At 42.6% G+C, this 144,179-nt stretch overlaps 5 protein-coding genes and 2 long non-coding RNA genes across 13 annotated transcripts in view; 4 read left to right on the plus strand and 3 right to left on the minus strand.

The window, feature by feature from the left end:
* The first annotated feature begins 4,051 nt into the window (after positions 1 to 4,051).
* sez6b (seizure related 6 homolog b) lies at positions 4,052 to 68,741 on the plus strand. Of its 6 annotated transcripts, none has more exons than XM_060074852.1 (18): positions 4,052 to 4,444; positions 30,375 to 31,034; positions 31,861 to 31,994; positions 49,039 to 49,228; positions 54,590 to 54,775; positions 57,204 to 57,372; positions 57,815 to 57,981; positions 58,826 to 59,020; positions 59,304 to 59,442; positions 62,119 to 62,315; positions 62,890 to 63,084; positions 64,450 to 64,641; positions 65,211 to 65,405; positions 65,774 to 65,800; positions 66,537 to 66,642; positions 66,924 to 67,017; positions 67,576 to 67,584; positions 67,879 to 68,741. In XM_060074852.1, exons 1-18 carry the CDS (start codon positions 4,372 to 4,374, stop codon positions 67,906 to 67,908), a joined length of 2,958 nt encoding a protein of 985 aa, XP_059930835.1. In that variant the 5' UTR covers positions 4,052 to 4,371; the 3' UTR covers positions 67,909 to 68,741. The 6 variants fall into 6 exon arrangements, with proteins under 6 accessions (XP_059930835.1, XP_059930836.1, XP_059930839.1 ...); XM_060074853.1 differs by having other exon boundaries at positions 66,927 to 67,017; XM_060074856.1 differs by lacking the exon at positions 67,576 to 67,584 and having other exon boundaries at positions 66,924 to 67,029; positions 67,882 to 68,741.
* Positions 68,742 to 70,303: 1,562 nt separating this feature from the next.
* Positions 70,304 to 84,123, plus strand: phf12b (PHD finger protein 12b). 2 transcript variants are annotated; one of them, XM_060074398.1, is made up of 16 exons: positions 70,304 to 70,715; positions 70,973 to 71,066; positions 71,298 to 71,479; positions 72,768 to 72,840; positions 73,009 to 73,462; positions 73,814 to 73,934; positions 76,501 to 76,633; positions 76,879 to 77,043; positions 77,152 to 77,295; positions 77,731 to 78,451; positions 80,152 to 80,256; positions 81,379 to 81,540; positions 81,640 to 81,735; positions 82,176 to 82,258; positions 82,364 to 82,502; positions 82,750 to 84,123. In XM_060074398.1, the coding sequence occupies exons 2-16, from the start codon at positions 71,001 to 71,003 to the stop codon at positions 83,226 to 83,228; spliced, it is 3,123 nt and encodes a 1,040-aa protein (XP_059930381.1). In that variant the 5' UTR covers positions 70,304 to 70,715; positions 70,973 to 71,000; the 3' UTR covers positions 83,229 to 84,123. The 2 variants fall into 2 exon arrangements, with proteins under 2 accessions (XP_059930381.1, XP_059930380.1); XM_060074397.1 differs by having other exon boundaries at positions 70,305 to 71,066; positions 73,012 to 73,462.
* A 666-nt stretch (positions 84,124 to 84,789) lies between these two features.
* On the plus strand, positions 84,790 to 86,594 carry LOC132473997 (dehydrogenase/reductase SDR family member 13-like). Its single transcript, XM_060074399.1, has 5 exons — positions 84,790 to 85,049; positions 85,287 to 85,405; positions 85,591 to 85,714; positions 85,862 to 86,188; positions 86,298 to 86,594. The coding sequence occupies exons 1-5, from the start codon at positions 84,911 to 84,913 to the stop codon at positions 86,555 to 86,557; spliced, it is 969 nt and encodes a 322-aa protein (XP_059930382.1). The 5' UTR covers positions 84,790 to 84,910; the 3' UTR covers positions 86,558 to 86,594.
* Positions 86,595 to 94,416: 7,822 nt separating this feature from the next.
* LOC132474559 (uncharacterized) lies at positions 94,417 to 96,450 on the minus strand. Its single transcript, XR_009529678.1, has 2 exons — positions 94,683 to 96,450; positions 94,417 to 94,646 (listed from the first exon to the last, which is right to left on the minus strand). It is a non-coding gene; the product is annotated as an uncharacterized LOC132474559 (long non-coding RNA).
* Positions 96,451 to 97,358: 908 nt separating this feature from the next.
* LOC132474573 (alpha-2-macroglobulin-like protein 1) lies at positions 97,359 to 125,923 on the minus strand. Its single transcript, XM_060075352.1, has 36 exons — positions 125,763 to 125,923; positions 122,141 to 122,321; positions 121,582 to 121,738; positions 116,851 to 116,903; positions 116,454 to 116,474; positions 116,031 to 116,199; positions 115,795 to 115,879; positions 115,557 to 115,674; positions 115,128 to 115,242; positions 114,915 to 115,030; positions 114,593 to 114,757; positions 114,060 to 114,296; positions 113,874 to 113,937; positions 113,407 to 113,552; positions 113,005 to 113,154; positions 111,885 to 112,022; positions 111,212 to 111,265; positions 110,998 to 111,143; positions 109,865 to 110,093; positions 109,128 to 109,254; positions 106,740 to 106,861; positions 106,273 to 106,324; positions 105,285 to 105,368; positions 104,863 to 105,039; positions 104,272 to 104,353; positions 103,658 to 103,814; positions 102,718 to 102,783; positions 101,679 to 101,847; positions 101,159 to 101,355; positions 100,744 to 100,959; positions 99,796 to 99,914; positions 99,026 to 99,116; positions 98,443 to 98,511; positions 98,255 to 98,360; positions 98,119 to 98,160; positions 97,359 to 97,909 (listed from the first exon to the last, which is right to left on the minus strand). Exons 1-36 carry the CDS (start codon positions 125,837 to 125,839, stop codon positions 97,830 to 97,832), a joined length of 4,377 nt encoding a protein of 1,458 aa, XP_059931335.1. The 5' UTR covers positions 125,840 to 125,923; the 3' UTR covers positions 97,359 to 97,829.
* On the plus strand, positions 111,199 to 111,540 carry LOC132474575 (uncharacterized). The gene is made up of 2 exons (XR_009529679.1): positions 111,199 to 111,430; positions 111,511 to 111,540. It is a non-coding gene; the product is annotated as an uncharacterized LOC132474575 (long non-coding RNA).
* Positions 125,924 to 133,506: 7,583 nt separating the features above from the next.
* Positions 133,507 to 144,179, minus strand: part of LOC132474574 (alpha-2-macroglobulin-like protein 1) — a 23,536-nt gene continuing 12,863 nt past the window's right edge. The window contains exons 21-36 of the mRNA XM_060075353.1: positions 142,585 to 142,706; positions 142,118 to 142,169; positions 141,130 to 141,213; positions 140,692 to 140,868; positions 140,101 to 140,182; positions 139,487 to 139,643; positions 138,547 to 138,612; positions 137,502 to 137,670; positions 136,982 to 137,178; positions 136,567 to 136,782; positions 135,619 to 135,737; positions 134,848 to 134,938; positions 134,572 to 134,640; positions 134,384 to 134,489; positions 134,247 to 134,288; positions 133,507 to 134,037 (exon numbers count right to left, since the gene is read on the minus strand). Of these exons, the coding sequence (XP_059931336.1) occupies positions 133,958 to 134,037; positions 134,247 to 134,288; positions 134,384 to 134,489; positions 134,572 to 134,640; positions 134,848 to 134,938; positions 135,619 to 135,737; positions 136,567 to 136,782; positions 136,982 to 137,178; positions 137,502 to 137,670; positions 138,547 to 138,612; positions 139,487 to 139,643; positions 140,101 to 140,182; positions 140,692 to 140,868; positions 141,130 to 141,213; positions 142,118 to 142,169; positions 142,585 to 142,706 (1,829 nt within the window). The 3' untranslated portion in view covers positions 133,507 to 133,957. The remainder of the gene's footprint in view (positions 134,038 to 134,246; positions 134,289 to 134,383; positions 134,490 to 134,571; positions 134,641 to 134,847; positions 134,939 to 135,618; positions 135,738 to 136,566; positions 136,783 to 136,981; positions 137,179 to 137,501; positions 137,671 to 138,546; positions 138,613 to 139,486; positions 139,644 to 140,100; positions 140,183 to 140,691; positions 140,869 to 141,129; positions 141,214 to 142,117; positions 142,170 to 142,584; positions 142,707 to 144,179) is intronic.

Genomic DNA, 144,179 nt, shown 5'->3' on the forward strand with positions numbered 1-144,179 from the left:
TTGCATGAAATGCAACCCAGAAACTTGTAACCGATGGCTGTGAGGTAAAATGAGACATCAGTGCGATGTTTATTGCTCTGGAGCCTTAACTAGGATGCGCAAATCACCATCTGCTGGTAGTGAAACTTTATGCCCTCGGAGTCGCTGTAAAGAACTGTTGTTGGAATCAGCAGCAATGTCTCTTTCTCTCCCCCAACTATAATATGATAAACGGCATCCTTTCTTACTCCCTAAAAGATCACTCGGTTCTGCAGCAGCGTGTAAAATGCAGTGTCAGGACATTTTCAGCAAGACAGACCACTATCTCCACATCAAAAAAAACATAAAAATGGCAATGAGAGATAGAATAAAAAAGAGAATATTAATGAACATCACATAGCATGGCTTTTGTTCTAAATGGCTATATGGATACTACTTCAATTAAAGATGCAAAGTACTCCAAGCTCTATAAATCAACCTGATCAATGGCTTCCCTTTGTCAAATTTTTGTCCTGAACAGATCAGCAAAGGTCATGCATACCAACCCCTTGCAGAGCCTCAAGTACTACTCCTGTTCACCTGGTATTTGCCAACATCAGTGTATTCTAAGTTATGCTCAATATAAAGCCCTTGTTAATATTCATGAGGATCGCTGGGACCAACAGCACAACAGCACAACAGAGTATGCTCCAAAGCAAGAATAACAGAAGAGTCATGAATAATCAAAGTCTTGTTCTGTTCTCCGCTAGCTTTGGTTCACTGAACCAATTCCAGGTTGGAACCCTGCCAGGCAGAAATAGTGGTACACGTGTAAAGAAAACAAAAGAAGAACTGAGCTGCCTCAGTTGTGTCATGAACCAGGAGATCCTCCACACCTTCTTCTGTAAATATCTGCTCTCTATTTGTTTCTCTGTCTCTTTCCATCCCTGACCCTCAGTCTCCATCATTCCCTCTATATGACTTTTGCTTCAAGATGGTGTTGATAAAGCTTCTCTTACTGTCTCTTTCTCCATATCTGGCTGTCTTTATCCCAATTGTTTAGGTATTGGGGTAGAGTATTATTGCCAATAGTTATCGCCATGAAGACATCTCATCTCAAGTTTTGACCTCAGTTTGTACACCACATTATAATAATTTGGATGCATCATCATTGTCTTCTCATTAGTGGTCACACATGTTGTTTTGCTTAAGCCTACCTAGTGCCTCAACACATCTAACATATTCATCATGCCCTTGTTCCAAGCCATCATGTTCTTTTCTTTTTTTTCACAGGACACACTCTGGGGTGGCTCTCAATGGGGGTATAGCGAGACAGCTGTCGATATCTCTCCCAATGGAGCCAGCAGACAGGCACAGACTATCTAATGAAAAAGACATGGCAGCCAACACATCAGACTGCAGCACCCTCTGTTATAATGCAGTCACTCCTGGAAAGGTATTTTAATTTCTCAGCCCATATCTAAGTAAATATTTGTATCTCGTTTTTATATTTAAGATACACAAATCAATCTTTTACACAGACATCCTTCCCTCAAAGATAAAAATGCATATAATTATGTATTAAAAATTACATAAAATAAAATACAATAATATAATCTGATCTTGGAAAACATTATAAGCTACTCACTTACACTAACTGAAGAAGTAGAGGTCATATAAATATAATTCCATCAAGTTAGACAAGTAATTAAATATACTGTTGCTTTATTATGGCACATGAGCATGGCAGAACTGCTTGATTTAGCTTTAGTAATCATTGTTCATTCTGCATCTTTTATATTTATAGATCACATCATCCCTTAATGATGTGCAAGCCAATTGCTTCAATCCAAATAGGGACTTGTCTTTCCAAGCCATGGCCTCTAGCTTATTGTCACAGTCAAATACTCTTGAAAGACTCTGGACAGATAAAACCCTTCTGAGACATTTTAGCATGATGAATGGTGATGAAAAACATTGGGCTTCTTATGTATCACTACATGTGTTCTGTTTCAGGCCTGTCTAATTCTGCCAGCCGTTGTTTCACATTGTATAGCGGCTCCTTTATTTTGACTGCTGACAGGAGAAAGATTTGTCAACAAATGTTTGTCCCTGGTGAATTTCGCATTGTCTGGCAGGAGTTCACAAAGAATGGTTTTGCTGTATTTTAAATGTGGTCTGGCAAGGTCCAGTAGGAATAGTAGACAACCTTAAGCAGAGTTCCCACCTGCTCTGTTGCTCGATTTTGGTCCTGACACCATCATTATTGCACTTTTGCCCTGGACCAATGATTACCTCGGCTATCAATGGTTGTGAATAAATAATTGTAGGTTTGATTCCTAAATAGGTGTTGGTGGTGGTATTTGAGGTGGCATTTGGATGGTTACAGTTAGTTATGGTTCGATAAATTACTAGAAATGATTATGGTGAAAGGGTAAACCAATGAAGGTCCAGACTGTCAGGGTGGGGTTCAACAGCAACAAGGAGGGAGTATCCAAATGCACACAATCACAAAGACGAACGGGAACGCTATAAGTGCTACGAGACAGGAAATGCAACTCGGAAGGCTGGTGTCCGATGCAACTGGAACACACCACAAGACACCCTGCTGAAGACCGATCTGGGATTGATGAAGCACATCTTATTTATCTTAAGAGTATATATGTTGTGGGGTTGGTAAAAGATTGGTCTGGTCTAGTGTGTCGAAGGCCATGGTCAACGAGCTTGGCTGCTTTTCTCTGCATTTCTTTGCATTTCTTTTTCTGCATTTCTTTCCACCAGAAATAGTCTGACCCTGTGGATCGCATAATGATGGAGTCAGATATCTACAATTATTGATCTTGGTTTGGTTTAAATGCTGTGAACAAGAATAAATATGTTCTCCGACCGACAATTCAACCATCTTATGCCATCAGCGGTCCCCTGCACACATCAACCTGTGTTTTCTATTTAACAAGACATCCATATCTACTCGAGTGGAAAAATAGCCCCCAGTATGTTTTTCCATCGATTGGATTTTTCCCCATCCTTACCATTTCCCTGTCCTGGCAGAACTGGCTGTCCTCCCAGACCTACCTCAAGAAAGAGGTCAATAGCAAAACTATTCATACCTCTCAATGCATTGTAGTGCATCCAAAATCATACCTATATATTTGATTATGTTATATTAATATAAATACAACTAAGCCATACATAACCTTTTCTTTATTTATATTATATTTATATTATTTGTATGGTTCTTTTTTTGTTCATAATGTTTTTTATAACCATTGTTATTAATTTATTTTGTATGTTATATTGGTTATATTTTGATATACATATATATTTCATTTTTTCTTATCCAGAAATGTATTAACAACTGCATCAAACAGGCACAGATGTGCTGCAATTTTCTGTGCCTGTGCTGACGCGTGTACAGATTCTCATTTGTCTTGAAAGAACTCATAATTATTGCTAACATTTTGGTTGTTGCAATCAATGCCCATGAGTCTGTAAACAAGACTCATGCCTATTTTTCCTTTGTACAATGTAATAGAAATTGAACAAGTGCTACCCCGTACTACTACTGCTACTACTACCAGTACTACTACAACTACTACTACTTCTACTACCACTATTTGTAGAAGTGAGGTCTGTTAAAACCGATGAACGGAAGGAAATTATTCCTCTACCTCAGAAAATCTCCAAATCATTCCCCAAAAGGCCCACACTCATGTATCATTCATACATTTCCTTTTCTTCCATGCAGATCAGCGCTTTCTATAGAGCACACACATTGATGGGAAGGTCATTGTATTGCTTATCCAAAATAGTCATGTAGGCACCTCTTCCCTGTTTACGTCTTTTGGACTGGAATTCAAAATGCATAACCGGAAAATATTTTATAAAGGAAATAAATAAGATAGGTTCATTTGATGTGTAAAATAATCTTGTCGGATCATTTGTTTCATTAACGTTGTATAATGAATAGAAATACGATTCTATTGTCGATGTAATTTGTTTTTGTGGCGTTGTAAATCGCAACGCTTCTGTAACCGATTCATCATCGGTGTGTGTTTGCCCCCACACAAACTTTCCATTGCGCCCAAGTTGTTCCATGCGCAGACGCTAGGAGCTGTCCATGGTACTGTACAGTGCTACACCGTCAGAGCGCTACAAACACAAGCCAGGCAGCGGTACAGCCAGGGGAACAAACGAAACCAAACTGAGACTGCTTTTAGTGTCTCATTAAATGGCTTCGTCCTGATGCCAACCCTGGACACGAGTGTCGAGCGCGTGCAGCAGCAGGGACAAGACACAGCAGCAGTCCGTCCTCTGCGCGAGCCTCAGTCTCAGTCCATTCCGCACACAGAAAAGTGTTGATTTCCAAGGACGTTTTTCTTCTTCTCAGCAAATCTTTTCCAAACGGATAACATGTACCCGATTAGAGAGCATATTTCCCTCGTGCTGTTCCTAACAGTGATGATAACGGACACCGAAGCCCATGGTAAGAATTAAACCATTCAAGTTATAGCAAATGTTCGCCGAATGATCTAATGCCCAATATACATATTTTTCAGAATTGAGGGCTGTTTTTGAACCTAATAGCTAATTTTATTTGGAAGGCTATTATTTGAAAGGTAAACTGCAAAGTAAGACTAATGCACAGTTTAAGGTGGTTTATCGTAAGAGTCTCTCCATAGACTATAGTTGTATGCTACTTATATACAGCTTATTTTCTGCTCTTCTGGAAATGTAGTGTCGAGCCGATATTAATCACATTATAGCACGAGGTGACACATGGACCCTCGTGTAATACGGTTTGAATACATTCTCAAGGAAACATAAAAAAATATAACAAATAAAAATGTTACACCTTTGTGAATCACTTCATGGGCTGTGAGTAAGTCTAAAGTTGGTTAAATATCGCTAACTTTTCTTTCAATTATATCACTATCTGCTTGCTACTCGGTCTTCCATTATTGGCGTTACTTCATCGGAAGAAACAAATTAACCCAAAGTATGCGTTCAGCCTTATAAAAACGTAATTGCCAAGCCTAGTAGAAAAAGGTTCTTCAAATGAATGCAGTTGTCACACAATTGTTGATAGCGTTTCTGCAGCCTCGCTGCATTATTCATATCCCCTGACAAAATACAGACGGCTTTTAGAAGCCACCGATGAGGCTGAAAGTCCTTGCACATTTCTGACAATGAGTCAATATTTCTTCTCTCATTATCGTGGCACAGACAGGCTACATTGATCGTAGGCTAATTGTTACCCAATAAGAAAACGGGCTCATTATTAAACATAAAAATATTTAGAGAAACTCATCACCATATGTACGATTGTCATGTTAGATGGTGTGTAACATAGCCATCACATTCTATATATCAATGAAAAATGGCTAATAAACATTTGTCAAATATGTGCTAGAAGTCTCGGGTTCCAAATGGTATACCAATTAGTAGTTACTTTATTTATTATATTTAGTTATAATATGTGATTCATTAAGTAAACTGACATTTTTGTTTTAGAAATACATATTTTCTAACAGCAGTTTAACAGAAACAAACACACACACACACACACACACACACACACACGCACACACACACACACACACACACACACACACACACACACACACACACACACACACACACACACACACACACACACACACAAACACACACACACACCCACACACACACACACACACACACACACACTGAAGGTTGCGGTGGGGCTGAAACCTGAGACCCTTTATCCCCCTTTGATCTTGTACGCTCTGCAAAATATATCCCATATGTCAACAGTGCATGAATGTAAATCTCATATCACATTATGTTATTATATTATTCACCGCACATGTTGATGTGGTCTTTAAAAGCTATAAATCAACTGTTTTGTAATATAACACCAACGTTTCGAAAATGATACTATTTATTAGTTGATAGACAAATTGCTGTTGAGCTATATTCCTCGGGTGTCAGCGATGACATATCAGCCCCTGTGACATTTTGGACAGTGCCCCCATTTGAACAGCCAATCTGTCCTCCTAAGCCTGCCTCCACTGACTCTGAGGCCCCAAGGTGTCGAGCGCAGCTCACTTGGAGGTTGTAGGGCAGAGCTGAGCAGAGGTGGATAGTGCGGTGGAAGCATTTGATGATATCCCAGAGGTTACAGAGGTGGGGGCAGTGAGGTCAGCAGCCCTGCCTGCTTCCCCTTAGATCACTGCAAGGATAAATACCCTGCATGCCCCAAGCGACCCAGAGTGAGTAGTGGTCCTCGGGGGGTTTCAAGCTCAGGCCCAGGCCCCTCCCTTTCATTGCTACCGGCAGAGTTCACATGAACTAATGGCTCTTGCGAGGCCAAGCAGATTACTGGCTTTTACGGTGGCAGCTGGTGATGGGAACCGTTCTGAAAGTGTCAATCTGCTAGATTGAAGCTTTTAGGAGATTTAGCCATATATAATATGAATAAGCATAGGCATATAGTTTGGATAAAACATTCATGAAAACAGGTATTTTGTATCACTGTATTTTCCCTGCAATGGATTTGTTGTTCAATCTTTCTCTCTCTCCCTCTCTCTCTCACACGCACACACACACACACACACACACACACACACACACACACACACACACACACACACACACACACACACACACACACACACACACACACACACACACACACACACATTTATATATATAAATAGTATACGTAAGAAACTATGTGACTGATTGGCATTCTTAGCTGGCTATCTTCAGTCTGTGCCGGTATTGATTAGGTGCGGGACCAGAAGATGTATCATCAATTAACTGCTTCTGCGGGGGCTTGTCAGGAAGACCTATTACAAAGCCCTAATTTTGCCTCCCTTCTTATGTTTTATTTAGTCTGGCTGCTCATGAATGACCTGAATACGCCATGCATGGTGCGCCTCCCTCATTATAGAACTTCTAAATATGTTTTATAAATGTGTGTCAGAGGCTTCATGTGTGTGTGCGTGTGTGTGTTTGTGTGTTTGTGTGTGTGTTTGTTCTCTTCAGCAGAAAAAAAAAGTGGAAGGGTATAAAGTAAGTACTTTAGGGCCATACTTACGTTTAAGGTTATGTTGTGGCGATTACATGGTCACTCAAAACGGGGCTAAATCAGTATCTCCCCCGATGTCTCTGTTGATAGAACTGTTTGGAAAGAACATGCTGTCTGCTACACTTAAAACATGACTTGCAACGCTCACCACCAATAGTGAGTTGCATGTGTAATTTAATCTTCAAGTTGAAATGGCGTATCCTCTAAAATGTCTTTCCCAGCCTCTAAAATGCATCACGTTTTCTTGTATTCTTTTTTACAGTGTTCGAGTCATCCCTCTTACAGCAATATTAGCATCATGCTTCAGATTAAAGTCACTATAGTGTCTCATCCGGTGAGGAGCAATAATCTCTTGCTATTGAAGAACCGCTCAACACCGGCAGCCCCCACCCAGCCCCCCCCCCCTCCCCTGCATGATTTCCCGCCACCGTAGAAAAAGCAATTTGTTCTTGGTGTCAGTGTTCTGATGCAATCAGCCCTGCTTCACGCCTTTGAATAAGGGAGAAGGGAAAGAAGGCTGGTGGTGGTGGTGGAGGTGGGTGTGTGGTGGATGCAGGGTGTGGGCTGGCGGCTGTGGGGAGGGGGGGGGGGGGGCACTGTGTTTAATTAAAAGACGCACTTTAGTTATGCTGCAGTCATACAATTTGGGGAGGAGCACGGCAGTAGAAGAGGACGGTGTTCGACACCTGCTTCCCGATTACGACTGATTAAGCTATCCAAACTCGTCCTTGGCTTTTATCAAGGACTATTCAGGGTGGCGAGGCGACGCTCTCACCCTAATTGTCTCCGAACCACTTCCCCTTTCTGAAGCGCTCAATTGGAAATGAGTGTTCCCATCGAAATGCATCTGCGTTGCTGCTCTCTCTCTCTTTGTCATTCTGCCACTCTTTCTCCTTCCCTCTCTATCTTTCTCGCTCTTTCTCTCTCTTTGTATCTCTCCCCCGCTCTCTCTTTCTCTCTCACTCCTTCAATATTTCTTTCTCCATATCTCACCCCTCTATATTTATCCCTCTCCTTCTCACACACCCTAACCCTAACCACACAACCAGCCACATTCACAAACACACATACACACAAACGCACAAACACACTCGCAGAGACACACATAAACACACACACACAAACAACCACACACACTTGCACACACACACACACACACACACACACACACACACACACACACACACACACACACACACACACATGCACACCCACATGCACACACACACACACACACACACACACACACACACACACACACACACACACACACACACACACACACACACACACACACACACACACACACACACACACACACACACACACACGCAGAGGAAACAGTAGTTTTCCACACAGCATCAATGACGCATTTTGAGCAGCACTTTCTTTTAACCCCCATCACCTTACCTTTATTTTTTACTTTATTCATTAGATTAAATGATCATCATAATGGATGGTGTGATGTGGATTGATAGCAGCGCTAAATGCTTGCAAAACAATACACTGTATCGGTCTCATATCCTGATGAGTACATGTGTTTCATGTGTTGTCATCACACCCCACACCCATTGTCATCTTTGAACATGCTTTGTGCATCAGCCTTTGAACAATGTGCATGGTACATATTGTCAAGGGAACACATTTCTCTTTCTGGAACACATGACAACATGTTTCATATTTGAATATTGATAATAACAATAATAATAATAGTATCAGTGTTGGAATGCCTGTTTGTTATTCAGATTGTGGATAATTCAGATGTTGCTGGCTTTTGCATTGCCGGTCTCCAGTCATCCTCTGTGCCCATGGGGTGTTCTCAGCAAATCAAAGTGTGCCTTATCTCCTCATGCTGCTCCAAATGTTCACCTTCTATTTCAATTTCATCTTGTATTATACCCAACTAAACCGAAGTACTCAACATATGGCAACACCAATATAAATTGGTGTTTCTTCTCTCCCTTTTGACAGTGCACCTCACAATTATTGTTCAAATAATCTTGAACAATAACCCAACATATGGTCAAGCTGTATGAAATATTGTGGGGATAGGAAAGATCTTTATTACTTCATTGATCTTTAACCAATGCCTCTACCATTCCTTTCTGTCAACAGAGTTTGCGCCACTCCGTTGATTTCAATAGCAGTGGTGTAATGGAGGAGTGGTTGTTTGGGAAGACTAGCGGCTGCAGGCCAGTGCTCTCCCTTACAGTGGGGCAGACTTGATAGACCTCACTAATAGACCTATCTTATAGCCCTAACTTATAGACCTATCTATAGACATAACTAATAGACCTCTTGTACAGCCCCTAGCTTATAGACCTATCAATAGACTTAACTCATAGACATATTATAGCCCTAGCTTATAGACCTACATATAGACCTAACTAATAGACCAATCTTATAGACCTATCTATGAACATATCTAATATGCATGTCTAATACACCTATCTTAAAGACCTATCTAATAAACATATTTTGTAGACCTATCTAATATATCTAGATTATAGACCTGTCTAAAAAACATATATAATCTAGATATATAGTAAACATAATAAACATGGCTTTGATGCATCTTATATATCTATCTAATAGAGCCAGTTTATAGACCTATCTTATATTACTTTATAATATACCTATCTTATAGACCTATCTTTATGACTATTTAATATACCTATCTTATAGACCTATCTAAAATACCTATCTTATAGAACTTTATAATATACCTATCTAATAGACCTGTCGTACAGACCTATCTTATATAACTATATCATATACCTATCTTAAAGACTTATTTAATATACCTATCTAAAATACTAAGAGAAATATTGCACAGAACTGTCTTATAGACCTCTCTTATAGAACTATATAATAGACCTATCTTATAGACATTTCCTATAGACTTATAGAACTATATAATATACATCTCATTTAGGTTTTACGTGTTGTGCATACAGTGCCAAGGGGTCTTATCCACAATGATTATGACAAGCATGGCTCTCTTTCTAGACTGCGAGATCCCATTTGCAGGCTCAGTGGGAGTGGGTGCATCTCCATAAGAATACATAGAGAGAGAAAGAGTGAGAGAGCACCTCTCCATAAGAATACATAGAGAGAGAAAGAGTGAGAGAGCACCTCTCCATATGAATACATGGAGAGAGAAAGAGTGAGAGAGCACCTCTCCATATGAATACATAGAGAGAGAAAGAGTGAGAGAGCACCTCTCCATAAGAATACATAGAGAGAGAAAGAGTGAGAGAGCACCTCTCCATATGAATACATAGAGAGAGAAAGAGTGAGAGAGCACCTCTCCATATGAATACATAGAGAGAGAAAGAGTGAGAGAGCACCTCTCCATATGAATACATAGAGAGAGAAAGAGTGAGAGAGCACCTCTCCATATGAATACATAGAGAGAGAAAGAGTGAGAGAGCACCTCTCCATAAGAATACATAGAGAGAGAAAGAGTGAGAGAGCACCTCTCCATATGAATACATGGAGAGAGAAAGAGTGAGAGAGCACCTCTCCATATGAATACATAGAGAGAGAAAGAGTGAGAGAGCACCTCTCCATAAGAATACATAGAGAGAGAAAGAGTGAGAGAGCACCTCTCCATATGAATACATAGAGAGAGAAAGAGTGAGAGAGCACCTCTCCATATGAATACATAGAGAGAGAAAGAGTGAGAGAGCACCTCTCCATATGAATACATAGAGAGAGAAAGAGTGAGAGAGCACCTCTCCATATGAATACATAGAGAGAGAAAGAGTGAGAGAGCACCTCTCCATATGAATACATGGAGAGAGAAAGAGTGAGAGAGCACCTCTCCATATTAATACATAGAAAGAGAAATAGTGAGAGAGCACCTCTCCATAAGAATACATAGAGAGAGAAAGAGTGAGAGAGCACCTCTCCATATGAATACATGGAGAGAGAAAGAGTGAGAGAGACCCTCCCCATATGAATACAAAGAGAGAGAAAGAGTGAGAGAAAGACCCTCTCCATATTAATGCATAGAGAGAGAAAGAGTGAGAGAGCACCTCTCCATATGAATACATGGAGAGAGAAAGAGTGAGAGAGAGCCCCTCTCCATATGAATAAAAAGAGAGAGAAAGAGTGAGAGAAAGACCCTCTCCATATTAATACATAGAGAGAGAAAGAGTGAGAGAGCACCTCTCCATATGAATACATGGAGAGAGAAAGAGTGAGAGAGAGCCCCTCTCCATATGAATACAAAGAGAGAGAAAGAGTGAGAGAAAGACCCTCTCCATATTAATACATAGAGAGAGAAAGAGTGAGAGAGCACATCTCCATATGAATACATGGAGAGAGAAAGAGTGAGAGAGAGCCCCTCTCCATATGAATACAAAGAGAGAGAAAGAGTGAGAGAAAGACCCTCTCCATATTAATACATAGAGAGAGAAAGAGTGAGAGAGACTCCCTCTCCATGTGAATACAAAGAGAGAGAAATAGTGAGGGAAAGACCCTCTCCATATTAATACATAGACAGAGAAAGAGTGAGAGAGCACTTCTCCATATGAATACATAGAGAGAGAGGGAGAGGGAGCAACTCTCCATAAGAATACAAAGAGAGAGAGGGAGAGAGGGAGAGCACTCTATATAATATATATTTTCTCTCTATAAGAATAGAGAGAAAAAGAGTAAGAGAGAGAGCACCTCTGTATATGAATATATATATATATATATATATATATATATATATATATATATATATATATATATAGAGAGAGAGAGAAGTAGAGAGAGCACCTCTCCATAAGAATACAAAGAGAGAGAGAGGGAGAGAGAGAGAGAGAGCACCTCTCTATAAGAATACATAGAGAGAAAGAGTGAGTTAAATACTCTCCATAAGGAAACACAGAGAGAGAAGAGGGAGAGAGAGAGAGCACCTCTCCATATGAATACAAAGAGAGAGAGTGAGCGTCATAAAGAGGAGGAATGTCAAGAGAGCTATAGGATACCAACCCTAAACACCTCATATATTTTCCGGGCATCGACTTCCAGTTTGGGGGATAATCTTGATGGTTTGTGGATGATAGTATTTTGGTAGACAGTGTCAGTGGTTGATCTATTTATTGAGCATGTGTTCCTGTATTTAAAATCTATCAGGGGGATTGCATTTTGGGAATGCATTAAAATCTTCAATGTAATTTTTTTGCACCTGTATACTTATTGGACAGCAAAAGCATGCAGCCTTACGAGTACATGTATACACACAAAGACACCCCTGTGATGAACTGACTAAGCGTAGCCCCATCGGCTGGCATTTCTGGAGTAATAAACATAAATCATGCAAATGCAAAGCAGGACTACAGGAATGCTGTCAGGAGAAATCAGCTGCGTCGTTATTTACCTTCACAGAGTTGTCAAGCTGGCCTGCAGATCAGCGCCACAAGGTAAACAAGTAGCCTGGCTGGAAACTCTGCAATGCAAATCTGCAGGAGTAAGACAAATGCAGCGGTACTGGGAGGCTGCCGAGTATACACTGCAGATTGGTTCTCGATCTACCATGATGCGTACCGTAGAAAAACTGTTTTAATCTCACTTTTCAATGAGGCATTCAGGAAACAGCCAACAAAGCGAACATTATGCGCCTGTGCTGCTTTTTGATGGATGGTCTTGTGTATACCTTTTAATTGACATTTCATTGAGCCAAATAAGCCTTGCCAAACAACCGATGCTCAGCAGCACTTTGCATAGTTCCCTAACTTGGTTGTCTGCGGAGGTGGGAGGAAACAATATTTTTTGGCATTGTGAATACAAAGTCAGTGGCTTTCATTTAGACACTGCAGGCAGAGTTTTCTTGTGGCTCACTGTGATACATTATATAAATACAATGTATATCCCAGTCCAAACCTAAATTGTTTTTTTCAGTGCGGGATCAGATTTTGCATTAATCAGGCCTAGGCTACAGCTGTGCACACAAAAACAACAACCCCGAAACAATGAACAATGGTGGGCAAGAGAAAGCTGTAGCGTACTGGTAATTACAGCAATGGCACAAGCACATGGATGACTTCTCTGATGCCTCGGGGCTTGGTTTCTCTGTAATGATCTGGTAAGTACAGTCTGAATTTCACATAATCACAGCCATGTAAAAATTGGCAGAACCCCATTAGTCATGCACCATTCTTGAGCAGGGGTTAATTATCAACCGAGGAAATGCTGTTGGCAGGGGGGGTTATTGTGCAACCTAAATGGCGGGTGGATGTGTGGAGGAGCCAGGGACATAGCACAGCTCCCCCTACAATAACTGGCACCTGCTCCCACAAAGGCCACTATTGAAAAACTCCCACACTGAAAATAACAGGCTTACAAATTCCTCCCCGCAAATTCTATGAATCAGTATGCTTTTCACATCAGCTTTCTCTGCTGTGTTTTGGGGAAAATGCACAAAAATGGAAAATTTGAAGGTGAACATTAAGGAGATGAACGAACATTTCAGGCTATATAGTCTACCATCATTGTCAACACATCACTGCCATATCACTCAACTTCTTGTTCAACACTGGGTGTTGAACTATTATTCATAGTAATGTTGGAACATAGTTAATGCTCTCCAGTCTGCCTCATTTGCCCAATTAGCTTAGACATCCATCCTATGTACACAGCTGCTTACAGAAGCTAGTAGATAATATTGATTATCTCGGGTTGTATTGACAGACATGTACGTGCATGCGTCAACCAAAGGATCTTGGACATAGCAGGATGTTACATAGAGATAAAGTCAGTGTGTTGCTATTTTCCGATGAACATCCAACGTGAAAGCCTTTCATGGCAAACTGACAACTCTTTTTCAAATGTTGAACCACTTCTCTCTGATGTATTTGTGTTTACTCTCCGAAATGAGTGATTTGATTGATGCTATACATAAGTCTGTCTCTGTTAGCCATGTTTGCTTTTCTTAAATGGATTTCAACAGCTGAGTGATGTGCAGAGTTCCCTGCACCGAGGGCTTCGTGTTTCAAGTAAAATGTGCCTTTCAGTACAGGTTAACCGGCTTGCAGTTTTTTTTTGCTGAGACCCCCCATCCCCCCACCTACCTCCGACCACCTCTCTCTGGTTCATCCATAGTTGACAATCCAGAGGGAAAGGCAATTTGGAACAGTATTAACCGCAGGCCAAACCTTTGACCCAAATAGCTTCATGTTGACAGAATGGAAATCTCACAACTTCTGACTGGAGTAGGAAATGCCTGCGACACATGCACAGACGTGCAGGCATGTTCATGCATGCACGCACGCACATGCATCTTAAAACACACACACAAACATAAACAGACATACACGTACATATACTCAAACACACACACACACACACACACACACACACACACACACACACACACACACAGACACACACACACACACACACACACACACACACACACACACACACACACACAGACACACACACACACACACACACACACACACACACACACACACACACACACACACACACACACACACACACACACACACACACACACACACACACACACAATCCTCCTGGGCACTCCTTCACCTGCTGACCTCTCACTGAGGGGGGATTATCACATTTGTGTGCTGGGAATGCAAGATCCTTGCTGACCTTGCAAAGAAACTTCACTGTATGCACTGAATGGACCATAATAGAAGTGATAGCCATATTTCTTTACTGGTGTTGGTGGATGGCTGATGAGTTCAGGACCTTTATAACTCTTGTTGGCATTGTAAATACCCAAAACATCCTTTTAGTCATTCAACGTTGCAGTGCTATTGATATACATACATGAGTTCAGACAGATTATCATATTCATACAACAAAATGTATCTTCCTAATATAAAATTGAATAAAAATTAAATTTTCCGCACATCTTTTGATTTATCTGTTTGTCAGGCAAAACGTTGATTCCATTCACACTAAACAGAATCATTACAGTTATATACAGAACTGTTCACACAATGTCATGTTAACACATGAGTAGAATTTAATTAATTTGTTACAGAATAGCCAAAAGTTTGCCACAATTACAAGAGAGTAAGTTAAAGGGGTAGTTCGGAATTTTGGACATAGGGCCTGATTCCCAAGTGAGCATTGGTATTCCATATCACTGGAGACAGTTTTCAACACATTTCATTCATTCCTTCTAGTTGCAGAGTTCGCTCGTGCTAGGCTAGCGCACGGCAACGGGCAATGCTAGCCTGCTATTAAAAACAGTCTTACCCACTCCACAGACACCCGAGGTAAATCGATTATAACGCCAGACTATAGATTTAAATGTCTGTGTTGATAGAATAATGTTAGAAATAAAACTAACCTTGCCTCGCATGAATCATCGAGGGACTACTTTCTCAGCAGAAGCGGGATTTTACTATGCGCTGGTTAGGTTTGTAACCGAATCACGACAGAAGAACGTAAACAGAGAAGCGTGGGACAGAAGCGCAATTGAACGACGGGCAACACGGTGGTTCAGTGTGCTTTTAGAAATTGTAGAAATAAACGCTACAGATGGGCACCACACAAAGTTTCCACCAATTTCCAGTGCGAGATCCAGAAAGGACTCAACTGTGGCTTGTTGCTGCTGGCTTGGACATCAAAACACCGGCTCGTACATGTACGGTTCGTTGGATACAACAAATTCCTCATAATCGTCTTCAAAAGCAGATGCATCGCTAACTCCTCCAAACGTGTCCATATCTTGTTAATTGAATACGCTGATAGAATTCCTTCGTTCACTGTACTCCGCGTTTGTAGCAATGACAGCGCCAGGTAAAAAAAACTAGAGCCGGTAACCTAGGTATCAGTCCGCCGCTGCCGTAGCCTACTACCAGGAATATAACACTGCTGCTGAGACCCAGCAATTCCCTCAAAATGCAATGCAATGCAAGGTTGGTTTTATTTCTAACATTATTCTATAAACAGACATTTAAATTTATAGTCTGTCGTTATAATTGATTTACCTCGGGTGTACTGTGGAGTGGGTAACACTGTTTTTAATAGCAGGCTAGCATTGCCCGTTGACGTGCGCTAGCCTAGCACGAGAGAACTCTGCAACTAGAAGGACTGAATGAAATGTGTTGAAAACTGTCTCCAGTGATATAGAATACCAATGCTCACTTGGGAATCAGGCCCTATGTCCAAAATTCCAAACTACCCCTTTAATGAATCGTCAGCCAAATTTGAGCCCGACTTGAGTATTTATTTTCTCAGAGGTCACAAAACAAGAATAAGCCTAAATCCCAGTAATGGTAATTATTGTTTGGTGGTCAAAAGGTTATTTTGTCCTACATCAACACCGGTGGTGTGTTTATATGTGCGAGAGCATGCCGGCTTAATCATCAGAGTCTTGATTGTGATTGTTGGACTACTGTAATGCCTGCACAGTTGCAACCAGACGCTTGCTTATTATTGCTGAAAAGGATCAAATTGACTCTCTGCTGGATATTTTCCAGAAAACACCATTAGCTTGATGGGGAAAAGAGAGCTTTGCAAAAACCCTGAGGCTAAATGGGTAGTAAATGCAGCATCCCTACATAAACAAAGATTTTCTGAATATGCGGCTGCCATCTGAACCACAATTTAATTGACCTCTTGTCAATAACAACCTTGTGGCTGAATGTATTAAACTAAACATATTCTTTGTTGAAATATCTTGCCCATGACCAAACAGGAGATGCCCTCATGCTCCAGGGGGTCGGCTCCCGTCCTCCTTGGCATGCATTAGGAATGCTTCTTTCCTGAGCTAACATGCTATACAACCTTATCGATTGGTTTAGCCAAGCATATAGGCACTGATAGAATCCTGATTTAGTGCTCCACATGTCACAGGAAATTAAGATGGTGTCAGACAGGGAGAGAGAGGGAGGGGGAGGGAGGAGGGAGGAGGGGGGCACTAAAGGAAAGCTGTGTCATCATCTTACTCGGGTCACCTCTTGCTGACATACGTCAAAGCAGTTCCTTTCTTTTAAGATAACCGTGTGAAACAATTTATCGAAGAGTATTAATAAAACGCTGCATGTTTGTCTGCGCTGAATTATCATTCCTATGTACTTCTCCCGATTGAAGTAAACATGTAATCAGGTATTTAATGCATATGCATGTGCATGAGATGTTTGTGAACCTCTCTGTCTACCAGCTTTCCTCATCAAAATAAATTATTTATGATTCCAAACAAATGGCAGTGCAGCACTCAATGCTCAGCCATCATTCAGCGAGCCCAAGGCTTCCATTAGGAGGTGTGGGGACGTGTGGGGAAGTGTAGGGGGAGGGAGGGGGGAGGGAGGGAGGGGGGAGGGAGGGGGGAGGTAAAGCCCTGCCTTGGCCCTCAGATGGCATATTAGTTCAATCTTCCCCATTCAGGTTCAGACCTTTTCAATTGGCCCCTGGAGGAATACCAGCTGTCAAGGCATCGCTTCAGAGTTCAGACGGACTGAGCGATACTGTCTTGTGGTGGGCTGGAGGCAACAGGCTCAATCAACTGAGGGAACAAACCAATGCTGAAAAGTCAACGTGTACTCCAACCTTAACAGAATAGGTTGTTTGTTTATGTCGACTGTTCAGAGAAACAGCAATACGTCACATATGTCAAAGCTCTGTCTTGCCAAAACAAAATAGACGATGTTTGTTTTATTCTCTTTGGAAAATAGGACATTTTAAGATAGTTTCAGCATTTAAATGCGTTTTTATGACTTTTGTATCAATAGTGAATGTATATAGGGTTAGTATGTTAGTTAATGTTACATTTCCCCCAACAGAATTACATTGGCCTAAGCTGTCCAAAAAGAGGAAGAATACATATTTCATCCATGTTCCTCGAAAATCGAAACTTTTATTGAAAGAAAAATATCTTATTAATAATTTTCCTAATTATCCTGTTAAACTAAAAGTATTTATATATTATATTTTATTATATTATGCTATGAAGTTCCATAAAAAACTCATCATCAGAACATCCTCAGTAGTGTAAACCAGCCCTGAACAGCTCAGATGACTCCACAATGCAAAGACATCGATTCAAACAACATGCAAGCTGATTGGTATCAGGGATAGCAGCGTCCATATGGATGACCATGTTGGATCATGTTGAAAATCATATACATTCACTAATTCAAGACTACGAAAGTAAAATACCATTTTCTTCGCTAGAAATAATATCAAAAGGCGTTTTAATGCTGAAACTATCCTAAAATGTCCCATTTTCCACTGAGAATAAATCAAGACATTCGGCAAGACATAACCTTGTCTAACCTTGTGATGTGTTGCTGTATCTTCAAAGAGTCGCTAAGGGGCTCAAGTGTTTATATGGGTCGTTTTAGATGACATAAACAAACAAGCTATTCTGTTCAGGTTGGAAGGCTGGAATAGTAGGCTGGAATAGTAGCTACTGAGATTGCTTGATGATTTTACGTACCAAAAGGAGTCACCAAGTGGCTCCCCTCTTTTCTCTGAGATTGTGGTTCAATATTCCTTTAGGGAATACCGGTCAGGCCCAATCCCCGTCTGAGACCCCTGGGAGCCACTAGCTAAAAGGTTGGGCTGCTGGATTAATGAGCTTTAAAGCGGATCTTTAACTTGTACCAGTGTTTGACTTTTTGAGCGTGGCATGACCAGTAAGGTCGTCCCCCGAGGTGCCCCGGTCCGCTCAGTGCACTCTTTAATTAAAGGGAATCATTGCCCAGTGAATGGATCCAGAGGGCTTTACTTAATACATTGAACACAGCTCAATAGCAAACGTGACTCCGTGGAAAGTATTTATATGTGTGATCCCAGGTGCAGGGGGCCATGATGATGACATGCTGATACTGATATGCATTTTCTTTCATAATTGTTTTAAAACCTTGCGACATAGTAACTGTTACACAGGCAATTACCTTCAAAGTGCAACTAGGGGGGGTTAATGAAATCGTTATCTTCGAAACAATTTACATCATGTCTTATTTCAAGGCTCAAGCTCATTGTAAAAGATAGAGATATAATGAAACCTTTGAAAGACAATATTTGGTAACACTTTATAATGAGGTGCCATAATAAATAGCAAACTAGTCGTTACCTAACCCTTTGTTAATATTTGTTAATTGTGACTAAAATATCTATTTGGCACAAGTTAATTGTTTTTTTTCACTGACCACAGAGTGTCGCTGGTTATGGTTAGGGTCGTGGGTTGGGTTAGGTTAGGGCTGTGTTATTGTTAGGGTTAGGGTTAGGGCCGCGTGTTAGGGTTAGGGCCGTGTGTTAGGGTTAGGGTTAGGGTTGTGTAGGGTTGGGTAAGGGCAAACAACTAATATTTAATTAATGATGGAAAAACTATTAACTTGTGCCAAATAGATATTTTAGTAACAATTAACAAATATTAACAAAGGGTTAGGTAATGACTAGTTTGCTATTTATTATGGCACCTTATTCTAAAGTGTTACCCAATATTTTGCAGTAGTAGGCAAAGATCTGTTTTAAGCAAAGATCTACTAAGAGGATTTTTCGACAAGCATTATTAATAGTTCTCTTTCACTGGACACAGATCTGCTGATTGTATCGTGTGTTTATGTGTGTGTGTGTGTGTGTGTGTGTGTGTGTGTGTGTGTGTGTGTGTGTGTGTGTGTGTGTGTGTGTGTGTGTGTGTGTGTGTGTGTGTGTGTGTGTGTGTGTGTGTGTGTGCGTGCGTGTTTCTTTGGTTTTTTACTTTTCAGAAATGATTGCCATTGTGATAAAAAAAAATCCCATGCAACTGCACCACTAAGTAGGGCAATTGTAATGACACAGCCTCCCAATCTGTGGTGTGCCATTTGTAAGAATTGTGTGAAACCCTTTTATCTTCTCCTTGTTCAGCGGGCACAATTCTGACCCTCCAGCAGTCTTTGTGATTGAGTCTTTGGCTTCGGAAAGCTCAGCAGCAAATGTCACAAGCCTCAGTTTTCATTAACATTCCGGTCTTACTCACCAGGCCGTGTGTGTGTGTGTTTGAGAGAGAGTGTGTGTGTGTGTGTGTGTGTGTGTGTGTGTGTGTGTGTGTGTGTGTGTGTGTGTGTGTGTGTGTGTGTGTGTGTGTGTGTGTGTGTGTGTGTGTGTGTGTTTGGAACAGGAGCTGGTGTGGGGGGCCGGGGGGGGGGCTGGATTTGCAGTATCTGGCCTCAGAGGATAATAATCAAATCCCTTTACGCTCCCTGTGTTTACTGAGACAGAACAGCAGCCTCACTTAATGGTTCTCCTTGTTTGGCTCTCTCCAGTTTACGCTGCTTGTGTCGGGGCGTGGAAATCTTGATTGCAGAGTGAAATAGCGAATAACATAGAAAAGCAAATGGAATTTAAGCAATGTGTGTTTGAAAATACAACTGAGATTTCAACAGAAAATAATGCCCTAAACGAAGACGATCAACTCACTATAGTTAATAGAAGTTTTCAATTAAGGTTGCCTGAATAAAAGGGTTTTAATCACGTTCATGGTCAAGCTAAGTCCTGTTAAATGCTGTCAAGCCATTACAGGATACTGTCGTCTGTGATTTCCATGCAGGGTCTTGAAAATTCTTATCGCTGAAATTCCAGTTGCCCAGACTCTCTTTTACATGAACCCTAGTAAATAACTAAGTTGAAAACCAGATCTACACCAATAGGAAGATAATGCTATTGGCCCAGGGGGAAGAGCTATTCCGTATTTCTGATAAGAGCAGTTCTTATCAGATTAACCCTTTGACCCTGCTGAACAGTGAACTGCACAAGTTTACCCCTCAAATGTCCTAAGTGCAAGCAAACATCCTTTTGGATTTTATTTCAATTTAGGAAACCCCAAAAAAGAAGCTGTGTTATACTGAGGCTTTTAAAATAGGTTTTATGCAAAGCAGAGCCTCATATCTATTGCGGTAAACAAAGAACACCTTTTTGTAATAAAAAAAAGGTGAATCGTGCAGTTGGAAGCCGGTTTTGCGACTGATTTATATGCCCTGTTTAGTTAGTCTCAGACCACGGACCTGGTTCACAGCTGGTGATGGGTGCCCTCCCCTGACTGGGAGTGTGTGCGGATGGATGGTGTGCAACGAGCAAGTTAACAATAAAAGCTTATTCTTAAATAATGGCTCAAAAACAATATGAAGTGTCCCAACGGGGTCAACATTATCCCTAGTATAAGGCTCCTCAGAGAAATGTTGATGATGCAAATAGGTTATTATATTTGCTTTTGATTATTTTGGTTCAATTAGATAATATGGCTGGTGCCCTCCATCATTATCACTAGTGATACGCATGAAATATCACTCAACACTGTCAGAAGATTTCATGATGAAAATATGCTGCCTGAGGTAAATTCTACCAGTCTTTACTTTAATTTCTTACAACTATTTTATTTATTTGTTCAGCAAACACTTAGCTCAAAGTCCCTGCGCCACTTTAAAGCACACTTGTGATTGATTGAATAACGGGGCTGATCTTTTTGGTTTGATTTCCAGTTATAGCGCCCCCCTGTCACCAAAGCGGGATTTTACTTTGCAGAGACCTGCTTAAGCACAGTTTCTATACGTCTGCATTTCTTCCCCATTGACTCCCATTATAATAAATTATCAATGGAACATTTGCTGAAGTGAACTGGCTAATATAATACTAATATCCATTTAGTTATGCCATATAATTTAATTTATAACGCCTTTATGCCAGCTTACTATACAGTTGGCAAAATGAAAACCTCATCATCTTTAGGAGGAGATAAAATATAGTCACATTTTAGAGGCCTAGATATTGCTCATGGCTTTGAGACATATCAAAACATAAAACACTGTGTTTGCAGGGATGAACCATGAATCAAATTGCTTTACTCCCCAGAGTTTTTTTAGTTTTCTCATGATTTGCTGCTTTATGGTTGTCAGTATCTGGTGAACAAGTATTTATCTATTCGTGATAGAGTGCAGAAGTGGGCCATTGGTCAAAGTGATGCTGACATTACATTGTGCGTGTTTGTGTGTGCGTGTTTGTGTGTGTGTGTCTGTGTGTGTGTGTGTGTGTGTGTGTGTCTGTGTGTGTGTGTGTTTGTGTAATTGTGTGTGTGTGTGTGTGTGTGTGTGTGTGTGTGTGTGTGTGTGTGTGTGTGTGTGTGTGTGTGTGTGTGTGTGTGTGTGTGTGTGCGCGCGTGTGGGATGCTGCACAGTATACCCAATTCAGAAACAGTTGACTGAGTCAAGATTGGAAGAGATGGGAAGACCTGAATGTGGTAGGCAGTATACTGACAATCGCTGAAGGGGATGGTCTTTTTTCAGTTTTCTGGCATAATGCCGATTGGACTAAAGAGCAGAGGTTCTCCAAACACAACATTTTATTTCAAATCCAAAAGCAATTTCTAATGAAATGACAGCATGATATGTATTACAAAAAAAATAAATAATAATAATGATTTTAAGTTGTATGTATATGTTAACAGCCAGCTTAGCAAGTGACTTTAGCAAGGAAATGTACAGTGCACCTTTGTAGTTCCCATTTAAAGAGAAAACATGTCTAACAGAATTGTAATCAATAGCTGCTTTTTGATAGAAAGTTACAGTGCTACCATGAAACACACACTGACTGTATTATAATTGGTTAAAGTATTGTATTTGAACATCGTTTTCTGTAACTTCAATTATTTCCTTTAAATTTGAAAGGACATTTTACCTTGTTGTAAAACAGGATTAAAAATAGGGGCCATATTGTAGTGATTTATTTAAGAAGCTAATGCAAAGTAAATGCATATCTTGAAGTGTTTTTGAGTGTACCAGATATTCTTCAGACAGGATGAGACTAGGACCGAGGACAAGCACCTGCGCAGCCTCCTACAACATCAAATCAACCAGCAGCACAACAAGCTTATTGAATTAATGTAAAAAAGCGAGCCAGGCCCCCAGCTCAGTAATTATAAATCAAGAGCAATCAGCAGAGCATAATTGATTCAGTAATTGTGTTTGCTTTCTTGAGCAAGGCCCAAAACTTTCCCAGCATGACTCATGGTAAGATGCCATTGCTGTCACAGCACTGCATCAAATGTTTTGTCAATATTTAAACATTGAAGTTAGTTAAAAGGTTCCTTACAGCAGAAAATATTATTTTTCTCAACAATGTTAGGACTGGTTGAGGTACTTCATAAATGCTATCTCAGAATAAATATCTCATACATGCTATCTCAGAAGAAATATCTCATATATAAGCCATCTCAAGTTGTCTCAGATGTGTCATCCCATACAAGCTATCTCAGAGTAGCTATCTCAGATCAGTTTTCTAAGAGCAGCTATCTCAGATCAACTATCTGACAGGAGCTATCTCAGAGGAGCTATCTGACAGGAGCTATCTAATATCAGCTATCTCAGAGGAGCTATCTAACATCAGTTATCTCACAGGAGCTATCTCAGAGGAGCTATCTCAGAGGAGCTATCTCAGAGGAGCTATCTCAGAGGAGCTATCTCAGAGGAGCTATCTCAGAGGAGCTATCTCAGAGGAGCTATCTCAGATCAGCTATCTAATTTCAGCCATCTCAGGCAGGCTCACCGTTTCACAGAGACAAGGGACTCAAGGGCGTCAAGATTGCATGCCCACCTCCAATTGAATCAGCCCCTCCTCGGTCTGGTTCTGGTTATCTGGAGGGCTGACAGAAATAGTCAGGTTCTGCCGCTCCAACGACTCTGCCATCGCACCCGATAGGAGCGACAGGGAGCAGGCGAGCCTCATGATCACTCACAGGGACAGCCCTCAGCCCTGCTGCACTCTGGCTAAGGAGACAGTCTCTCTTTGTCTCTTTCATCCCTATGAGTTCTACATGACACATATGTCTTTGCTCTTAATTAACGCATTATTAGCTCTTATTATGCATAGTTGATATTTATTATTCATGTATATTTATTTATTTTCCTGATATCTGTCCTGATATTTATATATATGTTCTTTCATTCTACTCTTTTTCTAACACTTTAACCAGGCACTTCAATTTACAACCTGTCAATTGTGGTTGAATTCCTTCCCGAAGCCAGTACAACTTGCTCATGGTTTTTCTTGGAGACTAATCCCCACTGCCATCTCTGTCCACACTTCATGGCTTGGATGCACATGGAAAAATCAAGGCCAGCACCATTTTTGTGCTTGAGGAAAGCAAAAATATTGTAATGTAAAACAATATTGTAAGGTATTTTTTCCTGTTCAATGACCCTTTTCTGCCAGCAACATCAAGCTCCATCTGAAGTTCAGAGGCCCTGATGCTGCTCTATCCTCCCCCTCTCTGAGTAGCTGCATGTTGACAGTCCCTTACGTTCCCCTTCCATTTCACACCTGTCATCCCACATGAGCCATCACAGAGCCAACAGCCTGCACAGTATGAGCCAGTGGTTCCCATCCTTGGGGCCGGGACCCCACTTGGGGTCCCAACTCCCATGATATGCATATTGGGACAAACATGGAAAAATTGGGGTGAGAAATATCAAAAGTCTCAATCATGCATCCGAAATCGTGTCGTGGTTGGTGATGTTACATTTTTATGAATTTATAAGTTCCTTTGTTTCCGCCATTTATATATATGTATATGGCGGAAACAAAGGAAATGATAAATTCATAAAAAAAATACTATAATAATAATAATAATAATAATAATAATAATAATATTTTTTTTCCAATAAAACATTGATAAAAGGCAAAAATAAGACAATGACATTGGATAAATACGCTCAAACAGTGTGAATGCGCTTTGTTTGCTACTTAGGAATACGGAACCAGCATCTGGAACCGTACAGTCATGTGAAACATGTCAGAAAGTCATGGTTTTCGACAACAACTTGTATTCCCATTAGACTGGTTGAAACGTCAAACTGTCGCAGTCTAACTCCTTCACAACAGCATTGATTTGCTTTTTTTTTTCTGAATCTCTGTCGTCGTCAGCCTCAATCACCCGTGGCCTTGGCTATTTCTCTGCTCTGGTCTGCTCCGGGGGCCACTCGGAAAGAAAGGCTCTTCCCTCGACCTGTTGGAGTGGAGTGGACCGTCTTGCGGGCTTATCGCGGGTTGTCGGAGAGCAGTAAACACTCAGTTTCATGGCTGTCAGTTGGCTGAAGGCGGTCAGCGGTGTGGAACGCATCGCAGAGTATATCAGCCACGTCCCCAAGAGCGGCGGAACAAGCGGGCTTCCTGAAGCCGGGGTGCTCAGGCACTTCTACATTCCGCTGGCCATATCCCCGGGAAATATTGCCACTGCTTCTGAGTCTGCTTACATCGTGGTTTCCTTACCTTCGGTCCTTGGGAGTTGAGAAATATATGAGAATCACTCTTGTGTGTGAACACATGTTTTACTGATTGATATTCAGACGTTTGTGATTATTATTATTTATATTTTTCCTCAAAGAAACAAAAGTGCCATGCTGCTGGCTATAGCAGGATGATCATGTCCACTTATTCAGTCTGTTGACCTCGAACCATACAGAGTGCTCAATTAATATGTTCCTTTCCTTGTTTCAAGAAAGATGTCCTCCTCGTTTTCTACTATGTACTTTGGCTTCTCTTGTGTATCCTAGTCATCCAGATTCAGCTTGGAAAAGCGCAGACCCAATATTCACTTCCTAAATGGTACAGACAGCACAATTGATTTCAGGCATTGGAAGACAGTATCTGTATGTTTTGTCTGCCAGAGAAGGGAGTTGAAAGGAAAGTGGGCTACATATATGTGGCTGCAGAGACTTTGCCTGGGTGGATGCTGCCTAGACTTGTGTATCAGCAAGGAACGCCATCCATTTCAACCAACGTCCACAAGCTCCACCACACTATTGACTCCCAAACCCAAATGACCAAACAAGATTCTTGACAGACATTTATATATGTTCTTGTTGTGTTGTGTGCTTCGAGATGTAAAATGACACCGTGTGGTTTGTTGTGCTTGTTTAAGAATTTGTGTGTTCCCTGTTTGATTGTGTGTGTGTGTTCATAATGGGTTTGTGTGTGTGTGTGTGTGTGTGTGTGTGTGTGTGTGTGTGTATGTGTTTATGTGGGTTGTGTGCGTGCACAGGTTTTTGTCAGGTGATCCATCAGATTGTAATACACTGAGCAGCTGTGGTGGTGAAGTGCTTGATCTTCTCCTCGGGCTGCCATCCACTGGTAGCCCTCACAACGCTCCCTATATTTCTTCATCTAATTGGATTGCAGCTTGTCAGCAAGTCATCCCTCCACCGCCACACACCGCCTCTGCTGCTGTTTGCTCTGCCAAGTGTTCTCGACTGTGCTCTGCCTACATAACCACACCATCTATCTATCTATCTATCTATCTATCTATCTATCTATCTATCTATCTATCTATCTATCTATCTATCTATCTATCTATCTATCTATCTATCTATCTATCTATCCATCTATCCATCCATCCATCCATCCATCCATCCATCCATCCATCCATCCATCCATCCATCCATCCATCCATCCATCCATCCATCCATCCATCCATCCATCCATCCATCCATCCATCCATCCATCCATCCATCCATCCATCCATCCATCCATCCATCCATCCATCCATCCATCCATCCATCCATCCATCCATCCATCCATCCATCCATCCATCCATCCATCCATCCACCCATATTTCTGTCCATTTTTTCTGTTTATCTGGCTGTTTGTCTCTTACTGCCTGCATTTCTGTATCTGTTCTACAGTCTGCCTGTATTTATGCTCTGCATTTATTTCCCTCCTCCTTCCATGCCTCGTTTTCAGCTTTCCAAGTCTAATCATGTTCAATTGTACACATCTGCCCTCCTTGCACTGAGGCATCACACTTTGTTTTGTAGCAGGGTGTCAGCAGTCAACATGTTGTTTGTTGGTGCTGGTGTATCCAGGGCGTGATGAAGACTCACCTCAGAGTAGATCCACAGTGACAGATGTATCGCAGCTTCCTTCACTCTAAAACAACACTTTAGTGGTACTGACAGACCCGCAGCGCCTGCATACCTGGACCAAGGTTCAGATACATTCAAGAAAATAATTGTTTCACGTCTTTAATGTACCCTTTGAGAAAAAGTTGTAATTGGTCTGTTTGCAAAAACTTGGCTGGCAACTGCCATGAAACTCACAAATGTGTAATATATTGGATGGTTTCATTCCTCACCTTTGCACTTGTAGTGGTTGATGAGTATCATCCACCACACTAACTATTAAAGTGCTTTGAGTGCTTTTTCCATTTAAATGCAGTGAATTATTGTTATAAATATAACAATAAATCACAATTCTAGGCATAACTGAACCGATGGATCCAGGCGTGTCTCATTTTACTTTCTGTGTGCAGTGTTGTTTGTGTTTGTGTTTTAAAACAATTCAAAGGGGACACCGTACACCACAACATGGCATCAAATCATTGAATTGTTGATGATTACGCAGAAACAGCACAGTTCCTGTCACTCTGCATTTTTTTTATGGTCACTGCCAAGCAATAAATAGCATGTCTGGATTACAGTGTGTTATGTGAGGGAAAAGAGTGTCTAATTGCACTGGCTTTGTACAGATTCACAAAGAGTCAGGCGGCTTTGCTAATCTCGGGCTCAAGGCTGGAAGCTTTTGACAAAATAATCAAAATATGGAAAATGCGGAAATGACGAGCGGATTGATTTGGATTCAAACCTTGGTGTTGAGGGAAAATTCTGGATTGTGCTTTTCATTATTTCAAAGTCTCAAATGTGAAAATATTGTTCAATATGATCTCATGTTTTATTCCCCAAATATGATTATTTTCATATCCTCTCCAACAATGGTTGATTTGTAAGGTTGAAACTTTCATGTTTGTTGGTCCTCGGGAATGTTGGTTCATGGACCTGAGATTTTAAACTATGCCCTCAAAGATGCATAAATCATCTGAAGGTGTCTAAAGATTTTCTGTGACAAAATTGTCCTTTGCTTGTGAAAGGTGTCCCGGAGTCTTTTAGGGGCAGACTGTTGTTATTGACTTGTTGTCTTCAAGTTGGAAATCAATGCATATCCACTGATAAGGGCTAGAATGAGATATTGGTCTGCCTATAGTCTTTGTTCTTGGCCATCAAGGAATGGGCAACTGACCTTAAGTGAAGGTATCATGTAGAAGTAGTTCCTCTTTTAATATCCACGCATGGCATGGAGAAATGCAAATGTAAACCAGATTGCACTGCTCTTTTTTTTTTTATGAAAAACTGGGTTTGTCAGAGACCAAAGAGATAACTGTCCCATACGATACACTGAACTATTGACTTGAATAAATATGACTGAATAAAATGGTTTGTAAATGGAGGGTTAGTTGGCTACCTAGAACTATTTACTGTAAAGGCTTTGAAGGTGAATGTCTGGCTATTATTCTGCAGGTGCAGGATCGATAAGGTAAGGGACATTTTTAAGTGGGGAACATTTTGCTACAGGCAACATTGGATCAAGGGCCTGGTTTGTATTCAGTAGGAGAAAAAAAATGACTCTGAAAATCTATTCTGCAGACAGAATTTACAAACACGGTCAGTATTGTGTGTAGAATGTGTTAGCTGCTGCATTATTTGACCAATCCATTCTGCACAAAAAATGATGTAAAAAACAGACTTTTTAAAAAAGCGTTATGTTTACGAATTCGCATCAAGTCAACACAAATACGCATATAAAAACAAACACTGCAAACACTGGAAACACAATCTTTACCTTTCATCCAATAATTATTGCTTCACTCTATCATCAACTGGACTTTTGATATTAACACACACACACACACAGGCACGCACGCACGCACGCACGCATGCACGCATTCACGCACACACACACACACACACACACACACACACACACACACACACACACACACACACACACACACACACACACACACACACACACCCCTACACACACACACACACACACACACACACACACAGACACACACACAATTCTTTCAATCCTTACCCGTCTCTAATTTCACCAATCCCTAGAGGCATGGTTGATTCTTACTTTTGCTTGCTGAATGGAAGAATGAAGGAAATCCTTTTCGATCCTTTCCTTTTCGATCTATTAGTCATCGTAATAGTACCCTCAGCATAGTCTAGTGGGTGCATATTTTACCCTATTTCGTATAGACATGTTGTGGGCCTTCAGGCTGCTATCTGGCTGTGTCTCCCTGCTGGTAACTCCTGTGAACTTTAATGATTGGGATTTGTAATGGGCTCATGGTTGATTCAGTGGGCCAGCTCTGGGGGATCCATCAAAGTAGGCTCTTGTGGCCACATGTCCCATTGTTTTTCAGATTCTGACCCTTTTATGATATAATGTGGAAAATAAATGGCAGAATGATGGTACGTTTGCTTTTTTCAGAGGATGATTCAGATTCAATAATTAATTTGACTTGTAGTGTAATCAAACATTAAAAAAAACACATGTAGATACAGCAGACAGCTCACCAAAAGGAGATCATACTTTATACAACTACTTATAAGAGAGAAGATGGGTACATTACAATATTCACACCTGTTTGCTCTCTGTGGAAAGGAGTTATACCCCACATTCAATGCGGCACATTTTGTCGGGTCTTTTGAATTATGTTCAAGATGCTTCAAGCGACAATGGGCCGGATGTGTCTGGAAGAGGCCTGAGCCGTTACCCTCTCGCTTTGAGAAGAAAAGGAGACGGCTGGGAAGTGGAGCGGCTACAATAACCCGTGATTGTTTGAAGCAGATTGCTATTAGCTGGTAGAGAGGGGGGAGCTATTATGGTGGAAATGAAGCATTGTTAAAGAAACATAAGACTTCCCTCGGCGGATGATAGCCTCCTGAAGGGGTCTCCGATTAGATCTGGCAGGTGCTCTTGGGGAGGGGAGAATGGTTTGTTACGCTACAAGAATATTCCCGGCTCATGAAATCCGCTTAGCGAGGAATATTAAGTGTCATTACAAGTGGTAGTATGGGAGGAAGGAAGCACACTGATGTGAACGATTTAACAAGCGCCGTTCGCCTCGCGCTCTTATGGTTTCCCCCAGAGTCTCGTTGGCCAGCAGTCGACTCATGGGAAGATATCCACAACACAAGTGTGACAGTCGTGTTAAAGTGGAGCGCAGACCAATTTGAACACGATTTAAAAAAAATCCTAGAGTGAACCAAATACTTTACCTCTGTGGTTTGGTGTGCAGCAATGCCGAAAAATATTAATATACTGTTCCTTTGAAGCCCACAGTATCGCAAATGTAAACAATTTGTATCCAATGTGTGCCATGCATAGTATTCCCTTTCCTATCTCTGGAATATACAATCCAATCAATGAATAATAAGAAATTTGAATAAAAAACTGCAATTGATGTCGGCAGAGAATATTATATTTTTATGGCCTGTTGTTGTCGAAACAGATAAACTGAACACCTATATATTTGGATCCACAGCATCCGCCGCTAAGGACCGCCCTGGCCTCTCCATGACCCCGGGAAGCCCCCTGCTGAGGGCCGCCAGCGTGGCCCCCACCACCAAGGACACCAGCAGAAGGCTGCCCATGGTCACCACGGCCCCTCCGCTCAACATCCCCCACCAGCACTCGCCCTATCACAACCCTTCCTCCCAACAGCCCCCGCTGGGCCCCTGGGCCCGGCCCCACTACGGTGAGGGTGGCCGGGGGGTGGGTGACCGTCGCAGTCCCCTTCCCTTTTCCACCGGCCAGTTTTCTGGGGCTCGGCATATGGCTGTGCACGGGAGCGTCCCACGGTTCCCCGTCACTCCACCGCTGAAGAGCGCACTTGCCGGATACGGGGGGGCTCCTGACCGCCCCGACCAGTGGCCCGTCCCCGTCTCAGCGCACACCCCCGGACCCCCTCGTCTTCCAGACCCCTCTGACCGAGCGGCCCAAGTGCAGTTGCGAGACACGGAGCGGCCTGCCCGGGTGTCTCCTAGTGCCACTGCCACTGCCAGCACGACGACTACTGTACCAGGGGAAGACACAGCCGTGGTGGGCCCGCTACTGCTGAGAAAGGGCTCGTCCGCAATGGGCGGCAGCACATCAGCAGGTAGTCCCGGTGGTATGGACGAGGGGACCACCCCACTTAGTCCAGGTAAGAGAAGGGAGATGTGTGCATTCTGCTGCAAAAAACATGAGTAGAACTCTGATGCTTTATTGTGTCCAGAGCAGAACCCAAAATAAGCACACTCAAACTTTTTCGAAGAAATGTTCTAATTGATAATTGCAAAACTAAATGGAAACAATCATTTTTCTTAACATTTTGAATTTGGTTTTGGAATATTTTTATTACCGGTAATCAGATTTGCAGATTTTGACAAAGCAACAAAAACTCAGCAAAATATATTCAGTTTCTTTTTTCACAGTCTTTTCACAAGGCTTTATCCAGTGAGATATGCAAACCAGAAATGTTTTAAACATATGTGGGTGTGTGCGTGGGTGGGTTGGTGTGATACAATATGGCAGTAATTGTATCAGCTCAACACGTAATAGGTTGTTGACAGATGACTTGCATGGAGAGTGTTTGTTTCTTCAGAGGGAAACTCATCACTTTTTAACTCAAGAAAACTCAAGAAACCAAGAAGACCACAACCTGTCTGTTCTGTGCATTAGAAAATATTAAATTTCATCATCTGATTCGATCACAATCATAAAATTTGGTACACAATTCAATCAATCAATAAGCGTAAAGTATTGATTATGCAAATGTAAATTGTTACATGTCTCTATTTTAACATTGAAATCAATGCGAGATTTATACTTGATTCTCACATTTAAATTTGATGCCTTAGCAATCAATCTAACTCTACGTATTCCTTGGGTTTTCAGACTGTCCAGAAGACCTTCTCAGCCTCAGTCATTGTCACTGCCTCAGTCATTGTCGTCCTATTCCAACACATGATATGTCTTCATCATTGCAGCGTCCTGCAACATGGACTTCGGCGGGCCTCAGGGCGTTATCCAGGCTCTGCCACAGGCCATATCTACTGTCCATTCTGCGACCGACTGCACCTACAAGGTCATCGTGTACATGGGCTACGGAGTGGAGATCCAGGTAGGAAGCAGTCATGGGGCTCTCCCCCTGCAGGGATTAAGTGACCACTTCAACTCAAAATTAAATGAAATAGGCCAGAACATGGCTATTCTTGTTCTTTCTCTTCTCATACTATTCACTTTAATTATTCCCACATATATTTTTTAATTGTTCAGATATATCCATTAAATATCAAGTAAAAGTACTTTAACTTAGATTTAAGCACTATTATTTGAGTGTATTTTTAAACGGCAAAGCATCCATCAGCTGTTAGTAATGGAAAGGCTCTGTGAGAATATTTGTTTCCAGTTGGCTGCCTGCCTTTATATGAGACAATTCCGAATTTTGACTGCTCCCGGCTCATTTCTGACAAACCAGGGCATTTCTATTATATAGATTTATATCTATTTTCTGATTGGTTTCGGGAATACATCTTGCCTGACAATCAAAAGTGCAAAAAGAAAAACTCCTCAATGGATGATGTGGAAGGTTGGTTGCTTAGTTTCAAAATGATGCTCTCTGCACAATTTTTACAATCTTAATAACTCTCCTATCGTACATACAGCAGCTGTAAAGCATTATATATCCATGCTAATATATTGATGGCTTTTCTGCAATTGAAATCCTTAATGTGACTTACTGGCATCAAAATCAATAGAAGGATTGCAACCTACGCGCTGTGTGGTCTTTTTTGTATTGATATTGTGTTGCCTGTTCATAATGACTTTGGACAGAATCCAAATTTTTTCTTGTCATGTTGAAATCATTGGTCTCGTTGACCCAGTTGAAATACTGCTCCATGGATTTGCCAGATAAATGTTTGTAGTTAGCATGTTAACTCTTTTAGGAACCCTCTGAAATGACCCTCTCTGGCGATATATTGGGCTCATTCTGTTAATATGATGCGCATGAAGTAAAATCTTTATTTTCACTGTCCTCTGTGCCGTATTTAATGTGACAGTTATAGGATTTAACCAGAGGGATAGCGTTAGTGGAAAGACCTAGAATTCCAGTATGATGATGCTTGAAGTTGCTCACTCACTCAATATACTCATAGATAGTACCCAAACATAACAGTAGAGCAGACAGATTTTAGCAAAATAATTTCTGTGGTTGTTGTTTTGTTTAAAGATAAGCTTCCTCATGTGTTTCTTCCATGCTATCGTTAACAAGGGGCCTTTCTTCTGCACAGTTCCTTCCCCTCTGGTGTGTGAAAGGTGGGCAGAGAAGGGGAGCCACGTAAGTGCTCAGGCAGGGAGGCACATAGCAGGTCTGTCCCCAATGTCACCTCCACAAAACGTGTTTGGCTTATTCAGATAACTGACGGACGCTTCCGGCAATTACAACCACTCCTTCCACTCTGGGGTACTTAGAGTGGCTGTGAGGCGTCTGACCTTTTGAGGGCGGCTGACTCTGTGATTTAAACAGAACCTCTCCCTCTCTACCTGCGCGCCTCCCTCGCCCCGCATGATTAACTCTGAGAGCAAGGCTTCTTCGCCACGCATAAAATATACAATGGCCATTACGCCGGTGACCTTCCGGATGCCTGGGCCAATATATTTATGATATGAAAAACGAATATGTGGTTGCAAATCATCGCCAATGAAGTGTCCCGCTGCTCTGTGTCTCTCGGCTAGGGCGAGGAGAGGGGAGAGGATCACAGGAGGGAAGAAGAAGGAGACTGCCTAGCTGTCTGCCTTGCTTTCATTATTCAGAGTGACTTCCATGTTGGATTCTGCTTAGGTTGTGGACACTAATGAATTGCTCATGGATTATTTGTCCCCTGGCCTTTGTTTGTTTATAGGCCCCTTTTTAAATGCATTGTGGGTGAAATGTATCCCCAGCTTCTCTTAGTTAAATTAGCAAACCGCAAAAAGTGCTCTGGCCCCGGAGAGACAGACAAAAACATTTGAAACGGACTTCAGATGACTAATCTTCAATGAACCCATTGGGTTAACTGCTTTATTATACATTAAGGCTTGGGTTGTAATGTGCCTTATCTACAAATAATACATCCTGATAATGTACACTAAGTCCATTTCTTTGTCCACTGTAGATTGGACAATGGTTAATCACGCAAGATAGGACAGAATTCCTCTTCTGATTGAGATTGATCATTTATAATTGTATTTAATAATCATTCATGCAGACAAATATAGCATATTAATGTTAGATTGTTGAACACAAAGCATGTGGAGATATGGTTCTAATAAAGGATAGAGTGGAGGAAAGGGAGAAAGTGAGAAGAGGAAGACTTTGGACGACTATCCGAACATAAAAGTCCAGTTCAAAGTTTCACTTCATAAATGCATTTAGGGAGATTAATATTGAAGAGTGTTTGACGTAAACATGAACAGACACATTCAAAAGAACGTTTTTGAATCTTATGGATTCTAGCTAAATTTGAGTTGACTTCTTGGTTTTAGAAATGTAAAAAATAATAATTTATTCAAGTTTTATGTTTAAGCAGTTGTCAGGGCACAACATGATGGTGGATAATGTTACATAAGATATCAGGTCAGTCTTAATAAAAGATAACAGTAGAATGGCAATTGCTCTATGAACTATACTTTATAATTTTAACTTTCTTTAGGGCAAGGCTTGATGGAAATTGAATACACTAAACTTTTGTCAATGTGTACAGATTGCAATATTATTATCGTCATCTTCATGTGCTATTCGTTTTTAATATTCAGCACTGTGTAATGCTTAACATCATATGCCCGCATTGGGGTCAATACACAACCACACTACGAATACCCATGCCATGGGGTGCATGTGCATGCACACATGGACACAAACTTATACAGCTCTAATACAACCAAATGTATGAAACTGCTTTTTGCCTTACAGGACATTTAGCTTTTCAACCACTTTTAAGACATTAAGGGCTTAACCCAGGGCCTTAATAAATAATAATATATTGATCTCTGTGGGTGGTACAGTCAAGAGCCGAAAGTACGATTGAGTGCCTATTAAAAAAAGGCACAACCAGACAGACCGGCACTATTCGGCTAAATGATCGAGACGATTCAACCTTTAATCTTTTCCAATACGCCCTTCATAATTTAGTAGGTCTATGCTTTGACACACTGGAAATATAGAAGAATGGTTTTCTTCAAAAATGGTCTAATAAAGCCATGGGTATTGCTTGGACCAGCTATATTGAAATGCAGGGTACCTACATCCTTCCTAGCATGTGGACCATTTTCAGATTGATTAAAATCATTGATAGGGACATTTCGATTGTCCCTTGACATTGGTAAGGACGTGTCCATACCGTTCCACCCTAAACCTACGCCCATGGCCACAGTAGAAATAAAGAACAAGGCCAAGAAACTCGAGAGCTAAGTTTAAAAAACAGTACGAAAATGAGTTGCTAGGACAGGGTCTTTACACAACACTTTAAAGGCATATGTTTTGCTCGGGGGTATTGACTCATCGATCGATATTCTCAATTGCTGTGCCGAGCTAGACACCACCTTAGTTCGATAAAGCAGCAGTTCTATCTTTGGCCTTGGGCCGCTGTAGGGATGGCAGAGATTGATTGCTAATCGTTTGTCACTACAGTGACACCCGGATAGACATAGGGAGCGCTCATTTCTTGTCGGAGTAGTTGCTCTTGTAAGGTAGAACCACTCAATTGGGTGTGCTGCTGGATGGTTGGGCTTATCTAAAGGTGTTTGTGAGGGTGTTAGTGAGACTGTTTGTGAGATAAAAAAAACATTCAAGAATGCATGTAAAATACAACATGCTCCTCACACAATAAACAAGAATGACCCTTGAAGTGACACAGAGCGGTGAAGACAGCGATGGTTGCCTTCTCCTTCAAAGTGTAGTTACAAAACCCAGATGACCTGAGATGGCTTCAATTAGAGCTTTCCTCGCGGAAGCGCTCTCTCATGGCAGCAGGGAACCAGAAGGCCTCGTGACACTGGAGGCACTGCACTCGGCAGGTGAGGTAGACGTCGCACTCTGTGGTTATCTCGCTGTAATTGTTTCTGCCACCCTGCTCCCGGACCTACCAAACGGGTGGTAGAAGTGAGAACACAGAGAGAGACACTGATTGGTGTGGTCGTTTGCATCTCCTCCCACAGCGTGTCCCAGTTGTGCCGGAACAATCTCTTATCAACTTTGCCGAACCCCTCTCTGCAGCAACACACTCAAATGCCTCAGTTCAGCAAAGGCTGTCTAAGATCATTCACGGTTGGGATAATTATGGAGCAGAGATCACACAATCTTCTTGTTAGTCTTGCCTATTTAATCCATCCGGATATACTCAGGTGCCTCATTTCTTCCTGTGAGTGACATTGTTGTTTTCGTTTTTAAAGCAGACACACCATGTGAGGTCACAGGTGTATAAGGCAGAGTGAATCACAAAGAAAAGCATATTCCATAACATCACACACTCCTCTCTCTCCCAAGCTCTCTTTCTCTCCATCTCTCTAATTCTCTCCCTGTGCAGCCTTTATCCCCTCAACTATTGTACCTGCCTGTTGTTGCTTCATGGTTTGAGGTGTTCATGTCGGGAGCTGAGGAAGGCTCTTTCTGCAGTGTGTGATGTGCAGCACTTTGAATCCTCTCCAGTTTTTAAGTATAAGCCACACTTGATGGGCGGGGCTATCAGCATTCTGCAGCCATGGCTGACACACAAACACACACACGCACTCACGCACGCACGCACGCACGCACGCACACACACACACACACACACACACACACACACACACACACACACACACACACACACACACACACACACACACACACACACACACACACACAACCCCCCCCCCCACACACTCACACGTTTGTGTGTCTATATGTGATGAACACATACACAGATGCATTAATATGTTGTAAACAGTGAGAGGCACCTCTTCGTTCCCCCTCCCCTCGCCCTTGGGTTCCTCTCTTGGGATTTAGGAATCTTCAAGACTGCCCATCTCTTCCAGCCCTGATACTGGATTGTATAAGGAGAGAGAAGAAAGACAGTGTCAAGAAGAAGAATGCATTTAAAATAGAGACCAGATAATAGGAAATGACTAAATCTCACTGCATAGAATTTTGAGGGGCCGGTAAGCGACAGGGCTGCGATAAGGAAGAGGAATAAATGGAATGCTGAACAGAGAAAGACAGAGAGGAGCAAAGCAATTGGAGCCCAGGGGGGTGGTGTCAGACATTGGGGTGGATCGATTGTGTGAGGTTAATAAAGTTGCCCTTGGGCTCCGTTTTAGCAGGAGTTGGTCAATACATTAGGCCGATCCGGTGGTATACCCCGCTGATAGGGAGAGTGGTGGATGGCAATACTGCAGACAAATACATGCATCATATGATCAGCTGCTCGAGAATCCTCCCGTGTCCCTGTGACTTCATTGCTGTTAATGAAGCTACTCTGCTTTTGTGTTGTAAATACACTAATACAGCTACTGCTGTTTATTCAGTAAAGACATGGCTAACAAAAGGCTTATCTGCCATATATAGATGTTGGAAAATATACATTTAATATTATATTATTATGATACAGTTATATGAAGAACATATCTAAAACAGACAGGCTTGCTTAACATGATCTTTGGATGGTGTTTGGAATAGCACAATTAATGTCTCTTCGACGTTAATAGAATAAATACTGTTATTGCTTTTGTACTAATAGTACATAAAACATAAAAGGAAAAACATAATTTTGCAGCAATTGTCTAGCGCTTAAGGCGACATGAAATGGATATTTTATTATGTCGTGTTTTTGATCTCACAGTCAATGTTTCTGTTTCTACCAAATTGTTGGTTTCCAAAAAAAGTCCTTCCTTTCATCCTACCAAGCATGTTAATTACATCCAGATTTGATGGACAAGTTATTCAGACTTGGAACCCTTGTCTTACACACACTTGCTATAAACACACCTTGCTCAGCATACCATATTTTGCATTTATTTACCTCTTTATATTCACTAGGTGCTCGGCCGAAGCTCTGCTTTTCCTTTTCTTCCCCTTATTCAAAAATCTATTTTGTGACAAGCGGTTCGGGATTGCATTAATAATGAAATAGCTGTAGACAAGGTTACTGTTAAAAACAAGCTCAGTGCGGAAAAATAAATAGTGTGGATATGGATACACAAAATAACAATTTCACTATTATTCACTGGGGGGAATACCACATCATTAAATGTTAAACTACCAAGAGGATGCTGCATGTTATAATGTATTATTCTTTAAAAGACAAACCCTTCAATTCTTGACCTCGACTAGGCACCGCAGAGGCAGCCCTCTGCCCTTGTGTATTCACGCCAGCCCTGAAATAATAATTCAAATGGTTATTGATGATAAAGAATAGAAAGGGACTCTCCGTGTGACGTGTTCAGTTTCCTTTCAAACAGCCATACCTACATCAGCCCTTTTTTCACACTGTTACTTGTGTGATATCAGTGTCTTTGTGTGAGAGGGTAGAGGGTATTTCCAAGGACATGGATGGATACAGGATATTGTCCACATCTTTTCTCTAAACTGGAGGAGAACATTTTTTCCCAGGCTCTGTTTTGTTCTCTTTCATATCAATTCCATTGCTTGGCCCCACAAAGGCACATCTCAGGCAAAATGGATTTTGTCCCTCTTCGGTCAGATCGTAACAATAGAAAATGGATTGCTTCAAGAAAATGTATAACAATGGAGAATAAATGGATAAATAATGAACTTTTACTATGGATCTTATAACCATTTCCAAATCATAGATATCTCTAGTGCTTAGGCGAAGGTAACTATTTGACACAGTTCCCAGATGTCAAATAGGTACTTTTGTAAGGCTGAGTCTGCGTTCACTTGGTTCAGGCAGACAGCAGACGGACTACCCCTTCTGGATCGCGTGGTAAAACAGTCTGACCGAATGGCACGACAGCAAATCAAAACATGCATGACGATATATTGCTATTGTGATGAAGTATTATTTACAAAGAATGGGGAAGTGTAAACAATTATAATATTTTATTTTTGGACGGCAATGTGGGTGCCGTAACTGTTGCCAGTATTTTCTATCAGCATCACTGTCCGGCTCTGGTCAAATGATATCAGGATTTCTATATACCTTCTGCCTGATCCACGTGAACACAGCAACAGTTTTAGAATGTAGTGGTCTTCACTAAAATTAGTTTTCTTTTTTTACAGTTTCTCTATACTGCAGGCCATTGAACCAAGGAATAGCACATCTTCCCAAGATTCTGCCTTGTTGGCTATTCACAGACTTTACATCTGTAAATAACAGACTCAGAGGAACCCATGCTCTTGTATACCCGCCCCCGCACAATAACAACCACCGCAATAATTGCATCTACGCAGTCCATGATCTGTTTCCTTTTTCTGTTTTTATTTCTGTGATCTTTTCGGGGGTTTGCCGGAACCAGATAATCAGCTAAAAGCTGCTGGTAGAGCATTCACTAAAACGAATGCTTGATACAGAACTACCTAATCCAGACATCTGCCCCGGAATCACCTTGATAGAGGTGGGAAACAGGAAAGGGCGGGGCTCAGAAACAGCAACAATCTCTATGAACCTTTGAAAACCTTTCAGGATTATTATTTATTTTTTTAAATCATGAACCTGTTTGTGACATTTCATGCCCACTGTCATGCCCTCTTTCAGCTGAGTGGCATGAAAAGTTCTAAATTCTTACTTGGGTCATAACCAACCTACCGAATAAATTTGCTATAAATCTGTGCTCAACCTTTTTTTTGATATCCCGGACAGTGATAGTAAGGTACATTGACAAACACACTGACAGGAGAAAACCTCCATGGTAGAGGTTATGAATATATGATATGCAAGCAAGTAGAGGTAAATAGATTTGCTTTTCTTTTCACACATGTTCTGAACAAAGAGAAAAGAAACCTACGAATAATTCAACATGAAAACCCCAATATCCCTGGACAAAGATTATCCCCTCTTCGCTCTGTGTTCGGTTATTATTATTTTACAATTACAAAGTGGAATCTAGATGGAAAGGGGGTTTAGTTCAAAACGTGAGCCGCTTTTACTTCTTTGCCACCAACAAAGTTTGTTGTGTACGATCATTCAAAATGGAACCAGGAGCCTCGGAAGCAGGACTTATTCTTCAGAGGTCTATAGAGCAAGGTAAGTTTTATTACTCTGTTTTCTGGGAATAATTGACACAAGCAGAAACCAAAAACCAGCCGTTTTTTCGTTTTTCCGTTTTGTCCAAAAAAACGAAAATCAAAATTTCAGTTTGTTTATTCGTTTTTTGGTTCTTCTTACCAAAACGAGTTTACCACTCAATATCTGGTTTCCGCCGGTGGGCGGGTCCTCTTGTTGGCTAGCGTGCTTCATTGCCCTGTGCTCTTCATAATAAAAGTTCTTCCGTTTGATAATGTCGACAAAAATATTACTGTATTATAGACACTAGCAGACACAGAGGACCACACCACCCACAGTCAAGACTGACACGGCTTCAAATAACAATAATAGTATTCATAATCATTTGAAAATGAGAAGTTGTGATGACTTCAGTGCAGTTGATATTTAGCCACAGTTAATACATGCAGAGCAGACCTGCGATCGCTGGCTGCTGATTTCCTCACAGCCTGACAGCTATGAGGAATACAAGTGATCACAACACATTTCTGACAGCTGAAAATTGCGCATTTGTTGACCTTTATCCATTTAAAGTAAACAAATAATTTTTTCTTGTTGAAAGATATTTCATATTGTTTTCATATTATTATTTACTGATGGTGTTTACAGAATGCGAGTGCGTGTTATATTGAAAGCGAGGCTGAGTGTGCCTATGAATATAGGCTACAGTGAGTTTTTTAAGGTGCTGTACAAGCAAATCATATTGTCTACTCTGTACAGTGACAGGGAGTGTAAAGTAACCTACTTCATTCAATATCGAATAGGCTACTGTAGCCTACACTATGTACAAATGGTTTTGCTCATGGCAGTTGTGACAGTCGTTTTAACGTGTCAGCAGGCAAGCTTCACTCATTCCAGGATGCATTATGCGTTGTCCTATAGCCTACTTGGAACATGTTTTGGAATGGATCTATAGTAGCGTATAGAAATTTGCTCATAACAGGCCAGCTGGAATACAAAGCAAACTCTTTGTATTCCAGCTGGTTTTTTTGTGATGTTTTATGATGTTTCAATGTTGCGTTGGTAATGTGTTAGACAGCTTAGATGTTCTTAGATGTTTTGTTAACCTGATTCCTATCCCACTCTGTTTAAGTAAAAGTGTGCTACTGCTGCAAAATCTCTTTGCTTTTGTTTTTTTCTTTTCTTTAATGTGTTTGGAAATGACTTTTAATGATGTTAACTAGATCTCATAACTGGCCTAAACACATACAAATTTGTATATACCCTATACCGTTTGACTATAAGACCTCTATAAGAATCTCTATTCATGTAGTCAGTCAATGATCAAACTAGTAGCATGAATATGAATTTCAGTCCAAGCGGGTTAGGCAAGGCAAGGCAATTTTATTTTTATAGCCCGTTTTTACAAACAGTTTGTCTCAAAGGGCTTTACATAGCATGAGCATCATAACAACATCCTCTTCCCTTAAACCCTCACATCGACTGAGTAAAAACTCCCCGGAAAACTAAGGGGAAAAATTGCAGCTGGTTCAGACTGGGGGTGGAGCTGTTAGGGTTGAGGGTGCAGGCAGGCAGGTAGGACCCAGACGCAGACGCTTTAGGGAGAACGGCACTTTATTTATGCCTAAAGGCTAAGGCAAGGAACCAGGGAACTCAGGAGACAACAGGGACCAGGGAACACGCAGGACGAACAACCACAATGACAGCACAAGGAACAAAGGAAAGACGAGGGCTTAAATAACAAACACAACGAGGAACAGCTGAGACACATTAGGGGAGGGAACAGTAATCAACACAGGAGGGAAACACAGGGAAACACACACACCATGACAGGAGCTGTGGAGAATATATGGAAACACAGAGAGACTGCGGGACGCCAAGGCCAAACTACAAGGTGCGAAAGGTGAGGGGGGGGGGGGGTCTGCCTCTCTGACCCATGGGGAGAGCTGGTTCCACAGTAAAGGAGCCCAGTAACTGAATGCTCTACTTCCCAGTCTGTTTTTAGAGATAATGGGAGTCACTAACAGACCTGCATTCTGGGAGCCAATAAAAATCTTGGATAAGTCATAATAAAGGTAATGATTCATTATTGTGCATTTAAAGATGTATATTATTACATTGCAGCATTATTTGGGGATGACAATACAAGACTTCCATGAATGTGCATTTGAAGGAGTTTGCTTTGTATTCCAGCTGGCAAATTTCTATAGGCTACTATAGATCCATTTCAAAACACGTTCCAAGTAGGCTATAGGACAAAGCATTATACATCCTTGAATGAGTGAAGCTTGCCTGCTGACATGTTAAAATGACTGCCACTGCCATGAGCAAAGAGCAAAACCATCTGTACATAGTGTAGGCTACAGTAGCCTATTCAATATTGAATGAAGTAGGTTACTGTACACTCTTTGTCACTGTACATAGTAGTCAATATGATTTGCCCTTAAAAAACTCACTGTAGCCTATAGGCACACCCAGCCTTGCTTTCAATATAACACACACTCGCATTCTGTAATCACTGTCAGTAAATAATAATATGAAAACAATATAAAATATCTTCCAGCAAGAAAAAATTATCTGTTTACTGTAAATGGATAAAGGTCAACAGATGCGCAATGCAGGGCTCTCCATTTTTGAACTGATTAGGATTTTGTCGGGGGGGGGGGGGGGGGGGGGGGGGGGGGATATATTAATATGTTTACAAATTTGTTCACAGACATGGTGACTAATGTATGATAGTAGGCCTTATTGGCCCTTAACACTAATATTCAGAAACAACACTGCCTCAAAAGGATATTGGTCTAAGCAACACCAGTAGAGGCATATAGCCTACTTCCCCTGAACTTTTAAACGTTGCAAACGTGCAAAACATATATTATATTTACGCGGCATTCAGTCCAATGCTTAAAAATATATCTGTGGCATTCAGTAGGCCAATGCTGTGGTAAAGTGTGCAAAGTATGAGTATGAATATTTGATGGAGTATGAGTAAGTGTTCCCTTCTGTTACATAGATAGAACTTTATCAATCCCCTGCAGGAGAAATGTGTTAATGTTTGTCCCTATAAAACAATAATGGTAAAAAAATATAATACAAAACATGACGGTAACTCTAAAGTTAAACCGTCCAATCTGAAGGCTTTACTTAACCACTCCCCCTACTCACTTCCACCAATGCAAAGCGAACAGAACTGAGTAGGGGAGGGCGTAGCCCAACTAGTTTGTGACAGACCCAGAGGAACGCAACGCAAATTAATTGTGAACATGTATTGAGGCTTTATTAAAATCCCGGACGATTTTGAAATTTTGATTCCTACCCTTCCACTGTCAAATAGCGGCGCACGTTGTGTGGCGTGTGAGCGTGTGCATGGGTTGAATTGCGTGCGTCTCACGGAGAGCCCTGCGCAATGTGCAGCTGTCAGAAATGTGTTGTAATCACTTGTATTCCTCATAGCTCTGACTGTGAGGAAATCAGCAGCCCGCGATCGCAGCTCCTTTGATGTGAACGCGTAGCCTACAGAGCGCATAGGTCAGAGCCGGACAATGATGTCGTAGTAAAGCCCTCAGGTCTATTCTGCATGTATTAACTGTGGATAAACATCAACTGCACTGAAGTCATCATAACTTAATAAGTTCTCATTGTCAAATGATTGTGAACACTATTATTGTTATTTGAAGCCGTGTCAGTCTTGACTGTGGGTGGTGTGGTCCTCTGTGTCTGCTAGTGTCTATAATAAAGCAGGGCTCCAGACTAACTTTTTCCTTGGGTGCACTGGTGCGCCTACATTTTTAATTTGGGTGCACCAGCACGTATTTGTGTGTTCATATTTGTGTGTTCGTATTTGTGGGGGGGGGGGGGGGGGCAACCGGGCAGCTGCACCGGTTGCACCGTCGATATTTACGCCATTGATTAATAATATTTTGACCATTAAATAAATACCTTCAATAAATGCCGAATCTGTATCTCTCATAAAGAATATCGTCAGACAATGCCAAGGGATCGGTTCTGTCCCGAAAAACCCTCTGTCTCCGGAGAGACGCCTGTACGGTAGGTGCGCAGAGGTTCATGGGAACACCCACAAACGGTGACGCCATTATCGGAGGAGGGGCTAGGAAGCTGCGCACGCCGATATAAGTAGCCGATCTCCGGGTAGAGTCGCTGAAAAGCTGCTCCCGACCAGGTTTGGTTGCGAGCGTAAGTCACCATGGTGATACAGCGACGCTTAAAGAGATCGACTTTCCTGGTACAGCTAACCCAGGCTTTCAGCTCAACATACCTCGCTAACCCTCTAATCGAGCTTCGTAGTACAGGCCCCTGGATTGGGCTTCGCGGGTTCGTTTACCGGCGTTGCTATTGTTACCGGTCTTGCGTGTTCCAACGGATTATTAGGTATCTAATAAATCGCTGTCTAATCAATAATTCATTCACTGCCTCTTCCGTGGTCATTACAATATTATGAATAGACTGCTCTGTAAAAATAAATAATAATAATAATTATACCAGATACATTTTCAGTCGCACCGGTGTGCCTAAATAAAATATTTGGTTGCACTACCCCGAATTTTAGGCGCATGTGCGCCCAAATTAGGCGCACTCTGGAGCCCTGAAAAGTAATATTTTTGTCGACATTATCAAACGGAAGAACTTTTATTATGAAGAGTACAGGTCAATGAAGCACGCTAGCCAATAAGAGGACCCGCCCACCGGCGGAAACCAGATATTGAGTGGTAAATTCGTTTCGCTCAGTAAGAACCAAAAAATGAATAAACGAACTGAAATATTGATTTTTCGGTTTTTTTGACAAAACGTAGAAACTAATAAACGAACTGAAATCTTGATTTTCGTTTTCTTGTCAAAACGAAAAAACGAAAAAACGGCTTGTTTTCTGGTTTCTGTTTGCGTCAATTATTCCCAGAAAACAGAGTAATAAAACGTACCTTGCTCTCTATACTGCGCTGTCATTTCACTCTGGAATTTCCAGCGATTCTGTTATGCTGCGTTCACACCAAAAAAATATTTGGTTGCTTGTTCACATGGTCGACTGAGTTTGAGAGAGGCTTCCTCTTGTGACCGCCAATTCATTCTCAACCAGTCTCTACGTGTTGTGGATGAACACACACTACCCGCCAGAGGAGCTCCGGGAGTCCGCAAACGTCAACAAAGCCCTTTCTCCTCCTTGCCGTGGCTCAATTGTACTGACCACGGAAGAGGCAGTGAATGAAGTATTGCTTAGACAGCGATTTATTAGATACCACCGCTAATAAACCGTTGGAACACACACAAGACCGGTAACCACGACAACGCTGGTAACCACAACAAATCCTGCTCCCCCGCTAAGTCCGCTTAAGATATCTATATATTATATCATCGTATATTATTTACATATAGAGCTCCTGGACTCACGTCAGAGCTCCCAGAGGTTTCTAGCTTAGAATATTTTATAGAACGGGTGATATTATGAATCCTAAACGACTGCGTTGATTTTTCTGACATCTCTGGTACACAACACGTAGAGACCGGCCATGGTTGAGAATTAATTGGCGGTCACAAGAGGAAGCCTCTCTCAAACTCAGGCGGCCACGCGAACAAGCGACCAAATCATATTTTGGTGCGAACGCAGCATAACAACATCGCTGGAGTGAGATTCAAGAGTGAAATGAACACGCAGTATTTTGAGCGCCAGAAGCTACCTTCTCTTCTGTCAGCCAAGGAACTGAGGAATCAAACTCACTTCTGTTTCAGTCAAACTCTCTCACACACACTATATTCTCTCACACACAATACTATTCTCTCACACACACTACTATACTCTCTCACATACACTACTATACTCTCTCACATACACTACTACACTCTCTCACGTACACTACTATTCTCTCTCACATACACTACTATACTCTCTCACATGCATGACTATACACTCTCATACATACATGTAAAAGGAGTATAATAGTGTGTGTGTATGAGTATACTGGTGTATATGCAAGATTATAATAGTGTGTGTAAGCCCAAGTATGAATTCTGTCCCAGGCGGCCCCTCATTTATTTTATTTTTTTTCTCTTTACACACACACACACACACACACACACACACACACACACACACACACACACACACACACACACACACACACACATGCATGGAGGGTTGACACTGTGTAGACGACGAGGCCTGTGATCCCATAGGGAACAAAGTACCCTGGGGATCCGTGTGTCTTGTGCTGCTCCTGCACAGCACCCCACAGTGAGGCCTTCTTTAATGAGGAAATGTACAAGTTGAAAGAAATGTACCCATCCTTTGTTTGATTTGATGAAAGGTAAGGGCCTTTCTTTCTCCTCCCCCATTCTCTGCTATGTGACAGCGTGTACAGCGGGAACTCAGATATCGTTCTCCGGTGTACTAGAGCGTTGGATTTCACAATGGAGCAGGAGAGAAACACAAGAGAATAGAATGCTATAGAATATCATTGATTTAAACACATTCACATTTGCGAGGTGAGTTACAATCAAACCATGTAGCAGGATGTGTTTTCCTGAATCAACCTACATATTCAGTAGGATAGAACTGGAAATCAATTAGGATTGTGTCTGCTCAATAAGATAATTAGCTAATAAGCTAAATAAATTAGCTTTGTTTAATTCATACACACTAGGTGCATGTTCTGTCATCACCTATATTTGTTGAGTAACTTCAATGCTAATATTCACATTACTATTCCTTTGAATAGATTATCTATATTACATTTATATTATATTTTATATGTTTATATTATTATATTACAATTATACATATATACACATTTCAATGAATTGCACAAGGTTGCAACAATCAAAAACAACAACTAGTAAATGTTTATTAACATTGTTAATGTTGAACTTGCTGCGGTATGTTTGTAGGCGGATTCTATAATTGTCAATATTGAGTAGATATATGCTTTTTGATATTATATTGGTGACATTAATTGGATTTTCATATTAATTATTACCTCCCCCTCACGTATGAGTTGAGTTAGAGTACAGTTTCACAGGGCCTGGAACCGTTCCAGAGCCAATTGGATTATGTCTCCTGTGGTTATTATGTTGAGTGGTTTATTATTCCCTTACGTGAGGCATAATGTGATTATCCAGCGATGACCCTTTTTTTGTTCATGTAATGTTCTCCTAGGGTTGTGTCCGTGAGTTAATTAACAGTACATTAGGACCCGTTATGCACAACGACAACACTGCCACTTAGTGTAACACAGTGCTGGATCTGCGGCTTGTCACTCACATTAAGTCTGCTTTCAAACGCATGAGATGTGAGGCAGCTTTGCATCGATGTTTCAGAATAGAATAGAATAGAGCAGAGGCATGCAATACAAATTCAAAGAGGTCCAATATGTCCTGAAGAAAAGGTCCAGAACGTGTCGTTACACGTTATAATTGAGTGCCTTATATATTGCAGTGGCCTAGTCGTTGTATCAATGTATGTATCTGCATTTAGTCAACAGCTAACCAAACTCAAACTTCACTTTAGTACAATTTAATAATATTTCAACAATACTTATTGTTATTATAAATAATAATATAATACATAATATAATATATAATATATATATAATAATGAACACATTTTCTTTTCTCATTTCAAGCAAAATAAGATGCGAGAATGCAATTCAAAATGAAAGGCTTCGGAAAGAGTTGCATCCTAAAATGCAAATTCTAGAAAAATGAAATAAAAAGATGGCTGTTGTTCTAGTTTTCCTTTTTCTTATTTTATGTTAACTCCACCTTGCATCTTAAAAATCTCAGCCAATGTGATCAACAATCTAAACACATTGCAACAATTACAAACAGCTTTGAGGCCTCCTATCCCCAGATAACCTACACCTCTGCTTCCGCTGGTTCAGTGAGAGGAGGGCATTATCTAGCTTGGTGGGCCTGGATCTTAAATCTGGGCTGGAATGGTATCGGGGCCATTCTCATACACATGTGTTCTTCATAGTGGAGAAAGCCGCCTCACAGCTGAATGTAGAGCTGATCGTGGTCAACATGTATAAAGGCAGCGGTCTGGGAACATAGGAGACACACTGCTTATGAGCTAGCAGTGTGAAGAATGAACATGTCTGTCCATATAAAAGCTGCTTTCTCTGTCTTCCTTTACTGTTTGCAGTGCGCCATGATAAAAATAATAATTCTGACTGTCCTCGCCTCGTCTCTCCCCTGTTTGTGTCCGTATCTTCTGCACTTACTGGCGTCAGAATGCTTATCAGAAGGTATGGGATTGATTTGCTGGGTCACAGGAGATGATTAATAACGATGCAATGGGTCTCTGAGATTCGTGGACCGCTAAACCAGTGCCATAATGGCTAAAAAAGCTACTCCAGCGAAACTAGAAACACTCTTTCAAAATGATCATTCGCTATAATAGATTCGTTATAGTTCCGAGTACGGGTAGGAAGACTATTAGTGACCGGTCCTCGTCTAAATTATCTCTTCAATGGAGAAATTAAGACTTCCCCCCCCTAATGTGCTGCTAGCGATGATGTTACACGCTGATGACATTCGACTGGAGGGTCCCAGGAAAGACAAACTATATCCCTCATGCTCATCTCAATAAAACTAGGACATCAAGAGACAGGGTGAAGGATGGTGCAACCACCTGTCTAAACGTGGCATCTCTGGCCGCGTTTAGACATGTTATCGCTAGAGAACCATCTGCCCTTTAAAAGTGCACTGACCGAGGACTACTGGGAAGACCACCTTTTGACTTTCCCATATTTACTCTGAGCTGTGCCAAAACACATTAAATACATTTTCAATATAATTCTTCCATTCTCCTTGACAAAACTGAAACATGCCTATAGACACACAGTGTAGAATGGAATAAATGTAAATGTGTTGTTGACATACTAACATATGACATGATATGAATATATATATGTTCTTTGCTTTTCTCCATTTGTGGATTGTCCTCATGCCCAGGTGTTGCAGGTCAACCTGTCAGAGAGCGACCACGTGACATTTGAGGATGCGGGTGGCGGTGACGATGTCATCCTGGCCAACAGGTCCATCCTAACCAAAGGCCTGGTTGTACGAAGTCGCAGCAACCAGTTCACCATCCATCTGAGCAGCCAGAGGCCCTGGGCCGGGTCCCTGCGGCTCCACTACCAAGGTATGACGCTCACCGTAAGGATGCTAATGCTGCATGCCTCCCGGCCAGCACTGTCCAACCTGAGTGAATTAAATACATGACCTAGTTTGCTGGTCATATTTTTTTCATGATTTATTGTGCTAATTGTGTGAACTATAACTGTCTGTCCAACATCAGACTATTTAATTTAAAATATGTTGAAAAAGTGTACAATGCATTAGATCACCACCAACTGCATTGCTTCGGCCAACAACGTATTCATGGGAAATTATAGGACAGGACATAGAAAGAGATCGCTATATTAATTAAAATAAAGTATAAAATGTCTATGATATGAAATTAGCAATTTACAGCACCTGATATTTATAAATGTCCATATATATTTGTTCAGCGTCTACTCATCATCACAATTCATAATTCATCATGAAATAGGTTTGGTTTGTCAGTTGTGCTTGTGTTTGGACACCATCATTAAAAGTGAGGGATGAATGAACATGATAAGGTAAGGAGTCTTTTAAGCATGCTAAATGGAATAAAACAGAGCTTTGTAAAAGTATGGAAATAATAAACTACAGCACAACAGCACTTAATCCTTCGAATGCAATGAAAGAAAGATCCCATGATGATGAATTATTGGTAAAACTATGCAACTACTGGTAAGTTTCCTCCCTGTAATCATGTCAAAATAATGACAAAATAAACGTATTTAACATTACATTTGCCACCACGTCGAAAGTGTTTGAATGACACCCTATCGGAAACTATTTGTCTGAACCCTTAGGAGAATGTTCAGATGCATGAATCTGTGAAGCATCACAATACGTGCACCAAGGTGAGAATAATGAAGAACCCAGGGCAGCAGAAAGTATGCAGTCTGTCATTCTCCACTCTTACTCTAAGACTGCACTATTGCAAACAATGCAGAATCATTTTTTCAGGCCAGGAACAATAAGTGCCGCCACTAACTCAATGAGGATGAATTCTATCTCGGCCCAGCACATGTGCTCTGTGCAGTCGTTCCTGTGAGCCAACCACGTTTCATTCACTGATGAACTGCTTTTTGGGAAATATGCAGAAACACCAAGGCATTCATTCTTACTGGGTCTTTGACAAACGGCAGCTAGAGTGCAAATCGTATGTTCACTCCACCTGCTGTCCACTAAATCACCCTGGCTGCTGCCTTCCTTTGTTATATTCAGACTATCATCATTAACCCCTAGCCTTAGTAACCCTAGTTGCAGAGATACATTTCATGTATCGATGCAACTAATTAAGTTGTACTTATCTGAATAATAGATAGATACATTCTAATGAGTTGCTCTGGGATCCTGAGCTTTTTGTCAGCTCATAGTAAACTACTTGAAGATCTAATTAAATGTTAATGATGAAGACACGATTGCCACCATGCTGCCCTATTACTAAGTCTAGTTTTGCCAATTAAATTAGCACTACATGAAAAGTTTGGACAACAGCCTGCTGATACACCTCAGGGAAATAATGTGGCATAGCTCTCTGCACTGAAAGGTTCTGTACAGCATGCTATCAATTATTTTATTTGTATAAAACCCAGATGTAATAGAATCAAGAGAACAGATCGTACTATTTAAATTCAATAATAAACAATACAAACATATAACGAAAACTGATAAGAAGAAACATTTATTAAAACCTTTCCGTTGTTGGCTATTTCGAAGTATTTCAAATGGTAAAGTTCCCTTTCAAATTTGATCAGGGCTGTTACATTTAAATACTGAAACAGGATGAATATGGCAACGGTGAACAATCAGTGTTGAGGTGGTGTTATTTATGGACTCTGTTTTGTCACCTGAATCAAGTTAAATGTGATTTCCATGGAAACGAATAAGCCCTCGTATTAAAGGCCATGTTGTTGGTTACCAACGTTCCACTGCAGTACTCATCGGTGTTCATGCAGAAAATGCATTCCTTCACGTTTTACTCAAACGCCTGCTTGACTAAACATGCAGGCTCCAGGAGAACATGGAGGGACACACACAGAGGGATATCTCCCATTTGTTGCGGTTGATAGCAATATGCTTCCACAATCTGGGCCACCCTGAGTCCCAGGATCATGGGCCAGTCAAATGTTGGATTGTAGGTCTCACTTGGTGTGGAATCTCATCTTATTGCTGACAGCTTCCCCCAGGCCCTCTCTGCACACTGCGTGAGTCCTCTGCAGGCGTAACCTGTCACAGCCGATCATTCTCAATGGGCTCTGATGAGCTGGGTGTAAATGAGTCCTCCCCTCCCCCCATTTTGTATTATTGATGCACGGATGTGTGTGTGAGTGGTGGATGGTGAGTGAAGGGGCGTTGGATGGTTGGAGGAGTTGCAGTGGAGTGGGGGGGCTCGAAAATATCTATTTCTCATCCAGCCTATGTACTACACACACGAGGGCTAATAGATCCGTCTCCGTAAACTGCCTGAATGTTATTTTTTGTTATTTGTACTTGTGACATTTGCACGTCTCGCTGCAACCAAAAAAGAGACTGACATATATTCCGGACCACAATGCTGAAAAACACTTAATTTGGTCACAGAGGTGTCGCTCTGCACTACGAGGCGCTGAGCTATGCTTATTCTGTTGGCTGTAGTCTCCTCAAAAGTATTTTTTCTACCTCCTCTAAATGCATCTCGAATACTAGTGTGAAGCAGCTGAGTGAGCTAAGACACCATTTTGTGAGACACTTCCCTGAGAGAAACAGACAGGAGAAAATACTGCAGTGAGAATATCCAGAATAAGCCATCCCTCCCATGTGTACCCCTTTTCAGATGTTAATATAATAATAATGAAACATCGAAAGAGAAAATGAAACTGATGATGTTTCATTGATGGAATATTTATAGGAGTGAGGCACTCTAACCTGCCACATATTAGGAACGTATCTAACCTGAACAAAATAATATTTTCCATCATTATAGGTAACAATTCAACCAATTCCCAATCTTATCTTTTCTGACACAATAAGAGGTTTGATGAAGGTTTGATGAAGCACTATTGCACCGACCCAGTCTACAACAAAAGCCCCACCTAACTCTGCTTCAAGCCCATGCTTTCTAAGGAAAGCAACCGGGAGATGTATTATAGGAAACCTTAGCGGTGGAAAGCGTAAAGGAGCACGGCGATCTGTAACTTGTAAGTGTATTATCCCTGGTAGGACTTCTCTGTGATTATTACGGACCCCGTTGTGCTTTGTACCGGCCTCCACAGCAAAACAGCTGGCCGTCTGCTAGCGTGGGACTGAGGAGGAACACACCCACCGCCACTGGTGTGGAGCTCTTCAATAGCCTCGCTTGAGGCACACCAGTGCCGGTGTGTGTGTTTTGTCCCTTTCTCCTTCTGCCCACCCACCCACCCTCTGAGAGTATCCCTCCGCCCCTGTCCATGTTGGTCTAATTGAAAGGGAAGCAGCAGGGTGATCATACTGCAACAACGCAGACGTGACCTCACTCCTCCAGCTCGCCTCTCCCCCCGCCCCCCCGCCCAGCTGAGCCACTACGCGACGGCAATAAAGCATGAAGGAAACGGATGGCAAGTGGGTGGAGCGCTGGCAAGCCACTCGCTGCCTCATTGACTCAGTGTGTATCACAGAGAAAGGAGAAGAAAGAGAGAGAGAGAGAGAGAGAGAGAGAGAGAGAGAGAGAGAGAGAGAGAGAGAGAGAGAGAGAGAGTTTTTGTGTGTGTGTGTGTGTGTGTGTGTGTGTGTGTGTGTGTGTGTGTGTGTGTGTGTGTGTGTGTGTGTGTGTGTGTGTGTGTGTGTGTGTGTGTGTGTGTGTGTGTGTGTGTGTGTGTTTGAATTCCCAGATACTCTTTTCCTCTGGCTATTTATCATAATTGTCAGTTTGTCTCCTTAGGGCTGAAAGAGTGACATTGTGATACAACATGTCACACAGGAACAGTTCACTCTGTTTTCTTTGAGTGTTTGGCCTCTTTTCACCCTTGCTATGTCAGAGGAGGTCCCGGCTGACTGGTGGACATAAAATCACATTTAACCCCCCTCACCCTTTGCTATAGATATGTAGATATGTCCGAAAAAGACTGGCAACAGAGCATCCACTATTCTGCGTTTCAGGCGGTCCGTAATTGCAGTTCATCTGCATATGCAATTCACTCTGTGACAGTGACAATGCATACAACAATATCATTCACACATGCATGAAAGCACCCGCATGTAACCCCCCCCCCCCCCCCACCCCCCTTACATACACACACACATGCACACACATTTATTGATAATTATTTTTTCTTGGTACGTTTAGCATTACGGCGGTGATATTTTAATATTTGTCCGTTCGTCTCAACTATTAGGAAAGACAACTTTTGCAAAAAAGGCCTCTGCAGAAGGGAGGAGAAGGATCGGGAAGTTAGCAACAGCAAACGAAGCAGTATACACATCCACTGTGCATCCTCCCTTCTAGCAGAGAAGAGACTTGTGACAGAGTGTGTTACAACCAGTGTTGGTCAGAGGGGACCATTTATTGGCCTACCTAATCCCCCGACACCCTGCATAATTCCTTGCCTGAGGCCCTTCAATGTCACTAGCAGACAAAATCGATAGGAGCATGACTGCCAAACCAATCCACAGTCTAACAATATAACAAGGACAATTACAGTGAGACGGATCAGAGTGTTTAACAGAAATATATTAATAAATGTGGCCAAATGCCAGCAGGCGTGGAAGACAGATCCGTGGCACTAAAAGAGCAGTTTGTTAACTGGGCACTGGGGAGCTGGCCTGGACCATTTTATTTCCACAGATATGGACAGTGTGAGTGTGTGTCTGTGTGTGTGCGTGTGTGTGTGTGTGTAAAAAGGGCATTGTGTGTAGCCATGCAAGTGGTTGTGCTTTTTTATGTGTACAAAGATGTGTATATTTCCGTCGTTGAAGTGTGTGTGTGTGTGTGTGTGGGCGTGCGTGTTTGCGTGCGCGCGTGTGTGTGTGTATTTGTGTGTATCAAATGTTTGCTTTTGTAAATGAAGGTGTGTGTGTAGTGGTTGATCACCACCCCTGAACCCCAGGGAGACACAGTGCACTGCCTGGCACTGTGCTGCTTCCACAGAGGAAATGCTTTCTGCCTCTGAGCTTTTTCATTTGTTTAGATTTATAAATATGCCAACACAATTAGAGAAAATGTATACCCTAACTTGCTGTTTTTCTCCTGATCACATTGTTTGCCACATATTGCCATTGAGCATTGAGGGTGATGACAATAACACTTCAATTAATCATCCAATTGGTTTTGTTTTTTCACTTTGTGCTCTTTGGAACACAATCAGTAAGGCGAGGGATGAATGAAAAGTAGAATGTGTGTTTCTATCTCAACATCGATCTCTCATTGTGTCTCTCTCTCCCTCCTCTCTAGTCTATGCATTGGGCTGTACTTTCCCTCAGCAGCCAACCTTTGGCGATGTGTCCGTGAGCAGTCTGCATGTGGGTGGAGAGGCTTTCTTCTCCTGTCAAATCGGCTACCAGCTCCAGGGTTTCTCAACACTCGCCTGCCAAAACGCCACCACCCCCTACTGGAGTGGCAGGGAACCACAGTGCCTAGGTAAGGTGGAATTGATCAATTAATTGAAATGTACTCTTGTTTTGTATTGTGACATATTTTGCCGATGTTGTCCTCATTGCATCGATCGCAATCTGCATTGTTTTTACTCATGATTTATATGATAAAAGGTATTAATCATACAATTCTCAAAATGTCATAAAGAGAACATGTAAGTAATCGGAGTAATCTAATTTTGTCCTTTTTTTTAAGTTGCTATGCAACATTCCTCCATGAATGGATGTGTATTTTTACACCATGCAAACAAGATATAAAGCCTGGGCTCCCCCAGGAGCATTCGTTGCCGGATCTCATTTTGCCTGTTGATGAGACTTGGTGATGAATAATAAGTGACCGCTTTACTCCTGCCTCCTCTGATTGACATTGTTTTATAGCACAGCGATGGTCTCATGGGAAGCAATTTTAAAAAAGGGCTTATTTTGTGTGCCTTTCTCTCCAATGCTGATTGCGTTGTGCATATTTTGGCGTGTAAATGTGCATGCAGGATTTTCCTTTGTGTGTGACTTGTGTGTGGATGTTTGTGTGAGCCACACCTGTCCTGTGCCAATGAGCAGATAGGCAGCGTCATGCGAGTTGGCCCAGGTGTTTGCCTGAGGGCTATTATTACCAACGCCTGGCCATTGTTTTCTCTGCTCCACTTTAATAAGACTCTGTCTATAAAGATACCCTTGACTTGACCTGCTACAGAAACGTTAAAAACACACTTTCCCAATGCATGTCCAGGTCTATGCACCAATGAATGAAAACAGATTTGATGATACTTGTTATCGGTTTTAATGAAGGAGGAACACTATACGATTCTGATTCTGATGGCTGGCAAAGTAACCAATCCTTCTAGGTTAGCAACCGTTCTTGACTAACAATTTAGTGGTTTGCAAGCTATTGACTTCTTCGGAGCTACCACCCACTTTAAAAAAAAATACAATATTATATTTGAATATCCTAATGCCCAGAACATTATCATACTTTCCCAGGGGTTGTTCCTAGCCTTGTGAGACCATCCTGATCTCCCGCTCTGCTTCTCTCTGCTGATCAGCATGGCCTTGAGCCTGTTTCAAGCACAAATGAGAATGAGGCTAAGTATTAACAAGTGAAAAAGACTGCAGATGCCATGGCTGTGAAAGCCTACAGTGGATGGACTACGCTTTGTCTCCTCTGCTATTCATGATATCTTTTAGACTGAATATGTGTAGCTAGTGTTCTGAGAGTATCTTTTGCAATGTTGGTACCTCATCCATTCTTGGAAGTTGTCCTATTATTTTCATCACACTGGAAGCATAGGTTTTATCAGCATTTAAAGGTGTGGCTGGTCCTTTCCAGATGAGGAGATTACACCAATTCAAGGAATCTCTCTGGGTTTTATTTATTCTTTGTTCTACTCTGCCCTGTGGTCACAGGCTTTCTGTCGTGACCACATGAATGAAATGGTAGCTATGCGCTGGCAGTCTAATAGATTATGCGCAGAGAGACACTGCTCTAGAGGTCAGTTGAGGCTGCAGACAGTTGTTAAAGAGGCAGTATTGGAAAAAAGCAGACCACAGGACAAGAATATTTAAAGGAATGTGCGGAAATTCCGGCCACTTGTAAAATGATGTATAGGAAGTTGGAACGTATATCGAACCTGCAAAAAGACCATCCAAATGAAAAGAAAGCAAAGAATTTAAAACAAGAACAACAATATATGTATAGCTAGACATGTTTTCACCCTCACGTGGGTCTGTTTTTTTGTTGTTTATTGTCGCAGTTGATAAAACAGAGTTACCACATGAATCGTGTTGAGGCACAAAGGACAACGAAACATATACATTTGAGAACCCCTCACTTAAAAATAGAACAAGAAACTCTTCCAAGATTCGACAATTTTCCAGGTTACTTATTATCCATGCAACAAAAAAAGTTATAGTAATGACACGTGGAATCATGCTCTGCTTAATATATACAATTTTCCTATTCTCCTAGAAGACCATCATGTTATAATGTATTCAAAGATGATCATCATGATTTCAAAGATAATATAAATTGTAACAATTTCTAAAAAATATTAGATTTAAACCTGATACTATATTGCAGGTGTTGTTCATCGCTGTACAAAACAATTTTCTCGTGTCATTTGATTCCTTCTTTTCTTCCAAAATTCTTTGTATTTCCCCTTCTTTGTGTTTTTCAACAGTAATTTTTCGTCGTTCTTACGTTCTTTCTTTCTTTCATTCTTTCTTTCTTTCATTCTTTCTTTCTTTCTTTCTTTCTTTCTTTCTTTCTTTCTTTCTTTCTTTCTTTCTTTCTTTCTTTCTTTCTTTCTTTCTTTCTTTCTTTCTTTCTTTCTTTCTTTCTTTCTTTCTTTCTTTCTTTCGTTCTTTCTTTTCTATCTTTCATTCTTTCTTTGATTCAATCATTTCTTTCTTTCTTTCAGCTGTCTGTGGTGGTATGTTCCGGAATGTGACCGTTGGCCGTATTGTGTCCCCTGGTTTCCCTGACAACTACAGCCACAACCTGACCTGCCGTTGGTTGCTTGAAGCAGCAGAAGGGCATCGGCTCCACATCCACTTTGAGAAGGTTTCTTTGGCAGAGGATGATGATCGGTAATGGCCAGTTGTGTCTCTAAGGCAATATTTTCAGGTTTCTTTGAAGGCATTATGTAATGCACAGGAAAGCCTCAGAGGTTCTCACTGAAAATACTCACAGGTTCATTTGAAGTTCATAAAATATAAGATATTTGATGCAGAAAAATCTGAAAATCATTAAAAGCCACTCGGCTGCTCTTCATCAGGTTTTCAACATTCAATTTGAAGACTTGGCTGTCCCATATTTGCCTTTATAGAAAGGAACAAATTGCATGTATCAATTTGAACGATATCACTTAAGAAATGTTAGCGTTATTGTTCATATAAAAAATCATTTAATTAAGAAAGAACAACAATGCTGTATCCTGGCAGATGTTTTGTGTGTGAACTGTAGAAAGCTACAGTAAAATATCAGTAATATATGCTTTTTAAACCTTAGATGTCGTTGTTTCACTTCCAGGTTGCTTATCAGGAATGGTAAAAATATGGATGCATCGGCACTGTATGACTCTTATGAAGTAGAGTACCTTCCCAACGAAGGCCTCGTCAGCACCTCTAGGCATCTCTTTATTGAGCTGACCACAGACGCCGCAGGCACATCCACTGGAATGGCCATCCGGTACCAAGGTAATATAAGATAAACTTAGGGCTTCTGGATGTCACAGGCAGCCCAAGTCATGTCTATACCATTGCAATGATCATCTGGCAACCGGAAGGCTACTGGTTCTATCCCCTGCTACTCCTACCTAAGTGTTAATGTGTCCCTGAGCAACACACCTAACCATAACTGCCCCTGACAATCAGTTTGTTCCCTTGCGTGGTTCACACCGCTGTTTGTGTGTGTGAATGTGTGTATGAAAAGTGTGATTGGCCACAGGTAAGAAGGTGCTATATAAGAACTTTTCTTCCCTGTCTCAATCATAAAAGTCTCAACCATTTGAGATTGAGTCTTGTTAAGAACAATTAGTCACTGATTATAGCAATCCAGAGTATTTGGTTTGGAGGGCTTATCGTGTATCAGCACTGAAGATACATCTCTACCCTTTTCATTCCAGGAGTTAGATGCATTACATGCTGGTAAAACATTAGTCAATTTAAAAAGCCCATGGTGTAGTAAATTACAAATTAATTAAGTTGTAGTAGTTTGTTTTCTGATGGTCCCTCTGAATAGTTTAGTTGATAGAAAAGACATCCCAAGCAAGGATTTCACAGGGTCATAATGATAGAATATATACAATAATCTAGCATTCAAAAATAACAAACACATTTGTTTACAGATAGATACTAAAGTAGAAATATATGAATGTTGAATATTGGAATGATACCCAGTGCCTTTGCTTTATCTTTGATCTATTTATCTCTTATAAGTTGACCACAAAAGTGTGGACAGAACAGGTTTTGATGTGTGCACTTGGAATTTCTCATAAAAACAAAAGAGTATTTATCAAAGCGACAACTTCTCTCTTTGCAGCCTTTTCACAAGGACACTGCTATGAGCCTTTTGTCAAGTACGGCAACCTGAGTAGCAGTGACACCACCTGGGCCGTCGGGGCTGTGGTGGAGTTTTCCTGTGACCCAGGCTACACCCTGGAACAGGGCTCCATCACCATCGAGTGCATGGGCCAAAACAATCCCCAGTGGAACGAAACGGAGCCGGCCTGCAGAGGTTAGTTTGTGTGTGTCCACCAAGGGGGGATTGTTTTGTAACGTGGTTGAGTCAATGACCAAGATCCGAACAAGATTTAAATACATTTTAGTTAAGTTAATATAATAGTTTAGTTAATCTTTCTAAATGATAAAATGAATTGTCCATGTTTGTATTAACCTGCATGCATCTGTTTGTGTGTGCTGGTGTGTGTGCTTGTGTGTGTGTGTGTGTGTGTGTGTGTGTGTGTGTGTGTGTGTGTGTGTGTGTGTGTGTGTGTGTGTGTGTGTGTGTGTGTCCACAGCTGTGTGCAGTGGGGAGATCACTGAATCGGCTGGAGTGGTGCTGTCCCCCAACTGGCCAGAGACGTACGACAAAGGCCAGGACTGCATCTGGGGGATCCATGTTGAAGAGGACAAGAGGATCATGCTAGACATCAATGTGTATGTGGTATACTCAAGCATTAAGCCGCATAGGCCGGGGCTCACTGTGATTTAAGAAAAGCAAGGGGGGTTTTATGCACTCTGAAAAATGCAACATAAAGTGTGATCATTTATTGAAAACAAATTATAAATCTACTGCAAAACCATATGGTTCTTAAAACTGAAAAAATGGTTGCCAAGCAACACCGGTTAGCATTAGTTGAGATTGGTGGAACATTAATGCTAAAAATGAATTGTTGTTTATAGTATTCTCAACGTCTTCGAGCCAATCACAGAATCAAGGACAGGAATTTGTTTTACACAATTACATTAAGTCTCTTTTATCCAAAGTTACTTGCAAGTTAGGATGAGAACAATAAAAGCATAAAATACAATTTGGAGCTAAAAAAGAAAAGACCTTGACAGAGTGGAGAGTAGCAATAGAAATCAGGAAAGAAACCAGGTTAGTCAATATTTTCTATTTATTTCTATCGATCTATTTATTGAGCTCTTTTTGTTGGAGTGGTAGTGCGGACAGTTACATTGAATATCACGTATCAAAGTCCTGAAGTCCTGAAGTTCTGAATTACAATATAAAGTATACTCTTGCCTATTAGTACCTTAGAATTACAAATCAGCTTGTGAGATGTTCCTGGAAGAAGTTAGTAGCCAGATGTTTCTTACACATATTTATAGCACAGCATTGTTAATGGAAAAGTATGTAGCTTGCATTATACATTATTTTCAAATAACGGGACACCACGTCGTGGTTTAGGCCTTTCATAATCGAATACAGGAATCTATATTCCATTCCTTTTAAATTCCCTTGTTGTCTCTCTTGAGAGATGAGCACCCCACAAGGTCGAGTTTGCTTATGACACATTAGCTCGACACAGTGAACAACTCACCTTGATGGACAAAGTGAATGTCACATGTTATAAAGTCAGAGTGCTAACCTTATGAGTGAATGACACGTAGGTAGAACATAGGCCACAAAGGGATTGGGCTGTGACGACTACTGAAGTGTTCCATAGGTCGAGGGCCCATTTCACAAAGTAGACCTCGCTCATCTCTTCTTACTCTGATGTTGGTGGCTCCGGCAGAAGAAATCTCTAAATGTTTTAGAATGTTCATGGACATCATTTTCATTTACACCTTTTTGTTCGTTTTCTAGCCAAATCTGTCTTCTAGTAAAGAGATCTGAACTTTATGCAGGTTCGCTCTGTGGTCTACTTTTGTCAGGAAATTTTGGTTGAGTAATTATGAATCCAATGCAAGGAAGAGAAGGAATTACAACAATCCGAAAAAGAATGTCTCACAAGCAAAGGAAAATAAGGGCAAATTGATCTCAAATTGAACTAACTGGTGTAAGCAGGAGTTGGAGCTCTGATTGATTTTCACAGTCGATCCACTCCAGAGATCGGCAGGTCCGTGTTTGGGTTAATAACAACAAATTTGATACACGCCGACATTCTTCAATCTGTCTCGCTTCACAGCAGGTGAGAAGTTCTATCCACTTAGAATCAGAGTGCAGTGAGTTTTCCCCACTGTGTGTCTCGCTGAATGTTTCTGTCTAGACAAAACATTTCAAAAACATTTCAGGGATTAAACACAATTGAATCAAATGATAGTCAACATCTTCTTCAAAACCCCCTTTTGTACCTCGGCAGGCAACACCGCTCAGATGACTGAGGCTTTTAAATCGGGTTTGTCTGTTCATTCTAGCTCCTATCTTTTCTATCAAGTGTACTCCCAATCTGATGAATAGCTCAATCTCTTCCTAATGAATGTTATCAGGTTCGGCTAGTGATTAATTAGTTACAGCAAAGAGCATGTGCTTTCTTCCAGATAACGATGCACCCCTACACAGTGCAAGGTAGATACCTTGGCACCTGGCATTATATTGAACGGCTTACATTTTTCAATGTATTACCTAAGTCGGCTATTGATATATGTAGTTTAGATACAGTAAATGCAAACAGTCATAAGTATATTTGATTAAGAATGAGATTCTACTTTATTCACAGGGTGTAGAAGCAGAATGTATGACAGAAGCAGAAATGAAATGAAGAATTTTATTTTTTAGGAAGAATACAAAATAAACACAATACATTTATCCAAATAAAGTTATAACAATGGAAAAATAATCTAAAAATGCAATTCAGACTTGGACTTTATTCAAATGTATGACAAAAGTGGAGACTGCGAAAATAATTGTTTACGATGTTGGGGAGAAGCAGCAGTGCGCACCACATTTGTGTTTGCTAGCTTATGTTCAATGGATGAACTTAGACTTGTCCACACAACACAGGGACTTCTGAATCATAGTCCATGAGTGCCTCCTAGGCATGTAAGCAGTGCTGTTGGATGTTGATGTAGTGAGTATGAGCAGCTCATGTCGGGATCTCTTGTCTGCTTTCCCTGATTTTATCATGTCTGCTCTTTGAGCAGAGATTAACCTGTTTACCAATTATTGTTATTATTATTGAGTCTATAAGGTATGGTGTATTTGAGATCCAATAGCATATTGTCCACTATTTTAGGTGAGGGTAAGTAGTAACTTAATTGTGTAATTTAACAGAAATGCATGCAATTCATAACGGAAATACTGACAGACTTCATTAACATGTTTAACAGTCTCAACGGTATAGATTGCTATTGCAATTGAACATGTCCCTTGTGTGGAACGCTCTCTAGGCTTAACATAGGGCAAAATGACATGGTGACCTTCTACGATGGAGACGACTTGACGGCAAAGGTCTTGGGTCAGTACGGGGGCTCGCGGCCCCGCTTCAAGCTCTACACGTCCACGGCAGACGTCACCATCCAGTTCCAGTCGGACCCCGCCACCAACATCTACGGCTACGGCAACGGCTTTGTGGTCCATTTCTTTGGTGAGGGCAGGGAGCAGACCCCAGAGGGGATTGGGAAGGATTGAAGTGAGAGTCACACAAAAAGACCGAAAACAAGTTATGGAGACTCGAAAACCCCTTTCAAACAACACCATGATTGTTGAATTATTTCCTAATCACTGTTATAGATTCAAGCATTTCTGCAAAGCAAGTGTCTCAGGTATGCTTCTAAACAAGCTGCTTGGCTGATCTTGCCTTTTGTGACATAAATATAATGGTTTAAAAAGCAGCAAAAGATGGGAAAAGCATTAATTGAATAGTGGTAAGAGCAAGTACAACAAATTGGCTGCACGTTACAATGAGTGAGCAGGAATGGTCAAGGATTTTTTTTATAAACAAATAAAATATGAATAAAAAACCCATTAAAAAGTTAAAGGTACCTCTGAATAGGCCATATTGGTGCCATATTACTTTGTGTTGTACTCTGAATCCAAATTAGCTTTGTTGAAGAGCAGCAATCTGGCCGCAAAGACTTTATTTGGACTCAACGAATCAAGTGGTTTTCATGTTGTTCTTCTTCATCCACCTTCAACGTTCCCCCACGTGTGATCCACAGAGGTCCCCCGTAATGACACCTGCCCCGAGCTGCCTGAGATCTCCAATGGCTGGAAGAGCTCGTCCCACCCTGAGCTGGTACATGGCACGGTGGTCACCTACCAGTGTTACCCAGGCTACCAGGTGGTTGGCTCAGAACTCCTCATCTGCCAGTGGGACCTCACCTGGAGTGGGGACCTTCCAGGCTGTGAGAGAGGTAATGATTCAGACCTAGAACATTGTTTTAATACACAATAAACGCTAATGATTTATGAATGAGACGTTATTATGCTAATTCAGACAGCCCTTGCACCATGATTTACTTGTACAATTCTCTGTATTTGCCCCACGCTGCCCATGGCAGACAGAGCGTATCAGTTCATATTTATAGCACGGCACAAAGGGATTAGCATCATATTGTGTTAACGAAGCAAAGCACACAGAGTGCGAAAGTAGCGGGCTGCAATCAAGGCTATTTTGGACGCTACATTATTTTGCTGTCTGTGCTTTTGGCTTTAGAATTTCACTGGCGAGAGGTGCACTATTCTTAGACTATGCCACGCTTAGGCTGAGGATCAATCTTCTCAACAGCAATGATATCTCCCTTTAGGTTTAAGTGGGGGGATTTATAGGGATTGGCTGGCCTCTAGCCTGGCTTGGCACCAGGTTAGAGAGGCTTCATAAGTCAAAATATGGCACTGAGCTTAGACAGCCTCTCCCTCTATAGCCAGAAAAAAACGGTTAAATATGCTGATTACAGAATTATTGAATTACATTTTGATAAGATATTCTTGAGACCCCCACTCTCATATATCTAAAATGTACATTCAGAAATGCAAATCCTGTACTTTGAATGCGAAACACATTCTTTACAGTTCATACACAAGCAACTGACATCATTTGTCCTCAGAGCAACTGACAAGCAGCACTGGTTTAAAACACAGAAATTACTGGGTCCAACATGGCTCACTTCCTTGATGCCATGCTGGCCTCCCCCCTACTGGGCCTAGAATTGGTTTTGGGATTTGCTGTTGAGAGAGACAAACATAAGCTCTTTATCTAATACCTCTGAGGGCAAATGTTACTTGTCTTAGGCAGACAAACCGTTCAGGCTAAGCTGTTGTTTAAGATAAAGAGGTTTTGGATACCTGTGCTTAGGGCTGCACATCAATTGTATATTATCGATCTTGGCCTCTGCAATTAGCTGAAATTCTATGAAAAATATTATGACAAAATGAATACATATACAGCTGTGACATGAAAATGGAATAACAAACTCAGCAATAAGCCCTCTAAAGAATCACAGGCATAGACATTACGTGCGCTAGAATCTTCTGTGTGCATGCGAGGTCTGAGGATTCACTACAGAACACAAAGCAATTTGAGGCGGTTGCCAGTTTGGCAAATTGATTTGATAATCTGTTCATCATAATTGTGCAGCCCTGTGCTGCAATAATGGCATCCTATCACTTTAAAAAAATTTCAGATTTCTCATTTTCTTTTGGAAGTATAGAATGCAGAAATATATAGAGTTGCTTTATTGTGTCCTTGCTGCGTCCGCTCATTCCTCCTCTCTTGTCAGTGGTGTCCTGCACAGATCCAGGCCTGGTGGCGCACAGCCGGCGCGTCCTGACCGGTCCTCATCTGAACGTCGGCTCCACCATTCTGTACATCTGCAGCAAGGGCTTCACACTGTCCGGCAACAGCCTGGTCACCTGCTACAACCACGGCTCGTCTGGCCCCAAGTGGAACCAGCAGCTACCAAGATGCCTGCGTATGTACACGTCTTCAACCCAGTCGATAAGGTTGATGCCATTTGATCATTAAAGATGAATCATAAAACACAAAGATTACAGAGCCACTGTGGGGAAACACACGGCATGACATTATTGCTTCTGGTCAAATCGGTGCCAGGGGATGTCACTTGTTTGGTAGATCAAGGGTCTTAATGATGGGATAAATGAGACAAAGAAGATGCAAGGGATTCATTGCGGTTGGCAGTGGTGTCTCTGATGACGGTTTCTTACAATAACGTACAGTGTACATAATGTACAGTGTATGTATTTGGTGAAAGGACTACGGGATAAATGAGACACAGAAGATGAAAGGGATACAGTGTCTTTGACGACCGTTTCTTACAATAATGTACAGTGTACGGATCTATGACGCTTTGTGTACCCTGATGTTGAAAGTCACTTCCAGGTCAATTGCATCATGCAGTTGAAGAATGAATTTGACTATGGCACAATAAATAATATGAACATTCCTGATGATGTTACTAAGATGATTGTAGATGATCTTGGACAACAACTAATGATATACATTATATATCTCCCCTATAAGCTGAAGCCTATGAGCCATGCAGTCACCCAGGTACACCAATCTATGGAGTGCCCAGTTCCGATAAAGGCCTATTTAAGGCTGGAGAAAGCCTCCAGTACTCCTGCCTGGTGGGTCATATGTTGCTGGGGGAGCCTGCTCTCCGCTGTGTCCCTGGGCACCCATCCCAGTGGAGTGGCCTGCCACCTGTCTGCAAATGTGAGAAACTGCAACAACAACAAATCCTCTTTAATATATTTCACTTCATTCCTGACATGAAACATGGAATTGTGATAATGATAATGCTTTTGTGATGTATGATTTTTCTATGAGTTTTCTTCTAGCTTATTACATTTTGATATAACTATGTTATATTAACAACAAAATATGTTGTTAAATGGGTACGTCATTTGTCAATCAGCCAAAGGTGAAAATATTTTAATTTGATTTAGTCTTACTTATTAATTTATTATTCTGTTACAGATAATCAGCCATATGCATGCATTGTATGAATAGATTAGAATATAATAGGAAAGTATGTATCATATGCTATGTTTCATATGTACATTATTCACATACTTTTTCAGCGCAAACAACTGATCAGAGATTCGATGGTAAGTGGCAGAACAGACGTGTTCCTCAATTGATGGGATTAACCACAGACATCTAAGTGTTGCTAGAAAAAAGTATTGCCTCCCCTGTAGCAGGAAAACATCTATCATAAACATGAACGATCTATAAATATGCATTATATATTGTAAACTCACATACATTATATAGTGTGCATCTCAATTAGAATAATACATGTGACCTCTTTTGAAATATTAAGCAAGCACCATTTAACTAGAGAATATGAGAATAAGTAACGAAATGGTTGGAGACGACGTGAAAGGCAAATAATAATGTGTGTGTTGGCGGACAGTCGCAAACAAATTCTAATGCATTCTAATAAATGATCCTCCCAGTAATACCGGGTAATTAACACATTTGTTTTTGAAATTTCTCATCTTAAAGGACCAACTTTTACTGGCGACATATTATGCCACCAGGTGTGAGTGTGATTAGCCATTAAAAGCGTTTTGAAAATCGGCCTCTTCTGACATCACAAGTGGGCGTGTCCACCTACACGTAACAGATGAGCAACGTTTCCTACAGTCCACTTTTAGTGACTAATCATACTCACACCTGGGGGTATAATAGGTCACCTTTAAAGAAATGTGTATTTACGTCATTAAAACGTCTCAAATTGATGGCTGTTGTCAGCAATAAAATTCCAATGAAGAGAACACAGAAGGCCCATCTTTCAATTGACCATAGCTCTGATTGTTTCCTCTTTGCTTCTTCCATCAGTGGCTAAGTTACGACTACAAGGAGTGAATGTAGTGTTTGCTGTTTTCATTCCTGTCACTGTCCTCTTTCTGCTACTCATCGCCGGAATCTACCTCTACTTCTCAAAGTGGGTGCACCCAACGAAGAGCACTCTCCTAATTTATTACGTACTTACTTAGAGGTCTCTAACACTAATTATGCCACGGCCAAAGTGCTTATCTTTGGAAATAGTTATTAAGTAAATGAACCTGTTCAAAATGGTAAAAATGGTAAAATGGTTAATGTTCTATTACAATTAGTATATAAGTATATTTCTTTACATGATGGAGCATGGAATGGGCATGGTTATATTACAACAAGTAAAGTAAGTACAACTTTTATTCATGGCAAATTCTTATTTTCTTTTAGGAGCCAGGGGAAGTCTCTACCAGTGTCCTCAACTCTGCCATATAGCCAGATACTGGGGGAGTCAGCCTTTGATAGCTCTGTGTACGAGACAATGGTAAGTGTGTAAGTGTGTGTGTCTGTCCGTTTTTGTGTGTGTGGTGTGTGTGTGTGTGTGTGTGTTTGTGTGCGTGTGTGTACGCGTGAGTGTTTGTGTGTGTGTGTGTGTGTGTGTGTGTGTGTGTGTGTGTGTGTGTGTGTGTGTGTGTGTGTGTGTGTGTGTGTGTGTGTGTGTGTGTGTGTGTGTGTGTGTGTGTGTGTGTGTGTGTGTGTGTGTCCATGCATTCGTGTGTATGTGTACTTGCAAGTGCATTCAATAGCGATAGGAATGGCACAGTTGAATGGCAAAGGCGAAATAACAACTTGGGGGTCGAAGAGTGTGAAAACAGAAAACACAAACCAACGGAACAAGATGGGAACTGATCCAGAAAAATATGTTTGGTTTGTGAGGTTCCTGGTTCTTTAATCGAATCAACTTTGATAATCATTAAGAAAACTATGAAAGAGTTGCAGAATACAAACCCTGGTTAATAACTATATAAATGTTTCCTAGTGCAACATTTCAACTAATGTAAATTTATTCCCCACTCTTTCTTCCATTTGTTCATTGTCGAAGAATATTGAGGTATGATAATTTACATTCTCTTTTCATTAATATATACCTTATACAAACACCTATGACACCACTTAAGGGGCCTGCCACTTCAGTTTACAATTCTGAAAATGGCTTCTAGTAGGCATTAATATACAATTAACTCTAACAATATTAATTGAAAATATTTGTTATATGAGGATCTTTATGTATAATACCAATCTATGAATAGATTGACAAATCATAAATGTATATAAACTGGTTTACATTTAGTAAAGCAAAGGAATACTAATGCATCATGTATTGTGGATATGGTCCTCTTTGCAGGAGAGTGGAGCGTATGAGGTTTCAATCTGAAGGACGTGTGTGTGAGCACCAGCAACAGACAGAAAGCATGCGGGCCATCTGAACAGTCGTCGCTCAACCCTCCATGTGATCCCCTGGGGTTACTGTTGCCTGCACTTTATTGTCTGATTGCAAACGAAAGGCCACTTCTCCACCACACTCCATAATGCCCCTGGAACTTCTGTGCCACTAGATTATTGTATTATTTTTCTAAGCACCAGTGATTGCAATGGTTCGGCAGCCGTTTGTACAGTTTTTACCTGGCGCTCAAATCCTGAAGACGTTCACAGCGCTGCATCTCAGAAACCATTTGCTGCTGAGCTTAAAGTGCATTTTTGTGACATGTATGTTGTAAATGATATTTCTTCTGCCTAACACTCTTAAAGGAAATGGTCAGGTATTTATGGAGTTATGGAGAATATATTAGACTACAAAGAAAAAGCGAAAACAATGATTACTTTAAGGATTTGCATTTCATAGCACTCAACGGCAAGATTGTTTTATTTTTGTCAAACCTTTCCTCCAAAAAATCGGAATGTGCCTTAAATAAAAGGCTCTTAAAAACAATGCAGTTATATATGTTATGATTTCTCAGTTATAAACACGAAATACTTAAGATACTGATTTCTGAAAACACAAACCATTACATATGATTTGTGGTCCAATTTTCCTTCGATAACTACCTGTTTTGGTAAATGCATTAAAACAAAGTCAATATCATATGTATTTGTCATGTATTTCATGTCATAAGCTGGAGTGCTGACCTATTGACCTATTTTTGATTGTACATAGTGTACTGTTTAAGCAACTTCAAAATCATCTTCAATAAAAGTTATTCAGAAAACATTTTTTTGCATTCAAATGGTTATCCCTCAACATGACATATTTTATGTTGCACACATTTTTGGTCCAGAAGGCCTAAAACAACTGCTTGTGGTTTGTGTTTATCAAGGGATTACAATTTTGATTAAATACCTACTATTATTTGGTAAGTTTCTCATTCAATATCTAAAATGCCATGAACCTAGTCTGAAAATATGGGTTGTAATATGAGTAATAGTTAAATAAATTTCATCCATTCACTAATTGCTAAGTAAGCAGGGGCACAGGAATGCGCATTCAAACCAAATATCACCTGAAAACCACTAATTTAAACTCTTACAGTCTTACTTAAACATTTAAAACGAACGCCCCTACACAGAACATCAAAAAATGCTTCAAAATACACAATGTTCCAAAAACGGTTTCAACAGATTAATTTGAGACAGCTGCAATTGATGCAAACGGCTTGTGCACAAACGTTGGACCTATAGGCCCGACCTATAGGCGGGCCTATAGGTCCACGGCCTAATAAGGGGTGGCATCAAACATCTTCTGAAATAGGATTGCCCCCCCTGGTGGCCCCCCAACGCCATTGTGCCATCGTACTGTCGTCCGACAATGCACAAAGCCGATGGATCAATCGGTGCATGATTTGCGATCAATTAACGACCTGATCCAATGACGTTGGGAATTTTAAGCTGTAGAATGGTGTATTGGAACCAAACAACTTTATTTTGGGGTATGGCGGGAGAGAGTCTGCCCCTGAGTCATAAAAGGTATTTGTTATACTAGGCCTATAGGCCTATATACAGGCCCGTCATATATATATGTATATATATATATATATATATATATATATATATATATATATATATATATATGTGTGTGTGTGTGTGTGTGTGTGTGTGTGTGTGTGTGTGTGTGTTTTGGTTCTTCATTCAGGAATCACCCATGGAAGTTGTATCCATAACTTCCAGATTTTGCAATACTAATTCCCTTAATTGCCTCGACTGGACGGAGGATTATAATAGTAGACGTATAGTTATTTACACAGAATTTTGCACCAGTTGAGTCTGTTTGTCATGAACCAATTAGTTAACTTTTGTATCCGAGGATGTAAGGAATGGGGTAATGTGATCATGATATCATATGATTCATTCAACAAATAAGGTATCTCTTTAAATATAAAGCGGTTACTCCTTAATACGTGTGTGTGTCTGTGTGTGTTGGGGGGTACAATGGGTTTCATAGCCTGAGTCTAATCTTTATCGTGCACGCGGACAACGAAACTCATACGAATACGCATTTGAGATATATAGCCTCCGCGAGAACACATAAATGGTCCCCTCTGCTGGCCAAGAATAGAAATCTGAGTGAGCCATGGCTACAAGCTCCCAGGCGCCACTAGCAAGACCAATGACATACCGCCATCAGCAAGAGATGTTCAACCACCTAGATTGTTTATATGTGGATGCTAAAACGACCATCCGATCAACCACACAGGCCTTCGGGGATAACCCCGTTTATAAATAGCTTGAGCATTTTTTTCAGATTCATTCATCTAGTGCATATCCGATTTTCTATCCGAATGTTTCGCGTCTTACTAATACGCATGCGCATCCGGCGGTTCGCGGTTGCGCTAACTCGGAGAGGATGTTGCTTGTAGCCAGTGTTGATGCACAGGATTTTTCACAACAATAACAGCAACTGGTTCATATATCAAGATACCTTTTTGCGGACAAAATCGTCGACAGGCACTTGGTTAGCAGTGCATTGGACCACGCGAGGCCGAATTGGCTGTCCTATTTCCCCTACCGTCTCCTGTGGACCATGAAAACGGACGGGTTTGCAGATTTACAAGCCTCTTTTTTGCAGGAGCAGAAACAAGAATCATGGCTGGCCAGCTAGGCCGCACAATAATTTGGGGGCTATCCGCTTTCATTGGGTACAGTGCATTGTAGACAGGAACGACACGTTTCCCCGAGGACTGCTGCTAGGTAGATATATCTCCTTAAACATTTGCATTTGTCTAAGAAGGGCTCGCAGGCTCAGCTTGATCGCTGTAGCTTCACAACCTTGAGTGGTGGACGCTTTGCCTCCGTCGTTAGCGGCGTTAGCTCGCTAGCGTTAGATGGTAGCTCGCTAGCGTTAGAGCGTTGGATGGTGAACCAATCTCAGGCATAGATACTAGTGAAAGGACGGCATTTCGGGACCCGCTTGTATCATTCTGTGCTCTGTCATTTGTACTGAAAAGTCGTTTTGATACGTCGACTCCTGGATGAATGTGGGACAAAATGGAGACCCCAACGATTGTCTACGACTTGGATACCTCTGGGGGCTTAATGGAGGTAGGTTGTGGAGCTGGGAGGCCTTTTTGGCTAGCCTCATACCGCTAACGTATGACCATATTGGGTAAAATGCTCATTAGTCTTTGACACTACGCTGAAGATCGCGTCATTAATAGTGTAAACTAGTACAATTCAATAAGCAAACCCTAATGCACTGTACTATGAGCATGCCGTTACTGTGCGCATTGTGGTGGGCTGGTTAGCTTGATTCACAGACATACACTTTTACAGCAAATCCAGACGCTGCTGGCACCCCCGAAGTCCGAAGAACCGGACAAGAGGAGTCGCAAGTATGTGAGGGACGCACGGAGAAGTGGCAGGGCCACCAACCACGACACCTGCGATAGCTGTAGGGAAGGGGGAGACCTCCTGTGCTGCGACCACTGCCCTGCGGCCTTCCACCTCCAGTGCTGGTAGGGTCTGCATGCAACACCTATTGGCAGAGTGCTAAAGCCATTTCCTCTTGCCTTCTGCAATCGGTCAGCACGTCGTTTCCCACTTGGCCATGCTATATGTAGGCATAGCTTTGCATTATATTAATTTTGTTTGATGGACACCATGTGAAGGAACCCCGTTTAAGGTCTTGGGGAGGCAGGGAGAAAGGATTGACATGCACGAGAACTAAGTGTACCAACACCTTTAGCATGAGAAGCTGCTGTCAGGTTATTACACGCGGGGTATACGTGAATCAGTTTCTTTCGATTTAAAGGCTAGGGGAAGCACACTTATGGTGTGTTTCTACTTAATAGCTTGACTTTGGGAAATTGATTAAAATTTGCCGCGGAATGTTCTGTGTCAGAATGCAGCTCTCGCGGTCTGTCGGCTGAACTCATTCCGCTCGAGAGCGAGAATTGCTGCCTGGTGAACACGGAGCCATGGCTACCGCTCTGCGCTCTGTTTACAATATGGCGACCTCACTGACATTTTTTTGTTCATTCCAGCGCCATCTTACCAACCTTATCTAACGTTTGCAATGAAGCTGTTCATAATGTCCGTCGCTTAGTTGTTGTGTTATGAAATGTTTCGTAAAGTAGTCGTTTTATGCAATAATACTGTTGATTATGCTTGTTCGTGCTCATTGATTTCCGTGGTGTTTAATAAAGCACACTGCATTCATGTCCATTGCACTAACTACAGGAAGTGGGCAGAAATTATTCCTGTCACGTTAGTTGATTACGTTCTGCTTTATATTGGTATTGGGGAAGACCCGTCGCACTCTTAACACATTATGGTTTCTTTGCATTTAAATATTTGACTAGATAAAGGGTGTCAAAGCAAGTTAATTCAGCTTATATTGTCTACATATACTATCACTTCTAGATATTTCTCTGGGTTGTTCATCGAAGTGACCACTGATGTAAAAACATACATACTTGTCGTTTATATTATTTTATAGCTATTATCTTTGACCACTAGATGGAGCTAAAGCATCAGATAGCAGGAGTAGCTGGGTTCAGATGGCATACAACCATATTGGTTCTCCAAATAATAGTTTGGGTCTTAGTAATGGCTGTTTTTAAGGTAAAATATATATTTTCTGGGATGGCAATGGAAAATGTAGGCACCATTAAATGAATGTTCCTTACTACATATTAACTGGGTGTTACATTGTGTTAAAGTATTTAAATGTATTCTACATGCGTTCAACATGGCTGTCTTGTTACTACATGGTTTGTAACTTATGATGATTCTGTGTTGCAGCAACCCTCCGTTGAGCGAAGAAATGCTGCCACCTGGGGAATGGATGTGTCATCGTTGTAATGTTCGAAAAAAGGTGACCAACTTTCCCCATCCGCTATTTCTTCCAGTGGTGCAAACACACATCCAAGTTTCAGGATATCAGCAATGTGACTAAACATAGGGGGCCTTAGTGTTGATCCTTCAGGACTTGATTTTTATGATTTTCTTTTTTCTTTTCCTCTTCCTGTTCCTTCTTCCCCAGAAGCGGGAGCAGAAGTCCGACCAGACCAACGGCCTGCCGGACAAGCCGGTGTCGAAGCGTGCAGCGTCGCCGGCCGTGGAGCTGGAGCTCAACCCCGGCGCCCTGCGTCTGGACGGCCTGCCGCCCGGGGCCGGCGCCGCGGGGCCCGGCCTGAGGGTGGCCCAGGTCCGCCTGCTGGACCGCCGGAGCAGCAGCAGACCCAGCAGTCGTCCAGGCACGCCCACCTCAAACAGTTCGTCCACGCCCACGCCGTCTGAGGACCAGAACGACGGCGAGGAGGAGGCGGAGGCCGAGGAGGAGGCGCTGGGCTCAGAGCTGGAGGGCTCCTCCAATCTGGCCCCGGCACCGCGCCTCCTGAAGAGACCCTTCCAGCTGCTGATCGCTGCTGCCATGGAGCGGAACCCCACGCAGTTCCAACTGCCTAATGAGCTGACCTGCACCACCGCACTTCCAGGTACACTCGCCAACACCGCAGTCTTCACAGATCTAGAATATTTTGTGGAAAGTATTCACCAGTGTTACTTATGTCTCACATGCACTGGATAGGTAGGATTTTACAACGTGGTAAAATAATGCCTAGATATTCACGCTCTTTGATTGAGCCAGTGAGATCCTATGATATTGCACAGGAGCAACATGTGTAAGATCACTCCCACGATATTACACATACTGCACAGGAGCAATATGTGTAAGATCACTCCCACGATATTACACGTGGGAACTTAAACCTTAAACCTAATCAGTTGTGAACATTGTAGTTGAGCAAACCTATGAATGTCTTTACTTTTTTGCCTGGCGTCTGTAGGCAGCAGCAAAAGGAGGAAAAAAGAGGAACTGCTTGGCAGGCCGTTCAGGAGGCCACAGCATGAGCTGGACTCCAACGGCCTTGTCCCTCTACCGGTCAAAGTCTGCTTCTCCTGTGGAAGGTTTGTGTTTCAACTCTTTAGTCAGACTTGGGGGACATTCTCATTACCTGACCAAATAAGATACAATAACTAGACATGTTGCAGCATGTGCATTTTTCAATCGAATATCTGAATATTCAGTGAAGAAAAAAGTCCATTAATTATAGGGCTGGGTATTGCCAGGTACCTCACAATTCAATTTGATTCTTTAGGTCTTTATTTGATTCGATTCGATATTGATCCAATTGCTTCGACATCGATTCAATAATGCGTGCGGATGACAAAAATAGCTAAATATTATTTAGAATTAACCATTTCATAATGAATTAACCATTTCATTGTGCTTTAACTAGCAAAAAGGAATACACCATTGTATAGTATTGTTCCTGAGCTAAACTTGCAGCATAAATGTAATACCGTAATTTTGTGCCCCCCCTCCTTTAAGCGTCGGGCTCCGGCTGGAGGCCGGAAAAGGGTGAGACAGGTAGCGAGCAAAAGTAAAAGTGGAACCGAGAGTGGTAGGAGAGACAGAACGAGAGCAAGACAGACATAACGAGAGCGAGACAGCCATCTCTTTCCCGACAATCCCCTCTGTGCACGAACCCTTACATATGGTAATTAGGGCTGGCCCGAATTATTCGAATACTCGTTCGATTTTTTTTTATTTGAAGCTAAAATCAGTATTCGGAGCTTCGTTTTTTTTTTATAAGCGTCAGCGACACCAAGCAGAGAAGCGAGAGAGGTGGAGGAAGAATAGATATCTTGTTTCCCTTTACTTTATAACACAACATTAGCGGGATCTCGGGTGGAAAAGTAATACTTAGCGAAATGCTAAACTTAGCTTAGTTGTTTGTTCATGTTTGCTGTACAGCGCCGCGCCAATCAACTGTGACTGGCTTGCTGCACAGCGTGAGCGTCTTGGGAATACCCGGTCAATATAATGGATATAATATGGACACATAAGACAATATTCAGTATTTGTTGAAATTTCCCTGAAAAGATGCACGCTCCAGGATGAATTGAAAAGCTCCCGTAAGGGCTGAGATGGGGACAGCTGATTTGGAACGGAACAACAGCTGTTCGCTTTCACAGGGAAAAACTAAGGAACTTCAACCTACTTAGGCCTACTAATTGACGTTCAAAAGCTATTAAATCTTCAACAAAATTTGCAGATACTGTCAAAATCGGTTCCAGGGAGTATATAGGGATTATTAATGTTGCTTTTGATGGTGTTTTTTTCTGGAACGAGTATGGCATTCGGGCCAGCCCTAATGGTAATTAAACATTAAAACACCTGCGGTTTATAGTCCAGTGCGGCTTATATATTATGTACACATCATTACATTTAGCTGCTGCGGCTTATACTCCGGTGCACCTTATAGTGCGGAAAATACGGTAATCATAACATGGTCAAATGTAAAAGGGCATGTACATTTAGGCATACTCGCTTCTAGATTACAATGAGTATGCTTCTTTTTCTTTCTTTTCTTTTTTTAATGGAAATAATCCATTTAAAAAAAATCTGAAGCGAGAACAAATAAATTGCAGTGCATTGATGAATCGATATTTTAACCCAGCCCTATTAATTATGCGTATGCCTATCTTGCACTGCCTGTAAACTTAGCAGGTGGAGACCACTGCTGCAGAATCTAGTTTTTATCAACTTATAATTTTCTAATGTGGTTCAGTTAGTTAAACAAACTAGTTATTTTAGCAGCAAAATTACAATATCAAGTCAGTGGCTTTCAAATCCAATCAGTCCGAGTTCGACTTGTTTAGGCAGAGCTTCAATGCAGCCTTACATTTACCGAGCACACAGTTTCCAAAATATGAGAGTAGGCCTACCTACTTCCAATTATCACAAAGCTAATGGGTGGTTTGAACATTGCGCAAAGTTTTGGATACATCTCATGCAGGACTAGTGCTATTTACCTGGGGATAAATTACACAGGCGCCATTGTGGGGGAAGAATTGACATTAAAGTAAAAACATCTCTCCCCAACAAGACTCGTAGTGGGGGTTATCTCAGCCATGGTTGAGAAGGAATTGGGGGAAAGGAACTTTGGCTTTGACTCCCTGAAGTACATGAACCGCGACATGGAGGAGAAAGGGATTGTTGCCCGCGATTGTCTCCTGCCGGAGCTGCGGAGCCCGCTGCAATATTCAGTGAGCTTGCTGATGAGCACAGACGTTTTTAGTCCCTGGGCCCCCCCTTGCAATTGTATTGTATATTGGCAGTCTAGAAAAACATGATTGGACAATTTGGAAATAGAGACGATCGCCCAACCCTGGTACACTATTTGTAACCAGTAGGTGCGTTTCCATCCCCCTGATTTTATGCAAACTTTGAAGTATCGAATCAGTAACATTTATTACAGCCACGTATCGGCATACATTTTTTTGCATACAGCGCCACCTCCTGGCAGAACTAGGGTAGTTACCCGCTCCAACCACTTGATGGAAACGCACCTAATTCGAATTACTTTTTTGCGAAGTTCCTAAAGATTTGCATCACCTTTTTAGATGGAAACGCAGCTAATAAGAGCTATTATGATTTATTCTGAATATCTCTCCTTTCCTCTTGCAGGAGTTGCAGGATGGCGCCACTCATCCAGTGTGACTATTGTCCCCTCCTGTTCCATATGGACTGTCTGGATCCTCCCCTCACCACCTTGCCTGCGGGCAAGTGGATGTGCCCCAATCACGTTGAACACTTAGTGGTACGGGCAGCTTTCAGTTCCCATATATGCATGGCAAATGGATAAATATTTAATGGATGTTTAAATGTGTGCATTGTTTGGTTGGACCTACCAGTTTCCAAGTGGGTTCTATTGACTGTTGAGCGTCATGGTATTTGTGATGCAAGTCATTCATATTCTCTTGGTCATGGTGCTTATCATGTCGCAATTCATATAACACAGACCTATAAGGCATGAGGATAACGCTATGCCCTGCTTTTTTCTAGCTAAACCAGAGGACCCTGAACCTAACCAGCCGCTGTCAGCTCTTCGACCAATTTCAGGACAGGATGTCTCAGCACGCCGTCAAAGTGGACTTTCTCCGTCGGGTTCACAGGCAAAACGTACCCAACCGACGCACTCCTCACCAGCACAACAAGAAGACGATCAAGGTTTGTTGCTCTCAGGGGAATGGAGGTCCCAAGGCTAATGGCCCTCAAAATTCACAACCCGAATCTTAACATGCTCATGGTGATTCCTAACACTCTGCTATAACTTAGGTACCAGATGCTGTCAAGTCCCAGTACCAGAACCCTCCTCCCATGCTGGCGTCAGCCGGAGTCCGCCAGTCGGAGCTGGTGTGCAGCGGTGCTCCAGAGCATCAGACCCCCAAGTACTTCACCACGGAGACCGAGCAGCAGGAGGTATACAGACAAATTGTTTATATCAGTTTCTATGGCCTATATTTTTTCCTTATCTACTCCTGATCCTTTCTAAACAATCTTAAAAAATATAATAAAATAACCATTTATGTCAATGTTGTTTCTGAGCTGTTGACATTGTGCCCATATATGACTTGGAAAAATGGTGTTCCGTGCTCTTCTTTGCTGCTACTGAAAATATGCCACCTTGAGTGGACTGGTGAACCAGAACTGCCATCATTTGTACTTGCTAATTAATATTGATGTAACTCGTCGCCAATGTCCATTTTAAAAATGGAGGTGCAAGGAATACTAGAGTAGATCGGGCATATTTGAAAGGCCAAAACATTGCCATATTATAGCATTAGAATATGTAGAAAATATCGACGGGTAATTTAAAAAATGAGTTGACATCGTTTCTATTTTGTTTTAAACCAGTGGCTTCAAGATGTGATCGCTCTGCAGTGCAGCATTATGCGTCACCTCTCAATGAAGCAGAAGGCTTCGTCATCAACCTCACCCTCCTTATCCCTCGAGTGGGCATCTGAACAGAAAGCCAGTGCAAAATCCAGCCTCGTACCAGGTGACCTCAAGCCCCAAGACTCTTCAGAAAGGACTCCCGCACCAGGTCCCAAACGCTGTAGTATACACAATGACCCCCAGGGGGTCTTCGCCTCCAAGGACCCCACAGCTGCACTGCCCCAGAAATGTGACTGTCTTGTCACAACCTGTAAAAATAGTAGGAAACCCAATGGACCCATTACAGACGAGCCGCAGCAACATCCAACGGCCAACGGGCCCTTTGTCTGCAACACGGTCCCCGACTCCCCCAGGCAGACGGAGGTCCAGCTCAGGCTGAAGCCCCAGGCCACCGCCCTCAAAGACTTGGCCTCCACAGCCAACCACATAGCTGGGGCTCCCATCAAAAGAGAGAGCGAGAGCAGCCCTGAAGTGAGTCTCCAGAAGGACGGTCCCGCAGCTTGTCCCACCACAGATCTCCGTCTGAATCACAGAGCCCAGCCGGAGCTTAAGATGGAGTGTACCACTGATCAGAAGCCCCCCGCCGTCGTCAGCGGCGGCCAGCCAGCTGCCCCGCTACAGAAGGCCACCCAGGACACCCACACCGCACACAAGTTAGGGTCCTTGACGTCACCGGCAGGTAATAACCACCTATAGTTATTTGAGGGACAAATTGGGCCTGTGTGTTGGCAATGAACTGATAAAATTTTGTTCATTTAATATCTAAATTGCTATAGTTACAAGGATTATGTTTCTTGTGCGAGTTAAAGGATAAATTCAGGATTTCTCAACATGTAGACCCATCATTTTAGGTCTGAGTGAGTAATATGGAAGCAATTTTTTAAACGTTACCACAATTACCAGAATTAAGGTGAGAGCTTCAGCCTTTGCACCAGCAATGGCTGAGGCTGCAATGTTACTCAATGGGGCAGTGGAGCCCTGTAAATGTATGTCATATAAGAGTGCTTGGTCTTTATCAATGACCGGCTCAAATTTGGATTAAGTGTCGGACAACATTATGGAAAGCCTAGAGAGGAAAAAACAAAAATTCTTCTATACCTTTTTGATCGAGTCTGTTCGTAATGGTGTTTAACCAAGTCTGGCTAAAGGAGAAGTCTTGATCTAGACTCTCGGTTGTTGCAGGAAGAGAAATGTGAGTGAGAGTTGGAGAGGACTGACGGCGACAGTTTGTTGTTTTGGAGTTCAGGAAGTTAAGTTTAGTTTAATCTAACCAATTTGGTTGAGATTTGATGACAATACGGAAACGTCCCGGCCTGGTATCCAGACAAATCTTCAGACGGTTTTCAAGTAGTTCTGGGAAGGGTTGGCAAAACAGTGTTGTATCCAATATGGGGTAGGTTTGATCTGATAACTGTACAGAGGAGCACCCTATTTGGGTGCTGTTAAGGTATTTCCACTAACGACCAAGATCAATGCCACTGATGTGTCACACTTTTTGGAGCTCTGATTGGTTGTAGGTCTATTAAATAGCGTCAGAAGCATTTTTGTCTACGCCCTTTGATAACACTTGATAACAGCTCATTGGAAATAGAAAAATAATTGAGCGGTTCCAAACTAGTATGCATTTGCGAATTGGTCTGGTGATGGCAGGCTAGAAACGTCCTGCAATAACGACTTCCCCTTTAGTGAGACTTGGTTAGACACGAAAACAGACCGACCAGATCAAGCGAAAGGTAAAGAGGAAAGATGTATTTCTCCATAGAAATCCTTTCCAGTATGTTGGGAGAAAAATCTAACCACAATCTAGGCTTCAATGGCCGAGTAGCTCTCAGTCAGCACTGGATCTATTTCAAAAAAGGTTGTCTGCTTTAGTCACAAAATGATGAGAAAAATAGGGTCAAGGTTGAAAGATCCCTGAACTATTCTTTAAGAAGTCTTGTGCCTAACACGTACTAGAGGACAAATTGAAAGATGACTGTAATAACAAGTCCAAGCCAATAAACCATTTTTTTTTTTTTTTAATTATGTTAAAGGACCTCTATTTTACCACCAGGTGTGAGGTTGAATAAGGTACTACAAGCCATTTTTTGACCTGTGACAAAATTGTACAAGTGAGTGTCCCCTCATATGTATCTGGTTGGCTTATCTATCCATCATACAGCTAGGTTGACACCCTCCCACTTGGGATGTCTCGGGGCAGAGCGGATTTTGAAAAAGCTTCTGATCGCTAATTACTCTCACAGCTGGTGATAAAAATACGTGACGCTTAACACATGGAGACGTTCATTCATCACCCCTTGAACTAAGCCTGTTAATCTTAAATTTGCTGTGCCTCTTCTGTACTGTAATTTTTTTTTAATGCCAGTTTACCCTCTACAGATTTAAAAACAGGTCCTGGAGGCATGGAAGCTGTGTACCCCAGTGCATTCTCCTCCTTACCAGAACTATCCAACTGTATTAAAGCCTGCATAGGAGATGATGGGGGTAGGTGTCCTAATGCAAATTTACAGAATCTGTCGGCTCTCTTGACCTCCAGCACACTTTGACTAATCCTGAACATCTAAACCTCCTCAGCTATTGTCGGGTATTTTTGTTTATGTTTCAGTTGGAAATGCGACACTTACTTGTGATATATTCTTTGTCCAGCTATTGTTTTTGAGAGAGCTAAAATATGTATACCAAAACTGTTTCGAAATGGGGGTGTGGCACTATCCCATATGTTACGGGAAGGAAAACATTGTCTTTAACATAAATATTTCTTTATCTTATTTGTTCAGTTTATTAGGTTCTTCAAAACTTACGAACTATAGTTCTTAAGTTTTATTCTTTCTTTCTTCTCTACAAACCGTGGTACCTATCTCCTTCCTCAAAATGTCACCTAAAGACTCCATTACAATTTTAAAATGTTCACATTAGATTGAAATCGCACACTTTTAAAATACAATTATTACAATGGAGGATGGCACAGCCGTCCGCCCAGTCTCTGACACTTACTACTTCAGACTTCGTAACTTGGTCAATATTTTATCGTTAACCTTTGTTCAAAGGTTTAACAAAACAACACACTTGTATCTTCAATAATCGGATATAAATCAAAGTTCAAGTTCCATGTCGGCCTGTTTTCAATTGGTCTCAATGATTGCTTTTCATTCAGCCGTCACTTTATTTGTTTCACACCATTTTTTAAATGGTGTGTATGTTTACATTGTTTACTCCATTTAGACTTTTGAACTCTGTTCAAATCCCATCACTTGATTTAAGCCATTTAACGTTTCTTTATGTTTTAATCTATGTGGCTTTATTAAAACATATGTTCAACCTCACTTTGTACTACAGCACTGACCAAACTGACCAAAGACCAAGTTTTATTTAACCTCTAATTTGAAAGCAGTGTTTCCAAAATGTAGCTAAAGTAGCGACCCAGTATTTGAATGGTAGTTGTGAATCTATAGATTGAAATGCATAATGTATCCTACTTGGAGCTTTCTAAATATATATGTCAACCATTTCATCAGGGCCTTTAGATCAATGAGCATTTTCAAAATGTCTGTGATGGCTGAATCCAACCCGTGTCTAATATTGATCACATTTTCGGGTGCTCTGTAGGGATCGAGCTAAACAAGTTGGACGCAGAGATGGTGAAGCTTTTAGCTTGGCAACGGATACAGCAACTTTTCCCCCCGAAAGACCCCTCCACGTCTCAGCAGAGCGAGCCATCACCCGTCCCTGGTCCTCTCTCATTAAAATCACAGTCTCCTTGCCCCGAGGGTAATTGAACTGTTTTTGTTTGTCCTCAATGACGCATGTTTCGTTTTGTAATATATAAACTGTTTTTCCTTGCTTAGTAAAATACCCTTTCCTTTACAGCCAAGAAAAAGGTGCAGACAAGAGCAGTATTTTACTCTCTAACAGGAAAAGGAGAAGCTGTCAACATGTGTTACAGGACTTTGTACATAGGAACTGGTATGTGTCTTTTTCATTCTGGTTGAATGAATGTATGATAAAGTCTTGAGTTGTAGTGTGAATACAGTGTATAAATATTACAACAATGCTGGGCATCGCTGTTTAAAACGTTCACTTAACTTTAAACCGGCATGCACATTCAACATCAGTTTGGTATATCATGGCAATAGAAGATGCAGTCATGATAGCGAGGAATGGGGCTTGCGAATGGGCTAGAGATTTTTAAGCCTGGCCGGTTGAAACAGTGTTTCTATTTCTGAGTTTCGGTTCACCGGTCTAGTTATTTGGCACAACAAGGTGGACTCTTGGTAGTTCCTTGTTGTGTATGATGTATTGATTAATTTGGTTTTAAGATGTTGTTTTCAATAGAGACAATATTATTTTTCATTTGAATGATCCTGTTCATTGCTATTATTGAGTCTGCTGCTAAACTGTTTTAGGTGCTGACATGGATGTGTGCCTTACAAACTATGGTCATTGCAACTTCATTTCGGGGAAGCATGCCTGTATTTTCTATGATGAGGTGGGTAACTAACTATCTTATTCTTCCATGAAGTATATGTTGGACTGATTTTTTTTCTTTTCTCTTGGGCATGGTGTGACAAAAGTGTTATTTGCTTTCTCTCAGAATACAAAACATTATGAGCTGCTGAACTATAGTGAACATGGAACCACAGTGGACAATGTCCTCTACTCCTGTGACTTCTCTGAGAAGGCCTCTCCTTCTCCACCTAGCGGCCTCGTGTCAGATGTGCAAGGCATTATCCGTGAGTAATTCTGGGATTTCCCCTCATCTCGACACACATGAGCTCATAAATGTGTTGAACATTTTTCACGTGATTTTGGAAAACATAAAGTCCATATTCAAGAATGTTATTTGAAGCCAATTTTTAACTGTCGACATTTTATGTTCTAATTAAGGTGATCATATAGAGTTTCCAATTGCTCGGTTGTCTTTTATTTGTGGAGAAGATCTTTCCCCAGCATTCACCAACTGTCCAACACCGTCCACAGGTCGCAGCAGGAAAAGAGAGGAGGATGATCAGCCTCGTTCTGTGATTGGACTGCTGCCAGCCGGAGGTGTGATGAGCTGCCAGCCCCAGGGAGTCAAGGGGCTGGCGTGCAGCTGCAAGGCCAGCAGCTCCAGCCTGATAGGAGGCAGCGGGGCAGGCTGGGAGGGCACGGCCCTCCTCCACCACGGCAGCTACATCAAGCTGGGCTGCCTGCAGTTTGTCTTCAGCATTGCAGAGTTTGATCTCAAGCGGCCAAAAGAGGAAGAGGTGGTGGTTGCGACGGTGGCCAGCTGCACAGGCAGCAGTGCTGCTAGTAATGATGCTGCTGTTGTTGTGGTCCCCCCTTCCCCCAGCATCACCCCTGCACCTGTGACGCCCACTAGGAACACTGCCTTGGTCAGCACCATCCTCACACAGGGAGACCAAGAGACTCGTATTTCCCTCCAAGTACCAGTGCTGGGGTCCAGTGCCGTTCCGTAGCCAATAGGAGATGCCGTTCCGTTATTTTTTTCTTTATACTTTTGCACCTTCTTTCAAACTGTAACCAAACATTTAAACCAAACCACAGCAACAGCAGCAATTATGCAGCAGCCGTTTCTAATTGGTTGGCGTCCCTGGTGACTGTGTTTCACCAGTTCGGGGCCGTTTCTGAGGTTTGGTTTTTTGGATGTTTGGTCACTTTTAAAGAAACAATGAAGGGAAACTGCACAGATGTTTGGGTAACAGGGAAATACATTTTTTATTTTCTTCCATTTTAACGGTTTGTATTTCTGCATGACTTAAAATATTGACAATCTCTTCTGTTTTTGAAGGACTGACTGTAACTGTTAGTTCATTAAGACCATTGGGACACATGAGCTTTATTATATACCAGCGCTCATTATGAATTGTTTTGCCAGTATAGTAGTTAACTTTAACATTACCTTATTTGTCAGTCAAATCATTTAGCACAGAACATTGTTTGTGTAGTATTGAAGTCACACATCATTTCTTTTGCTCCGTTTGCACCACAGGTAGCTATATATGTATGGATTCATACATGTTTCTGAGCTATATGTATATATTATGTACAGATATACAAATCGATGTCTCTCAGTTTAGGGAAACATTGGATTTAATGTAGATAAACCTTTTTTTCTTTTTAACTGTACAGACCCTTAATGAATTTGTAATACCTGGTTGAGTAACAGAAGTTTGTGATAGTCTTCTTAGTCAGAAAATGTTTCCGTCTCTAGTCACGTGTAAATAGCGTCTGGTTTTAGCACTCATTTTAACATCCTGTGCTGCTTTGTATATAGGCACCCCTTGTCCGCATCTGCTTGTCTGTTGAAACATGTAAATATCAAAAGATTTTCTAAGAACAATTATTAATGCTCTTGGTGTCGACTGGTTTTTCATTGATTCGCATTCCAGGCCCTTGCCTTACCTAGAAAACCACGGAATCATAGGGAACCAGTCTGCTTAACTGACCCATTTACATGCTTATCTGCTTTTGAAGTGCTGTTTGCTTTATTAATATGTATTCTATGTACATTTACCCTGCCTTGGATTAGTGCAGGTTGAAGTAGGCCTACCTGTTTATTTAATGAAACTTAAAGCACTACATACTTTTTCAGAACGTCGTTGGCAAAACTATTAGTTTTATTTATTTTTAGCTCACAAGGAAACGAGGAAAGGGGTGTATGAAAAGTGAATCAGGATGCCACAATGTCCTCACAGTGGTGCAAACACCCTTTCGTGATTGGTAGCTCAGGAATTTCTGTTCCAAGAGCTCCAGTCGCCTTTAGACATATTTTATTATGTAATAGTGAGAAGACTAGGCACATGACACTGTGAATAGATCTACTCTCTAGAGTCTAGACCTTATGGATGTTGCACAGGGTTATTATGAATATAATACACTGCATAAACTTATTTGTCAAAGTCGCATGTAAAATACCAGCACCACTGTTTAAGACTTGAGGCTTAATAATTGTACAAGTTTCTTAAGTATATATCAAAACCCAACCCATTTGGCGACAGTCACAGGATCATGCTTTTCCGGTTGTGGAGGTTTGATTCATCAGGGGGTGTGGCTACAAATAGTGATAGCTCTTCACTCTTTTAGGTCTACCTCTGCTTCTACCACTCAGTTTGGCTCTCGTTACTTTTTAAAGACGGATATGTCCGACATGATGTCTTACTTTCTATTGATTGTGGGATGCGTTATTGGCATCGGGTATATTTTCCACAATTTAGTCGTCAAAGGAAACCGATGCACAAGCACTGCTAAACTTCATGGGAAAACTGTGATTGTGACTGGTAAGGAATTCAACCCATTTATTTAACATGGGTATTCGTCTACTTTTTTATTTTTTTTGTTACTGCAACGAAACGGATGGACAACAAACGTCTTTACTCTGACCTTGTTTAAACAGTTAGGCCTACCTTTAAATCACAATATACACAGACACACAGGCATATAAAAAGAGTGATTAATCATATGTAATAATCGCATTCATCAAACAATTGTTATTCCTTCTCTCCATACGTCTGGAGGTAGCAACACAGGGATCGGAAAGAAGACGGCCATAAATCTGGCTACAAGAGGCGCCAGGGTCATTCTTGCCTGTCGAAGTCAACAGAGAGGAGAAATTGCTCTGGCTGAAGTCATGGAGGTAAATAAACTTGGGCCTTCATTCCTTTTAAATGGCAATGACCAGTGTTGCCAGATTGGGTCAGATTTGGCTGCAGCGCGCTTCAGACAGGGTTGCTAGATTGGGTGGGAAATCTGACCTAATCAGGCAACACTGGCAATGACATGAAAAGCTTTATCGAAAACTCTTCATGTGTGTGGCATTAGGAGAGCAGGAGCAAAGAAGTGGTGTTCATGCAGTTGGATCTTGGGAGCTTAAAGTCTGTTCGCACCTTTGCTGAGAACTTCCTAAAAACCGAAGACAGATTGGACCTTCTGATCAACAATGCTGGTAAATTCTATTTTAAATTGCCTTTAGTGATGCATTTTGTGTTACATAGACTCCCCCTATGAGTTAAGATAGAATGGGGAAGTGCTGATTAGGTTTTCTCTGAAGAATAAAATGCAGGGTTTTGACCTATCGCCATTTGGTCCACAGGGATCCTTCTGCAAGGTAAGACAGAAGATGGCTTGGGAATGATGTTTGGAGTCAACCACATCGGTCACTTCCTCTTGACCAACCTACTGCTGGAGAGGCTCAAGACATGTGGCCCAAGCAGGGTGGTCACCGTGTCCTCTGTGGGACATAACTTTGGGAAGATCGACTTTAAGTGTCTGAACACTCACAAGGCTTTGGGCACGGGGACCTCGTTTTGGCAAACCATGCAGATCTACAGTGACAGTAAACTGTGTAATGTGCTCTTTACCCACGAGCTAGCAAAGAGACTCCAGGGCACTAAAGTCACCTGCTACAGCCTCCATCCAGGTGAGTTCCTAGAATCATGCATCAATCTGACCAACTAAACACCAGTTTAGTAAGTAGTATTGGTTGTATTTGTGGGTTTGCTAATTGACTAATTCTTTCATTGTTTCAGGAGCCATAAATTCCGAGCTTAGCCGTAACTCGAGCAATGTGCTTAAAGCTCTGCTCAAGCCCATCACTGCCTTCTTCTTCAAGAACACAGAACAGGGGGCCCAAACCACTCTGCACTGTGCTCTCCAGGATGGCATCGAAGGCCTCAGTGGCAGATATTTCTCCAACTGCACAGTCAGGGATCTCTATCCTAAAGCTAAGGATGATGTTGCAGCTAAAAAGCTGTGGGAGCTGAGCGAAAGACATAGTGGACTAGTCTAAGTAGGACCTGACTCATTAAACTACCTCTGAACCAAATTGTTTACGTTGATGGGTCTGTTTATCCACTCATTGAGCAGCCTATATAGGCCTACTTGGTCTGGTGGCTGGATAAATGGAAAAGGTACCCTTTTGAGCTGTTGAAATGCAAAATGTCTTCTTGGTTCATACATACATACATACATACATACATTGATTTGTTCAGAAAACTTTCTCACTTGCAGTTACAGCCAGGGGCCGCTGCAGCACCCTAAGCACCCCCACTTCCCGCGTCCCTGGGTAACACTGTTGTTTTTTATTGGTCGTCATGAAAAAAACCATAAGGGGTAACACTGTTGTTTATCATTTGTCGTCTTGAAAAAAAAAGGGAAATAATAGAAATACACACATACATTTTAATGTCATGTATATCCTCTTTAATGATGATTGATTATTGTGAATTGTCATCGCCTCAGTGGTGCAGTGGGGTGCACTCTGCCTAACCCCCTGGAGACCGGGGTTCAAGTCCGGTTGTTGACCTCTGTTGGAAGTTTCTTATCTCTATTTCATGCGAATTATAAATTCAAGTATAACCTTTGTGATGACTTTAACCGGTGTCTTGATGGTGCATTGTTAAGTTCAGAGGTTAGCACTCTAAACAGCTCATGTTCCGATCCCTGCAAAAACGTTGACAGACTGTAAAAACTGTTGTTTTTTATTGGTCAACATGGAAAAAACATGAGGGGTAACTGTCATTTTTTATCGGCAGTCATGAAATAAATATAAGGGGAAAACACTGTCGATATTTATCAAATAAAACATAGGGGGTGACACTGTTGTTTTTCTTTGGTCGTCATGAAAAAAAACACAAGGGGTAACACTGTCGTTTTTATCAAATGAAACGAGGGGTAACACTGTCGTTTTTATCAAATGAAACATAAGGGGTAAAACTGTCGTTTTTCTTTGGTCGTCATGAAAAAAACCATAAGGGGTAACACTGTTGTTTTTTATTGGTCGTCATGAAAAAAACATAAGGGGTAACACTGTTGTCTTTGTCAAATAAAATATAAGGGGTAACACTGTCGTTTTTTATCAGTCATCATGAAAAAAACAAGGGGTAACACTGTCGTTTTTTTTAATGACGACCAATAAAAAACGACAGTGTTACCCCTTGTGGTTTTTTTCATGACGACCAAAGAAAAACAACAGTGTTACCCCCTATGTTTTATTTGATAAATATCGACAGTGTTACCCCTTATGTTTATTTCATGACGACCAATAAAAAACAGCAGTCTTACCCCTTATGTTTTTTTTCATGACGACCAATAAAAACGACAGTGTTACCCCTTATGTTTTTTTTCATGACGGCCAATAAAAAACGACAGTGTAACAGTGTCGTTTTTATCAAATGAAACATGAGGGGTGACACTGTCGTTTTTCTTTGGTAGTCACGAAAAAAAACATAAGGGGTAACACTGTTCCTTTTTTTATTGGTCGTCATGAAAAAAAACATAAGGGGTAACACTGTTCCTTTTTTTATTGGTCGTCATGAAAAAAAACATAAGGGGTAACATTGTTGTTTTTTATTGGTCGTCATGAAAAAAAACATAAGGGGTAACCATGTGGTTTTTTATTGGTCGTCATGAAAAAAAACATAAAGGGGGTAACACTGTTGTTTTTTTTGGTCGTCATGAAAAAAAACATAAGGGGTAACACTGTTGTTTATTATTTGTCGTCTTGAAAAAAAAACATTAGGGAAATAATAGAAATACACACATACATTTTATTGTCATGTATATCCTCTTTATTGATGATTGATTATTGTGTATTGTCATCGCCTCAGTGGTGCAGTGGGGTGCACTCTGCCTAACCCCCTCGTGACCGGGGTTCGAGTCCGGTTGATGACCTCTGTTGGAAGTTTCTTTTCTCTATTTCATGCGAATTATAAAGTCAAGTATAACCTTTGTGATGACTTTAACCGGTGTCTTGATGGTGCATTGTTAAGTTCGGAGGTTAACACTCTAAACAGCTCATGTTCCGATCCCTGCAAAAACGTAGACCGGCGTGACACTGTTGTTTTTTATTGGTCAACATGGAAAAAACATGAGGGGTAACTCTGTCATTTTTTATTGGCCATCTTGAAATAAATATAAGGGGAAAACACTGTCGATATTTATCAAATAAAACATAGGGGGTGACACTTGTTTTTCTTTGGTCGTCATGAAAAAAAACACAAGGGGTAACACTGTCCTTTTTATCAAATGAAACATGAGGGGTAACACTGTCGTTTTTATCAAATGAAACATAAGGGGTAACACTGTCGTTTTTCTATGGTCGTCATGAAAAAAACCATAAGGGGTAACACTGTTGTTTTTTATTGGTCGTCATGAAAGAAAACATAAGGGGTAACACTGTTGTTTTTTATTGGTCGTCATGAAAAAAAACATAAGGGGTAACATTGTTGTCTTTGTCAAATAAAATATGAGGGGTAACACTGTCGTTTTTTATCAGTCGTCATGAAAAAAACAAGGGGTAACACTGTCGTTTTTTTTCATGACGACCAACAAAAAATGACAGTGTTACCCCTTGTGGTTTTTTTCATGACGACCAAAGAAAAACAACAGTGTTACCCCCTATGTTTTATTTGATAAATATCGACAGTGTTACCCCTTATGTTTTTTTTCATGACGGCCAATAAAAAACGACAGTTTAACACTGTCGTTTTTATCAAATGAAACGTGAGGGGTGACACTGTCGTTTTTCTTTGGTAGTCACGAAAAAAACCATAAGGGGTAACACTGTTCCTTTTTTTATTGTTCGTCATGAAAAAAAACATAAGGGGTAACATTGTTGTTTTTTATTGGTCGTCATGAAAAAAAACATAAGGGGTAACCATGTTGTTTTTTATTGGTCGTCATGAAAAACAACATAAAGGGGGTAACACTGTTGTTTTTTATTGGTCGTCATGAAAAAAAACATAAGGGGTAACACTGTTGTTTATTATTTGTCGTCTTGAAAAAAAAACATTAGGGAAATAATAGAAATACACACATACATTTTAATGTCATGTATATCCTCTTTATTGATGATTGATTATTGTGTATTGTCATCGCCTCAGTGGTGCAGTGGGGTGCACTCTGCCTAACCCCCTCGTGACCGGGGTTCGAGTCCGGTTGATGACCTCTGTTGGAAGTTTCTTTTCTCTATTTCATGCGAATTATAAAGTCAAGTATAACCTTTGTGATGACTTTAACCGGTGTCTTGATGGTGCATTGTTAAGTTCGGAGGTTAACACTCTAAACAGCTCATGTTCCGATCCCTGCAAAAACGTAGACCGGCGTGACACTGTTGTTTTTTATTGGTCAACATGGAAAAAACATGAGGGGTAACTCTGTCATTTTTTATTGGCCATCTTGAAATAAATATAAGGGGAAAACACTGTCGATATTTATCAAATAAAACATAGGGGGTGACACTTGTTTTTCTTTGGTCGTCATGAAAAAAAACACAAGGGGTAACACTGTCCTTTTTATCAAATGAAACATGAGGGGTAACACTGTCGTTTTTATCAAATGAAACATAAGGGGTAACACTGTCGTTTTTCTATGGTCGTCATGAAAAAAACCATAAGGGGTAACACTGTTGTTTTTTATTGGTCGTCATGAAAGAAAACATAAGGGGTAACACTGTTGTTTTTTATTGGTCGTCATGAAAAAAAACATAAGGGGTAACATTGTTGTCTTTGTCAAATAAAATATGAGGGGTAACACTGTCGTTTTTTATCAGTCGTCATGAAAAAAACAAGGGGTAACACTGTCGTTTTTTTTCATGACGACCAACAAAAAATGACAGTGTTACCCCTTGTGGTTTTTTTCATGACGACCAAAGAAAAACAACAGTGTTACCCCCTATGTTTTATTTGATAAATATCGACAGTGTTACCCCTTATGTTTTTTTTCATGACGGCCAATAAAAAACGACAGTTTAACACTGTCGTTTTTATCAAATGAAACGTGAGGGGTGACACTGTCGTTTTTCTTTGGTAGTCACGAAAAAAACCATAAGGGGTAACACTGTTCCTTTTTTTATTGTTCGTCATGAAAAAAAACATAAGGGGTAACATTGTTGTTTTTTATTGGTCGTCATGAAAAAAAACATAAGGGGTAACCATGTTGTTTTTTATTGGTCGTCATGAAAAACAACATAAAGGGGGTAACACTGTTGTTTTTTATTGGTCGTCATGAAAAAAAACATAAGGGGTAACACTGTTGTTTATTATTTGTCGTCTTGAAAAAAAAACATTAGGGAAATAATAGAAATACACACATACATTTTAATGTCATGTATATCCTCTTTATTGATGATTGATTATTGTGTATTGTCATCGCCTCAGTGGTGCAGTAGGGTGCACTCTGCCTAACCCCCTCGAGACCGGGGTTCAAGTCCGGTTGATGACCTCTGTTGGAAGTATCGTTTCTCTATTTCATGCGAATTATAAAGTCAAGTATAACCTTTGTGATGACTTTAACCGGTGTCTTGATGGTGCATTGTTAAGTTCGGAGGGTAACACTCTAAATAGCTCATGTTCCGATCCCTGCAAAAACGTCGACAGGGGTGCCACTGTCGTTTTTTATCGGCCGTCATGAAATAAATATAAGGGGAAAACACTGTCGATATTTATCAAATAAAACATAGGGGGTGACACTGTTGTTTTTCTTTGGTCGTCATGAAAAAAAACACAAGGGGTAACACTGTCGTTTTTATCAAATGAAACATGAGGGGTAACACTGTCGTTTTTATCAAATGAAACATAAGGGGTAACACTGTCGTTTTTTATCAGTCATCAAGAAAAAAACAAGGGGTAACACTGTCGTTTTTTTTCATGAAGACCAATAAAAAACGACAGTGTTACCCCTTATGTTTTTTTTCATGACGACCAATAAAAAACGACAGTGTAACACTGTCGTTTTTATCAAATGAAACATGAGGGGTGACACTGTCGTTTTTACTTTGGTAGTCACGAAAAAAACCATAAGGGGTAACACTGTGGTTTTTTATTGGTCGTCATGAATAAAAACATAAGGGGTAACACTGTTGTTTTTTATTGGTCGTCATGAATAAAAACATAAAGGGGGTAACACTGTTGTTTTTTATTGGTCGTCATGAATAAAAACATAAGGGTCGTTTTTATCAAATGAAACGTAAAAAAACTGTCGTTTTTTATCTGTGGTCAGGAAAAACCCATAAGGGGTAACACTGTTGAAAAGTATCGAATAAAACATAGGGGGTAACACCAGGGACGCGGGAAGTCAGTCCAAGGGCGGGGGGGGGGTGCTGAGAGAGAGTCTATATAATGACGTCATAATAAATGCTGAGCAACATTCAGGGCTCCGCTCTGATAAACACTCTACTGGTGTGTGAAAAGAGTTCTGCCAACTAGCCACTGTTATTCACAAACGTCAGCAAGTAAACAATGTGGAAATTAGAGTCAACTCGGCTGATACTGCGCTGAATTTCACACTATAACAACATGCCGACAAGCTGTTGCGGTCCTGGATTATACACAGCGTTATAACAAGGATTTAGGAGGTTATTTCTAAAGGTTTAAAAGGAGAGTGACAATGAAAGAAAGCCTTTATTTTCATCCAGAGTTACGAGTTGTCTGATATGAGGAAAGTGACGGTTTCTCTGTCAAGTGAACCGTCCGTCTTTGCTCTTTTTTTGCCAACCAGTTTACGTGCAGGATTCCAGAATCATAACGATAACATTCAACGTGTCTATTAATATGGCAGCAACATTTTACACCAGTTTTAGAATGTTCACTACAACAGATGTTGAACACCAACATGCAATATGTAAAATCAGCATAGTACGATATTCAGCTATCAGTTCTGCGTTGTGCGTCATAGCCTACGTCAGCCTACTCAGACAATGTTCTAAATAAATTGAAATGATAATATGATAAATATCATAAAAAGGGTGGATGTCAATAATTAAATGAAAAATCATGTTGTATGATAAAATTATAAAAATAAATAAAAAAGTATTGATTTGTTCATAAAACCTTCTCACTTGCAGTTACAGCCAGAGGCCGCCAGGGGGGGGGGGCTGCAGCACCCTAAGCACCCCCACTTCCCGCGTCCCTGCCCTCTCCATCATCCAACATATGTTTTACTTTGTAACTGTTTCTACTTCCAGGCGCGGAGTGATATGCAAACTTTCACAAAATGATCGGGCGTCATAGCAGTTATGTATACGCTCATTATACAACAGTTAGGAACCACTCAGACCGCTGGATTTAGGCCCCCCGTTGTATAATGAGCGATATTGTATATGAAATGCACATCACAACATAGCGTTATACTATAGGTGTCCGGGAAGCCTAACCTCACTCGAACGCGGACATTAAACACATTGCTGCTCAGAGGGAGCATCACCATTCACACACACCGGGGTGTTGATCCTGGACAAACGCTGCAAAGTCATCATCAGATCAGAACATTAGAACATCAGATCACAACATATGATCACAACATTATGCAATTATTAATGCTCTTGGTGTCGAATGGTTTTTCATTGATTCGATTCCAGGCCCTGCCATTACCTAGAAACTTTGGAACAATTCGGGAACAAATCTGCTTTACTGACCAACCCATTTACCACGCATGCTTATCTACTTTTGTAGTGCTGTCTGCTTGGTTAATTTGTACCCATTGACCCCTGGTTTAGTCCTGGCTGTTTTCCTGAAGCTACCAAAATGTATTGCAGGTGAAAGTAGGCCTATCAGTTAAATTATAACACCGTAAAGCAGTGCATACTTATGAACTTAGTTGGCACAACTATTTGTTTTCTTTTGATTAGCTGACCAGGAAAGGGGTGTATAAAAGGTTAATCAGGATGCCACAATGTCCAGTGTACAAACAGCCTCTCGGGATTGGTTGCTCAGGAATTTTCTGTTCAAAGAGCTGTCACCTTTTAGACACCTTGAGTCACCTTTCGACATATTTTATCATACATTAGTGACAAGACTACACACATGATTCTATGAATAGATCTACTCCCTAGACCAGGGGTCTTCAACGTTTCCCAGGCCAAGGAACCCCATACTGATGGAGGGATGGAGCGGGGACCCCCTGCTTATATATTGTATACAATTGTGTTTTATATTAAACAGGTCCTATAGTGCCATGTATAAATGTACCTTGTTATTTTGCATTGAATACTAAGATATGCAAATAATACACAGGTTCATATTGTGGCGACTCCTACCCCCCGGGGAGTCTGGGTATTCATAATGTTTGGGGAAAAGGGGTTTTATTGTCTTTGTATAACTTGTTGTGTTATTAGGTTAAGTGGGGTTAACGGGTTTGGGTTCTTTATTGTTTGTGTGTTAATTGTGATGTGTGGTGTGATCTGGACCATTAGTGAGAGTGTTGTGTGTGTTGGTCAGTTGTGCCGTGTTTTCAGTTATGTGTGGTGTTTGAATAAAGGCAGCTCTCGGGGTCGTGCGGTGTACTGAGGCACGAGAGTTGCGTCAACGTTTAAACCTGGGCTCCTGCCAAAAGCTCTCTCCTGCTGGGCTTTCATTAAAATCAAATACATAATTTTTTTGCAGACAGTCCAGATGTGTCAGGTGTGCGCGAGAGACCGTATTAGTATTCTTGGTGAATAGGCCCCTTTACCTAGTAGGCTACTAATGGAGGTTTAATGTGTCTTAGTATTCCCCGTGTTTGTGTGTGGCCTCATGAGGATAACCATGTGTTTCCAGAGCCCCAACCCCCCCCTCACCTTCTGCGTGAAGACCCACGACCGCCTCTACTACATGGTGGCCCCCTCGCCCGAGGCCATGCGCATCTGGATGGACGTGATCGTCACCGGGGCGGAGGGCTACACCCAGTTCCTGAACTGATGTCCCCTACATAGCCCTGGACCCACAGGGCCGCCCGCTGCCTTCTGCAGGGAACTCTGGCTCACAGTGCACCCCCCTCTCCTCACTCCAAACGCCCACTCCGTCTCACTCTCTGCCCCCAGCCCAGCCACACCCACGCCCGCTCCGTCTCACTCTCCTCTTCACTCCGCCTACGCCAAGTGTCAGCGCCGGAAGGCACTGGACCTGGACCTGGGTCTAGACCTGGACCTTGAGCTTGACCTGAAACCGGACCTGGGCCTCGACCTAGACCTGGTGCTGCCAGACTATATTTGAAGCTCCTCTTTCTAAAACAATGGATTCCACTTGACAACCTTTCTATTATATATGGATTGACAGTCCGATACATACATTGATCCATTTCTTCCCGTCTTCAGTGTCTGGCTCAATTGGTACTTTCACTTTTGTTTCATTAATTGGTCATCAAGGCTCAAATGTTGTTGGTGTTTCTCTGTTATGATTGACAGGTCAGTTACGCTCGTGTAATTAGAGAGTTATGAAAAACTACATTTCACATGTATTTTATTTAGAGGTTTAGTATGTAAGGGTTGGATAATTAATTTCTACAATTTTCACTTTAAAAAGTGAGCCAACAGAGGACACACAAACACATTTTAAATAAACCAAAATGGATCCAAACTTTCTAAAGAATTTCTTTATTGCCAAATGGAGACCTTGAGCCCTATTTTAACGGTCTGAAACGCAAGTGAGAAGCGCCAAGCGCAATTAGCTTTGTGGGCGGTTCACCGGCGATGTCGCTAGTTAACCGGCGCGAGAAATTACTTATATCTTAAAAAGGTTGGTCTGAAGTAGCCTAATTACCCGTAGGTGTGGTTTGGGCGTAACGTGCAATAAACCAATGAGAGTGCCAGCTCCCATCCCCTTTAAGAGCCATGAGCGCATTTGAATCTGACGAGTTAGATATTTTGACAGCGCGTCTGCAGTCTCCGATGAAACAGATGCACATGCATTTCAAACATGAAATGGCTCAGTTTATGGCCAAATAATATGGTCTAATTGTTCACACATGGAATAACGTTTTCTACCACAACACTGGTGTTACACAAAAATCATTCGTATGTGCTTCACCCTATACACTAAAACGATGTGCCATTTGTATTAATACTTGGGCTTTTTCTTGTTGGTGCTAAGGATTTAAGGTAGGCCTAACTGCTGTCTGTACTTTACTGTCAAGTTACATATCTCTGTTCTCACAGTTTAATTCAAACACCCAGACACCACACACATCCAGTGTAGCCAAGGATTGTGTTAGCCTTGACCCCGAACTCTGGACTCTGGACCGCAGCGAGCCACCAGAGGGAGCCCCAGAGACCACCTTTCACACTTGGCACTGTCCGACTGGACTGTCATAAGGGATGACATGGATCCATGCCGTTCCCCAAGCTGTGCCTTAAGTGATTCAGTGTACAGAGAACCCCCCACCTAGCACAGTCCACTGTGTGGATGCTACCGTATGCCCCCCCCCCACTGTTAGGAGAGGGTTGGATCATCACCAGGTGCCAGCCTGTGTCTTGTTGAGGGGTCATGTTGCTCCTCTGTGACAGTGTTGTGCGTGTGTTGTGCTGACGTGTTGAGTGGGTGTGTAACAGTCTGCTGTGATGTCAGAATGTGGTTTCTTCTCTGTTCATGCGTCACATTTGGTAGGTAGATAATTTATGATGACAATGAGGTGGAAAAGGGGAAAGAAAATCTAAGAAAAAATGCTATGCCCCACTCCTCCCCCCGAACCTCATGGTCTTGTGGTCTATTGATAAAGGAATCTAGATGGGCTACGGTGGGTTCTATTGATAGAGGAACGTAGATGGGCTACGGTGGGTTCTATTGATAGAGGAACGTAGATGGGCTACGGTGGGTTCTATTGATAGTGGAACGTAGATGGGCTACGGTGGGTTCTATTGATAGAGGAACGTAGATGGGCTACGGTGGGTTCTATTGATAGAGGAACGTAGATGGGCTACGGTGGGTTCTATTGATAGAGGAACGTAGATGGGCTACGTGGGTTCTATTGATAGAGGAACGTAGATGGGCTACGGTGGGTTCTATTGATAGAGGAACGTAGATGGGCTACGTGGGTTCTATTGATAGAGGAACGTAGATGGGCTACGGTGGGTTCTATTGATAGAGGAACGTAGATGGCTACGGTGGGTTCTATTGATAGAGGAACGTAGATGGGCTACGGTGGGTTCTATTGATAGAGGAACGTAGATGGGCTACGGTGGGTTCTATTGATAGAGGAACGTAGATGGGCTACGGTGGGTTCTATTGATAGAGGAACGTAGATGGGCTACGGTGGGTTCTATTGATAGTGGAACGTAGATGGGCTACGGTGGGTTCTATTGATAGAGGAACGTAGATGGGCTACGGTGGGTTCTATTGATAGAGGAACGTAGATGGGCTACGTGGGTTCTATTGATAGAGGAACGTAGATGGGCTACGGTGGGTTCTATTGATAGAGGAACGTAGATGGCTACGGTGGGTTCTATTGATAGAGGAACGCAGATGGGCTACGGTGGGTTCTATTGATAGAGGAACGTAGATGGCTACGGTGGGTTCTATTGATAGAGGAACGTAGATGGGCTACGGTGGGTTCTATTGATAGAGGAACGTAGATGGGCTACGGTGGGTTCTATTGATAGAGGAACGTAGATGGGCTACGGTGGGTTCTATTGATAGAGGAACGTAGATGGCTACGGTGGGTTCTATTGATAGAGGAACGTAGATGGGCTACGGTGGGTTCTATTGATAGAGGAACGTAGATGGGCTACGGTGGGTTCTATTGATAGAGGAACGTAGATGGGCTACGGTGGGTTCTATTGATAGAGGAACGTAGATGGGTTCCATTGAAAATCAAACAGTGTTGTACGAGGGAAACAGATATTTGTATTTTGTCATTTAAAGATTTTATTGTGGCAAAATTTAAACTCTATGGTAGTGATGAATTAATATAATATTTGTTAGAAAGAGAATAAAATGTCGAGCAAGGCGCACTACATGAAATCACAATCACAATTCACCTGTAATCACCCAGCCTGTGCAGACAAACTTCTACCTAAGCTGTTTTGTAATACTGGTTTGTTTCCGTCGTTCGGATCCATTCAATCCCAGTCGACTGTTGGACCATTATTGTGTTTACGGTACCTTGTTTCATAGCTCACTGTCACGCCAATGGAAACTATGGATTATCTTTATCGATTAAAAGACAGAATTGTAATTGAATAAACATTGGCTTTCTTGAATGCATGTCATCTTGGCAATTTCCTCTTTTTTAAAGTGTATATGTTGAAATGAAATCTCATCTTTTGTCATTCAAAGAATTCACTGGCTACAATTAACAATGTAGCACAACCATTAGTCCGGCTTTAATTTGATTGATGTGCTTCTTGTTGGTGGCTCCGATCGTTCCAATAGTAGATCATTCACTTCATCACCTACAAGATTAAAGAAGGTTATTATTTGCAATTCTCAAGTTGTAATTAAAGTATTTTTTGGTTTTTAGTTTTTGCTTAAAAACCTAAAAGGGGCACAGCAGGATCTACACTTTAATAAATAACAAAACAGCAAGCTGTAATGCGATGTACACATTAGGCAGGAACCTTGGCAAGCTTCAGCTGGCCGTGGTTAAACTGGGTGTACTTACGCTCCGCACAAGGGGAGGAGTAATCTGCCACTGCCTCGTCACCTTGGAAACAACACAAAGGACAATCAAATGAAGAGCACTCCTCCTAACTCCTCCTCACACGAGTCCTAAGAAGTGGGACTGCGGGGGGGCATACTTGTCTGGTAGTAGTCGTACACCTTCACCACGGCCGGCCTCAGGTTCCTGACGGCCTCCTCCTCCTCCAGGGTCACGCTGTAGCTCCTCAACACCTCCTTCTTCAGCTGCACACAGAAGAACAGTGAGGGGAGGAGCACAGGAATGTAAACACAAGCATGATGGGAACAGGGCTCCCCTGGTACGTACGCCGTCCAGGTAGATGTTGATGTAGCCCTCTTCAAAGTCCACACGCTTCACACTGCTCTCTCTCTTCAGCTGAGAGGGAAGAACACAGAACGCTAGCTGACAACCATCTTCATGTTGAAAAAGAAATATGAATACAAAACAGAGCAGTGCATCTAAACTCACTTAAATGGCTACACACAGACCAGTGCATCTACACTCACTTAAAGGGCTACACACAGACCAGTGCATCTAAACTCACTTAAATGGCTACACACAGAACAGAGAAGTGCATCTAAACTCACTTAAAGGGCTACACACAGACCAGTGCATCTAAACTCACTTAAAGGGCTACACACAGACCAGTGCATCTAAACTCACTTAAAGGGCTACACACAGACCAGTGCATCTAAACTCACTTAAAGGGCTACACACAGACCAGTGCATCTAAACTCACTTAAAGGGCTACACACAGACCAGTGCATCTAAACTCACTTAAAGGGCTACACACAGTCCAGTGCATCTAAACTCACTTAAAGGGCTACACACAGACCAGTGCATCTAAACTCACTTAGGGCTACACACAGACCAGTGCATCTAAACTCACCTCCTGCAGAGTGCTCTGCTGAAGGCCATAGCCTGACAGGAGCTTGAGGTTGATGATCACCATGTTGGTCTCCTTTCTCCTACCTTGGTACCTGAGCAACACAGGCAGAAAACCTTCTCAGATGGCCATTCAGTTAACAAGTTCACCTTCCAGAAGACTGTCTTAAAGGAAACCCAACACAGAATTTGAGGTTGTCTGAGCCAACGAGCAACATCTTAAGAAGTTCTTTGTATGGTGGACTCTTTGATTCAGAACCTCGGTGACGTTACCAAGCGACACAAAATGGCCAGTAACAGGTAATTCAAGCAATGACGAGCAATTTGAGTCCATATAAACATCTGAATTTGAATGGAGATTTGAACAAGGATCAAACCATTGCATTATGATGTAGTCCACTAGATCCCATTTCATCTAAGATAAGTTGTTTTAGGGGTTTGGTTTGCTTGCCATCTATACAGGGCTATGGAACCTTTAGGACTGGAGAGCCAGTGGGCAGATTTTAGTTACAAAACAATAAATCAGTGTGTCTCATTAAAAAATGTACTGGTTAAGTCCACAGTGTACCCTTTAGTCTAGAATTCATTCATAGACTCGTGTTGTGTTTGATGTTCTGTTGTTGGTGGATCCAATGGTTGTATACTGTACATTCACTAAGCCAGTGACAGCACACAGCCGGTTTCCCCGTCTATCTGGTAGGTATCGTTGTGGTCCATCTGCTGAGGTCTCCACCACCCCTCTCTCAACAGTCTGGCCTTTTGCCATAACCTTACCTGAGGTCCACTCTGATGGTCAGTGTGGGCCGGGTGCTGTTACACACAGCGGTCGTTGTTGCGACGATGTGGAAGGAACTGAAGTCACCAGGAGGGGGGATGTTGTAACGCATGGCGATCTGGTTGGTGACAACAAGGTGAACCAACATCGGGGTGGAATTACTTGTTGAATTAGATTAAGTGCCATCCCCCTCCAGGAATATTGAATCGGGGGCTTACCCCGATCTTGGGGGAACCGTCACCATACAAAAACAAAAACCAGGAGCTTACAAAGTCCAAAAATCTCTCCATATGCCAATATATATTTTAAGGCTGAAACTGAACTAGTTAATTATCATTATCAAACTGATTATATGCATTTGTAGGTACCATGAAATCAAAGGCTATACTAGCTCATCTATGTATTAAGGAAAGTTGGGAAGTTCGATACAAAATATTTATATACAGACCATTAGTACTAAATTGATAGAATTGTAGAAGTTCTCGAAGAAGACTTTCAACATGCCTATCTTTTAGACCATGGTTGACAAATATTAAGGACTATTAATGAATGCTATTCTAAGTTAAGACTTTATACAAGGAAAGCCTTTATACCTTCCAATGGATGAACACAAATAATAAGAGCTGCTGCTTGGCACCCATAAAGCGGCAGTTGACCAGAGATGTGTCATGGGGCAACCAAGACAAACGCTCAGGCTTCAGTGACTAGCATCAACCCATGAGGTGGGAACCCCTTCTTGGCTTCTTGGAAACCCCTCCTTCCTCCTCCACCCCTGGTCCCGGACACAGCCCCGGTCCCGGACACAGCCCCGGTCCCGGACACAGCCCTGGTCCCGGACACACCCCTGGTCCCGGACACAGCCCTGGTCCCGGACACAGCCCCGGTCCCGGACACAGCCCCGGTCCCGGACACATGCCTGTACATAGTCCTGCCCCTGGGGGTCCCACCTGTGCCTGGACACAGCCTTGCCCCTGGGCCGTGATGCGGTAGTCCCCGGGCAGGCGGTCCAGCGCCTGCTCCTGGTACAGCAGCCGGGTGCTCTGGTCCACGGTGAACTGCCAGCTGGCCCCGCCCAGCGAGCTCAGCCCCACCACGCTGGCGCCCTCCGAGCTGTAGGTGGCAGCGCCGTAGCGGGCCAGGGCCTGGAGGGCCACCACCGTGTCCTGTCAGGGTCCAACAGGGTTTACACGTTGCACCGGGCGTCACAACCACACATCTCCTCAGTTCATTTAAAATCAAACTGTGGTTAGACAGGACAGATTGAATGAGATTCTGGAACGTGAAAGCTTGCGTGTGTGGGTGGACGTTAATGCTGGGGGCCATTTAGTATCACACAGTGTACATTGGTGTGTGTCCTCCGACCTGCGTAGAGGCGAAGCCGCCGTAGGGGTTCTGCTGTTGGATGAGCCAGCGTGTGATGCTGGAGGCATAGTCGAGGTCGAAGCCCGGCACCGGGGGTCCGGAGAGAACCGCAAGCAGTACGTAGGCCGTCATCTCAACCTCCAGGGAGTCCAGAACCTTCTCAGAGGCCTCCGCCCGCTTCCAGTGGCGCGTGCCCCCTAGAAGAGCAGAGATAGTGAGGGGCTTTTGTGAGAACTACACTTGAACTACTGCAGGAGTTCTAAGTTTATCTTTATTCCTTGAATATAAAGCCACATGTATTGAAAACAGTCATGCCTGGCTTAAATACTGTCTTTAACACATATACAGGATACATCTGATCCCCAATATTTCTTTGAATGAGTGCGTGCCCGGCAAATATTGGAAAAGTAGAGTGCCTATGGATGATCTAGTCTAGAACCTGATCTAATCAATGTTCTCCTCAAAACGTCTGCGGTCAGGCTACTTCATGCGTGGGCAGGCCGAACAGAGATGCAGCTACCGTCTGTGACAGAGCGCTGGTGGAGAGCGGTGAGGAGCGCGGCCCTGGTCTGCTGGTCCCCTGCCAGGGTGAAGGTGTAGGAGAGGAGGGCTGTGGTGTACATGTTCTCCAGCTTTCCCGCTACCGCCACTCTCAGGCACTGCAGGCACCCAGACACCATGGGGTCTGCCTGCAATGGGCACACCAGGGAACAAGGGAATCAGCTATATACTGTATCTATATGGGCACACACACACCAGACAGACAGACGGTATAAATAAATATCTCTCTATATATATTTATATCTATACCATCTTGCACAACATAAGCTAGAGAGCGAGATATAGAGCTCATGTGGTGACAGACAGTATTTTTTTTATAAAATCCTTTCGTTTACCTTGACAGCTGTCAATTAACGGTGAATTATCAAATATAATTCACCGCCGGAAGTTGTGAAGAGCAGTCTACAGCATTGAGAAGAGCCGTGTAATTATCCATAATAATGTAAGGTTTAGAAGTTAAATATTTGAAAGTTGTAGAATAAATTAATATAATTTATATTGGAGTTAATTTGCTAGAAATGTACTTGCAATCAGTTAATCATTTATATATTTATGTTACACAATTATTACTTACATATTTAACACAGTCAGGATATTCTGTTGAATCTGCCTCTCTGATTCCCTCACGTTTACCTCAGTCTAAATTCTAGCTCCTGATTGGTTAGTTCAGTCACATGATGGGTCCGAACAAGGAAGTGTTTGAAAATAGATTAACGGCGATATTTTTTTTAACGCCCGATAAAAGTGAGTGAGAGAGAGTGTGTGTGTGTGTGCGTGTGCGTGTGCGTGTGCGTGTGCGTGTGCGTGTGCGTGTGTGTGTATATATATATATATATATATATATATATATATATATATATATATATATATATATATATATATATATATATATATATATATATATATCTCTCTCTCTCTCTCTCTCTCTCTCTCTCTCAAGGTGTTTCTATGTATAGCTCAAGGCGTTTCTACATATCCACAGGGACAGGGGCACTCACTGCATCCAGCTCCAGCAGTGCAGCAGTGATGTAGGCGGTCAGAGACACGTCGTCGCTCACCCCGCCCTGGGGGAACAGGATGGAATGAGCTCAGGCTGCACCAAAGCACGTAGTAAACACAAGAAAAGAAAAGAACCACGCCTCCTTGACTGAGTGGGAAGTCGCTGGCACTATGGCGATGGAAGGAAATGAGCCCTGAGTTTCTGGGCTCATTCTTGTCACCTGACACTGAACCACTGGGGCACGGGTAGGGTACAGAGGTGTGGAGATAGGCCTGCTGAGCTCCAGCTGGACGCAAACACACATCCTCTAGGATACTTGGAAAGGAACAAATCTTAATGTCCTTCAGACAGTAGATGCCCTCAAATCCACCCCAATTCACTCGGGTTTATACGGATCATGCAAATTCGTTAACTACAGATACGCATGATGAATCTGGAATTCCGGATTTGATCTGAAAATCCCATCGCTTTTGACCTACTCAACTTGGAATAGAAAAGTCAATTTTTATTTTCCTAGTACAGTTCTCTTTTTTACTGACCCACAAACATCTGAACTGAAAAACAGTTGTCTACAAAGCAATGTGATATCAGACATCTGGCCCAGATGTCATTATGTCTGAGTTCCATCCCTCCTGCTGTTAGCACTAGACATAATACCTTGTAACAGAACTAGGCCTGAGGATACAAGTGTAACATTCTTCAGACACACGGCTGTCAGGTATTTACATCGTCTTTGGACTAGATTTCAAAAGCATGTCTTTGTTATTTATTGTAAGTGTGCATCGTGAGTGACAATAAATTCCCAAATGCTATTTTACCACAGCTGGGAGGACAGGTACCACACCCTTCTAGCACGTCTTAGGGGAACAACTGTTGGTCATACGAAACTCCTGAATACATTTGCTGCCGTATGGCTCCTTTGGATTGATTAAAGTTACCTTCATGCCGTTGTGAAACAGTTTTCCAACTGATGAGATGCATCCATCTTTCCGCCGGTGGCTGAGCAGCCAGGTTCTGGAGTCCACGATTAGTTTGGGGTCGATGAAGATGTAGGGCTTGGCGCCGCCAAACGACTTCATCACAAAGGCAGTCAGCCTGGGACAGAGAATGAGGCACAAGCGCCACAAACGACACATTAAGAAGGTAATGGTAAGAAAATGAGGGGTGGGGTTTCAATGCCCTTTTATGTTTCAGTGTGTAGGATCATGCAGAGACGCCTGGCTCCCAGCACCTCTACACCAACCTCTTCCCTGTTTTGCTACCATTGCACCTGACCATTATTGTGGCAGTCATTGCACTCCTAACCAACCCTGGAAGGAGGGTTCCCTCTTTCTGCGTTCCCTCCCAGGGTGTCTTACCAGCTTATGAAGGGCCCCACGTACGCACCTGAGCTGGTGGTACAATAGGGGCCTTTTAAGGGACTTTTCCTTTCTCTTCGAGGGGGGGGGGTTCATAAAATGTGCCCTGTACCAGAAGGAAACCCATGCACATGGCGGGAAGACCCACCTGGTTACCATGCCAACTACGAAGAGAAGCCCCAGCTGACACTCACCAGGTGTTTCCAGACGCGTCGCTCTTGCCAAAAGCACTGTAGGAGCCATCGTCATGCCGGTAGGTGAGCTCTCTCTGGTAGCCTGCACATGAATGCATAGGATGCTCAGATTGTAGATTTGCATTTGATACATGCAAAAAAATATCTAAATTATAATTTAATTTGTGATTCCTATGGCTGCTCTGCGCTCTGCCCAGTTGTTTTCTAAACTAGGTTCTTCTTTCTTAACCTCCAGTCTTCATCAATAGGTCTCTTCCTCAGGTTTTTGCCCAAAAAGACAAACCCAAAGCAGCAGCAAGCAGTGACTTTTGAGGCGATGTATGCTGGGGACCGCCCCCGGTCCCCCGATGTGTCCTAGTTGAGCCACTAGGGGGCTGTGTCACGTGACCTCGAAGCTGATGTGAATTCAGCTCACACACTCAGAGCTTTGAGCCCCTCCCCTCTGAGTAAGGGAGCGTTGACATGGAGCGCATGGTGAGATCTGCTGAACACTGGCCTCACCACGAGCGTTTCAGAGTGGAGACCTTCTGGTGGGACTGTGTATGATGTTGGGTGATAATAGTGCTGTCTGGTGCTCTCTGCAGGCCTCACCGCTCTCCAGGAAGCGCGTGGCCCGCTCCTTGATGGCGGATGTCAGCTGTGCGGTGCTGGTCAGGTAGTTGAGGATGTAGATGTTTGGGGCGAACAGGATCATGTTCTGCTCCCCGCAGCCGTACGGCATGGCCAGCAGTTTGTCCAGGTTCTTCATGGCCCGGCCCATCAGGTCCCCTGACACACACACACACACACACACACACACACACACACACACACACACACACACACACACACACACACACACAATATGGGAGATGTAACAAAATACGAAAAACAAATGTACCCTCTTCAAATATTTAAAAAAATATATATTTATTTAATTATAATTATTTTTCATTGCTTTATTAACAATTTTCCATAATTCTATACTATGATTGCATTATTCAACATTTGTTGGATATCTTTAAGGTACTGACCCAACACAGAGAAAGAGGCCCTGGCAGAACCAGCCACAAAAAGGTCTGGCAGCAGGAGAGAGATGTTCTTCTCTGCTGGCTTCTCTGCTGAAAAAAAATAAAAATAAAAATGAAGAGAGAAAATGTTACAAGGTACGATTGACTTCCATCAATCCATCTTCTACATCGTTTAAAATAAGTTAGTAGGGAGCATTGTAAATTATCTAAAGAAATAATGATTTACTATTGTAAAAATGATTAATTATTGTAATAATTTACGGTTACGGTAGACATTGTGTGTCTATTTGTACGTTTTTCATCCAGTCATTTATCTTTGTGGGGCGTGTCGAAAATGTACAAAATCAACCATTTTAAATGAACAGTTATCTGTAATCTGACAAATTCAAATCCACGCAATGATGAATACTTATGGATCGGTTTAAAAATCTCTGGATTGTCATGGCTTCATATATTTAGAACTATATAAATCTAGGATAATATTATTGTTATTAACAGTCCTTTGAGCATTTAATAGATCAATGTTGGTAAAATGTAAAGGATAACATTGGCAGGCTTGCATTTAGAACTTATTCTATTTAACCCTTAGGTCTGGTGTGGGTTCTGTCTATATAATAATAATAATATATATTATTATTAATATCTCAAGGAAAAACTGGAAATGGGCTAGCAATATTTGGGCTTGCTTCAAGCGATGATTCTCCCCCATATAAACAAGTTCACTTTCTTTGTCCCTTGTCAGTTGGTTGTATGTTTCACGTCCCTTTGTCATTGTGGTCTCTAGTTACTATTTGTCATGCATTTGAACCTTATCCCTTTTGGTTCCTGCTGCCCAGCCAGCCTGGCCTTCCTCAGAATGCATGTGTTGCAGAATGACCCTGGACCTGTCTTGCCGCTGTAGTCCTTAACATAGAGTTGTTGACCCTTTTTCAGTGAGGAAACCCAAAGTAGGTTGAGTAAACAAATGGGAACCAACTGAGGGATGACTGACCTCCAGGACAGAGGAGTGCATTGTGGGTAACAGCCACCGGGGTGCCTTCTGCCTGGAAGGGAGAAGAACGGCACACTTTCACTATGAGGATTAACATCCGCTTTATTCCTAGAATGCTAAAAACACAATTAAGTCAACTCTAGTGTACAACCCCCATCATGTTGCTCTGGGGTCTCTATGGTCCTTCAGAACCGGCCCATTGAGTCCTCTAGCAGGGCTTTGACCTGATGGTTCACTGAACATTATCACTGCTTTCTGTGTGGGAGCTTATCATCTAGGTTTAGCATGAGCGTTTCAAGACCTTCATGATTAACACAGAAAATAGAAGATTTAGGATTAACACAGAGCGACAACATGTTGGGACTTAAAGAGATGTTGGCTTTTCTTTTACACATGTGAGGACCCGTGTGGGGCAGAGTACGAGGTTGGCAACGTGTGTGTGTACCATCCATGAGCGTGAACCTCACCTCCACCAGTAGTTTGCGCACCACTGTGTCCACCCGGCCCACCGTGGGCGGGGGCGCCACCTCGTTCCCACACAGTTGCTCCGTGTGCAGCGCCTCGGCCCGGACCTCCAGGGTCACCTCCCCTAAACACACACACACACACACACACACACACACACACACACACACACACACACACACACACACACACACACACACACGCACACACACGATCGTTGCTAATCGATCAACCTTTTTATTTGCCCCCTTGTCACTTGATTTGTGTTTACAAGGCTTTCTCCATCCGTCTTAGACTTGACCCCCCCACACATCCACCTCATTAACATGACTAACATCTCTCCCATCCTCAACATTACCAAAGCCCTCAAATCAAAACAAAGACAAAGAGAGGTGTCTCTCACACCCCTCCCTCAGGGAGAGGTTTCTGGCTGTTTCGTCAGAGGGACTACCTGACTTGTTAGCGACGGTTAGCATTCTTCAAAGGAACGGGGAGTGTGTGCGTGTGTGTGTGTGTGTGTGTGTGTGTGTGTGTGTGTCATCACTGCTGATGTGGGATGGCAGGCCATCGCTGGTTCACTGACAGGAGAGGAGGTGGGCCGTCTCTGGCAGCAGCACTGCCTCCACTTTTAGAATGGCCTCCTCACTATAGTAGAGTTAGAGTAGCCTCCTCACTATAGTAGAGTTAGAGTAGCCTCCTCACTATAGTAGAGTTAGAGTAGCCTCCTCACTATAGTAGTTAGAATGGCCTCCTCACTATAGTAGAGTTAGAATGGCCTCCTCACTATAGTAGAGTTAGAATGGCCTCCTCACTATAGTGGAGTTAGAATGGCCTCCTCACTATAGTGGAGTTAGAATGGCCTCCTCACTATAGTAGAGTTAGAGTAGCCTCCTCACTATAGTAGAGTTAGAATGGCCTCCTCACTATAGTGGAGTTAGAATGGCCTCCTCACTATAGTAGAGTTAGAGTAGCCTCCTCACTATAGTAGAGTTAGAATGGCCTCCTCACTATAGTGGAGTTAGAATGGCCTCCTCACTATAGTGGAGTTAGAATGGCCTCCTCACTATAGTGGAGTTAGAATGGCCTCCTCACTATAGTGGAGTTAGAGTAGCCTCCTCACTATAGTAGAGTTAGAATGGCCTCCTCACTATAGTGGAGTTAGAATGGCCTCCTCACTATAGTAGAGTTAGAATGGCCTCCTCACTATAGTGGAGTTAGAATGGCCACCTCACTATAGTGGAGTTAGAATGGCCTCCTCACTATAGTAGAGTTAGAATGGCCTCCTCACTATAGTGGAGTTAGAATGGCCTCCTCACTATAGTAGAGTTAGAATGGCCTCCTCACTATAGTGGAGTTAGAATGGCCTCCTCACTATAGTGGAGTTAGAATGGCCTCCTCACTATAGTGGCGTTAGAATGGCCTCCTCACTATAGTGGAGTTAGAATGGCCTCCTCACTATAGTAGAGTTAGAATGGCCTCCTCACTATAGTAGAGTTAGAATGGCCTCCTCACTATAGTAGAGTTAGAATGGCCTCCTCACTATAGTAGAGTTAGAATGGCCTCCTCACTATAGTGGAGTTAGAATGGCCTCCTCACTATAGTGGAGTTAGAATGGCCTCCTCACTATAGTAGAGTTAGAATGGCCTCCTCACTATAGTGGAGTTAGAGTAGCCTCCTCACTATAGTAGACATTCTGCAGCAGATTGACTCAGTGGAGTCACCGCTGTTTCACATCTTTCAAAATGACAGTGGCAAAAAGTGAGGATTATCTCCATCGCCAACTGCTCTCCCTAGACACTTAAATCAGGGGCATGCTCCAGTACCAATATAATGCCCTCCTCAACAATATTAAAATCCAAAGCACTTTGTTAATCAGCTGCACAATGCGCGGAAAGATCGTCTACCATCATGATCAGGCTCAGTGAGAACTGCTATGTGAGAGTCCTCTCATCACAAAGACCAAAGTGCTATAGTGCTGTCACTGCTCTACGCCCTTCAGTAGAATTAGTACACAGAAGTGATTTTTACAAATGTTATTGGTGACGGATGTTTAGTGAAGCCACGAGGGACGCTTGTGGTGCTTTGATCACCAGACTGGGGATGTTCTTCAGAGACGCAGTGGCAGATCCTTTCCTGTGATTTATCTACGATGTGCGAATGGGCCTGTGACGCTACAGTGAAGAAGACTTCTGACATTTACAGCGAGGAACGGAGCGCACTCAGAACTAAAATGGAGAGAAAATAAAAAGAGATTCATTTTAAGAGCGGCTGCCGCTACTCTTCTGGACTGGGATCAATTCATTGTATTATATTGATCTGATTGTCCTTCCATGAAGGAGGCGAGTTTCCTGCGGTGGTAAGGGCATAAGGAGCAGGTCATTAGGTCCTACCAAGGGAGGAGGGGCTGACCTCCCACTGGAAAACCCTGCTCTCCTCTGCACACACACACATGGTGTACTGGCAGTCCGCACACTCTCTGAGGGAGAAGTGGGACGAGTTGCTCAGCTGGACCCTGACCTGCAGAGAGGGAGCGCAGAGTCAACACACATCCAGTACATACTACATCATGCATACTATACTACAAACTAGACTGCATCCTATACTACAAACTAGACTGCATCCTATACTACAAACTAGACTGCATCCTATACTACAAACTAGACTGCATCCTATACTACAAACTAGACTGCATCCTATACTGCAAACTAGACTGCATCCTATACTGCAAACTAGACTGCATCCTATACTACAAACTAGACTGCATCCTATACTACAAACTAGACTGCATCCTATACTACAAACTAGACTACATAATGCTATACTGCATACTATGCTACGTACTATATCCCATACTACAGTATACGACATACTATATCCCATACTTCATACTACACAACCTAATACTATACTGCATACTATGCTACGTACTATACTACAAACTACACTACATCCTATTCTTCATAATACTACACTACATGATACTATACACAATGCGTTGAAATTCTTGGATGCAAGAGGTGTAAAAAGGATCTCTTCCTTTCTGAGTAGCTTCTAATGAATGGAGAGCGTCCTCGGCCCCCCTCAGCCCACCGGGGGGCCGGGGGACACGCAGCACGGAGAGGCCCACCATGATGCAGCTAGGGAGGTAGTTGAAGACGGTGGCTCTGAGCGTGAACACCTCCCCTCGGACCACCGAGTAGGGCAGCGTCAGGCTGACGAAGAAGGGCTGGAAGGCCACCAGCGCCGTGTCCCGGGACAGGCCGAAGCCCAGGGAGGAGGAGGTGCAGAAGGCCTGGGCCCGCCAGCTGGTGATGGTGTCAGGGAGCGTCTTCACCACGCTCACCGACCCGCTGTCTCTGCAGATGGAGAGGGTCACCACGTCAAATAGGGACCTCCAGTGTGTTAAGGGGGTGTGGTTGAGATTCAACCGCTCATTTAACCACCGTCATTTATCAGAAACGGCACAGCCATCAGCCAGAGATGACAATACACTGAGGATATCCTTTCAAGGTGACTAGGCCGGCCTTGCCGACAGTATAAGACCATATGTCCATTTAAGACGGCTCAAAGCTGATGGGAGTGCTCGTGACCAATCAGGACATCTTCCCTGATGGGTTGGGGGACCCCAGGCTCTTCTGAGGGGTGGGAGATGTTATTTTTACTGAAATGGTTTCAGTTCCATTTTAAAATGAGATACTTGTAACTCTTGCCAATTATCGTACTTCTGCAGACATCCTGCCCATTATTTCAATTTAGCAACATACTTCTCTAATTAGTGTAGGTTTAACCTGAAGAGTAGAGCACTAACCAAACGGGATCAGATCCCAGCACTGACCCAACAGGGATCAGATCCCAGCACTGACCCACCAGGGATCAGATCCCAGCACTAACCCACCAGGGATCAGATCCCAGCACTGACCCACCAGGGATCAGATCCCAGCACTAACCAAACGGGATCAGATCCCAGCACTGACCCACCAGGGATCAGATCCCAGCACTGACCCACCAGGGATCAGATCCCAGCACTGACCCACCAGGGATCAGATCCCAGCACTAACCCACCAGGGATCAGATCCCAGCACTGACCCACCAGGGATCAGATCCCAGCACTGACCAAACGGGATCAGATCCCAGCACTGACCCACCAGGGATCAGATCCCAGCACTAACCCAACAGGGATTAAATCCCAGCAATGACCCAACAGGGATTCAATCCCAGCACTGACCCAGCAGATCCAGGTTTCAGGAGTAGAGCACTAACCCGACAGCGATCAGCTCCCAGATCCAGGTGTCAGGGAAGTAGCTTCTCACAGTTTCTATTTTTTGCCGATTTCCCGGGGGTCCCGATGACCCTGAATGGAGGGGATTTTCAGTGTCAGGCATGTCAATTAGACATTGCTTAACATCCTCAAAGATCCGCCGATATCAAGGAACCTACCGGCGCTGCCTCCGGCCATGTAATATCTACGGTGCACACAGGTGGCTGGTTTCTTCACCTCAGAGTTGGTCACAAGTTTTATTCCAATTTCCTAAAAGTGTGAGTAAAAAAAAAAGTGCAAAATTCTGTTTGTCATCGGCAGTTAGGAATTAGAACGATACATAAATATTGTGGCAGACGGCAGGGAGGAGTGGTATGTTTGGAGGAGAGGGGGTAACAATAAATTGTATCAATAAGAATATCGTTAACATCAGGGGTTGATTATGAGAGAGAGAGAGAGAGAGAGAGAGAGAGAGAGAGAGAGAGAGAGAGAGAGAGAGAGAGAGAGAGAGAGAGAGAGAGAGAGAGAGAGAGAGAGAGAGAGACTTTATTGATTACCTGGACCATCTGACTACCCCCCTGTGTGCAGACCGCTTTGTTTGAGGGCCCTCCTGGTGACATCTCCTGGATACGGATTACCCTTTTCCCCACCCTGGTGATAGTTATTTACCCTGTAAATCAATCACCCCTTTGAACTGCTCTGTGTGTTGTATGGTTTTATCTGTTCAACTTGGTGGCTTGGAAACCCCACACCCACTGGCCTGCTACAATATATAAATAACATTACAAAAGGGCAATTTACATGTCAATATGCATAAGGCATCATGGTCCAAATATTATATTTGACATAATTATTGATGTACTTCCTCATGCCATCACTCATATCTTACTTTAAAAACCTTGTAGACGTCGTCCTTCGCGGTGGATTCCTCCATCTCTTGCCCGTACTGTGAGCAGGGATCCGGCTCACGGTCCTCCACTCGGTAGCTGAAGCCACTCAGCTTCTGCACAGGCAGCTTGTTGAACACCTTCAGATACCACGGATGAAAAGAGCGTTGGGACTGAGCAGGTGCAGCAGTCTGACATGACGATGTGTGAGAGAGGGCTGTTCCCGAGTCTGAGGTGAACCGTGTTCAGTGGGCTTAAAATGGGGCTCTCCAATGGAGGCCACGTAAGACAAGAGAAAGCCCAACTAACTAGATTTATTTAATTTTAACAAAAAATTACACTCTCTGAATTGATTTTCTTTTGAAATGTGTCAAAGCCAACTATTGTTTCAGTCATGAATTTGTGTTTTTTTGTTATGTAAGCCTGGGCTACAATCCTGGGAGTGTTCAAATAAAATAAGCATATGTAGACCGGAAGTACGGATGTCTCCAAAACCTAAAAGGTGCCCCCCCACCCCGTTATATAAAAAATATCTGAAACTTGGTTTTTGGGCATTCATTTTTGCCAAATGGACCCATAATGTCCGCCTGGAAAGCTTTTCTATATATTGGAATCTTAAGTAAACCTGAAAAAACAAAATCCTGGTAAAACTGGTCACCAAATTACAAAAAAAGGGGGTCACGGATTTATGGGATTATTTTCCAGATGGTTGTGTTGAAAAGTTATCCAAAAATATGATTATGCAAATGAGACGCCATTATTCAATCAATCACAAATCCACAATTGTATTTGTCATAGTTAGTTGCCATATCACTATCCTTAAGAAACATTGCATTAAGTGTTATACAACAATATCCTGTTAGCCTTAAGCAGTCTTAACAGTAGCCAACTGTCAGCTTCTTGTGCTGCTTAGTTCAGAAAAGTAAACAGTCGACAGACTGCTGTTCACTTTTGGATGCAAACCCCATGGTTTACGAAATGGGATTGCCCTAAAAGCCCTTTTCCATAGTTCCTGAAATAGAAAAAACTATATCTGACCCTTATTAATCAACCTTTGAGCTGGGTCATCACTGGTTGTCCTGGGATGGAGTCTATGTCTTTGGTAAGAGTGTGAGAACGTACATAAGCAGCGCTGAGCTCCTGGTCCGGCTGCAGCAGAAGGATGCTCTGGTCCACCGCCCTGACGGAGCACAAGGATCCTGGCTGGCTCTCCAGGCGAAACGAGGTCTCTCCTCCAGGCAGCTCTCGATCTGCTGAGAACTCCAGCTTCACCTGGAGATAGCAACACAAAAAAGGGTTGCAGCAACAATACCATGTATTAATGGCCATTCTGATCAGTTCCTATTGCTGTCTTTATGTATGCTCATTTAGAAACCACAACTTGCATTGTCATGTTAAACAATTTTCATTGGGTTTGGTCTTAGCATAACGTTACACTTTAAAGGGCACAGTCAAGTCACCATGAAATTCAATTTGACAAAAAGCTTTGTCAGCCATTTCAGATTGATGTTTAGCCTGTCACACCCTATTCTCGAAGCACTGGTCCACTGGGAAGTCCATGTTATCCGCCAACACCTCCCCACTTGGCATCAAAGTGTACACCACCACTTGGGCATATGGGCTGAGGGCAGCTTTTCCAAGCAGGGGGATGGATAGCACTCCTTTGTTGACTAGATCGGAGGGAAGGGGAAGAATAAGGCATGGAGAGGGTAGTAGCAGCAATATAAAAAAGGTCTACTAAAGAAAAATTCAGAAAGCTTTGCAGTAATAATATTTCAAATGATAAATGTTATGGCACATCCTTGATACATTCTTCTAAAATAGTTTTGAATTATTTGAAAGGCCAAAGCCTTAACAGATTTAGAAAGGCTGTGTTTCATATGATTGGTGCGGGGGTGTTGTTCAACGTTTCCATAACGCCCGTCACGCTATCAAGCAAGGGAGTGGAGCCAATAGGAGACGTCCTATTGGCTATTTTAAGGATATTTTACCGATTCCTTCTTTTACAGCAACTGGAAGATGCCCATGCCTCATTATTGCACCCTTGGACATCACCTAATCGGAACAGGGAGGGAGAAAGCGCTAACGCCAGAGATATATCTCCAAATTACACGTTTTTTTATAAATAAAGCAAAGCGTTGAAGTGTTTGTGTAAAGTGTTTACAACGCTGACTCACGGTGTAGTAGAAGGGCAGTTCCTCCTGCCCCGGCCTAAGCTCCTCGCCCTGGATGATGTACTGGGCGCCCACCTGGGACTCCTCCTCACAGAGGCTCTTGTGGCCGTTGGCTGAGATCTTCACGAAGCTCTTGCTCTTAGAGTAGAACGGCCTCATGGTCAGTACTGCCGAGGGGTATGCAGGCAGGCGTTCCTCATGCACAAATGACTGCCGTTCTTCCTTGGGTCTAGAGCTTGCCTAAAGGAGGAGATATTACAACACATGTCAACTTTAAAATTAAAAAAAAAGTTATTTAAATACAGAAAGCATTGAGTGTCCCCCTGGGAAAAATCTTCTGATTGAACAGCTTCTCTGGGAGGTCCACTGACAGGGCCTTGACCCCACAGAGGTGTTGGTGTTGGAGGTTACTGGCTCACCCAGGGGAAACCCATGTGAACACGTGGAGAACATACAAAACCAGGACCCAGATGCTTTTGCACCCAGGACCTTCTTGCCGCAAGTCAACGATACAACATACAGACACAAGGACAAACCATAAGAACCACGCTGTTATTCCACAGGGAGGTGTCCAGGGAGAAAGAAGCCACGCCGTTGTCTTGGGTCAGAAGCGTGAGGTTGTACGACGCTGCGTTGACGTCCACGTATAGATATACCACCTCGTCCCCCACCGCCTTCCTGTCTATTCCAGTCAGCTTGACCTGGAACCCAAGGAAGGAAACGTACACACACAAGTTTTACATATTTATAAAACAAACAAAGATAAAAAACATTATATACACTACATACATATATATATATATATATATATATATATAGATAGATTAAATTTGATGGCTCATGGCCAATATCCATTACCTTGCCCTCGAATGGGATCCCTGGCTTATAGGCAGTATTATCTGCAACATTCTCAAATGTGAGTTCTCTGACATTAATAGAGAAGGGCGTTTGGCCACTGGCTTGAATGACCACCCCTACAAAATATACAGGCAACGGTCATTATTTGACACCAACACTGACAATGTCTTGTTTTGTCTGCAAAACAACTAATTCATTCAATCATAAACCTACCAGTGCCATACTCCTCCATTTCAGCCGTCACATCAAACATGTCCTGGTACGTTTGATCTCTTGGGCCAAATTCTGATACCCTAATGACGTGCGCTGCACAGCCCGTTCTGTCCGTCTGGGAGATAGAACGAGAAAGTGGTGCGAAGGTTAGCCAACACCTTCTGAAACCAAATAGATCAAGATCTAGCTCACATATAAGCAGCATTAATATATATGAGGCAAATGACAGATATGAGGAGTAATATTTATATTTGAGTGATCATTTCTGTAAATGTTTGATTTACTTGACCCAAAATAACCCCAACACTACCCCATGCATTGGATGATATTTAAAAATGTCTAGAATAAGTCGGGTTCATGTAGGAAGTATTTACGAGTCACATAACTGCCAGCCAACCCCCTAGGCTGCAGGGTCTAGTTGCCACTTGCCTGCAGTTGTGATGTCACACAGATGTCTTCTTGCGGGACATAATGCCATACAAAAGGGGCCCGCTTCAGACAAACTACCACCTTGATGGACCCAAGGACAGGCTTTCCATAGGTGTATCTGTCAGAAGGAGTGCCTCGCAAGGCATTGGTGGATTAACAGTGGGAGGAAGCAATGATGACCACAGGCATGATGGGACTCAAGGGCATTTTCCATGAATTCTGCATTGTGGACACTCACCTTCCACAAATTTGTATGGGTACTTTTTGGTGTAAAATATTTATGACATTAGGTAGTCTAATGTTGACGGCATATTTTGGCAAAACTGAAAGGACAAGACTAAGTATCATTATCCAAGCATGAAAAACCGCCTAATAAAATCCATCAGATTCAAAATGTTTCTAAAACAACATTTAGTGTGTAGCACCAGTACGTGTGTGCACGTGTGTGTGTATTGGTTTCAGTCGGGGGCAGACCGTATTCCTTGATGTCAAAGGAGCGAGAGGTGCTCTCTCCCTTCTCCGTCCAGGCGGTGATGGTGTAGGGTCCCTGGGCGGCCTCTGGACTCATGGGGTGAGAGAGGTCCAGGATGCCACTGACGGCGGCCCTATCCAGCCACTGCGCGATGCGGTTTCTGTTGGGGTCCTTGGCATCAAGTGAAAGACATGGAGACATGTACCAAATCACTGCGAATCCAGCAGGTATTGCTGTACTTACAGATGCAACTGATTATTTAAAACCCCCAAGATTACTCAATTTCCGTCCCATGCAAAGTCCATGCAGCGGTGTATAATACCTTTTTTATCAATGGTTGGAATGAAACTATTGAAATATATTGAAATATATATACACCAAAATTTACAAAAATGTATTATGTAGTACATTTGAAGAGTTCTTACCTGAAGCTCAACTGTTTTATACTGCAAATAAACGGGAAGGACGTTTTTAGTCATTTTATATTTATTTTCATAAATACATTTCTAGCTTTGTATGGCCTTATCATACTATTTGTATTTTCTATTCTTTACTCACAAAAGTATTTTCCTTCATATTATCTTGAGCTGAGTAATTATAATCAATAAAGACCTTTTTTTATATGACATATCAATAGGAAATCCTTCCATATTGACACCAAAAGAATAGTAGTATGGAAGGTAATGGAGAGCGCGCCAGCAGCCCTAGAGGTCAGAGAGCTCAGCCTCCACTCCCCGTCTGGAGGGCGGCTGGAGTCAGTTTGACTGACAGTAACAATTCATGGCTCTCCAGTTTGATTGTAAATAAGAGGACATCACGTACCAGCTCATTGAAAGGGATGAAGCCAGCGTCCATGGAGACGATCCGGAACTGGACTACAAATAAATAAATTCAGGTGTATTCAAATATATATTCAAGTGTGGACATTCAGAATGCACATGAGTCAAAGGGGATCACAAACAATCAAAAGGACAGCCTTATTTTCAAATCAAACAATAATCAAAACGAGAACAATTTGGTTTCAAGGAAACCAAACCCTCAGAGGTATTTCAGATGAAACCCCTCTATCCATAAGTGATATGGATCAATCCTAGTCCAAAGTTCCCCTTAAAAGGTATTTCAGATGACACATGATGTAGACTATGGAAGCATATATGTGGCAAAATTCAAATGGCAATGCAATTTGCAATTTGCAATTCAATAAGTAATTACGTTATGCAATTGACAATGCATTATGCAATTTCATAATGTAATTTGTAAATACGTTATTCAAAGTGTATTTTAATATGCAAAGTGACAATGCAATCCTCAATTAAATTTGCAAAAGTTATAACAATAAAAATACAATAACATTTTGTCAAATTCTTTGAGTTCCTTTATTCAAATTGAAAAGCTATAGCGTCCCCGTGATTGCAATCCACTTCGCCACGCTCCGTGTGTTGCGATATTCAAATGACATTTCAATCCGCAAAACGGAATCCAAAACGGAATCCAAAGAGGAAATCCAAAGAGGAATCCAAAGAGGAATCCAAAGAGGAATCCAAAAAGTCAATATGCAAAGTGGCAAACGTATCAGCCACCAGCGGGAACTACGTCACTTTCTAGTGTGTCAGACTGTTTTATGTGTGGGGGGAGGGAGTTCCAGAGCCTGGGTGCTGAACAGCTGAATGACCGGGCACCCATTGTAATGAGTCGTGATGTGGGGATACATAGTAGTCCAGCAGAGGTTGAGCGGAGGGAGCAGGAGGGAGTGTATTCTTGGAGGAGGTCCCAGAGGTAACTGGGGGCTAGGTTCTAGAGAGCTTTGTAGGTGAGGTGTGGGTGGAGACGGTGGGTCTCCCGACCCTATGTTTCGCACCCAGTGCCTGTAGCACTTTGGAAATCTTTGTGTTTACCACACTGGGGTCAAAACGTACCCGTGAGGATAAGTCGTCTATCCTATCTCCCAGAACACGCACTCTATCTACTGCATCTGTGTCTTCAACACGATTGTTCTCCACATCATCGGCCAAACTTCGGAGCGTATCAATAATCTCCATTGGTGACCATAGACCTGACACATACGAAAGAACTAGAAGTGAACAAGGAAATTACGAGCAAGTGACGTAGTTCCCGCCCAGACGCTGATTGGCTGATACGTTTGCCACTTTGCATATTGACTTTTTGGATTCCTCTTTGGATTCCTCTTTGGATTCCGTTTTGGATTCCGTTTTGCGGATTGAAATGTCATTTGAATATCGCAACACACGGAGCGTGGCGAAGTGGATTGCAATCACGGGGACGCTATAGCTTTTCAATTTGTATAAAGGAACTCAAAGAATTTGACTAAATGTTATTCTATTTGTATTGTTAGAACTTTTGCAAATTTAATTGAGGATTGCATTGTCACTTTGCATTTTAAAATACACTTTGAATAACGTATTTACAAATTACATTATAAAATTGCATAATGCATTGTCAAATGCATAATGTAATTCCAAATTGCATTGCCATTTGAATTTTGCTACATATATGCTTCCATATCCGTGTGTTGCGATATTCAAATGACATTTCAATCCGCAAAACGGAATCCAAAACGGAATCCAAAGAGGAATCCAAAAAGTCAATATGCAAAGTGGCAAACGTATCAGCCAATCAGCGTCTGGGCGGGAACTACGTCACTTTCTATTGTGTCTGACTGTTTTATGTGTGGGGGGAGGGAGTTCCAGAGCCTGGGTCCTGAACAGCTGAATGACCGGGAACCCATTCGTAATGAGTCGTGATGTGGGGATACATAGTAGTCCAGCAGAGGTTGAGCGGAGGGAGCGGGAGGGAGTGTATTCTTGGAGGAGGTCCCAGAAGTAGCTGGGGGCTAGGTTGTGGAGAGCTTTGTACGTGAGGAGTGGGTGGAGACGGTGGGTCTCCCGACCCTATGTTTCGCACCCAGTGCCTGTAGCACTTGGGAAATCTTTGTGTTTACCACACTGGCGTCAAAACGTACCCGTGAGGATAAGTCGTCTATCCTATCTCCCAGAACACGCACTCTATCTACTGCATCTGTGTCTTCAACACGATTGTTCTCCACATCATCGGCCAAACTTCGGAGCGTATCAATAATCTCCATTGGTGACCATGGACCTGACACATACGAACTAGAAGTGAACAAGGAAATTACGAGCAAGTGACGTAGTTCCCGCCCAGACGCTGATTGGCTGATACGTTTGCCACTTTGCATATTGACTTTTTGGATTCCTCTTTGGATTCCTCTTTGGATTCCTCTTTGGATTCCGTTTTGGATTCCGTTTTGCGGATTGAAATGTCATTTGAATATCGCAACACACGGAGCGTGGCGAAGTGGATTGCAATCACGGGGACGCTATAGCTTTTCAATTTGTATCAAGGAACTCAAAGAATTTGACAAAATGTTATTCTATTTGTATTGTTATAACTTTTGCAAATTTAATTGAGGATTGCATTGTCACTTTGCATGTTAAAATACACTTTGAATAACGTGTTTACAAATTACATTATAAAATTGCATAATGAATTGTCAAATGCATAATGTAATTCCAAATTGCATTGCCATTTGAATTTTGCTACATATATGCTTCCATAAATCCCCACCATATCACAGCCTTTTGCCTGCTCCTTTGCTTGTTTTTTCTAAAAAAAAATATTTCTTTATTTTTAATTTTTTTAATTTAATTTTTTTTTTACATTATCTTATGCTACGTTTTATGAGTAGCCTATGTCAGTCTGCACAAATCCCCACACTTTCTCTCACACACTTTGAGTGCCCTGCCTGCGCAAACATTTTCTGGACTGTCCCGTTTTATTTTGGCCATTTTAACATCTTTATTAATAAATTAATTAATAATCTTTATTAATGACCAAACTAAGAACATAAAGGCGCAAAAAAAAGAAATAAAATAAATTAAAAAAAATAAAAATAAAGAAATAAAAGAAATTAAAAAAAATAAAGAAATATTTTTTTTTATAAAAAACAAGCAAAGGAGCAGGCAAAAGGCTGGGATATGGTGGGGATTGGTCACGTTGACGGGAATGTTTAGTGACATGAGGGAGGGTGGAGGGGGTTAAAAAAAAGTCTCAATCACTCTTCGACGCGCATGAAAACCAGCCGTGTAGTTATGAGGGAGGCCGTCCTCACACCGATCTTCCTCGTCGTCATCGTCCTCAACGTCCTCCGGTTCATGCAATGCCACCCCAGCCTTAGCTGCAATGTTGTGCAACATAGCCGTCACACATATCACGGCGCATGACTTGGCCGGCGAAAACTGGAGCCCTCCGCTGGACTTGTGAAGGCATCTAAAGCGCAACTTCCACCTCCCGATCGTGCGCTCAGGATTAGGACTGATATATGTCGGTTTAAGCCTAATCAATTGTGTTTTAATGTCTTTAGCATTCATATAATTGCAGTCTATTTTTTTCGTAGGCTACTCTGCTGTCCTTGATGGGGATATATTTTAACCCTTTTTAACACAATTTTCCTGCGACATTCCTGCGTCTCCCCCTCCTACGGAGCCCATTTCAGCACCGTGTCAGTAGACAGTTACAATCCTACGACGTCGTGAGTGCAGCGAATGCGCGTTCACGTTAAGAGGAGTTTCGGGAAACGCGACAAAGAAATTATCGATGGATCGCAAGATCCATCGGGAGAATGATCGTACGAGCGAAGATCCATCGTTATCGGGAAACGGGGCCCAGCTCTCTTGGAACCTCGACGGAGGGGAGACTGAAAAAGTACCAGACACCAGGTAGCCTAACTAATTTTTTGGCGGACCGAGTCGTGACAAGGTGAGCTGGTACTGTCGGTGGAAAAGGGGCATAAGCAATATGGAATTAATCCTGGTCCAAAGTTCCCCTTAAAAGGTATTTCAGACTAAACACGATGTAGTGGGTCTCCTAAGTGATATGGATTAATCCTGGTCCAAAGTTCCCCTTAAAAGGTATTTCAGACTAAACATGATGTAGTGGGTCTCTAAGTGATATGGATTAATCCGGGTCCAAAGTTCCCCCTTAAAGGTATTTCAGATTAAACACGATGTAGTGGGTCGCTAAGTGATGGATTAATCCTGGTCCAAAGTTCCCCTTAAAGGCCTTTCAGATGAAACACGATGCAGTGGGTTTCTAAGTGATATGGATTAATCCTGGTCCAAAGTTCCTGTTAAATACACAACAGTTCTTATCATGCCCACCCCCCTCAGGTTGTTGTGGGTGGAGACGGTGAAAGGCTAAACAGCAAGCACACACCATATGAAAGAATAAGAGTCTGCCAGAAGTGGTGAGGAGGCATTGTCTATGTATTGATGAAGGACGGGGACTAGCTCAAACAGACTGTTTGGTTTTCCTTTCACAACAGCGAGAGAACACAAATATAATTTCCAGGTTCACGGATGCCCAAAAGCCTACGCTTTGATCCAACCTATTTATTGCAGTAAACAAAAAATGCAGAGCAAAATTTGTTTTACTACTACTAAATTTGTGACTACTGCAATACAGCGTTTCCCTCTCCCTGTAGGCTGGAGGCTTGTGACGGGGTGAGCACATGTGTACCAGTCTGTCCAGGCTTGTAGAGCGGCTTGTCCGTCACGATCAGATGAAGGAAGGCTGGAGGGGCGATGAGGACCTTGGTCTCCTTGCTCATGACGGCTCTCTCCCCCTGGATGGTCACATTGACCGTGGCCACCGTGCTGCTGGTCACAATGGGAACCTGCAACACCACCCGCCCCATCATCAAGGGCTCAACGTAGCTTTGAGGTACAACAACGATGCACTGAGATCCATCCTGCTGACGGACGCCCCGACCCCGACACCAGTACCTGGACGCCGGCCCCATACAGGGCTCATGTACTGGTACAACCTCACCCATACAACCACCACATACCACGTTACGCAACATGACGGAACATTGAAGAGCCAGGGAACCCCAAACATTGTAGTTACTCTTAAACGTGGTTATCTATGCGTTAGTGGTTACATTACAGTGGTTAGTAGGGGTAGTAGGGGGGGTCTAGACCACTGATGAATGGGACTTGGGATAAAACCCTGCTCCGTTGAAATTAGTTTAAATAATGAAGTCATTTGTTGGTTCTTCTCTAAGTGAGGAGCAGACCTGAAAGGTGGAGCAGCCGTAGTAATCCGTGGAAACCGTCTCCTCCAGGATGACGGTGCTCCCGGACTGCGCCTCCAGAGTCACCCTGAGGGCCAGCGGCTCCGGGGGGGAGAGGACGTGGGCGCACAGCGTCTCAGATGCCCCTCCGGTCACCCTGGAGCTCACAGTCACGGCGTAGATGCTGACGAGAGGAGGAGGAGCGGGGATCGTGATGTCTGTGGTCAATATTAACGGGATTTCTCTTCATTGATGCTCCCATCTGATTAATATTACAACTGATTGTTTACGTATGAAATATAACTATATTATTGGATATGTTCGTATGCTTAGATGTTTTGGTCTTTGTATTAGTTGCACCAACTATTCTTGAGTCATTGTTATTTCTGTCTGGCCAACCTTTTACACCCTGGTATAACCAAAAGCATATCCCTTGGTGGACTTGATTGCAAGCAATGTAAAAGAAAAAACACTCAAATGCTTCCATGTACAAACATTCCTGTGTAATGGCAGATTGGTTCACCAGTACTAATGATGTGTTCAAAAACATTCCTGACAACCCTGATATTATTTTTCTGGCTAAAGATAGGAGGGAGGAGCTGTTGATGGAGGTAGGTTGTGTCTTTGACCTATATATGGACATAGCCTTTTATGACAAAATAACCAAATACCAGCCCATCAGTACAAGGATCAGAGACATAGGTTATGAATGCAAATTGATAGTATTAATCTTTGGCAGTTTGGGGCAAGTCCACAAACTCACAGTCAGTGGCCTTGGACTGGCAGGGCTCTCAAAAACGGAGGTAAAAAACTGGCCAAATTCTGTTCTATTTCAGCTACAATAGGCAGCCTTGCTGTGTGGCACAGGTGATGTCTCCTTGAGTATCAAAGCTTGTTATCTTATTATCTAATATTTTAATCCTTTCTCTGTACTGAATGTAATTTGGTGGATTCAAATAAATTATTCAAATGTGTGTGCGTGCGTGATGTAAACCAACCTGCTTGGGAGTGCACGATTGCGTAACAGCATTAGTGTTGTCCAAGTAGGGACGGATCTACAGGGGGGCCCACTTTAGAGCCTTGCCACCCCAGCTGCCCCCCTGACCTTTTATTCTTAAAACTGTATTTGTAAAAAAAATTAAACCGCCACTATGTCCACAAGCCTCTCAAAGCATTGAAACAAACTAGAAAATGAACTGAAGGTGAAGATTTGGAAATGTAATCTAGGCCCATTCCCCTCAAACGCAACCCCTTGCAACAAAAACCGGTGTTGTTGTATAAGTCTTGGAGGCCTACGTTTAAGGGTACTTCCCACGTACTGTCGTCTCATGCCCCCTTGCCGAGACCCTTTGCCACCCCATGTCTATGTTCCAGTTCGGCCAGTGTTGCCCCGCAATGGATTTTGAAACGAAATATCTTATATCGCTACCTGTGTTTCTAACGTTGCTGCATAAACCCAGATCCTCGGACCTGCCTTAAAGGCACCCAGTGCAACTTTATGTAAACATTCAATGAAAAATAAACATTCAATTTCTAGTCTTTTTTACACGTAGTAAGTTTCAATAACTCCATACCATTACATATCGACATTCAAGGAGCAAAGATGAGACGTCGTTGTGTGGTGAGAACTGATAGAAAATCGTAAACAACAACTTGGTCCAAATGCTGCTTAAAGGTTGGGTACGGAATTTGCTTTTTTGGCCATTTTTGCAAAATTACTTTAAATCCTTATCATAACCCGCTTACAGACACTGAGTTAGAAGTACTGACATGAAAATTAAACAAGTCAATCATCTGTGGAACGGGCAGGGCTCGAAAAACTCCAGCCAATCATTTGGATTGCCACCTCGTTGCATTGGACAGTAAGTACGTCAATCAAACGGTCGTACTGCACTCCCCCTCCCCCGCGCCCCGCGCGCGACCCCTTCGTGCAGTACTCGTGACCCAGAGCTCGTGACCCAGAGCAAGCTCCTGTTTGTTGTTATCCTGCGGTAGCTACTGGAACTAGTTAATCCACATTTGGACCTAGCAGTAGAAGACAATTTCCATGGCAGACAAGACGCCACCATCCCCACCACCACCACCACCACCAGCAAAGAGAAGGAAAACTCTTTTTCAGAGAGTAATTGATAATAAAAACGCTGAAAGAGAAAAACTGAAATCAAGAATAATCCTAGGCGCTGCTTTCGAACGTTGGCGGCAACTGAAGGATGAGAAGGGTCTAAAAACCGATGCTTGTGTGGCGGTTGACATAGTTTCAAAGTTTATACCGTTTATACTCGGTAATACCGGTGTTGAGACGAGTGTATTACTCGTTGTGAAAATGTCCACACCGCAGCAACCCTAGTGAAAACCAGGACTTCCAATACAATTATATGAAACAAACATACATTTTCTAAAAATAGTAATGATTTATGTGACCGTTTAATGTTTATAACATCTGGTGCAACCATAGCCGCGAGAACGTATTCTCAGCAGGGGGTGCTGGAAAAAAATAACTCAGCCTGCACTAGACTCGCAACTCGTTACATTGATAAAAAAGATATATAGCAGCGCAGCTCAATTACACCAGTGCATGCGCGCACAGTTGAAAATCGATCGTTGTGTTCACTTTCTTCACACCATGGTTCACATCCAGCTGCTCACAGAACAAGTTTAGCGCACCACCGCTACCCTCACACTTTTTCATATAACCTTTTTTCAGCACTAGGTCATATGAGCATTAAATAAATGCTGCGTCTCAAAATGCCTTGGACAGCAGCGAGGATGACTCGCTTTGCCACGGGCCGAAACAGTTCGGAGCGACCACAGCCAGAGCGAACACAGCGGGGCAGAGGAGTGTCAGGAATAGTCTTTGGTGTACACATCAGTACGGCCTATTTGCACTACTGTTTAGTGGCAATGCAGTGTTTTATTCTATGCCTTTTTATTTTCGTGTATTATTTCAATGAATACAATTTATTTATTCATAAAAACAAGATCTGGTCTTCAAATCTTTTTTCCAAATATAGGTCGTCTTACAATGGGGTTTGTGTTTATATTCGGACCAATACGGTACAGCGGGCGCTCACATGACGTTAAGCATTTCCTGGTGCATAATGTGACGCTTCAGAACCTAAAATCCCGTTTCTCCCCGTTGACACGACAACACATAACCGGCGTTTTCAGAAATCTCCACTTTGGCCGGAGTTTTTAGAAATGATCGTTTTCTGTGATAAGACAGGGCCTCGGACAGGGGGTGTTGCAGCACCCCCAGCACCCCTACTTCCCGCGGTACTGGGTGCAATTTACAGCTGAATGTAGTGCCATGTTGTTAAACGAAAACCTACGCTAGCCTGGCTCGCTCTCGCGCATCTCTGTTCGCGCTCGTGCATGATTGCGCGTCCAGGTACTTGGAATGGGTGGAGTCAGAGTCAGCGTTGAAGGAGAGGGGGTAGGACCATTTGAGTTGTTTATTTTCAAAATCTGCTGGCGTTTTTCGCAAATCGCATACCCAACCTTTAAATGTCGGTATGTAATGGTATGGAGTTATTGAAACTTACTACGTGTAAAAAAGACTAGAAATTGAATGTTTATTTTTAAGCCTCGAAAGTTGCACTGGGTGCCTTTAAGTGTGCATACTTACGTTTCGTTGAGGTGGGCGCGGGTTGGAGACCAGGCAAACGCTGTCCAAACCAGCACGCACAGCAGGACAGGTGCCATGATGCTGCTTTCTGCGGAACACACCAACCAGAGTCTGACCACAGGAGGTCCAGATGCTCAGAGTATGACTTAAATCAGGCTATTTATACCCCAACTATCCAGCCACTCCCACCGAAATCAGGCGGACAACTGCCTCCTCCCTAGTCCCTATGAGAGGTTGAATTTAGGGGAAGTCCAAAAAAACAAAAAGCAATAGTCCATTCCCCCCTTAACACCCCCACCCCCAGTTTGAATCCATGCAGAAGCCAGTCAAGGCTTGCTTTGAGTACCGGTAAATGTGATTTTAAATGAGCAGGATTTCACAGGGATGAAGATGTACAGATTATCTTAGTACATTAGAAAAAGCGTTTGCAATATGAATGAGCTATATGTAATGCGTGGTGGGATAGCAAATGGCAACGTGCCAGCGACCCTTCTACAGGAATGACCATGAGTACGGGCCGCCTGCGGTGGTCAGTGGAGGGCAGCACCGCTGTCGGGCTACATGGATAGTTATTCATGTTTCTTATTTTTCTTTTATCTATCTAGGGAGGAGCTCATTAAAATCTGCCTTCCCAATTTTGGGTGATGAAATCTGTATTAAATCAATATTAACCCCCTCCTCCTCTTCCTCCTCCTCATTTTTTCATTGCCCCAGCAGAATTCATATTAAACATGTATGGAGCACATTTCTAATCTACCATCTGTTGATTCCCCCTCCCCCCACCATCCCATCACACACCCTAACCATGCAGGCATGTACACACACATACACAGAAACAAATACACACACACACACACACACACACACACACACACACACACACACACACACACACACACACACACACACACACAGGCACGTATGCAGGCACGCACACACACACACACACACACACACACACACACACACACACACATGTTCACACAAACACACACATGCGCAGGCACACACACACACACACACACACACACACACACACACACACAAATGAATGCATGCAAGCATGCACACACACAAAGGCACACACACACACTCACTGACAGGCATGCAGGTACACAGACACACAAACATACAGACACACACACATTAAAAAAACACGCACGCATGCAGGCCTGCACACAAACACACACACACACACACAAACACACACGCATGCAGGCCTGCACACAAACACACACGCATGCAGGCATGCACACACAAACACACACACATGCATACGGTTAAGCCCTGTGATGTGGATAGAGCACAGTTGGGGTTGTGGGCAGAGGAGCCAGTGAGGAACAGGAGGAAGAACCACCAGCGAGTAACAAAAGGAAGTCAGAGGCTGTGTGGGGATTTAGATGTTCAAAGGAGCGGCTTACGCCCTGGGCCGCGCTAGGGCCCTCTTGAGTCTGAGAATGAATTGTGTTGTTTAACAAGCCTTTATTGGAATCCACACTCCTACCAAAATGTGGAAGATAAAGGGGACAAACAGAAGCCCAGAGCGCTGGATTCTCCGAGCTGAGCCAAGTGAGAGGCCAGCGCCATCCCAGAATCACTGTGAGTCAACAAGAGAGCGCAGGAGACGCATAATGGTGGAGCCCCATCCAGTGGAGGACTTAAACAAGTGTGTGTGTGTGTGTGTGTGTGTGTGTGTGTGTGTGTGTGTGTGTGTGTGTGTGTGTGTGTGTGTGTGTCAGTGGCGTAAATATCCCCCCCCCCCCCCCCCTCCCCCCTCTGCTCGGAAGTCCTGTCCAGGGGCCCAAAATAAATATTTGCACCGGGGCATATCACCATGATGTTACGCCACTGGTGTGCGTGTGTATATGAGTCTGTGTGTGTGTGTGTGTGTGTGTGTGTGTGTGTGTGTGTGTGTGTGTGTGTGTGTGTGTGTGTGTGTGTGTGTGTGTGTGTGTGTGTGTACGTTATCGGGAAACGAGGCTTGATCAGTGGGGAGGGGTGGCCAATGCCAGTGGCGTTGATTTGATTTGCCGCGTCAGACATGCTCTGGGCCTCGATTCCCGATAACGATGGATCGTCGCCCGTACCATGATTCTCACGATGGATCTTGCCAACCATCGTGAATTTCTTTGGAACGTTTCCCGAAACTCCTCTGAACATGAACGTGCGTTCACTGCACTGACGACGTTCGTAGGATTGTAACTGTCTACTGACACAGTGCTGAAATGGGCTCCGTACTGAGGGGGACGCAGGAATGTCGCAGGAAAATGGGGTTCAAAAGCGTTAAAAAATCTCCCCATCAAGGCCAACAGCAGAGTAGCCTACGAAAAGAATAGACTGCAGTAATATGAATGCTAAAGACATTAAAACACAATTGATTAGGACTAGGCCGACATATGTACCGGTCCTAATCCTGAATGTACTGTGAGTACATTCTTTCACGGCATTTTCCCCTTCCATATTACAAACATCTTAAATAGCTTGTGTGATGATGTCACAAATGCAGCAATCACAGCAGATGGTTGGACTAGTTTCAGTCAAGACCACTACCTCACCGTCACATTGCACTACGTCAGGGAAGGTCAGAGTAAAGAAAAAGTCCTTAAAAACAAAGCAGTGTTCCAAGCTCAAACAGGGATAGCTGTTGCGGAGGAGATTGAAGGGATCCTGGAGGAGTTTGGAGTGAAAGAGAAGGTGGTGGCAGCAACTGTGGGTAACGCAGCGAACATGGATGTAGCTGTCAAAAAGCTAAACATCACCAAGTTTCCATGTTTTGCACACACACTTAACCTTGGAGCTCAGAAGCTGTACCATTACCATTCTGTGTAATAATATTAATTGTGATAATTCTATTCATAAATATGAATTGTGCGTATTGTATAATTTAATTGTAAATGGTCTAAACCAGTCTAGTAATGTTTTCTCTAAGAAAAGGTGTAATCACAAACTCCGGCCAGGCTGGAATGAGCATATTGATGAAATCCACCAACAGGCCAGGGAAACCTTTAAAGTATGGGTCAATGCTGGCAAACCAAGGAGTGGTCCTGAATGTGATGCAAAAAAGCATGCTGTAGCTCACTTTAAAAGGGCAGTGCGTTTCATTAAGAGGAACGAGCAGACTTTGAGAGCAAACTCAATGGCTAGAAAGTTGCAGCAAAAAGATGTTTTAGATTTCTGGAAAGAAGTAAAGATTATAAATAATAGTAAGGTACCGTTGCCCTCTAATATAGATGGGGTCACAGGGAGTCCAAATATTGCTGATCTATGGAAGAGACATTATGAAGACCTTTTTAACTGTGTTAAAAGTGATGTTTTTAATGTTGGTGCTGTTTCACATGATAATGTTGTCATTAGGCCTGATGAAATCAGAAATGCTATTGAGATATTGTCTCTAAATAAGTCAACTGGCCTTGATCAGATAACGGCTGAACACTTGAGGTACTCTAGTTATAGAGCATCAGTATTACTTGCCTTGTGTCTGTCAGGAATGCTAATGCATGGAATTCTGCCTGAGCAAATGCTGTCAATACTGCTAGTACCTGTAGTCAAAGAAAAAACAGGGAAGCTCTCGAGTATTGACAACTATAGGCCAATAGCCTTGGCTAGTGTGGTGTCAAAGGTGTTAGAGAGAGTAATACTTGATAGATTACAAGAGTATATTGTCACAGCTGATGAACAATTTGGTTTTAAAAGCAAACATGGTACGGACATGTGTGTCTATGCCTTAAAAGAGGCAGTACAGTAGTACAGTAATCATAATTCCACCATGTTCACATGCTTCCTAGATGCTTCAAAAGCTTTTGACCATCTAAACCATGGTAAACTATTTGCAAAACTAAGAGAAAGAGGTGTTCCTTCATACTTGATACGTGTATTGCATTTTTGGTACTCCAATCAAACCATGCAAGTCAGATGGGGAGATTCTATATCGGAGCCCTTTTCAGTGACAAACGGGGTCAAACAGGGAGGGATTTTATCCCCAGTACTTTTTAATCTGTGTATGGACGGACGCTCTAAAAGACTCAAAATGTGCAGGACTGGATGCATGGTGGGAGAAAGGCTACTTAATCACTTAATGTATGCTGATGACCTGGTCATCATGACCCCCAGTTCAGCTGGCCTTCAGCAGTTGCTCAGAGTGTGTTCTGACTATGGACAGCTCTTTGATATTAAGTTTAATCCCAAAAAGAGTGTAGTCATGATTATGAAAACTAAGGAAGATAGGGATGCAACATTCCCTTCTTTTCTTTTGGCTGACAAGGTGCTCAATGTTGTGGATAAGGTCAGATATCTGGGTCACATCATAAGGGACGACCTCAGTGATGATGATGATGTTCAGAGACAATACTGTAAATTATATGCACAAGCTAACATGTTGTCACGAAAATTTCATGTGTGTACTGATGATGTTAAGATTGCCCTTTTTAAAGCTTATTGTACTCCACTATATACTGCCCACTTGTGGTGCAGATACAGTAAAAGTAAATATAACAAATTGAGAGTGGCATAATGATGCTCTAAGAATTCTGCTGAGGCTACCAAGGTGCACAAGTGCCAGTCAACTGTTTGTAAACAGTGGTGTTCCCACTTTAAATGCATTGCTCAGGAATCTGATGCACAGTTTTATGATGAGATTGACGGACTCAAAAAATGAAATCATAATGACTTTAACCATGCCGAAGTTAAGCAGCATCAGATACACTTCCATTCTCTGGAAGCGTTGGAGAGAGTGTCTGTATGTTTTTTAGTTGTGTTTCTTATTTGTTTGTTGTTGTTTTGTCTGTTGTATTGTCGTGTATATGGACCTATGAGTCTGAAATAAAGATGAATAATAATAATAATAATGTACAACAGCAATACAGTTTCCAACTGGGCAGCAAGGATTCGTTCTGTGATTGTATGGATGAGGAGATCCCACATGGCTAAAGTCGTCCTAAAGGAAAAGCAGCAACTCCTCAGTAAGTAATAGATGTGTAAATACTTTAATAGCAAGCTAACGAGCTACAAATTGTAACAGAAATGAACAGATTAGGATCAATTTAAAAATTATAAAGTAATGGTAATATTACATTGTTTAATGTGTGTGTGTGTGTGTGTGTGTGTAGAGCTGCCCCAGCACATGCTCATTTTAGATGTGAGGACTAGATGGAACTCCCTGTATTCGACGGAGAGATTTTGTGAACAGTTCCCTGCCATCCAAGCTGCAGCCATAGACCAACGGCTTAGAAAGCCCATGGAGAAGAAGTAAAAAATTAAAATGACTTATATAAAACTTGGTTGACGAAAGCCACATTAATAAGGTTATGTTTGTTGTTTATGCAATATTGTTACTTTTGTTTTGTTTGTGTTGCAGACTGGCCATAATGGGCAATGAGGACCTGAGGAAAGCAGAGGAGTTTGTGCAGCTGATGAGGACACATCCACACTCGCTGTCTCCAGTGAAAAAGTTCCAACCTGTGGCCAGATATTGCCCATCCTTCAGAAACTGCGAAAACATTACACTGTGCAGACAGATGACTCTGGAATGATCTTTCCAAACGTTACCAGATACAGTTACTGATATGTCACGATTAATTACTATATGAAAATTAATCATCTAAACTAATGGTTATTTATTGTCAGTCACATTTTCTCCTAAATTGGTGTTTGTCCCCCATTTTAAACTTAAGGATGGTGATATCCAGGCATTCCTGGAGGAAGCCACTGTGTTGGATCCCAGATTTAAATCTAAAATGGACATGGATGACATCTGGGACAGGGTCAGGGCATCAGCAGTGGCAGCAAACACAGAGGCAGTGGAGAAGGTACTGTATTTGAATTTGACAATGCCTTTAGCACATTTCTGTTGTGAGACCTTTTCTTCTTGCTCTGTGGTTCTTACTTTACATTTCTTCTCAAGCTGTCAGAGCCGAGAGAGACACAGGGGCAGGCAGAAGAAGAGGATGAAGAAAAAGAAGAGGAGGACTACGTACGTTTAATGTAGCTAATTGTGATGAATGATGATAGATGGCAGGGCTTATCACACTATTTAGTTTAAAACTAAACCTTGTTATGTCATAATTTTAGACGCCACCTGTAAAGCAGAAAAAGATGACAGCCCTAGAGGAACTTTTAGAAGAAGAGGACGGCGAGCTGCTTTCCACACAGCAGCTGCCCCCTGTCTCCACAGCCCAGAGAGTGGATCAAGAAATCCAGCTTTATAGAAGCCTTCCTCCCATTCCAACCAAAGACAGTGCCAGTCTCTGGTAGTGGAAGAAGAGTGACACATTGCCAGTGTTGTCAGCTCTTGCTGAAAAGTATCGCTGTGTCCAAGCGTCCTCCACCCCTTCTGAAAGGGTGTTCTCCACTGCTGGAGACACCCTAAGTCCAGAAAGAACGCGTATCCTTCCTGAGAGGGCAAACATGAGCATTTTTCTGCACAAAAATTGTTAATTTGCCAAAGTTGTTAGTTGTGTTCTCATCTTTCCAGAAGACTTATTTATTTTGTTTAGATCAGTTTAATTTTGTTACTTGAATGCAAATGAGCACTGTTGAAGAGATTTAATACAAACAAACGAATTTGTGCTTATTTTCTCCCAATGAGAATGAGAATCGATAAGAGAATCGATAAGGAATCGGATCGATAAGCAGAATCGGAATCGTGAAATTCCTATCAATTCCCATCCCTACTACCTACCCCCGAGGGTTGCCCTCCGGGTCGGATGTTTGTTCCCCCGGCGGCCCGCACAGCCATTCTCCAATGGGGGCACGAGTCCAGAGTTGTCTGCCATCCACGGTTTCTCCGCTGTCTCTCTCTCCTCCGACAGCGGTTTTGGTGGTCCTCCATGGCTGCCGACACCAAGGGTTTCGTGGCTGCCTGTTCCATCTGTGCCCGCGGCAAATCGTCACACCGTGCTCCGGCTGGTCTCTTGCGCCCTCTACCTGTTCCTCACCGTCCGTGGTCGCACATAGCAGTGGACTTCGCCCCACTCCTCCCCCCGAACCTCCTAGTCTTATGGTCTCTTGATAAAGGAATCTAGATGGGCTACGGTGGGTTCTATTGATAGAGGAACGTAGATGGGCTACGGTGGGTTCTATTGATAGAGGAACGTAGATGGGCTACGGTGGGTTCTATTGATAGAGGAACGTAGATGGGCTACGGTGGGTTCTATTGATAGAGGAACGTAGATGGGCTACGGTGGGTTCTATTGATAGAGGAACGTAGATGGCTACGGTGGGTTCTATTGATAGAGGAACGTAGATGGGCTACGGTGGGTTCTATTGATAGAGGAACGTAGATGGGCTACGGTGGGTTCTATTGATAGAGGAACGTAGATGGGCTACGGTGGGTTCTATTGATAGAGGAACGTAGATGGCTACGGTGGGTTCTATTGATAGCGTAGATGGGCTACGGTGGGTTCTATTGATAGAGGAACGTAGATGGGCTACGGTGGGTTCTATTGATAGAGGAACGTAGATGGGCTACGGTGGGTTCTATTGATAGCGTAGATGGGCTACGGTGGGTTCTATTGATAGCGTAGATGGGCTACGGTGGGTTCTATTGATAGAGGAACGTAGATGGGCGACGGTGGGTTCTATTGATAGAGGAACGTAGATGGCTACGGTGGGTTCTATTGATAGAGGAACGTAGATGGGCTACGGTGGGTTCTATTGATAGAGGAACGTAGATGGGCTACGGTGGGTTCTATTGATAGAGGAACGTAGATGGGTTCCATTGAAAATCAAGCAGTGTTGTACGAGGGAAAAAGATTTTATTGTGGCAAAATTTAAACTCTATGGTAGTGATGAATTAATATAATATTTGTTAGAAAGAGAATAAAATGTCGAGCAAGGCGCACTACATGAAATCACAATCACAATTCACCTGTAATCACCCAGCCTGTGCAGACAAACTTCTACCTAAGCTGTTTTGTAATACTGGTTTGTTTCCGTCGTTCGTCATTCAATCCCAGTCGACTGTTGGACCATTATTGTGTTTACGGTACCTTGTTTCATAGCTCACTGTCACGCCAATGGAAACTATGGATTATCTTTATCGATTAAAAGACAGAATTGTAATTGAATAAACACTGGCTTTCTTGAATGCATGTCATCTTGGCAATTTCCTCTTTTTTAAAGTGTATATGTTGAAATGAAATCTCATCTTTTGTCATTAAAAGAATTCACTGGCTACAATTAACAATGTAGCACAACCATTAGTCCGGCTTTAATTTGATTGATGTGCTTCTTGTTGGTGGCTCCGATCGTTCCAATAGTAGATCATTCACATCATCACCTACAAGATTAAAGAAGGTTATTATTTGCAATTCTCAAGTTGTAATTCATGTATTTTTTGGTTTTTAGTTTTTGCTTAAAAACCAAAAAGAGGCACAGCAGGATCTACACTTTAACTAATAACAAAACAGCAAGCTGTAATGCGATGTACACATTAGGCAGGAACCTTGGCAAGCTTCAGCTGGCCGTGGTTAAACTGGGTGTACTTACGCTCCGCACAAGGGGAGGAGTAGTCTGCCACTGCCTCGTCACCTTGGAAACAACACAAAGGACAATCAAATGAAGAGCACTCCTCCTAACTCCTCCTCACACGAGTCCTAAGAAGTGGGACTGCGGGGGGGTCATACTTGTCTGGTAGTAGTCGTACACCTTCACCACGGCCGGCCTCAGGTTCCTGACGGCCTCCTCCTCCTCCAGGGTCACGCTGTAGCTCCTCAACACCTCCTTCTTCAGCTGCACACAGAAGAACAGTGAGGGGAGAAGCACAGGAATGTAAACACAAGCATGATGGGAACAGGGCTCCCCTGGTACGTACGCCGTCCAGGTAGATGTTGATGTAGCCCTCCTCAAAGTCCACACGCTTCACACTGCTCTCTCTCTTCAGCTGAGAGGGAAGAACACAGAACGCTTGCTGACAACCATCTTCATGTTGAAAAAGAAATATGAATACAAAACAGAGCAGTGCATCTAAACTCATTTAAAGGGCTACACACAGACCAGTGCATCTAAACTCACTTAAAGGGCTACACACAGACCAGTGCATCTAAACTCACTTAAAGGGCTACACACAGACCAGTGCATCTAAACTCACCTCCTGCAGAGTGCTCTGCTGAAGGCCATAGCCTGACAGGAGCTTGAGGTTGATGATCACCATGTTGGTCTCCTCTCTCCTACCTTGGTACCTGAGCAACACGGGCAGAAAACCTTCTCAGATGGCCATTCAGTTAACAAGTTCACCTTCCAGAAGACGGTCTTAAAAGGAAACCCAACACAGCATTAGAGGTCTTCTGAGCCAACGAGCAACATCGTAAGAAGTTCTTTGTATGGTGGACTCTTTGATTCAGAACCTCGGTGACGTTACCAAGCGACACAAAATGGCCAGTAACAGGTAATTCAAGCAATGACGAGCAATTTCAGTCCATATAAACATCTGAATTTGAATGGAGATTTGAACAAGGATCAAACCATTGCATTATGATGTAGTCCACTAGATCCCATTTCATCTAAGATAAGTTGTTTTAGGGGTTTGGTTTGCTTGCCATCTATACAGGGCTATGGAACCTTTAGGACTGGAGAGCCAGTGGGCAGATTTTAGTTACAAAACAATAAATCAGTGTGTCTCATTAAAAAATGTACTGGTTAAGTCCACAGTGTACCCTTTAGTCTAGAATTCATTCCTAGACTCGTGTTGTGTTTGATGTTCTGTTGTTGGTGGATCCAATGGTTGTATACTGTACATTCACTAAGCCAGTGACAGCACACAGCCGGTTTCCCCGTCTATCTGGTAGGTATCGTTGTGGTCCATCTGCTGAGGTCTCCACCACCCCTCTCTCAACAGTCTGGCCTTTTGCCATAACCTTACCTGAGGTCCACTCTGATGGTCAGTGTGGGCCGGGTGCTGTTACACACAGCGGTCGTTGTTGCGACGATGTGGAAGGAACTGAAGTCACCAGGAGGGGGGATGTTGTAACGCATGGCGATCTGGTTGGTGACAACAAGGTGAACCAACATCGGGGTGGAATTACTTGTTGAATTAGATTAAGTGCCATCCCCCTCCAGGAATATTGAATCGGGGGCTTACCCCGATCTTGGGGGAACCGTCACCATACAAAAACAAAAACCAGGAGCTTACAAAGTCCAAAAATCTCTCCATATGCCAATATATATTTTAAGGCTGAAACTGAACTAGTTAATTAGTATTATCAAACTGATTATATGCATTTGTAGGTACCATGAAATCAAAGGCTATACTAGCTCATCTATGTATTAAGGAAAGTTGGGAAGTTCGATACAAAATATTTATATACAGACCATTAGTACTAAATTGATAGAATTGTAGAAGTTCTCGAAGAAGACTTTCAACATGCCTATCTTTTAGACCATGGTTGACAAATATTAAGGACTATTAATGAATGCTATTCTAAGTTAAGACTTTATACAAGGAAAGCCTTTATACCTTCCAATGGATGAACACAAATAATAAGAGCTGCTGCTTGGCACCCATAAAGCGGCAGTTGACCAGAGATGTGTCATGGGGCAACCAAGACAAACGCTCAGGCTTCAGTGACTAGCATCAACCCATGAGGTGGGAACCCCTTCTTGGCTTCTTGGAAACCCCTCCTTCCTCCTCCACCCCTGGTCCCGGACACAGCCCCGGTCCCGGACACAGCCCCGGTCCCGGACACAGCCCTGGTCCCGGACACACCCCTGGTCCCGGACACAGCCCTGGTCCCGGACACAGCCCCGGTCCCGGACACAGCCCCGGTCCCGGACACATGCCTGTACATAGTCCTGCCCCTGGGGGTCCCACCTGTGCCTGGACACAGCCTTGCCCCTGGGCCGTGATGCGGTAGTCCCCGGGCAGGCGGTCCAGCGCCTGCTCCTGGTACAGCAGCCGGGTGCTCTGGTCCACGGTGAACTGCCAGCTGGCCCCGCCCAGCGAGCTCAGCCCCACCACGCTGGCGCCCTCCGAGCTGTAGGTGGCAGCGCCGTAGCGGGCCAGGGCCTGGAGGGCCACCACCGTGTCCTGTCAGGGTCCAACAGGGTTTACACGTTGCACCGGGCGTCACAACCACACATCTCCTCAGTTCATTTAAAATCAAACTGTGGTTAGACAGGACAGATTGAATGAGATTCTGGAACGTGAAAGCTTGCGTGTGTGGGTGGACGTTAATGCTGGGGGCCATTTAGTATCACACAGTGTACATTGGTGTGTGTCCTCCGACCTGCGTAGAGGCGAAGCCGCCGTAGGGGTTCTGCTGTTGGATGAGCCAGCGTGTGATGCTGGAGGCATAGTCGAGGTCGAAGCCCGGCACCGGGGGTCCGGAGAGAACCGCAAGCAGTACGTAGGCCGTCATCTCAACCTCCAGGGAGTCCAGAACCTTCTCAGAGGCCTCCGCCCGCTTCCAGTGGCGCGTGCCCCCTAGAAGAGCAGAGATAGTGAGGGGCTTTTGTGAGAACTACACTTGAACTACTGCAGGAGTTCTAAGTTTATCTTTATTCCTTGAATATAAAGCCACATGTATTGAAAACAGTCATGCCTGGCTTAAATACTGTCTTTAACACATATACAGGATACATCTGATCCCCAATATTTCTTTGAATGAGTGCGTGCCCGGCAAATATTGGAAAAGTAGAGTGCCTATGGATGATCTAGTCTAGAACCTGATCTAATCAATGTTCTCCTCAAAACGTCTGCGGTCAGGCTACTTCATGCGTGGGCAGGCCGAACAGAGATGCAGCTACCGTCTGTGACAGAGCGCTGGTGGAGAGCGGTGAGGAGCGCGGCCCTGGTCTGCTGGTCCCCTGCCAGGGTGAAGGTGTAGGAGAGGAGGGCTGTGGTGTACATGTTCTCCAGCTTTCCCGCTACCGCCACTCTCAGGCACTGCAGGCACCCAGACACCATGGGGTCTGCCTGCAATGGGCACACCAGGGAACAAGGGAATCAGCTATATACTGTATCTATATGGGCACACACACACCAGACAGACAGACGGTATAAATAAATATCTCTCTATATATATTTATATCTATACCATCTTGCACAACATAAGCTAGAGAGCGAGATATAGAGCTCATGTGGTGACAGACAGTATTTTTTTTATAAAATCCTTTCGTTTACCTTGACAGCTGTCAATTAACGGTGAATTATCAAATATAATTCACCGCCGGAAGTTGTGAAGAGCAGTCTACAGCATTGAGAAGAGCCGTGTAATTATCCATAATAATGTAAGGTTTAGAAGTTAAATATTTGAAAGTTGTAGAATAAATTAATATAATTTATATTGGAGTTAATTTGCTAGAAATGTACTTGCAATCAGTTAATCATTTATATATTTATGTTACACAATTATTACTTACATATTTAACACAGTCAGGATATTCTGTTGAATCTGCCTCTCTGATTCCCTCACGTTTACCTCAGTCTAAATTCTAGCTCCTGATTGGTTAGTTCAGTCACATGATGGGTCCGAACAAGGAAGTGTTTGAAAATAGATTAACGGCGATATTTTTTTTAACGCCCGATAAAAGTGAGTGAGAGAGAGTGTGTGTGTGTGTGCGTGTGCGTGTGCGTGTGCGTGTGCGTGTGCGTGTGCGTGTGCGTGTGTGTGTATATATATATATATATATATATATATATATATATATATATATATATATATATATATATATATATATATATATATATATATATATATCTCTCTCTCTCTCTCTCTCTCTCTCTCTCTCAAGGTGTTTCTATGTATAGCTCAAGGCGTTTCTACATATCCACAGGGACAGGGGCACTCACTGCATCCAGCTCCAGCAGTGCAGCAGTGATGTAGGCGGTCAGAGACACGTCGTCGCTCACCCCGCCCTGGGGGAACAGGATGGAATGAGCTCAGGCTGCACCAAAGCACGTAGTAAACACAAGAAAAGAAAAGAACCACGCCTCCTTGACTGAGTGGGAAGTCGCTGGCACTATGGCGATGGAAGGAAATGAGCCCTGAGTTTCTGGGCTCATTCTTGTCACCTGACACTGAACCACTGGGGCACGGGTAGGGTACAGAGGTGTGGAGATAGGCCTGCTGAGCTCCAGCTGGACGCAAACACACATCCTCTAGGATACTTGGAAAGGAACAAATCTTAATGTCCTTCAGACAGTAGATGCCCTCAAATCCACCCCAATTCACTCGGGTTTATACGGATCATGCAAATTCGTTAACTACAGATACGCATGATGAATCTGGAATTCCGGATTTGATCTGAAAATCCCATCGCTTTTGACCTACTCAACTTGGAATAGAAAAGTCAATTTTTATTTTCCTAGTACAGTTCTCTTTTTTACTGACCCACAAACATCTGAACTGAAAAACAGTTGTCTACAAAGCAATGTGATATCAGACATCTGGCCCAGATGTCATTATGTCTGAGTTCCATCCCTCCTGCTGTTAGCACTAGACATAATACCTTGTAACAGAACTAGGCCTGAGGATACAAGTGTAACATTCTTCAGACACACGGCTGTCAGGTATTTACATCGTCTTTGGACTAGATTTCAAAAGCATGTCTTTGTTATTTATTGTAAGTGTGCATCGTGAGTGACAATAAATTCCCAAATGCTATTTTACCACAGCTGGGAGGACAGGTACCACACCCTTCTAGCACGTCTTAGGGGAACAACTGTTGGTCATACGAAACTCCTGAATACATTTGCTGCCGTATGGCTCCTTTGGATTGATTAAAGTTACCTTCATGCCGTTGTGAAACAGTTTTCCAACTGATGAGATGCATCCATCTTTCCGCCGGTGGCTGAGCAGCCAGGTTCTGGAGTCCACGATTAGTTTGGGGTCGATGAAGATGTAGGGCTTGGCGCCGCCAAACGACTTCATCACAAAGGCAGTCAGCCTGGGACAGAGAATGAGGCACAAGCGCCACAAACGACACATTAAGAAGGTAATGGTAAGAAAATGAGGGGTGGGGTTTCAATGCCCTTTTATGTTTCAGTGTGTAGGATCATGCAGAGACGCCTGGCTCCCAGCACCTCTACACCAACCTCTTCCCTGTTTTGCTACCATTGCACCTGACCATTATTGTGGCAGTCATTGCACTCCTAACCAACCCTGGAAGGAGGGTTCCCTCTTTCTGCGTTCCCTCCCAGGGTGTCTTACCAGCTTATGAAGGGCCCCACGTACGCACCTGAGCTGGTGGTACAATAGGGGCCTTTTAAGGGACTTTTCCTTTCTCTTCGAGGGGGGGGGGTTCATAAAATGTGCCCTGTACCAGAAGGAAACCCATGCACATGGCGGGAAGACCCACCTGGTTACCATGCCAACTACGAAGAGAAGCCCCAGCTGACACTCACCAGGTGTTTCCAGACGCGTCGCTCTTGCCAAAAGCACTGTAGGAGCCATCGTCATGCCGGTAGGTGAGCTCTCTCTGGTAGCCTGCACATGAATGCATAGGATGCTCAGATTGTAGATTTGCATTTGATACATGCAAAAAAATATCTAAATTATAATTTAATTTGTGATTCCTATGGCTGCTCTGCGCTCTGCCCAGTTGTTTTCTAAACTAGGTTCTTCTTTCTTAACCTCCAGTCTTCATCAATAGGTCTCTTCCTCAGGTTTTTGCCCAAAAAGACAAACCCAAAGCAGCAGCAAGCAGTGACTTTTGAGGCGATGTATGCTGGGGACCGCCCCCGGTCCCCCGATGTGTCCTAGTTGAGCCACTAGGGGGCTGTGTCACGTGACCTCGAAGCTGATGTGAATTCAGCTCACACACTCAGAGCTTTGAGCCCCTCCCCTCTGAGTAAGGGAGCGTTGACATGGAGCGCATGGTGAGATCTGCTGAACACTGGCCTCACCACGAGCGTTTCAGAGTGGAGACCTTCTGGTGGGACTGTGTATGATGTTGGGTGATAATAGTGCTGTCTGGTGCTCTCTGCAGGCCTCACCGCTCTCCAGGAAGCGCGTGGCCCGCTCCTTGATGGCGGATGTCAGCTGTGCGGTGCTGGTCAGGTAGTTGAGGATGTAGATGTTTGGGGCGAACAGGATCATGTTCTGCTCCCCGCAGCCGTACGGCATGGCCAGCAGTTTGTCCAGGTTCTTCATGGCCCGGCCCATCAGGTCCCCTGACACACACACACACACACACACACACACACACACACACACACACACACACACACACACACACACACACACACACACACACACACACAATATGGGAGATGTAACAAAATACGAAAAACAAATGTACCCTCTTCAAATATTTAAAAAAATATATATTTATTTAATTATAATTATTTTTCATTGCTTTATTAACAATTTTCCATAATTCTATACTATGATTGCATTATTCAACATTTGTTGGATATCTTTAAGGTACTGACCCAACACAGAGAAAGAGGCCCTGGCAGAACCAGCCACAAAAAGGTCTGGCAGCAGGAGAGAGATGTTCTTCTCTGCTGGCTTCTCTGCTGAAAAAAAATAAAAATAAAAATGAAGAGAGAAAATGTTACAAGGTACGATTGACTTCCATCAATCCATCTTCTACATCGTTTAAAATAAGTTAGTAGGGAGCATTGTAAATTATCTAAAGAAATAATGATTTACTATTGTAAAAATGATTAATTATTGTAATAATTTACGGTTACGGTAGACATTGTGTGTCTATTTGTACGTTTTTCATCCAGTCATTTATCTTTGTGGGGCGTGTCGAAAATGTACAAAATCAACCATTTTAAATGAACAGTTATCTGTAATCTGACAAATTCAAATCCACGCAATGATGAATACTTATGGATCGGTTTAAAAATCTCTGGATTGTCATGGCTTCATATATTTAGAACTATATAAATCTAGGATAATATTATTGTTATTAACAGTCCTTTGAGCATTTAATAGATCAATGTTGGTAAAATGTAAAGGATAACATTGGCAGGCTTGCATTTAGAACTTATTCTATTTAACCCTTAGGTCTGGTGTGGGTTCTGTCTATATAATAATAATAATATATATTATTATTAATATCTCAAGGAAAAACTGGAAATGGGCTAGCAATATTTGGGCTTGCTTCAAGCGATGATTCTCCCCCATATAAACAAGTTCACTTTCTTTGTCCCTTGTCAGTTGGTTGTATGTTTCACGTCCCTTTGTCATTGTGGTCTCTAGTTACTATTTGTCATGCATTTGAACCTTATCCCTTTTGGTTCCTGCTGCCCAGCCAGCCTGGCCTTCCTCAGAATGCATGTGTTGCAGAATGACCCTGGACCTGTCTTGCCGCTGTAGTCCTTAACATAGAGTTGTTGACCCTTTTTCAGTGAGGAAACCCAAAGTAGGTTGAGTAAACAAATGGGAACCAACTGAGGGATGACTGACCTCCAGGACAGAGGAGTGCATTGTGGGTAACAGCCACCGGGGTGCCTTCTGCCTGGAAGGGAGAAGAACGGCACACTTTCACTATGAGGATTAACATCCGCTTTATTCCTAGAATGCTAAAAACACAATTAAGTCAACTCTAGTGTACAACCCCCATCATGTTGCTCTGGGGTCTCTATGGTCCTTCAGAACCGGCCCATTGAGTCCTCTAGCAGGGCTTTGACCTGATGGTTCACTGAACATTATCACTGCTTTCTGTGTGGGAGCTTATCATCTAGGTTTAGCATGAGCGTTTCAAGACCTTCATGATTAACACAGAAAATAGAAGATTTAGGATTAACACAGAGCGACAACATGTTGGGACTTAAAGAGATGTTGGCTTTTCTTTTACACATGTGAGGACCCGTGTGGGGCAGAGTACGAGGTTGGCAACGTGTGTGTGTACCATCCATGAGCGTGAACCTCACCTCCACCAGTAGTTTGCGCACCACTGTGTCCACCCGGCCCACCGTGGGCGGGGGCGCCACCTCGTTCCCACACAGTTGCTCCGTGTGCAGCGCCTCGGCCCGGACCTCCAGGGTCACCTCCCCTAAACACACACACACACACACACACACACACACACACACACACACACACACACACACACACACACACACACACACACACACACACACACACACACACACACACACACACACACACACACGCACACACACGATCGTTGCTAATCGATCAACCTTTTTATTTGCCCCCTTGTCACTTGATTTGTGTTTACAATACAAGGCTTTCTCCATCCGTCTTAGACTTGACCCCCCCACACATCCACCTCATTAACATGACTAACATCTCTCCCATCCTCAACATTACCAAAGCCCTCAAATCAAAACAAAGACAAAGAGAGGTGTCTCTCACACCCCTCCCTCAGGGAGAGGTTTCTGGCTGTTTCGTCAGAGGGACTACCTGACTTGTTAGCGACGGTTAGCATTCTTCAAAGGAATGGGGAGTGTGTGCGTGTGTGTGTGTGTGTGTGTGTGTGTCATCACTGCTGATGTGGGATGGCAGGCCATCGCTGGTTCACTGACAGGAGAGGAGGTGGGCCGTCTCTGGCAGCAGCACTGCCTCCACTTTTAGAATGGCCTCCTCACTATAGTAGAGTTAGAGTAGCCTCCTCACTATAGTAGAGTTAGAGTAGCCTCCTCACTATAGTAGAGTTAGAGTAGCCTCCTCACTATAGTAGTTAGAATGGCCTCCTCACTATAGTAGAGTTAGAATGGCCTCCTCACTATAGTAGAGTTAGAATGGCCTCCTCACTATAGTGGAGTTAGAATGGCCTCCTCACTATAGTGGAGTTAGAATGGCCTCCTCACTATAGTAGAGTTAGAATGGCCTCCTCACTATAGTGGAGTTAGAATGGCCTCCTCACTATAGTGGAGTTAGAGTAGCCTCCTCACTATAGTAGAGTTAGAATGGCCTCCTCACTATAGTGGAGTTAGAATGGCCTCCTCACTATAGTAGTTAGAATGGCCTCCTCACTATAGTGGAGTTAGAATGGCCTCCTCACTATAGTGGAGTTAGAATGGCCTCCTCACTATAGTAGAGTTAGAGTAGCCTCCTCACTATAGTAGAGTTAGAATGGCCTCCTCACTATAGTGGAGTTAGAGTAGCCTCCTCACTATAGTAGAGTTAGAATGGCCTCCTCACTATAGTGGAGTTAGAATGGCCTCCTCACTATAGTGGAGTTAGAATGGCCTCCTCACTATAGTAGAGTTAGAGTAGCCTCCTCACTATAGTAGAGTTAGAATGGCCTCCTCACTATAGTGGAGTTAGAATGGCCTCCTCACTATAGTAGAGTTAGAGTAGCCTCCTCACTATAGTAGAGTTAGAATGGCCTCCTCACTATAGTGGAGTTAGAATGGCCTCCTCACTATAGTAGAGTTAGAGTAGCCTCCTCACTATAGTAGAGTTAGAGTAGCCTCCTCACTATAGTAGAGTTAGAATGGCCTCCTCACTATAGTGGAGTTAGAATGGCCTCCTCACTATAGTAGTTAGAATGGCCTCC

The sequence above is a fragment of the Gadus macrocephalus genome, chromosome 16, assembly GCF_031168955.1.
Source record: "Gadus macrocephalus chromosome 16, ASM3116895v1".
NCBI classification, from domain to species: domain Eukaryota; kingdom Metazoa; phylum Chordata; class Actinopteri; order Gadiformes; family Gadidae; genus Gadus; species Gadus macrocephalus.

Bases quoted from the DNA above. Each gene is read 5' to 3' on its own strand.
- sez6b (XM_060074852.1), top strand. From the start codon at position 4,372: ATGTACCCGATTAGAGAGCATATTTCCCTCGTGCTGTTCCTAACAGTG. The intron at 54,776-57,203 runs GTAAGGTGGAAT...TCTTTCTTTCAG, and splicing joins CAGGGAACCACAGTGCCTAG to CTGTCTGTGGTGGTATGTTC. The intron at 59,021-59,303 runs GTTAGTTTGTGT...GTGTGTCCACAG, and splicing joins AACGGAGCCGGCCTGCAGAG to CTGTGTGCAGTGGGGAGATC.
- phf12b (XM_060074398.1), top strand. From the start codon at position 71,001: ATGTGGGACAAAATGGAGACCCCAACGATTGTCTACGACTTGGATACC. The intron at 73,935-76,500 runs GTTTGTGTTTCA...TTCCTCTTGCAG, and splicing joins GTCTGCTTCTCCTGTGGAAG to GAGTTGCAGGATGGCGCCAC. The intron at 78,452-80,151 runs GTAATAACCACC...TACCCTCTACAG, and splicing joins GTCCTTGACGTCACCGGCAG to ATTTAAAAACAGGTCCTGGA.
- LOC132473997 (XM_060074399.1), top strand. From the start codon at position 84,911: ATGTCCGACATGATGTCTTACTTTCTATTGATTGTGGGATGCGTTATT. The intron at 85,406-85,590 runs GTAAATAAACTT...GTGTGGCATTAG, and splicing joins CTCTGGCTGAAGTCATGGAG to GAGAGCAGGAGCAAAGAAGT. The intron at 85,715-85,861 runs GTAAATTCTATT...TTTGGTCCACAG, and splicing joins CCTTCTGATCAACAATGCTG to GGATCCTTCTGCAAGGTAAG.
- LOC132474573 (XM_060075352.1), bottom strand. From the start codon at position 125,839: ATGGCACCTGTCCTGCTGTGCGTGCTGGTTTGGACAGCGTTTGCCTGG. The intron at 112,023-113,004 runs GTACGTTCTCAC...TGGTATCTGAAG, and splicing joins AGGAGCTCAGCGCTGCTTAT to GTGTTCAACAAGCTGCCTGT. The intron at 98,161-98,254 runs GTATGCCCCCCC...GTTGTTTCCAAG, and splicing joins GTACGACTACTACCAGACAA to GTGACGAGGCAGTGGCAGAT.